Genomic DNA, 144,179 nt, shown 5'->3' with positions numbered 1-144,179 from the left:
CATTGTGGTTAAAATTACATGAAGACTCTTTTTGAATTGTTAGTGATAACTTGACTTGTGTATTGTGGATTTTTGATGTTTTGGCCTTATTTTGTTCAGATACATATTTTCTATTTTTCTAAACCTCTGTTGTGTCATTTGGCAGTGTTTACATTGAGCTAGTGTGTGTTTTGGTACAAATACTTTACACTTACACCTAGCACTCTGAAGTTAAGCCTACTGCTCGTGCCAAGCTACCAAGGGGTTAAGCAGGGGTTACCTGAGGGTGATTGTATTTTATCCTGACTAGAGTGAGGGCCCTTGCTTGGACAGGGGGTAACCTGACTGCCAACCAAAGACCTAATTTCTAACACCCCCTCTGGTGAAAGTTCTATCTGTGCTTCATTTCCTGGCAACTGGTTCTTTCCAAGTGACAGTGGGTTTGGCAGCAGGAATGTCACAACTAATGTTCTCAATTGTGCTGACCAGAGTGTTGTCTCCCCTGATTAAACGCATGTGCAGCAACATTGTTTTCCCCCAGGTGGAGGATTTGGCCACAGTGAAAGCTGACTTCTATGCAATGGGACATATCCCCAGCATAATTGGGGCAATTGATAGAACTCATATTGCATTTGTCCCCCCGTCACAATGAACAGGTGTTCAGAAATTGTAAGAGTTTCAACTCAATGAACGTACAGATGGTGTGCTTGGTGGACCAGTACATCTCCCATGTCAATGCTAAGTTTTCTGGGTCGTGCATGATGCCTTTATCCTGAGGAATAGCAGTATCCCAAATGTGATGGGCCAACTACAGAGGCACAGGGTGCGGCTAATAGGTGAGCCCTGGTTTCCACCCAGGAGATGTTGGTGTATGGGTATGGTGTGAGCCATATGGGATAGTGTGTGGCTAAATGTTGTCCCTCGATATTTGCAGGTGACTCTGGTTACCCCAACCTATCATGGCTACTGTCCCCTGTGAGGAATGCCAGGACAAAGGCAGAGGAACGTTACAATGAGGCACATGGGTGAACAAGAAGGATAATCGAAAGAACCTTTGGCCTCCTGAAGGCCAGGTTCAGGTGCCTCCATCTAACAGGTGGATCCCTGTGCCAAGAAGGTCTGCCAGATAACCGTGGCATGCTGCATGTTGCACAACCTTGCCTTGAGATGGCATGTGCCTTTTCTGCAGGAGGAGGAGGCTGGAGATGGCCGCGTGGCAGCAGTGGACCCTGTGGACAGTGAGGATGAGGAGGCAGAGGAACAGGATGAGGACAACAGAACAACAGTGATACAAAAATACTTCTAATAACACACAGGTAAGACAGTGTTAATTCACATTTCATTTTCATTATTTTGAATATCTGTGGCACTGGCATGCTGTTATTTCCCAATTCTATGCCCACTTACTGAACCCTTTGGCAATTCATTTTTACAGATGTTGGTGCCCCACTATCACTCCTAGTGTGATCACTGCAGCCAACTACAGGTCATTCCTATGTGCACAATTACTGTACAGTTGAATTGCAATATTTGAATCTGGTTAAGCGAATACATACTTTACAATTGTAACATACTCCATATTTGGGTTTTTTCCAAGGGTGTTTGCTGAAGTGCTAAGAAGAAGAGGGGCAAGTGCATTGGGACTGGGTGATGATGGAGGAAAGTCCAGGGTAAGTCTCTTTGTAGCACAGGTGCATTATCCATTGGGACTTAGGAAGGGGAGCAATGGCAGTTCAAGGTGGACAGGGTGAGAGTGGGACACAAGGGTGACAATCAATAGAGTCTCATTTCCTGGTGGGGTTCTTGGCAATAGTTTCTGGCTTCTGCCTGGATCACAGGGAACTTTTTCAGGTTGGTTCTCCTTCTGCAGGGGGATGGGTGCTGGTGACCTGTGAGTCCTGTGGGGGGGAGGCTCCTGGCCACTAGCAGCAGCGGAAGTGGAAGGCTGTTCAGATGTCTGGCTAGTGGCAGTGGCCCGCTGGTGTGAGACTGCTGCCCTCATAATGTTGGCCATGTCTGCCAGCCCTCCTGCAATGTAGACCAGGGTGTTGTTAATGGCCTGCAAGTCCTCCCTTATACCCTGGTACTGTCCCTCCTGCAGCCACCTGTTCTCCTGCACATTGTCCAAGATCTGGTCCATTGTGTCCTGGGAAAGTTGATATGCTCCCAGGATCTCGGTGAGTTTCTCCTAGTGAGTCGGTTCCCTGGGCCTGTCCTCCCCCTGGCGCACAGCAGCCCTCCCCGTTTCCCTGTTGTCCTGTGCCTCTGCCCACTGCAACTGACCCCAGGTCCCTGATTGTCTTGAGTATGAGGTGTGCCCTGGGGTCCCTGTAGAAGTGAAAACACTGCTGATTGACGTGTCCTGGGGACTGAGGTGTTGATATGCTGGGTGGTTACCATGGTGTTGGTTCCAGATGGGGGAGGCACTGTGGTGGTGTGTGAGTGGGCCTGGGTAACCAATTGTCTAGAGGTCCCTGATGGGCCTGGTTGGTCACCCAGATCCAGGCGACCAGAGTTGATGTCAGTTGCTGTGGACTTCTTCAGTTGAGGGACTGGATAGGTGTGGTGTCTCGGGTGACATTGGCTGGGCTACTTGTGGGGATGTAAATTATGTGTTATTGTTTCTGTGTGTGACATATTGTGCATTGGTGGGTTGCCCTATTTGTTTGTATTTGCCCTGGCAGCTTTCACTTGTGTAAGTTGGTATATGGTGGCTAGCTGATTCTCTCCGGTGTGCATGCTTTGGTGATAGGTGTCCATGCAGGGCTGTGAGTGATGTCCATGCAGTGGTAGTACATGCAGGGCTTGGCATCGGAATGAGTGTGATGTGATGGTGGGGTGTGTGGGAGGTGAATGGGTGATGAGATTGAGGGTGAGGGTATGTGCTGGCATGCAGGTAGGGGGGTGATAGTAGCATAGAGTTGACTTACCAGAGTCCAGTCCTCCTTCTACTCCAGCTAGGCCCTCAGGATGCATGATTGCCAAGACTTGCTCCTCCTGTGTTGTTAGTTGGCGGGGAGGAAAAGGGGGTCCACCGCCAGTCCTCTGTACAGCGAGCTGGTGTCTTGCTGCAATGGACCCCGTAGGTTGTTCTGCCTCTTCCTGATGTCATCCCTAGTTCTTGGGTGCTGTCCCACGGCATTGACTCTGTCCACGATTCTCCGCCATAGCTCCATCTTCCTAGCTATAGATATCTCCTGCACCTGTGCTCCAAATAGCTGAAGTTCTACCCTGATGATTTCCTCCACCATGACCCTTAGCTCCTCTTCTGAGAATCGGGGGTGTCTTTGTAGTGTCATGGTTGTTGTGTAAGGTGTGTAGGTGAGGGTGTGTAGGGTAATGTGTTGGGTTGTGTGATGTGGGGTACGTGAATGTTGTATAGGTGTGAGTGGTATTGGAGTGTAGGCATTTTTAATGTAGCTTTCTGCGCGTTTGCTTAAAGTGTTAGGCCTCTGTGCACTTTGCCCTAGAAGCATTTTATTTAGCCTCGCACTGTTATTTTACAAATAACCAGTTTCACTGTCTTGTTTTATTTTCTTCTATCACACTGTTTAGCTTACTTCAGCACTGAAGTTCTCAAACAATACATTCTTGCTCGCTCTGTGCTTCAGTCAAGGATACAGTCTGGTACATTGCCGATAGACGTGGTAGAAGTTTAGTCTTCAGGGTTCGTAGAAAGTACACATTCTTACGTAGGGTCGTTTCTTAGACCCCGGCATGTTAGTGAAAAAAACACTTCCTAGTCCTGGTACACGTGAGAGGGAGATTCCGACCAGGAACCCACAACTAGACGCTGCCTGCCCTGTTGCAGATGCTGATCCTGATCACAGGCCTTTGCTCAGGTATGAGGGTCGATGTCCTCCCGGGGGAACCTGAAAGGCAGGCTTAGAGTTTAACATGCTGTGCTCAAAATAGAACTTAGAAGAGAGAAAGTAATCTAGTAGCACCATGATAGCGTTATTCTTATGTTTCACTCTCCTCATTACTATTTCAATCCTACTGTGTTGTATGGTTCTGGTTATTGTGGCTCACGCCTTGTTATCCAAAATGCAGTCGTTTTATTAAACCAATGTTTAAAACTCAAATTGTCTTTGTCATTTATATATGAGACCACACTGTATGAGAGAACTGCTTGGGATCTGAGTGACCACGACTTCTCTTGCTCGGCTGCCCAATTGTCTCTTCCCTTTGGGCGAGATGAGGCACTGCTAGTTAGCCGGAGCTCAACCCGGATTTGGGGTGACAAGGGTCCTTCACCGTGGGTTAGACTTAGTCCCTCACACTGTGAACGATCTTGCCACCCAAAAATCCAGTAGTCTCATTAGGATAATGAGAGCCTACGCAACATGGCGCCGCCAACAATTGGTCAGGCTCTAATTTTCGGGTCCACCTGTCTCTCTCGGTCTCATATATGATAATGATCCCTCAGTTCCTTTAACGGAGATGTCCGTAACCCTAAATATAGCGGATGGTTGTTCAAGCTTGAACCTTAAAAGGAAAGACCCCGTTTTGGTGTGCCTTCTCTGAACCATTACTGTTTTTCTGATGGTGAATCCCCAGCTAATACAAATATCTCTTAATATGAGACAGCCGCTCACAGCACATTTGCTTGCACATGGTCTTACGATCCAGGATGGTCCAGTCACGTTTGTGGTGGCCGCCCATGCAGCCTATAGAACAGAACTTTTCTACTCCTGGGTCAAGTTCCCAGCAGATGATGGGAATACAAATGCATTTCACACATATACGATTACGAACGCGCCTGGCCAGTACAGGGCGTACGCAGACCTAGAGATACCTCTGTCTTATCAAGAACATAATAATTGGCATGATGGCGCCCTACCCCATACAATATTGCCAGTAAGGTTAGGTCCACTGAGTAATGATGGTCCGACCTGGCCTTTATTGGCCACATATACACCACATCCTGCGGTTGCAAATATGCCGGTGGCTGAAGTTCGTCGTTTATATACAGACTTAACGGCTACATATAGACACTTAGTACAATTTGTGATGCAGACGCTAAATACAAACCCAGCGCGTGCTGCTCCAGCACAACCACATGCAGTAGCTCCAGGTATAAACCCGGGGACTGTACACTCTTATCATGGGTAAAGTTCCAGCAAAACGGGAGGAGACTCCATTTTGGCTGGCACAGAAAATTAATACACTGGAGGCAGTATTTTCCCATATGGGACCTCAGGACAAACATAGAATATTAACTATGTGTTTACCATTTGGCATGGTTCCCACAGTGGAACATTGTAATACATGGGGCTCGGTGTTTGCCGCGCTCTATACAACGGCACACGGTACACCGACCTTGGCCATCCTACCGGAAGTGCTTAAACAGATTCAGGATGAGATTTAGATTTGGGAATGCAACTGATGGGCAACTTTGCCATGGTTTCCTCAATAATACTAAGTAATCTTAAAGGGGAGGCAGTTGCACTTGGGGTCCGTATGCGTCTTAGTGACGTCCTGCAACTAGATCAAGAGGGGAACTGCCTAAAATAATAGAGGAAACATATTCCAGTATCGGTCTAGATAGCCTAGGGCTAGACTGCAAAAACCACAGCTTCAAGGAAAAATTTGTAAAGACAATACTAAACAACAACCTGAGGGTAATAAGAAGCGCTGGGAGAAAAAACAACGGACACCTAAAAAAGAAAGGGGAGAATCTCTGCGTACGGAGAACCTGCAGAATAGGTATAATCTCAGAAATAGGGATAATTTGAAGATGCCTGATAGATATCAATATACTGATACACGCCAATCTCGTTCCTTTCAGGACTCATCGGAAAAGAGAAATGAGAGAGGTGGGTGGTCAGAGCGAAGAACCGAGTACGTGAAACCAAGACAGGAATCACAACGCTCTTTGGAGGTTTCTGTGAAGAAGCAAGAGAAACCGATACAACAAAAACAACAGTTTAAAATGAAAAAGGTGGCGGCAGTCTCAGTTAGACATGCCACACAGGAAGGGAGTTCTCTTGAAGAACAAGACATGGGCACTAGCACTGCTAGACAGCGCGGCAGAGGTCACAATAGTTTGCCGGAATCTTCTAGAGCATCTGGAGGTGAAAGCAACTGATTACTTCATACAAGTTGAAGCAGCAGATATGCATGTCTCTGAACCCGATAGGGTGTATACAGTGACTTTACAATTAGAAGAAGACATCCAACGCACTATAAACGCAATCTTTTGGGATCCTATAGTCAAGATATATGAAATTTTGCTGGCTGAACAGGATTGGCTGCCTGACTTTGTTTGCACCTGCCCAGATGGGGAGGAGGTTATTAAACCTTCGTTCTCACCACTTGTTCCAGGGGAACTCGCGGAGTCCTATTGCATCAAAAGGGCTCTAGCACAATCACCTGCCTTATATAGAAATCACGTAGGGTGGGATAGGGATTCCCCATATCATGTAATTACAATTAAAGGTGAACCTCAGCCACAACCGCAGTATCCAATAAAACATGAAGCCAGAGCACCGGTGAGGGAAATACTTACACAACTGGAATACCAGGGGGTAATTGAACCCTGTGTCTCACCAATGAATAATCCCTTATTCCCTGTAGCTAAAACGGACCATTCATATAGAATAGTCTTAGACTACAGACATTTGAACGGACATACACGTACATATGCTATTCAAAATTCACATAGCGCCACACTAATGAACAACATTGTGCGGAAAAAATATAAAACGACTTTAGACATCTCAAATGGTTTCTTCTGCCAGAATATAGCACCCGAAAGCAGGGATTTGACAAGCTTTAGCGCGTTAGGTTCCCAGAAAAAAATTCTGTTGTTTGCCTCAGGGGTATAAGAATAGCCCGGGACTGTTTGTGGCTCGTGTGGCTGAAATTTTACATGAGTTGGACCCTGAAGCATTGTCATATGTAGATGATATATATCTCACAGATGACGAGTTACTGCAACATTTAAGACGGGTAGCCCGCATTGTTGTAGGGTTTGCCAAAATTGGCTACAAATTTAACTTAAAAAAATCTAAAATTGCCTTCCTCAGCATCATATTCCTGGGATATGAGCTGTCGAATGAAGGTAAGAGCCTAGCGCCACAATTTTTAGAAAAGTGTGCACAATTGCAACCACCTAATACGATTAAGAAACTCCAATCATTGTTGGGCTTTCTAAATTTTGGCAGAACATACATTCCTGATTCTGCTACACGCATAAAACCTTTATACGAATTAATCCGTCCGGATTTTTCAAGCAAATTCTGGACAATTGAGCATACACATACTCTTCAGGAGTTACAAGCAGATCTCCTAGCTGCAAAACATTTATATACATGGGACAATAAGATGCATTTTGTCATCAGGGTGATAGCTGGGGTCATTGGGTTTACGTATGTCACATTTAATGAAGGAGAGACAGTCCCGATTGGATACAAGTCCCACTTGTATTCAGTTGTTGAACAACGATTCGCACCAACAGAGAAAATTCTCACTGCTGTACAAATGGCTCTTATTAAGGAACAACCTCTTGCCCAGGGTAAACGCATTATAGTTGTTTCCCCTATTCCGGCCCTGGAGGCTGTTACAAAAGCGAGCGTTCCTAACGCAAAAGCACTACACCCGCAATGGATACAATGGGCTACGTCTTTAACAGCCACTGATGTAGATTACATTTTTGACCCAAAGTTACAAACTCAGGAATTTCTGCAATATGAAGTTGAATATCCAGTTCCCGCTGACACATTACCTATTGATCAATATCAAGTAGTCATGTACACCGATGGCTCTGCGCAACCGGCGGTGGGGACAAAACACCATTATTCTGCTGCATGTGCAGTAGTGAGCGGCCATATGGAGGGGGAGAAATTCTGCCCCCAACATACTTATACACAGACCTTAGGGGATTGTACGGCCCAGTTGGCTGAGCTGAAGGCTCTGCTGATGGCATTAGAAAAAACGGATCTGACACAGTTTACGCTGATTGTTTGTGATTCATATTATTGCGTCCAGTCTTTTAATGAATACCTACATTACTGGCGCTTGAATGGGTTCAGAGATTAGAAAGGCAACACCATAAAACACAGACTACTGTGGGGGAAGGTAGCAGACCTGAAGGAGATGCTACCCAAAGGCCGTGTTGTACATACTCTTGGACACCAGCGTGTGGAATACACGTTTCTGGAAATACTTTGGCTGATGAAGCCGCAAAGTTGGCAGTGGCAGTTGCCACTGTGGCCGCAGTGACTCGTTTGAGTTCCAAACCAGACACAGAGATTCTGGCTGCCATAAAAGCTATGGTTGATGGCACGCCCTATCCTAAAGGATTTCCTAATAAATATCAATACTTCATGGGAAATATGCTCAATGCTGAGGTTCGAATACCTAGTGTAGGCATACGCGAGATCCCCAATAAAGTTATAAGACCACAATTTATTAATGCAGTGCATGAGGGAGTGGCATCTGCACATGCTGGCGTGGCCGCCACAATTTCGCTATTACAGGCCCGTTACTGGTGGCCTGGTCTCTATAAAGAGACTAAGCAGTATGTCCTTTGTTGTGACATCTGTCAACAAATTAAAGTTTCAACAGCTAAGCGCCCGCCGCAGAACTTAATATCGAACAGACCATTACAATGTGTGTCCTTGGATCATTGTGGTCCACTCACACCGGATAGTGCATACAAATGTACAAATATACACTAGTCGCTGTTGATTCTTGCTCCAGATTTGTGTGGGTGTGGCCACAGTGCTCGGCTGACGATCAAACTGTTATTAAAGATTTGCGTGTCTTTGTCGGTACATATGCAGTTGCGGCATTCCATTCGGCCCAGGGCCCTGCATTTGCCTCAATGGCATTCAGGGACACCATTGCTTTGTTGGGGGTCCAGCTCCAGTTTTTGTCTCCATTTCATGCCGAGGGAAATTCTGTTGTGGAGCGATTAAACCGCAATTTAAAGCAATCCTTAACAGCAAGAGTCTTAGGTACGGGTGGTAGTTGGCTAACCCATCTGTATGGAGTTCAGAGAGCACTAAATAACTTGCCTAGAAGGTCCCTGGGGGTTCGTACTTCATATGAGCGCCTGTTCGGAACACAAATGTTTGTTCCGGATCCTAATGATCCTGGTGTGGAGGCAGCGGAAATGCCTTTTGACATAAATGATTGTGTCACTATTTTGCAGGAATTACAACAGTTCCGTGAAGATAACTCTTCTAAAAGTGCTGCCTCCACAGGAATTAAGGATGTGCCAGTAACACCTACTGGTTGGATTCCCAGAGTTGGGGATCTTGTGCATAAAAAGGTCACAGTGAAAAAAGAATTTGGCCCTTCCTATTGAGCACCAGTCCCTGTGTTGGGGATACACGGAACGAGGACTGTTATTTTACCACCGTTGCCGGGTGCCAAAGAAAATCGCTTTGTTTCTATTGACAATGTCAAGTTACAACATATGGCCGATTCTGCACAGCAGACCAAGAGGAACATCCAGTAGTTCCTGAATCCCTCTCACTACTGGGGAAGATGTTCCACTCCAAGTTATCTATACCAACGCTGTTGCCTCTCCAAGCTTGGGGAGGGTGGATGATGATCTTGCTTTAGTTCCACTGACAACAAATAATTTAGAAACATTTGATCGAGTCACTATGACTACTGACGTTAGGGATGGTGCTATCTACAGTGTACCACTGTGAGAAACACCAACACCTCCATTGAATACGGCAACACCTTTTGCATGACCTGCCTCTGGGTACTTTTCCAACAACAACGATGGTCTATCGGACTCGTTTGCCTCTTCAACAACTGACCCAGGTCCACGTAAGCTGATTTGTTGGCTCAAAGATACGTATTTTGTTTTCCCTTGGAACAATCTGTGGCTCTTATTGACTATGTCAGCATTTTTTCTCTGGATAGAGTTTGTCATTACCTTTTTTCTGTTGATACATGGTCATTTTCTTCCTGAGAGATCAGCGGTTGAACAGGTGGAGGAGGTGTTGAAGCCACATTTTTCATCCCATAAGGTTTGAAGAGACTTGTCCTTTGTGAACGTTTCTGCAGTGCCAATTCCGGATGGGAATGTGTGGGATAAAGTAATGTTTGATATATACGCCCCCACTGAGATAATTCAAATACTGTATGTCCTAAAGTTATCTATGAATGATATCGTAATACCTGGCATTGTATCTGATGATTGGGTTGTGAAGACAGTTGATTCCATGATGACTGAATTACAATATTATACTGTCTATGAAAATGAAGATGTTTACCAGTTTAAAGACAATTATGGTGACATGTTTTGCTATGATTATTATGGGCACCATTTTATACATAGAGCAAGTAGTCCAAAAACGATATTTGACTATACGCAATGGGAACATTGCCCAACTCCCCCACAAGGGAGTTCCAAAACTTATTCTGACAAATTTACGTATTTTTCTGGGCATCATCAAATGAGTGCTAAGTCATATTATTTTAAGTTAACTCTGTCTAAAGATAAGCAAATGTTGTTGACAAATTCAAAATTCATATACTCAGATTCCTTTGTTTCCCGACTGTTGATTGAAGGTTATGAATATTGGTCAAACAATGTTGATTTGAAAAGTGTTTGGGGAACAAAACATTGGTAGACAAAGGGTAGAGAAACATTGTTTAGAGCATGTCTCATTCCCGTCCAAATGATTTTTTTTAACGAAACAGTACAACAGATTAGCTGTTTGGGCTTAGCAACGATTAGAGAATTGAACATGCCTAATATACCTGGCCCTGCAAAAATTAATAACTGGCAGAAATACATAAATGCCACTTTTAGTGAGCTTACAGACTGGGTCCATAATGGTACATTTAACACTTTATTGACACGTCCGGGCGGGTGGATATTGTGGCCTATAGACACCAACGGGTGTCATCAATGTTTTGTCACCTCATCGAGAGGTTTCAGGGCGAGTCGGACAGACCCTCGCTATATATCACCAGAACATTCTGACATAATTACTACATATAGTGTGGGGAAATTGTGCAAACAATGGTTAAGATCATCCTCACTAGATGCAGTCAAGACACATCCCACTCTCCTGTCTAATAACACTGACTTGCAAGATTTTTTGTCAGGCCCAAAGACACGATGTAGGAAGTGTTTCTTGTACGAAGTGTACAATGAAATATGGAAACTTTCCCAACAGGAGGCTGCAGCCCGGTTAAGGCAAATAGATCAGGAAAATTAGAAAAATGCATTAGCTGTTGTGGATAATGGAATTCACACCTTGTCCGACCGAATATATACGATTAACAACATTGTTTCTTCTGCAATAGACATTATACGATCTGATATGTCTGTTTTATATCATGGACAAAGTCAGACTCGGTCCATTATGCAGTTGGGTTGGACACTTCAGACATTGAAGGCGGGTCGCGTTCCATGGCAGCACATCAGTGCCAGGGAGATATTTTTTTCCTTTAATTTAACTTGACAACAACAACTAATGGCTAAGAAGGAGGCGACTTATGTCATGCTCAACATTGAGAAATTAGAAAGATTGCCTTTTACCGTGGCCGAAATACCGTCTGCTGAGTGGTTGATACACGGGGTTATTAATCTGCCTATTTCCACATTACAATTCACTTCTTGTTTGAAACATGTTCCGGTAAGCAGATATGAAAAGTTGGAAGATAGTTACATCCATGAGGTGTGGGAGCTTCCCTTCTTGTACAAATGCCTCAATGGCATGAAAGAATAAAAGACGTCTTTCTTAGTGGCAGTGAATGTGAGACTTCATCGAGCCATTCGATGATTTGTAAGCAGCTGTCCTTGCATGGGGCATGTAATGCCTCGGTTGCGAATTTGGCTTGCTATCTGAAGGGAGTTCCAGTCCCCTTGATTAAACACCCATTTCAGGTGCTTTTAAACGGCAGCTACGTCCTCCTCAATAGTGAAGACTGTTGCGGCATGCGGGCTGGAATAGTTTACGTTGTTTCAGTCACCAAGGTCGTTACTTGCTGGGGGAATGTGTTGTTCCCCCCACTAAATTAAAGGAGGTAGCAGATATTTGGCCTCACATTGCTACTTCCATGGTGAATTTCGACAAGTTAAGTAGACTAAAGGCTTTATTGTTTCAAAAGCATGTGGCCCTTATGTCTGCACGCGAGACCTACGCACTTCAGGTGGCAAGGTCAGCAGCAGAAATACAGTCCCTGTTAAATACAAACTTTCCGAGCCACTTTGGTGAACTCGTGGTACGTATATTTAATGTGTCCAGCACGGCTGGATTAGCACATTTTTTCAAAGCCGTTGGTGCTGGTTTCATTCACACCTTCTCTTCCATATTTGGTTTAATACCTTTGTCTATTCATTCAATTTTCGGAAGCATTTTGGGGGGATTTCCGATAACTTTGGCTTTATTAGCCAGCATTTTGCTGTTGCTGTTGTTTTTCCGCAATGGCTGTCCCACCGCAACAAGGACGAATGTGGGTGCTCCCATCAGCGCAGCTGTGTCGTGAATGCATGATGCAGCACTTTGGAGCAACACTCCTAGAACATTTGGGGTGTGACCGGTATTTGTCATTCAGACCGGTTTTGTTTTGTGTGCAGCCCGTGTTTCGGTGCAGTTGGTGCTTTTTTGAACATGCACTAGACGTCTGTCTCTCACAGCAACGCCTCCCAGTGGTTGATGCTGATCTGTTGATGTTCCCAATGAGAGCTCATTCCAAGACATGCGCGCTGCGGCTGCGTTTGCTTCGTGAGGCTGATTACGAGATACCCTTCCTGGAGGAAGTTGATATTAACTCGTTCACCTACTCTGTACGGGACTTGTCAACCAGTGCCTTGGTTGACACTGGGGCTTTGGAACACACCTGCTCCTTGATAGTCTTTGGCGTGGATTTTCCAGTCTAGTCATTTGCCGAAGTGGAGAACCTCCTGCTTTCCATGACCACTGCTTAAATTGGATCTGGTCTAAATTAACACTGTCACATGGATTTGGCTCTTAGCCGCTTGCTTATTTCTAAATTGAGGATTAATGTGCTTTGGTGTCCTCTTGACTTGTTGAAATTCTGTAGGGTTTTAATTATCTTTTAGCGTAGGGAATTTTTAGCTTCAGCTTAAACCACTTTCTACCGACAAGGGGAGGGTGTAGTGTAGCCATTTTTAATGTAGCTTTCTGCGCGTTTGCTTAAAGTATTAGGCCTCTGTGCACTTTGCCCAAGATTTATTTTATTTAGCCGCGCACTGTTATTTTACAATAACCATGTTCACGGTCTTGTTTTATTTTCTTCTATCACACTGTTTAGCTTACTTCAGCACTGAAGTTCTCAAACAATACATTCTTGCTCGCTCTGTGCTTCAGTCAAGGATACAGTCTGGTACATTGCCGATAGACATGGTAGAAGTTTAGTCTTTAGGTTTCGTAGAAAGTACACATTCTTACGTAGGGACGTTTCTTAGAACACCGGTGTGTTAGTTATAAAAACACTTCCTAGTCCTGGTACACGTGAGAGGGAGATTCCGACCAGGAACCCACAACTAGACGCTGACTGCCCTGTTGCCGATGCTGATCCCGATAACAGGCCTTTGCTCAGGTATGAGGGTCGATGTCCTCCCGGGGGAACCTGAAAGGCAGGCTTAGAGCTTAACATGCTGTGCTCATAATAGAACTTAGAAGAGAGTACGTAATCTAGTTGCACCATGATAGCGTTATTCTTATGTTTCACTCTCCTCGTTACTATTTCAATCCTACTGTGTTGTATGGTTCTGGTTATTGCGGCTCACGCCTTGTTATCTAAAATGCAGTTGTTTTATTAAACCAATGTTTAAAACTCAAACTGCCTTTGTCATTTATATATGAGACCCCACTGTGTATGAGAGAACTGTTTGGGATCTGAGTGACCACGACTTCCCTGGGAAGCACTAAGATGTCATGCGCTCGGTTGCCCAATTGTCTCTTCCCTTTGGGAGAGATGAGGCGCTGCTAGTTAGCCGAAGCTCAACCCGGATTTGGGGTGACAAGGGTCCTTCACCGTGGGTTAGACTTAATCCACCACACTGTGAACGATCTTGCCACCCAAAAATCCAGTAGTCTCATTAGGATAATGAGAGCCTACGCAACAGTATATCCCTCTGGTTGTGTCAGTGGTCTTGCTGTCTCTCTCTGGTGGAAATTATTTGTAGTCATAAAGGGTTGTGGGTAATGTGGGTGTGTGTTTTATAGTGGTGTGAGTGGGTGGTGAGGTGTGTGTACAGGTGTCAGGTGTGTGTTATTTAAATTGACCAATGTAATGTTGTTTTGTACGTGTGTGTGTATTTTGAGCGCAGCGGTATGTACAGCCAATGGTTTATTGCGGTTGAATGTCTGCTATTGTGATTCGTGGGTCATAATGTGGTGGGCGATGTTCTGTTGGCGTAACACTGTGGGTTTTGATACCGCCAGTTTATCACTGACCTTTGGTGTGGCAGACCTGTGTCAGTGGCTAAATAGTGACGGATTGATGTGTGTGTGTCATAATATGGTGAACGGATATCTGCGGCGGTATGTTGCCGGCAGTCAGCATGGCGGTAAGTGGGATATACTGCCAATGTCATGATGAGGGCCTCTATGTTTCTTTGTGTGAATAAAAACCCAAAGCATCAGTTTGTATCATCTATATCGCCAGCAGATGAAAACCTGCCTGATTTTGATGTTGTAGGTAACAGGATGTCTGTCAAAATAACAGATAACCTTCTCTAGCCACCTCCATATGTGTCAACTCTATTTAGAGTACTAAAGAAGATGTCCTTCCACACAGCATATCTGCAGCTGTCACTGCAACGACTAGTAGGTTTTTGCAAAACTACTTGAAATAGTGTTGGACCGATTACCTAACTTAGGGCTGAGGGCTTGCCACCATTTTTAGCAGCACAATCCTTACACAACCACTTTGTTTACAATGGTTGTCTTACACAGAAAACCGTGGTATGAGAAAATTCTCAGTACTTCATGGACTTCCATGTGAGTACTATAAATATCCATCCTCCAAACTTGGATGTACATTTTGAATACCCACACATGTTTCTGGAAGTTTCACTGTGCAATTAAGGCATTTGTAGGACTTCCGGCAGAGAGTTTTTCAGTGTAGGCAACCCTTAATTGTAGACAAAAACCCTGACTATATAGCCAGAAAGTCTTTATTGGAGTGCCTCATTTTGACAGTTTTTGATTTAAGCAAAACCTTAGACATTGTAAGTGCAGGGTAGCCATAAGAGTATATGGGCTGGGAGTCTGTCAAAAACGAACTCCACAGCTCCATAATGGCTACACTGAATACTGGGAAGTTTGGTATCAAACTTCTCAGAATAATAAACCCACACTGATGCCAGTGTTGGATTTATTAAAAATGCACACAGAGGGCATCTTAGAGATACCCCCTGTATTTTACCCAATTGTTCAGTGCAGGACTGACTGGTCTGTGCCAGCCTACAGCTGAGAGACGAGTTTCTGACCCCATGCGGTGAGAACCTTTGTGCTCTTTGAGGACAGAAACAAAGCCTGCTCTGGGTGGAGGTGCTTCACACCTCCCCCTGCAGGAACTGTAACACCTAGCAGTGAGCTTCAAAGGCTCAAGCTTCGTGTTACAATACCCCAGGGCACTCCAGCTAGTGGAGATGCCCGCCCCCTGGACCCAGCCCCCACTTTTGGTTGCAAGTCCAGGAGAGATAATGAGAAAAACAAGGAGGAGTCACTGACCAGTGAGGACAGCCCCTAAGGTGTCCTGAGCTGAGGTGACTCTGACTTTTAGAAATCCTCCATCTTGCAGATGGAGGATTCCCCCAATAGGATTAGGGATATGCCCCCCTCCACTCAGGGAGGAGGCACAAAGAGGGTGTAGCCACCCTCAAGGACAGTAGCCATTGGCTACTGCCCTCCCAGACCTAAACACACCCCTAAATTCAGTATTTAGGGGCACCCTAGAACCTAGGAAATCAGATTCCTGCAACCTAAGAAGAAGAGGACTGCTGAGCTGAAAAACCCTGCAGAGAAGACGGAGACACCAACTGCTTTGGCCCCAGCCCTACCAGCCTGTCTCCCCCCTTCGGAAGAAAACTGCTCCAGCGGCGCTTCCCCAGGACCAGCGACCTCTGAATCCTCCGAGGACTGCCCTGCTCTAAAAGGACTAAGAAACTCCCGAGAACAGCAGCCCTGTTCAACAAAGACTGCAACTTTGTTTCCAGAGGAGCAACTTTAAAGACCCCTGCAATTCTCGCCAGAAGCGTGAGACTTGCAACACTGCACCCGGCGACCCCGAATCGACTGGTGAAGAAACAACGCTACAGGGAGGACCCCCCGGCGACTCCAAGACTGTGAGTAACCAAAGTTGTCCCCCCTGAGCCCCCACAGCGACGCCTGCAGAGGGAATCCCGAGGCTCCACCTGACCGCGAATGTCTGATTCCCAGATCCCGACGCCTGAAAAAGACCCTGCACCCGCAGCCCCCAGGACCTGAAGGATCGGAACTCCAGTGCAGGAGTGACCCCCAGGAGGCCCTCTCCCTTGCCCAGGTGGTGGCTACCCCGAGGAGCCCCCCCCCTTGCCTGTCTGCACCGCTGAAGAGACCCCTTGGTCTCCCATTGATTCCTATTACAAACCTGACGCTTGTTTGCACACTGCACCCGGCCGCCCCCGCGCTGCTGAGGGTGTACTTTCTGTGTGGACTTGTGTCCCCCCCGGTGCCCTACAAAACCCCCCTGGTCTGCCCTCCGAAGACGCGGGTACTTACCTGCTGGCAGACTGGAACCGGGGCACCCCCTTCTCCATTGAAGCCTATGTGTTTTGGGCACCACTTTGAACTCTGCACCTGACCGGCCCTGAGCCGCTGGTGTGGTGACTTTGGGGTTGCTCTGACCCCCAACGGTGGGCTACTTTGGACCCCAATCTGAACCCCGTAGGTGGTTTACTTACCAGCAAGAACTAACATTACTTTACCTCCCCCAGGAACTGCGAAAATATCACTGTGTCCACTTTTAAAACAGCTAAATGTGTTTTATGTAAAAAGTATATAAGCTATTGTGATTATTCAAAGTTCCTAGAGTACTTACCGGCAATACCTTTCAAATGAGATATTACATGCAGAATTTGAACCTGTGGTTCTTAAAATAAACTAAGAAAAGATATTTTTCTATACAAAAACCTATTGGCTTGGAATTGTCTCTGAGTGTGTGTTCCTCATTTATTGCCTGTGTGTATGTACAACAAATGCTTAACACTACTCCTCTGATAAGCCTACTGCTTGACCACACTACCACAAAATAGAGCATTAGTATTATCTCTTTTTGCCACTATCTTACCTCTAAGGGGAACCCTTGGACTCTGTGCATGCTATTCCTTACTTTGAAATAGCACATACAGAGCCAACTTCCTACATTGGTGGATCAGCGGTGGGGTACAAGACTTTGCATTTGCTGGACTACTCAGCCAATACCTGATCACACGACAAATTCCAAAAATTGTCATTAGAAATTGATTTTTACAATTTGAACTATTTTTCTAAATTCTTATAAGTCCTGCTAGGGCCTTGTGTTAGTCCCTGTTAGCATTTCTTTTAGAGTTTAAAAGTTTTGTAAAAGTTTGAATTAGATTCTAGAACTAGTTTTAGATTCTTAAAAAGTATTCCAACTTTTAGAAGCATAATGTCTAGTACAGATGTGAATGTGATGGAACTCGACATCACCCCTTACCTCCATCTTAAGATGAGGGAGCTAAGGTCACTCTGTAAAATAAAGAAAATAGCAATGGGCCCCAGACCTTCCAAACTACAGCTCCAGGAGCTTTTGGCAGAGTTTGAAAAGGCCAACCCCTCTTAGGATGGCAACACAGAGGATGAAGATAGTGACTTGGAGGAAAATTCCCACCTTCCAGTCCTAACTAGGGAGAACAGGGCCTCTCAAGCCCTGTCTCCAAATATAATAGTCAGAGATGCTGTTTCCCTCACAGGAGGGACCAACCTCTCTGAAATCACTGAGGATAATCCCAGCGAAGAGGACATCCAGTTAGCCAGGATGGCCAAAAGATTGGCTTTGGAAAGACAGATCCTAGCCATAGAAAGGGAAAGACAAGAGATGGGCCTAGGACCCATCAATGGTGGCAGCAACATAACTAGGGTCAGAGATTCTAGTGACATGTTGAAAATCCCAAAAGGGATTGTGACTAAATATGAAGATGGTGATGACATCACCAAATGGTTCACAGCTTTTGAGAGGGCTTGTGCAACCAGAAAAGTAAACAGATCTCACTGGGGTGCTCTCCTTTGGGAAATGTTCACTGGAAAGTGTAGGGATAGACTCCTCACACTCTCTGGAAAAGATGCAGAATCCTATGACCTCATGAAGGCTACCCTGATTGAGGGCTTTGGATTCTCCACTGAGGAGTACAGGATTAGGTTCAGGGGGGCTCAAAAATCCTCGAGCCAGACCTGGGTTGATTTTGTCGAATACTCAGTGAAAACACTGGATGGTTGGGTAACTGGAAATGAAGTGCATGACTATGTTGGGCTTTATAATTTATTTATGAAAGAACACATTTTAAGTAACTGCTTCAATGAAAAGTTGCATCAGTATCTGGTAGACCTAGGTCCAATTTCTCCCCAAGAATTGGGAAAGAAGGCAGGCCACTGGGTCAAGACTAGGGTAACCAAAAGTTCCACTGGGGGTGACCAAAAGAAAGGGGTTACAAAGCCTCCCCAGGAGAAAGTGGGTGACACTAGAAACAAAGAAAAAGAGTCCTCTGTAGGCCCCCAAAAAACAGAACAGGTGGGTGGGCCCCAAGACACAACCCAAAACAAAGGTGGGTACCAGGGTAAGAACTGGGATGCCACTAAGGCATGGTGCCATAACTGTAAACAGACAGGGTACCACACCAAGGACACTTCTTGTCCCAAAAACAAACCCCCTAGCAAAATCCCAGGGGTGACCAGTGTAGCCATTGGGGATGACTCCTCAGATGAGGAGGTCTTCATAGCCTTCAATTGGAAAAAGGGCCCAACAGGTGAGTTGGAGATTCCAGAGGGAAGTAGACACTTACACCACCTACTGGTCAATGGAATCTCAGCCACTGCCCTCAGAGACACTTGTGCCAGTCACACTATTGTGCATGACAGGCTGGTGTTCTCAAACCAGTACATCCCAGGTGAGACTGCCAGAGTAAGAGTTAGCCCAGACAGGGTCACTGATAGGCCTGTGGCTTTTGTGCCCATAGAAGTGGGTGGGACTTTCAGCTGGAGAAGGGTGGTAGTCAGTACAGACCTCCCCCTTGATTGTCTCCTTGGAAATGACTACCCAGAGGTTAGTCAGAGCCCAAGAGAGGAACTGGTCCAGTGCCAGTCCTCTCTCAAGGATTCTGGAGGTGCTGCCTCTGCAGTAACCCAAGTATGCCCCAGACGAAAAAGAAAAGAAAACAGTGTAGGAAGGGTGGACAGCCTTTAGCCAAGGTTCCAGCAAGCCAAGGAGATTCTGCTCCAGTAGGGGAGAACTCCAAAAGTGGCACTGGTAACGTCCACCCTGACCCACAAGAAGTCCTGGCTAGTCAGGCAACTGTTAAGCCTGTGTGGGTGGCTCCTCAGCTAACAGAAGAAAGAGTGGAAGAAGGGTGTTTACTACAAGATGTACTAACCCCCCACTCTAATACAGCAGACAGGCACCCTGAACCCAAAGAAGCCTGTAGCTTAGCCCCTTCCCTGGTAGGTGAAGAGCTAAAGGTGTGGTTCTGGGCACTGTCAGTGGCCTCTGCTGGGTGTTAGCCTTTATGGCTTTAGCCTTTATGGCTGCACTATCCTTGGCATGGTGGTCTGACCCCATGCCAAATAGTAAGTTAGGCCCCCTGACCCTGTTGGTCATGGTGGGGTTACTCCAGCTCTGGGTAACCTCTTTGGGTAAGCTAGGGGTGACCCTGGCTAAGATAAGATTAGCAGAGGTGGATACCTCTAACCCCAAAATAGAGAGAATGGGTGGAGACATTAAAGACACAGACAAGAGGCAATTCAGACTAGGTCCTATTACTGTGGAAGTGGGTCAGTTCCCCAGAGGGAATTACCTGAACAGGAGGATGTAAGGCAGAGTAGGCCCTGCAACAAACCAGCCTATTTCCTCTACTCTTCCTCGCCTGACAGACTAGGAAGGCTCTCCCAGCTTCGGCTGAGTCTCCTGGCCTGTGGGCTGGGGGGCGGGGGGGGCTTGTGTAAAGAAATGGCTCCCTGTTGCAGTTACCCCCCACTTTTTGCCTGATACTGATGCTGACTTGACTGAGAAGTGTGCTGGGACCCTGCTAACCAGGCCCCAGCACCAGTGTTCTTTCACCTAAAATGTACCATTGTCTCCACAATTGGCACAACCCTTGCACCCAGGTAAGTCCCTTGTAACTGGTACCCCTGGTACCAAGGGCCCTGATGCCAGGGAAGGTCTCTAAGGGCTGCAGCATGTCTTATGCCTCCCTAGGGACCCCTCATTCAGCACAGACACACTGCTTGTCAGCTTGTGTGTGCTGGTGGGGAGAAAATGAGTAAGTCGACATGGCACTCCCCTCAGGGTGCCATGCCAACCTCACACTGCCTGTGGCATAGGTAAGTCACCCCTCTAGCAGGCCTTACAGCCCTAAGGCAGGGTGCACTATATCACAGGTGAGGGCATATGTGCATGAGCACTATGCTCCTACAGTGTCTAAGCAAAACTTTAGACATTGTAAGTGCAGGGTAGCCATAAGAGTACATGGTCTGGGGCTCTATCAAAAACAAACTCCACAGCTCCATAATGGCTACACTGAATACTGGGAAGTTTGGTATCAAACTTCTCAGAATAATAAACCCACACTGATGCCAGTGTTGGATGTATTGAAAAATGCACACAGAGGGCATCTTAGAGAGCCCCCTGTATTTTACCCAATTGTTCAGTGCAAGACTGACTGCTCTGTGCCAGCCTGCTGATGAGAGATGAGGTTCTGGCCCCATGTGGTGAGGCCCTTTGTGCTCTCTGAGGACAGAAACAAAAGCCTGCTCTGGGTGGAGGTGCTTAACACCTCCCCCTGCAGGAACTGAAACACCTAGCAGTGAGCCTCAAAGGCTCAGGCTTCGTGTTACAATGCCCCAGGGCACTCCAGCTAGTGGAGACGCCCACCCCCTGGACACAGCCCCCACTTTTGGTGGCAAGTCCAGGAGAGATAATGAGAAAAACAAGGAGGAGTCTCTTGCCAGTCAGGACAGCCCCTAAGGTGTCCTGAGCTGAGGTGACTCTGACCTTTAGAAATCCTCCATCTTGATTTTGGAGGATTCCCCCAATAGGAATAGGGATGTCCCCCCCTCCCCTCAGGGAGGAGGCACAAAGAGGGTGTAGCCACTCTCAAGGACAGTAGCCATTGGCTGCTGCCCTCCCAGACTTAAACACACCCCTAAATTCAGTATTTAGGGGCTCCCCAGAACCTAGGAAATCAGATTCCTGCAAACTAAGAAGAAAAGGACTGCTAAGCTGAAAAACCCTGCAGAGAAGACGGAGACACCAACTGCTTTGGCCCCAGCTCTACCAGCCTGTCTCCCCCCTTCTAAAGACACTGCTCCGGGGACGCTCTCCCCAGGGACCAGCGACCTCTGAATCCTCAGAGGACTGCCCTGCTCTAGAAGGACCAAGAAACTCCAGAGGACAGCGGCTCTGTTCACCCAATATTGCCCCCCCCCCGAACCCCCACAGTGACGCCTGCAGAGGGAATCCTGAGGCTCCCCCTGACCGCGACTGCCTGCTTTCCAGATCCCGACGCCTGGTAAAGACTCTACACCCGCAGCCCCTAGGACCTGAAGATCGGAACTCCAGTGCAGGAGTGACCCCCAGGAGGCCCTCTCCCTTGCCCAGGTGGTGGCTACCCCGAAGAGCCCCCCACTTGCCTGCCTGCATCGCTGAAGAGACCCCTCGGTCTCCCATTGAAACCTATTGAAAACCCGACGCATGTTTGCACACTGCACCCGGCCGCCCCGTGCTGCTGAGGGTGTACTTTCTGTGCTGACTTGTGTCCCCCCGGTGCCCTACAAAACCCCCCTGGTTTGCCCTCCGAAGACGCGGGTACTTACCTGCTGGCAGACTGGAACCGGGGCACCCCCTTCTCCATTGAAGCCTATGCGTTTTGGGCACCAGTTTGACCTCTGCACCTGACCGGCCCTGAGCTGCTGGTGTGGTAGCTTTGGGGTTACTCTGAACCCCCAACGGTGGGCTACCTTGGACCCAAACTTGAACCCCGTAGGTGGTTTACTTACCTGTAAAAACTAACTAACTCTTACTCCCCCCAGGAACTGTTGAAAATTGCACTGTGTCTAGTTTTAAAATAGCTATATGTGATTTATTTGAAAACTGTGCATGCTATTTTGATTATTCACAGTTCCTAAAGTACCTACCTGCAATACCTTTCATTTGAAGTATTACATGTAAAATTTGAACCTGTGGTTCTTAAAATAAACTAAGAAAATATATTTTTCTATACAAAAACCTATCGGCCTGGAATTGTCCTTGAGTGTGTGTTCCTCATTTATTGCTTGTGTATGTACAACAAATGCTTAACACTACTCTTTTGATAAGCCTACTGCTCGACCACACTACCACAAAATAGAGCATTAGTATTATCTTTTTTTGCCACTATCTTACCTCTAAGGGGAACCCTTGGACTCTGTGCATACTATTCCTTACTTTGAAATAGTGCATACAGAGCCAACATCCTACTTTGGTGGATCAGCGGTGGGGTACAAGACTTTGCATTTGCTGGACTACTCAGCTAATACCTGATCACACAACAAATTCCAAAAACTGTCATTAGAAACTGATTTTTGCAATTTGTGCTATTTTTCTACATTTTTAAAAGTCCTGCTAGGGCCTTGTGTTAGTCCCTGTTAGCATTTCGTTTAGAGTTTAAAAGTTTTGAGAAAGTTTGAATTAAGTTCTAGAAATAGTTTTAGATTCTTAAAAAGTATTCCAACTTTTAGAAATATAATGCCTGGTGCAGAAGAGAATGTGGTGGAACTCGACCTCACACCTTACCTCCATCTTAAGATGAGGGAGCTAAGGTCTCTCTGCAAAATAAAGAAAATCCCAGTTGGCTTAAGACCCTCTAAACAACAGCTCCAGGAGCTTTTGGCAGAGTTTGAAAAAGCCAACCCCTCTGAGGATGACAACCCAGAGGATGATGTTAGTGACTTGGAGGAGAATTACCCCCTTCCAGTCCTAACTAGGGAGATCAGGGACCCTCAATCCCTGATTCCAACTGTGATAGTCAGAGATGCTGCTTCCCTCACAGGAGGGGCCAGCACCTCTGGAATCACTGAGGATAGCCTCAGTGAAGATGACCTCCTGTTAGCCATGATGGCCAAAAGATTGGCTTTGGAGAGACAGCTCCTAGCCATAGAAAGGGAAAGACAAGAGATGGGTTTTGGTCCCATCCATGGTGGCAGCAACATAAATAGGGTCAGAGATTCTCCTGACATGTTGAAAATCCCAAAAGGGATTGTAACTAAATATGAAGATGGTGATGACATCACCAAATGGTTCACAGCTTTTGAGAGGGCTTGTGCAACCAGAAAAGTAAACAGATCTCACTGGGGTGCTCTCCTTTGGGAAATGTTCACTGGAAAGTGTAGGGATAGACTCCTCATACTCTCTGGAAAAGATGCAGAATCCTATGACCTCATGAAGGCTACCCTGATTGAGGGCTTTGGATTCTCCACTGAGGAGTACAGGATTAGGTTCAGGGGGGCTCAAAAATCCTCAAGCCAGACCTGGGTTGATTTTGTAGACTACTCAGTGAAAACACTGGATGGTTGGGTAACTGGAAATAAAGTGCATGACTATGTTGGGCTTTATAATTTGTTTATGAAAGAACACATTTTAAGTAACTGCTTCAATGAAAAGTTGCATCAGTATCTGGTAGACCTAGGTCCAATTTCTCCCCAAGAATTGGGAAAGAAGGCGGACCACTGGGTCAAGACTAGGGTAACCAAAACTTCCACTGGGGGTGACCAAAAGAAAGGGGTTACAAAGCCTCCCCAGGAGAAAGTGGGTGACACTAGAAACAAAGAAAAAGAGTCCTCTGTAGGCCCCCAAAAACCAGACCAGGTGGGTGGGCCCCAAGAAACGACCCAAAACGAAGGTGGGTACCAGGGTAAGAACTGGGATGCCACTAAGGCATGGTGCCACAACTGCAGACCGACAGGGCACCACACCAAGGACACTTCTTGTCCCAAAAACAAACCCCCTAGCAAAATCCCAGGGGTGACCAGTGTAGCCATTGGGGATGACTCCTCAGATGAGGAGGTCTTCATAGCCTTCAACTGGAAAAAGGGCCCCACAAGTGAGTTGGAGATTCCAGAGGGAAGTAGACACTTCCACCACCTACTGGTGAATGGAATCCCAGCCACTGCCCTGAGAGACACTTGTGCCAGTCATACTATTGTGCATGACAGGCTGGTGTTCTCAAACCAGTACATCCCAGGTGAGACTGCCAGAGTAAGAGTTAACCCAGACAGGGTCACTGATAGGCCTGTGGCTTTTGTGCCCGTAGAAGTGGGTGGGACTTTCAGCTGGAGAAGGGTGGTAGTCAGTACAGACCTCCCCCTTGATTGTCTCCTTGGAAATGACTACCCAGAGGTTAGTCTGAGCCCAAGAGAGGAACTGGTCCAGTGCCAGTCCTCTCCCAAGGATTCTGGAGGTCCTGCCCCTGCAGTAATTGCAAGCAGGCCCCAGAAGAAAAAGAAAAGAGAACAGTGTAGGAAGGGTGGACAACCTTTAGCCAAGGTTCCAGCAAGCCATGGAGATTCTGATCCAGTAGGGGAGAACTCCAAAAGTGGCACTGGTAAAGTCCAACCTGACCCACAAGAAGTCCTGGCTAGTTAGGCAACTGTTAAACCTGAGTGGGTGGCTCCTCAGCTAACAGAAGAAAGAGTGGAAGAAGGGTGTTTACTACAAGATGTAGTAACCCCCCACTCTAATACAGCAGACAGGCACCCTGAACCCAAAGAAGCCTGTAACTTAGCCCCTTCCCTTGTAGGTGAAGAGCTAAAGGTGTGGTTCTGGGCACTGACAGCTGTCAGTGGCCTCTGCTGGGTGTTAGCCTTTATGGCTGCACTATCCTTGGCATGGTGGTCTGACCCCATGCCAAATAGCAAGTTAGGCCCCCTGACCCTGTTGGTCATGGTGGGGTTACTCCATCTCTGGGTAACCTCTTTGGGTAAGCTAGGGGTGACCCTGGCTAAGATAAGATTAGCAGAGGTGGATACCTCTAACCCCAAAATAGAGAGAATGGGTGGAGACATTAAATACATAGACAAGAGGCACTTCAGACTAGGGCCCTCATTACGATTCCGGCGGGCGGCGGAGGCCGCCCGCCAGAATTCCGCCCTCCATAATACCGCTCCGCGGTCAGAAGACCGCGGAGGGTATTATGAGTTTTTCCCTGGGCTGGCGGGCGGTCTCCAAAAGACCGCCCGCCAGCCCAGGGAAAAACTCCCTTCCCACGAGGATGCCGGCTCGTAATTGAGCCGGCGGAGTGGGAAGGTGCGACGGGTGCTACTGCACCCGTCGCGTATTTCACTGTCTGCTATGCAGACAGTGAAATACATTTTGGGGCCCTCTTACGGGGGCCCCTGCAGTGCCCATGCTGTTGGCATGGGCACTGCAGGGGCCCCCAGGGCCCCGCGACTCCCCCTCCCGCCATCCGGTTCCCGGCGGGAGAACCGCCAGGAACTGGATGGCGGGAGGGGGAGTCGGAATCCCCAAGCCGGCTTGGAGGATTCCTTGGGGGCAGCGGGAAACCGGCGGGAGACCGCCGGTTTCCCTTCTCTGACCGCGGCTAAGCCGCCGCGGTCAGAATGCCCCGCGGGGCACCGCCGGCCTGTCGGCAGTGCCTCCGCATCCAGCGGCCCTGGCGGTTCTATACCGCCAGGGTCGTAATGAGGGCCTAGGTTCTATCACTGTGGAAGTGGGTCAGTTCCCCAGAGGGAATGACCTGAACAGGAGGATGTAAGGCAGAGTAGGCCCTGCAACAAACCAGCCTATTTCCTCTACTCTTCCTCGCCTGACAGACTAGGAAGACTCTCCCAGCTTTGGCTGAGTCTCCTGGCCTGTGGGCTGGGGGGTGGGGGGGCTTGTGTAGAGAAACGGCTCCCTGTTGCAGTTACCCCCCACTTTTTGCCTGATACTGATGCTGACTTCACAGAGAAGTGTGCTGGGACCCTGCTAACCAGGCCCCAGCACCAGTGTTCTTTCACCTAAAATGTACCATTGTCTCCACAATTGGCACAACCCTGGCATCCAGGTAAGTCCCTTGTAACTGGTACCCCTGGTACCAAGGGCCCTGATGCCAGGGAAGGTCTCTAAGGGCTGCAGCATGTCTTATGCCTCCCTAGGGACCCCTCACTCAGCACAGACACACTGCTTGCCAGCTTGTGTGTGCTGGTGGGGAGAAAATGAGTAAGTCGACATGGCACTCCCCTCAGGGTGCCATGCCAACCTCACACTGCCTGTGGCATAGGTAAGTCACCCCTCTAGCAGGCCTTACAGCCCTAAGGCAGGGTGCACTATACCACAGGTGAGGGCATTTGTGCATGAGCACTATGCTCCTACAGTGTCCAAGCAAAACCTTAGACATTGTAAGTGCAGGGTAGCCATAAGAGTACATGGTCTGGGGCTCTATCAAAAACAAACTCCACAGCTCCATAATGGCTACACTGAATACTGGGAAGTTTGGTATCAAACTTCTCAGAATAATAAACCCACACTGATGCCAGTGTTGGATTTATTAAAAAATGCACACAGAGGGCATCTTAGAGAGCCCCCTCTATTTTACCCAATTGTTCAGTGCAGGACTGACTGGTCTGTGCCAGCCTGCTGCTGAGAGACGAGTTTCTGGCCCCATGTGGTGAGGCCCTTTGTGCTCTCTGAGGACAGAAACAAAAGCCTGCTCTGGGTGGAGGTGCTTAACACCTCCCCCCTGCAGGAACTGTAACACCTAGCAGTGAGCCTCAAAGGCTCAGGCTTCGTGTTACAATGCCCCAAGGCACTCCAGCTAGTGGAGACGCCCGCCCCCTGGACACAGCACCCACTTTTGGCGGCAAGTCCAGGAGAGATAATGAGAAAAACAAGGAGGAATCACTAGCCAGTCAGGACAGCCCCTAAGGTGTCCTGAGCTGAGGTGACTCTGACCTTTAGAAATCCTCCATCTTGATTTTGGAGGATTCCCCCAATAGGAATAGGGACGTCCCCCCTCCCCTCAGGGAGGAAAGTCAAAGAGGGTGTAGCCACTCTCAAGGACAGTAGCCATTGGCTGCTGCCCTCCCAGACCTAAACACACCCCTAAATTCAGTATTTAGGAGCTCCCCAGAACCTAGGAAATCAGATTCCTGCAACCTAAGAAGAAAAGGACTGCTAAGCTGAAAAACCCTGCCGGGAGACACCAACTGCTTTGGCCCCAGCTCTACCGGCCTGTCTCCCCCCTTCTAAAGACACTGCTCCAGTGACGCTCTCCCCAGGGACCAGCGACCTCTGAATCCTCGGAGGACTGCCCTGCTCTAGAAGGACCAAGAAACTCCTGAGGACAGCGGCTCTGTTCACCCAAGACTGGAGCTTTGTTTCAAAGGAGCAACTTTCAAACAACTTGCGTTTCCCACCGGAAGCGTGAGACTTGCTACTCTGCACCCGACGCCCCCAGCTCGACTTGTGGAGAAACAACACTTCAGGGAGGACTCCCCGGCGACTGCGAGACCGTGAGTAGCCAGAGTTGCCCCCCCGAGCCCCCACAGCGACGCCTGCAGAGGGAATCCCGAGGCTCCCCCTGACCGCCACTGCCTGCTTCCCAGATCCCGACGCCTGGTAAAGACTCTGCACCCGCAACCCCCAGGACCTGAAAGATCGGAACTCCAGTGTAGGAGTGACCCCCAGGAGGCCCTCTCCCTTGCCCAGGTGGTGGCTACCCCGAGGAGCACCCTCCTTGCCTGCCTGCATCGCTGAAGAGACCCCTTGGTCTCCCATTGAAACCTATTGAAAACCCGACGCGTGTTTGCACACTGCACCCGGCCGCCCCCGTGCTGCTGAAGGTGTACGTTCTGTGCTGACTTGTGTCCCCCCCCGGTGCCCTACAAAACCCCCCTGGTATGCCCTCCGAAGACGCTGGTACTTACCTGCTGGCAGACTGGAACCGGGGCACCCCCTTCTCCATTGAAGCCTATGCGTTTTGGGCACCAGTTTGACCTCTGCACCTGACCGGCCCTGAGCTGCTGGTGTGGTAGCTTTGGGGTTGCTCTGAACCCCCAACGGTGGGCTACCTTGGACCCAAACTTGAAACCCGTAGGTGGTTTACTTACCTGCAAAAACTAACTAACTCTTACTCCCCCCAGGAACTGTTGAAAATTGCACTGTCTAGTTTTAAAATAGCTATATGTGATTTATTTGAAAACTGTGTATGCTATTTTGATTATTCAAAGTTCCTAAAGTACCTACCTGCAATACCTTTCATTTGAAGTATTACATGTAAAATTTGAACCTGTGGTTCTCAAAATAAACTAAGAAAATATATTTTTCTATACAAAAACCTATTGGCCTGGAATTGTCCTTGAATGTGTGTTCCTCATTTATTGCTTGTGTATGTATAACAAATGCTTAACACTACTCCTTTGATAAACCTACTGCTCGACCACACTACCGCAAAATAGAGCATTAGTATTATCTCTTTTTGCCACTATCTTACCTCTAAGGGGAACCCTTGGACTCTGTGCATACTATTCCTTACTTTGAAATACTGCATACAGAGCCAACTTCCTACACCCTGGCACTGACTGAGCACGCCCATACTGTTGCTGACTTAGGGGAGCTGCATTTAAGATCCAGGTGGGAGCAGTTGGACTCCATGGTGACCAGGTTCAACCCCCTCCTCCTCTTCTTCCTTCTGGAGGGACTCACTGGTCGTGGGGATAGACACCGTTGTACAGAACGTAGGTTGTCCGTCCCTGATACCCTGGCGGGTGGTGGTGAGAGCAGATGGAGGTACTGTTGCTGCGCCAGGCTTGGTGGCATGGACTGGACCTGGCTTCATGGGAAGTGTTAGAAATATGCGGAGTGGCAGAATGTTGCCCCTTGGAGTGGTGTACTGGCACAGAAACTGAACATTCTACGTTACTGTATTAAGTAGTGGGCTGGCGCTGTCAGATCATGTCGAGCTTATCTGCAATATGCATTGGGGAGATATTACCTGGATGCTCTGCTGGGTGCCCTGCTGAGAAGCCTGTGACCTCACCCCTTTGGGGTAGATAAACACATTGAATTTGAGGAGGGCAGCACTAAATTTATTGCTTGATCAAGGGAAAATGAAACCATTTTGACAGGGCAGTATGGCAAAAAATAAACCTGCAGAATAAAATGAATAACTGTACGCACTTGGTGCCCCCAAAGCAGTCTGTTATGTATGCTCCTAAACCCCCACAATGTTGGACATTATGGCACCTATCACAAATTCAAATGAAGAAATGTTTGTCAAGGTGGACACTGTAACTGTTGAGGTTAGATTGCTCCCTGCTGGCTTCAGAACCATGTAAGAAGGAGTTGCTGAGGGGAAGATTGAGGGTCTTCTCCGGGAAGTGGACTAGCTGAAAAAAAACAGTTGCAGACCTCCAGGCAGCCACAGCCAGCATGGAGGATCCCATAGAGGATGTAGAAGGGCAGTTCAGAAGAAATAATCTAGGTTTTATTGGCTTCCCAGTGCGAGTGGAAGGCCACCCACTGAATTATGCCTGGAGGAATGAATCACCACCTCGTTGAAACATCAGAGTTTGTCCACACTCACCTAGCACTTGGGCCAGTGCCTAAGCCTGGAGGCCCCCCCCATGCCCTTATTTCACATCTCTTCACCTATATGGACTGTGAATCCATCCTTCAACATATTAGAGCACACAGTATCCCGAGGTATAAGGGCCCCACAATTCAGATCTTTCTTGATTATACTCGTAGGGTACAGGAACTTTGGAAAGACTTTGGGGGTGATTCCAACCCTGGCGGTCGGTGATAAAGCGGCGGCCAACCCGCCAACAGGCAGGCGGTAAAAAAAAAGGAATTCTGACCCTGGCGGGAACCGCCAACACAGCCCGCCACTTTAACACTCCGACCGCCACGGCGGGACAGACAAACAGCGCGGCGGTCACTGCCAACAGGCAGGCGGCAGACAATGTACCGCCCACCCTATCACAACTCACCAATCCGCCACCTTTTCCGGGGCGGGAGCCTCGCCGATAAAAACACGGCGGAAACAGACTACGAACGGGAAAACGCTCACCTATACACACTCCACGAGGAACCTGGACAGCATGGAACCCGAATTAAACATCCTACCAGCTATTGTCTACCTGCTCATCTACCACGAGTACGAACGCCGGCGCAGACGACAACGGTGAGTACTGCACCTACGACACAGGGGAGGGGGGAGGCAAAAATTACGGGGACACACATACACGACACCCCCCCCCCCCAACTATCTACACACCAATGCAGAGCAACAACTCAGAGTGACAGCCCCAAACCCCCCGGAAAAATGCAAAGACATAATGAAAATGATAATAAAATTTATGTATAAAATAGGTTCATTGAAGTCATGGAAAATCATCTATATGAAATATAAATTAAAAAAAATGAACAGTGCGAAATCTAAATACATAGGCAATAAGTCCAGCTCATTTTGTTAAAATTCCACAGTCTGTGGGCCAATGTCCACAAACACATGGGCAAAGCCCACAGAGGAGACCAGATACCGTTGGAGAGAACACTGCTGGGGCATCAGATGATAAAACTACAGGCACCTCAGGGGGAAGGGAAGGGGGGCACCTCAGCCACAGGAGTCCACGACGCCAGATCCACGAGGGGCCTCCATGCCCACTGTACCATCCTGGGGAGTGCAAAGCCACAGTCTCTCAAGTCTCTACAGTGGGTGGTTTGCCCACTGTGCCATCCTGGGGAGTGCAAAGCCACAGTCCATCAGATGGATAACCGACTCCACTGGTACTGGAGGAGGCAGGGTGCTCAGAGTGCAGCGTGAACACCAGCTCGACACAGAACCGGCAGTGTCAATGGGCCAGCGGTGCTTGAGACGGCGGGGCCCAGCGGAGCGGTGCTTGACAGGAAGGGCCCAGCGGAGCGGTGCTTGAGACGGCGGGCCCAGCGGAGCGGTGCTTGACAGGAAGGGCCCAGGGGAGCGGTGCTTGAGATGAAGGGCCCAGCGGAGCAGTGCTTGAGATGAAGGGCCCAGCGGAGCGGTGCTTGACAGGAAGGGCCCAGCGGAGCGGTGCTTGACAGGAAGGGCCCAGCGGAGCGGTGCTTGAGACGGCGGGGCCCAGCGGAGCGGTGCTTGAGATGAAGGGCCCAGCGGAGTGGTGCTTGACAGGAAGGGCCCAGCGGAGCGGTGCTTGAGATGAAGGGCCCAGCGGAGCGGTGCTTGAGATGAAGGGCCCAGCGGAGCGGTGCTTGAGACGGCGGGGCCCTGTTCAGCGGTGCTCTTCACGGCGGGGCCCTCTTCAGCGGTGCTCTTCACGGCGGGGCCCTGTTCAGCGGTGCTCTTCACGGCGGGGCCCTGTTCAGCGGTGCCTGTCTTGCCGGGGCCCTCTTCAGAGATGCTCTTCACGGCGGGGCCCTCTTCAGCGGTGCCTGTCTTTCCGGGGCCCTCTTCAGCGGTGCCTGTCTTGGCGGGGCCCTCTTCAGCGGTGCTTGTCCTGTCTTTCAAGGGAGCCAGACCTGGCCAGGACTCCCCGCTTAGTCGCCCTCCGACCGTGCGGTTGCTGGCCCCTCCTGTGATGGAGTCCTGGGCCCGTGGGTGTCCTCCGTCACACCCGGTATGGGGCTGGTGGGGCCCTCCTGGTCCGCGCGCCTGCTGGCTGACTTCTCCGCCCTGCTGCCCTTGCCCTCCTTCGATGAAGCTCTCTGGCCCTTGCCTCCCCTTGATGTTGTGGCAGGTGACGGGCCACGACTACGCTCCTTGGTGGCCGCCGTCTCAGCCTTCTCGTGCCGGCCCTTTGTTTTTCGGGTTCTCTTCCCAGGGGGTGGGCTGGCTGTCCCCTTGCTGCTGGCCGATGTATCTGCACTAGGAAAAGGTGGACTCCAAAACCCGTGCACAATGGTCGCCCTCGATGCAGGGCTGGTGGTGGCTGAGGTGCTCTTAGGACTCTTACCAGATGGAGGGGGTGGGTCAAGTGATGCAAAGAGGTTAACTTTGGAGAGGAAAAGTTTTTTAGGAGCAATGGGAAGGGTAGGTGCAGTGGGTATGGGAGTGGAGGAAGAGGATGTGGTTGTAGGAGAGTCAAGTGTGCTGTCTTTGGGTGCAGGTGCTTGTGACGTAGGCTGTCGTGAGGTGGATGGCTGTTGGGTGGGTGGCTGCCTGCGTTTGTGTGTTTTGGAAGAGGGGGTGACAGACACACTGGGAGAGGACACAGGGGACGTGTAAATGGCAGTGGGGGTGGTGACTGCACGTGTGCGGACTGTACTGGAGGGTGTGCTGGTGATGGAAGTACTGGCTGATGGTGGTGTGCATGCAGGTGTGAGTGGAGACGTCACAGGGAGGGAGGAGGGAGACGAGGAGGAGGGGGACACAGAGGTGGTAGTGACTGTTGGCATGTCTGCATCTGGATGTTGCTTGGGTGAATGCTTGTGGGATCTGTGGTGCTTATGTCTGGATGAGCTGCCCTTGGGTGTTGAGGTGTGTGCAGGCTGGTCAGATGGTGTGGATGGGATAGGCTGAGGAACAGGAGACTGGGACTGGGTGGAGGCAGTTAGAAGAGGGAGGCTGGAAACAGGGACAATGGCTGCCGTCAGTGCTGAGGCCAGAGCATTGAACGATCGTTGATGGGCAGCCTGACCCGAATGAATGTCCTCCAGGTATGCATTGCTCCGATGCACCTCCCTTTCTACACCCTGGATGGCATTCAAGAGGGTAGACTGCCCAACAATGAGTGTCCTGAGGAGGTCAATGACCTCCTCACTGAGGGCAGCAGGGGTAACTGGGGCAGGGCCTGAGGTGCCTGGGGCGAAGGAGATGCCCGCCTTCCTGGGCGAGCGGGCATGGAGCGAAGGCTGAGGGGCTGCTGGGAGGGCGGGGCTGGTGCGCTGGGTGGCGGCTGTACCTGTTGTGGCGGTGGGTACGGATGTTGCCGCCACCGCTAGGGAGCTCCCTTCCGAGGACCTCGCCCTCCGTATCACTGGTGAACTCGGTGTCTGTAGCATGGCCCTCCGGGGCCATGTGAGTTGCAGCTCCCTCGTGCTCCGATGCCAATTCTCCTCCGACTGATGATGCTAATGCACACATGCACAGGAAGATAAAGAAAATGGGTGGGGGGAGAAATAAAGACAGGTTGAGTGCATGCATTGGCAACACCGTTGGCGGAGAGGACAGACACAGAAGCCCCCTGCACTACGCCTCGCAATCGGGGTACACTATTCAGTACTTGTGACTAGGCCTACAGGTCTATGGACAACAAATGCACACATGGGTGATGCAGGACCATGGATAGCTCTACTTGGCACCCTACAGAGGTGGGGGGCGGGGGCACAGGGCCATGCCTAAAGGAGGGGACTAGCCTACAGAAAGCACCCTGGCCTAAAGTCAGCCACAGCCCTCCTCCCCAACCCAGACACCTCCACTGCGCGCAAAGATAGCAGAATGTGCTGATACTCACCCCCTTGTGTCTGCTGTGATGTCCTCACGCGCCCATCCAAATCGGGGTAGGCCACCGCCAGGATCCGGGACATCAGGGGGGTCAAGGTACGACTGGCACCCCTCCTACGTTGGGAGGCCATCCCCAGCAGAGACTCGGCGGTCTTCCTGGTCCCGCGGCGGATGTCCTCCCACCTCTTTCGGCAGTGGGTGCCCCGTCTGTTGTGGACCCCCAGGGCCCGGACGTCCTTGGCGATGGCACGCCAAATCTCAATCTTCTGATGGGCGCTGACCTATTTGACATGTACAGGGTGGGAAAGGAAATATCATCACTTTTCTGCATGGTAGCTGTGAGTGGCCCCCCCTCCCCAACCTTGCCATGTGGCACATGCTCTCATCTGTCGTGCGTTGCACTCCTCATTCGCTCCCCTCCCCACCATCTTACATACACCCCACTCAACACAGGCATAGCCCATTCAACGTGCACTCAGTGTACTCACCTGTTGGTCTGGAGGACCGTAGAGTAGCGAATACTGGGGGAGGACCCCATCAACAAGTTTCTCCAACTCTTCTGAAGTGAAGGCAGGGGCCCTTTCCCCAGTCGCAGCAGCCATAGTATCTCCCAGACCGAGGTCACAGCAGCACTTGCAGTATAGGTCCTCTCCTGTGGATGATCAGGTCTCGAGTGATTAAGCAGCTAGAAAATGGCGGTCACGCCCGCGGCGGTGCGTACCGCTGCGTTGAGTACCCCCGGCGCACATCGTCATTGGCTCCTGATACCTGATCCACAGGGTGGCATAATACATGCTGCAGGCCTTAGAGATCTTCCCTGGCCACAGGGCCCTTGGTACCAGGGGCACCAGTTACAAGGGACATATCTGTGTGCCAAGGCTGTGCCAAATGTGGGAACACAGGTACAGTTTAGGGAAAGAACACTGGTGCTGGGGCCTGGTTAGCAGGATGCCAGCACACTTTCAATCATAACTAGCATCAACAAAAGGCAAAAGGTTAGGGGGTAACCATGCCGTAAGAGGCTTTTGCCTACAGTTGCCAACCCCAGGAAACTCCTGACTTCTGCCGCACTTCGAAGGATTGGTGCCTGGCGAATGGCTTCTACTTTTCTCAGGTCTACTTGAAGCCGCTCCCTCAAGAAGATGTATCCGAAGAAGTCGATAGAAGTTTGATAGAATGCACACTTTCTCCTGTGGAGTGTGAGGCCTGCGTCAGAGAGTCTCTGCAGGTCCAACTCTAGCTGATGACAGCCAGAATTTAAGTCTAACTTCGAGAACCACTGGGCTCCGTTCAGGTCTACAATTATATTGTCCATTGTAGGCATAATGTGACGATCTCGCCTATTGGCGCAATTTGGTAGATGCATGTTCACGCAGAGGCGGATGGCTCTGGGCTGTTTGGACTTGGGTGTGATTACTAATGGCAAGACTCAAGGGGTGGGCCCATCAACCTTTTCGATCACCCCTTGGTCTTCCAGCATCTGTAGTTTTTTCTCAACCGCTGGCTTTAGATGAAAAGGCACTCTGCCGTGTTGCATCGCCCCTGGTGTCATATCTGGATCGATATACAGCTTGACACGCTTGCCTTTGAGCTTCCGCAATCCTGTGAACAGCTGTGAGAACTCGCTAAGAAGGGATTCAGTGTGTGATTCATATATCTGGTGCGCGAAGAAAACAAATTCCTGGTCTTCCGTAGTGAGGCACCCCAGCAGAGTGCCTTGGTCTCCTTTGACCATATAGAACTTGGCATTGGTGGTATGTTGTTCATTGGTTATGGACACTTGCAAAGGAAGCTGTTTGCGCCCTCCATACCTGTAAATGTTCATGTTGCTAGGGGATAGGCTTGGTTTGGGAGAGAGCTGTTGATACATTGTGTTGTCCATCACATTGACCGAAGCGCCTTTGTCAATGCACACCGTTGCAGGAGTGTTGTTTATCATAACTGTGCTCATGGGGGATGGTCGCCGCTTGTGCTGTCTCCATTCTGTGAATGACATAACAGAAATGTCCTCTTCCTCATACAGTGGCCTTTTTGCATCCATGTGCCCTCAAGGTGTATTGTCCCCTGCACTTATGTTCTTTACAGTGGCCACCTTCCCTTTTGACTCCCTCTGTCTTCCTCTCTCCATCCGGCACATCTTGGCGAAATGGTTCCCCTTTCCACACTTGTTGCACAACTTTACTCTCGCTGGACATCCTCCCGGTGTCTTGTGCTCGTAGCCACAGCTGACACATGTCCATTCTCCTCGTCTCGAGGTGCTCGGATGTCGCACGGGAACCTGGTGGTTTGGATGGCGTTGACCTGCCCCACTTTCACTGGCGGTTGACAGGGCCTGTTGTCGCTGATATGGACTGCCCCCTTACAGCGGCCATGGCGTCGGCGCGGACGGTTTAGAGTTCATGGGATCGCGCCAGGATCAGGATTTCATCCAGAGAGATACTAGGTTGTTGCATGATCAGTTTCTCTAACTTTGGACTGGCACCCCTGGATAATTTGGGCACGGATTTCCTTGTGTTGGTTTAGGCCCACGCACGTGCTGGCGAGTTTCCTTAGTCTGGCATAGAACATGTGTACGGATTCTACGTCTGTCTGCTGGGCCTGACGGAGTTTAAATTGCTCTTTATTGGGGTTTAGTTGGGCGTCGAAGAATCTATTTAGCGCCGCCACCACAGCATCGTAATCCGCTGCGTCACCTGTGTTGGGGAGTGATTCGAAGAATTCATGAAGTTCATCGCCTCCCATGTGTAGCATCAATGATCTGCGCACGACACCGTCTGTTTCCCTGGTTGCGCAGAAGTAGCTTTCTAAGCAGCAGAGCCAGAGGCGCCATCGTGGTGCTGCTGTGGCCGGGTCCGCTAGCTGGCTAAACGGGGGCAGCGCGGCCACCAATGAGTGGATGCCTGCAGAGGCATGTACGGGTTGCTGCTCACGGCTCTGCTGTGTTGCGCTCATGTTTGCTGTTCCACTAGTCAGTTCAATTCACTTCTATGTGATATATTTTATTTCTTTATTATAGAGTGTCCTTCTCCAATGTTTTATTTCGTTGTGCCCTTGCAGAGCCCTCTCATTTAATTGTTCACGCAGTTCTAGTGAGTGCAGTCTGTGCCCTTGACTTCCTTTTTTTTTCTTTTGCAGCTGTATATATATATTTTTTTCTTAGGTGCCGCCGTGGGTGTTGTCCCTTTGTGCCCTGTGCACCTACTGCTGCCTGTTACCTTCGGGAGCAGGCTGGATCTCTCACGATCCCGTTACGGGCAGGCACTGCGGTGGACTCCCTCTTGGGTCCTTGGAGACGACCAGCTTTTCCGATGCAGCCGCGTTGCACGCCGTCTCTGGATTGACGATTCTGGTGCCGTGCCAGCACCGCTTCTCATTCGTGCCTCGCCCAGCCTAGCGAGCGTGCTGTCTTTTCCCTGTGGCAGTGAGCTCGGGCGGCATGCAGGTAGGCCCCTGCAGTTGCTCGCACACCGTGTCGTGGGACGCACGGTGCACATGCTTTTGGATGGGGCCGGTCACCGACAAAATCTATTGTGTGGGTGCGCAGTCGAAGTACCAGACCGCTCCCAACTTATTTTGTATCCCACCCTTCGGCTCCAGTGTAATGTTGCCCTTCGCCCTTGCCCCGGTCAGTAAGACACCCTTACACATGGATAACTGTACGGGGAACTGCCGGGACAGCAGCCCCAACTTTATTACTAACGCCCGCCCTCTTGCCCATACAGGGCAACAAAGTATAGGAGTGCCCGGGTGGCTCTCTATAAATTATAGAGTTCTAGAATGTGTATGGATCCAGGTCTGTTTATGGTGTGTTGTGCTGGAGTAAAGTCGTGGGTCCTGTTCTTCCAACTAAACTCGGATTTTAATAAGAAATTCTGGAACCTCACTTTCTTTCATCCATTCGCCCTTGCCACCCCAAATCAAAAAGGAAGATCATCCTGGAGTAATTCTGAAGTCATCTGATGACTTCAGCTGGGCTATTCCTGTAATTATCTGGGGAAGTCATCCAAGCCATCCTGAAGTATGCCTATAGGGCAAAATATTTAAATGAGATGACTTTAGAGTCATCACAGAAACCACTCCAGGATGGATTCCTGATTACTTCAGTGAAAAACATGTGATGATCATTTACTACAGCAGGATGACCCCAGGATGATTTCTGGATAAGGCTGGATTACTCAAGGATGGATTCCTGATTACTTCAGTGGAAAACATGTGATGATCATTTACTACTGCAGGATGATTTCAGGATTAGGCTGGATTCGTTCAGGATGATCCTAGGAGTATTCTAGGATGGGGCTGTATTATTACAGAATTATGTTGTGATGACATAAAAATGAGGCTGCATTACTGAAGGTTGGCACCAGGATAACTTTAGAATGAGGCCATATGATGCCATAATGATGGAGATGTATTATCCCAAGATAGCATCTGGCTGTATTACTCCATGATGATTTCAAGAAGGGGATGTATTACTCTACAACAGTGGTTCTCAACATTTTGACTTGTGTTGAGCCCTTTTAATCATTACTGGGACTCAGGGAACCCACTGCATTATTGCTGGAGTCTGGGAGCCCCCGAGGAGTCATCACTGGAAAGCAGGGTCCACAGCTAAGCATTTACGAATTGAACAGAAAAACAATGCACAGCAAACACAGAAACAGGTATCTATCAAACAAACACACAAATGATCAAATGTTTTATTCATTCACAAATAAACAAAAATCAACATTTTAATAGCAACGTTGGTGCTTTTCCAAATTAATTTGTGTCACTCATCGTCCATACGATACTATATTCTATTTGATGCTCTTGCAATGCTCCCACAAATAAATTGGAGGATTTACAGTTGCCATTTTGCTTCTTTATTTTAATAAATGTTATTAGTCTGTTAATATATATATTTTTTTAAGTAGTCGCAGTCCCCCTGTGTAAGGTTACCCCCTCCCGCCCACAGGTTAAGAACCACTGCTCTAAAATGATCTTGCATATTAATGGGTAAACCTTGTCTGACATACTGCGGAAGTTAAAAAGTCGATATTTTTATTAATTTTGTCTGCAAAGCGGATCATGGTTACAAAAAATACAAGTATCTGCTTCATGGGCTCTCCCCAAATAAAAATAAAAAAGTGGATTCATAGTCTGAATAAGAAAAAACCACTTAAACTGCTCAATGGAAGCATGCACTGCCTATTGTAACTCTGAACGGGTGCCTTACATACAATCAGAAGGCTCTAACCCGAGAGAACTATCCTGATTGCCTGAAAGCAGAAATTCAGAATTAATGTAAGAAAAGGATGTGGTTAGTCTCTTCTGATGGACCTGTAAGAAGACATTCACCCTAGCATTGGCCTTGCTTGCCAGTTACAGATTGTAATTAACAGAATGGGCAGGTATTCCCTCAGCATTACATGGGATATTTTTAGTTGTTCACTATGTTATGTGTGCACAGAAAACAGAAGAATAAACAGGAAATGGCAGATTTGTTTGGAATTCAATTCAGCTTACCACAGAAAATGTACCCAGCCTTACCTGTGGGGACTTCAAGATATGTTTAGGTTACTATGGGGCAATTTCACGATTACTACTTTATGAGTGTTTTGTGATCAACATAATTGCACGGGTGTGTTAATCCATTACACAAATAGGAGAACCACTAATATTATTTCACTCCTTTCAATCCTGTCTCACCTCTAATATTTCATTTTGATCTTTGTCACTCTAATCAAGTAATTTTGTTAACTAAAGATGTTCAACAGCCACTATAAGTGTAGGGGTTAGCATCATTAGTGCAGGAGTGGTGTTGAGTGTGAAATTGTGCATGCATGAGACTACAACTTGTGATGTGAAAAAAAAAAGTTGTGAGTGGCTTGGTAATGCTATGTGAGGCAAATACGGTTACACAGAGCTATGGGTAAGATGTGACCGAGTGGCTCATGTGAATGATTACATTGGTGAATGATAGCTGAGATGGGTGAATGGTTTGAGCAAGTTAGACATTGCTTGAGTGGGTGTAACTTATTGTTGCTGTGAGCGAAGCATGTGATTGTGGCTTGTGTTGGTGGTGTGAATGACTGGCGTTTATGACTAGCCAAGAATGGTTGATGCATGTTGCTGAAGGCAAGTGGTTCTTCTGATGAGGGGGTAGTGACTGAGCAGTAAAGTGACAGGTGACTGGCTGCTGGAAAAGTGTGTAGTGAAAGTGGTTTTGTCGAGGGATACGAACATCATAATGTGGTGAGTGGTTAAAGTTAGTGGCGGAGATGAGATGAGATAGTTGTTGGAGTCGTTACTCTGTGTTTGGGTGAAAGTATAACTGATTGGTGCTGAAAGAAAGTGCTGTTGCAACTGCCTAAAGCAAGTGCATGGAGTGAGTGACTGGTGTAGGAAATGGTGCCAGAAGCATGTGTCAGTGGTGTTCTGAAAGGATAAATGGTGTTAGGTGCAACATAATGTGTGTTGTGAGGGGTCAGTGAAAGGGTGATGGAGGAAGGTGCTTTTGCATCTTGTATGTGTTTAGTATCTCAAACTTGTGTAAATAGATGATGGGGAGTCAATGGTGTAAATCAGTGCTGTGAGTGGGTTATCAGTTTTGCTTATTTTACTGCGTAGTATTCAAAGTGATTGAATGGTGCTTTGTGGGGATGTTTTGGTGAGATGAGCGATTAGTGTTGAGAGGCAGTTATATGAGCAGTGTTATAAATGAGTGGAATATGCTGTTAGCATGTGGATGACTGAGCTTTGCTGCACATGGCTAAATTACGTTAGGGTGTGAATGCTTTGAACAGGTGGCTGCATGTACAGTTATAATGGAGGGTTGTTGTAGAAGAGTGATAAATGAATTTTGTAAGAAATTAATTTTGCAAGAGGTGGGCGCTGACGGTAGTGTGGGAACACAATCTTGCCTAGTTGTGCTACAAGAAGCAGAGTTGTGGAACTAGTGGTTCTGTGCGAAAAGATGGCATGGCTAGTGAGTTCTAAACTGTACTGAGTGATGAATAGCAAGCAAATGGTATGGCTGTTGTAACAGGTAGACTATGATTCTATGTAGGAGGTATAATCAATTAAATGGTGACAGTGAGCAATGTCAAGGGTGAACAAATATTGAGTTAGAGGTGTGCACAAGTGAAGTGTAAAAGTTTTAGTGACATGAGTGAGGAATGATGTAAGTGGGTGTTTAGGCAAGTAATGTTTCAAGTGAATGTGGGTGAACAGGGGTGTAGTGTAAAATTGTGAGCATGTACTAAGTGAACTGTGGATTGAGTAGGTTAAAAGGCTGCGGTTCATCACATGACATGGTAAGCACTGCATGGTTAGTTTTAGCATATTAAGTGTGTGGTGTGAGTGGTTGCGCTTCAGTCTGTGAGAGGTGTTGTTACTACTGGGAATGTGCATGGATGAATTGGGTAGTGAGTGAGAGGCTGTTAATGATATCATGCTGTTTCAAACTCTTCCTGCAATGGGCACTGATAATAATTTTGTGTTGTGAAAGTTGACTCATTATGAGTGAGAAATAAAATTGGCTGGGGAGTGTAGGTGGTGGGTGTAAATGTTGTGCAAAATATGCTGGGAGTAGTTTGGAAGAGAATTACGGAGATAGAGGAGTGTGGTAAGAGGGTAGGGGCTTGCTACGAAAGGACAATGCATTGCTTTGTGTAGGTATGAGTGCCTGAGGTGTATAGAGCAAGGTGTATACACCAAAGATGTTGCAGGATTGATACAATTCTGATGCAAAACTTTTTGGGAAAACAAAACCAGTTTTTCATCACTGGGCGGTACAGTGGTTGCATAGCCAACTTAAAGTAGACTTTAGAACAATAGGTGGGGGTGGACGCTACATGCCTCTGCAACAAATCACCACATGAACTACCTATGTGCATACTTGCAAAACCTAGAACATGGCCCAAACACATTGGCAAAACCAATAGCTTTTGCAAAGGCAAGACCTATTGTTTTTGCCAATGCTTGCTTAAAAAAGGCAGTCACAGACATGGTAGTCTCCTGACTGCAGTAGGCCACCATCCCAGTAATGGTCTCCAATCATGAATATTGAAGTAACAGATCAGATTGAGTCCCACACTGAATTTAAATTTTGAAAACAACTTATTTGTGCATAGATCAGTTTCAAAAATGATTTACTGGTTGCAAAAATACTGGCTTAAATTTGCAACCAGTATTCAGCGAGCAACAAACAGTACATGTGACATCTACTAATTTAAGCGGTATGCTACTGCTTTTCATTTTCTCTATTGCTTACAGATTTTACCGTTCCAAACTTAAGCTTTTCTTGAGAACATCACAGACCTTGCCAATTCTGAAATTCATGCACCGGAAACATTAAAAGCAAGGCCTAGTAGAGCCCAATATAGAGGCTACTTGAGACTAACACCTATCTTAGTAGCCATTCAGCTACTAAATCAGTGTGTCCAGTCAGGGAAGAGTTGGCCACTGTCACCACCTTCTCCTGAGTCCTGAAATAGACAACAAATCTGCCTACAGGTGCTGGTGAGTGAACCCATGAAGTAGATACTTTGCAAAGGAGCTTCTTCATGTGTGGCAGAAGCATGATGACAGAAGGCATGGCTGTCAGGCCTTACTGTTGCTGTTTCATATTTTAGAACATTCAAACCCAGTCAGGAATACATAATTCACTCAAGAAGTTAGATATATGTTAATATTTAACAATCAAAATGAAGGTGATACTAGAAACACTATCACTAGGTCACAGAGTTAAGGCTGAGCTGGACAGAGATAGCAGGTTTCCCACAGGATGTTTGTAAATTTCAGGACAGGGCAAGACCACATGAAATTCGGCCCAACCTGTCAATTCGTGGCCCAGCTGTGACCATTGTAAAGCAATAGCTCTATCCTATGATCATTGTACTCACAGATCAGGCCTGGATTACAATGTGCAAACAGGTTCTCAGGTGAAGGAGTATGGAAGAACTGTGGATAAGGAATGAAGGAAACAGAAAGAGATGTAAATCATCAAGTATAGGTGAGAAGGAAAAACAGATAAAAAGTGAGAGTGAGGAAGGGGAAGAGACTGGAGGGTGAGTCAGAGATAATGACAAGAGGAAAGCGAACTGGGGAAAGAAGGGCCTGGAGTGGAAGAAAGGAACACGATGAGAAGAGGGGAAAGGAAAAGGGGTAAGGGAAAGGAAGAAAAGGGGACCTAGAAAGAAGAGCATTAATGGGGACAGAAAGGAGAGTGGAAGGAAAAGATTGAAAAGTGAAAAGCAGTTAGTGAGGGAGAGCAAAAGCAGAGCTTGAAAGGAGAATGGATAGTAGTAAAGGAGTGAGGTGAGAAGCGGAGGTAGTGTGGGAGAGCGAGAAAGTGTGTATATCTCTGCTTCATAATACATACAGTAATAAAATATGTAAAGCTAAAGAATGACACAGCTGTATCATTCCAGGGCCTTCCTCGCCTAATGTGTAGCTCTGCTTTACAAGGCACGCAATAGTGATTCTTAGGAAATTCCTAGGCTGCTAGAGTTTTCTGTCATCAAAGGATGTTTTCCTGTCATTAGTATAGGTACTCTGATAAAGTGTCAGTGTTCCCATCAGAATTTTTGGTGGAGAATTACGGCGAGGCTCCACTCCTGCCTCAGTCTGTCCCCTCTTGGTAGTCAATCTCTTTTCCCTCCTGTCATGGCACAAGCCCATCATCATCCTGTGATCCTATCTTGGCATCAAAAAACACTTCTCTTTTAAAAACATCCTTTTCTTTTCCTTTTAGCCGTCTCTTCTTGTACCCCTTCCCCTGTGTCACCAAACACCCACCTTCACTTAATTATTGACTTTATGCTAATCTTTGACCATGTATAGCACTACGCTGCCTTTTGGCTGGAAATACCATATACATACATGCCGCCACCTGTTTAGGCTGTGGTCTGACACCATTCATTCAGTACCAAAATCCTCCAATCCCATCCTCCTCCAAGACATTCATACATGTCCTCTTCTGTCATAATCACTTCATTCTGTTGTTGTCACACTCATTATGCTTTTCCAACAGCTTTTTTTCCTTCAGCCTGCCCATTTTCTCTTCTGAAATCCACAAAGTGGCTCAGTGAGGTAAATACTCTTAAGGACTTCTAATAATCGGGAGGGCTCAAATTAAAACCTCTTGAATGCAAACTCTGTCTTCCATCCTTCTGGGACTGATGGATGGAATATGATGAAAGAATGTAACAAAACGAATTGTCAATGCTTATAAAAAAGAAGAAAATTATATTGTCACCTGCTACACTCTGGCCCCCATCATCACCCACAAAAATCAAAAGTTACTTGGAATTGGTACTTAAATCATGTGATAATATCTGGATCATAAGCCACACTTTCACTTTTTTTATGTTGATCCAATTTTCTGTTACTTTCTGTGACATAATTGTTAAGTCAAACATTATAGTTGAATTTCAAATAATGTAAACAGAATGCCATTTAGCTGTTTTGGAACATGACAAACTCTCAGAAAACTTATTTAAGGAAGAGACTTTGGAACAGCTGATTAGATGGCCACCAGTTCTTCAAGCGTCGTGCTTGGTGATAGCAGAACTTTAATCTAGGAAACGTCACCAGCATAAGGCCCTCTAACTTTACTGCAGGATCATTTGCATTCATGACAGAGTACTTGATTCTAATAATTTCTAATAGGACTCCCTGGGTACCACAAAATGATCTCAGTACACCTTGGGGAGCCTCCAAGACTCACAGCTCTACTTATATGTGCAATATGCTTACTTACATCCATAGGTCCGTCATGTTTAATCAATCCACTACAGCATACACCAAGGCACAGTACCCTTCACACATTGGTTAACTTCGCTGTGAGTGATGGCAATCTTGCCTTTGAGAAGGAACACATCCACACAAAGCATTTTCTTAAAAAGACAGAAACTAATACGGCAATGCGTGCTTTTTAAGACCAAAAACAGTTTTGCTGTTAACCAACTGCTTTAAATTAATGTGGGTCTGACAGGTTTCCTAACCTCGTTTTGCAAAAAACACATGATAAAACAAAAACAGTGACGGAGCCAAAAGTCAGGTGGTCAGTGTCAACACTCGTAGCTAAGCCACTGCTTTTTATATATTTCAGAACATTCAAACCCAGCCCTTTCAGTTTGAGGTAACCATTGCCAAGTGATTGAGGTTTTTGGGCTGTGCTGGTAGAGGCTTTCGGTTTATTGATCAAACTGGCAGAGTGGGGGCAATTTGTGGAAGCTTTCAGATCCTATTTGCACTACATAGAGTAGATTGCATGCTGCTCCTTGACAGGAGTCCAAGTCCTCAACAAGCAGTTCTGGTAATAGCAGTACTGCACAAAAATGTAGAAGGTATCTTCATTGCACTAACGTACCAGGACTGGATGGAAATGTGTAAACACTTTCTAAGGTGGGGGAGTAGGGAAGAAGAGTGGTGAAGAAGGAATGAAGCAGACAAGTGGAAGCCATGAAAGATATGTGCAAAAAGGAAAAACATAAAAGGGAGAGTGAGGAAAGAGGAGAAATCTGAATGCGAAGGTAGACAAAGAATTTGAAGAGACCTGGGGAAAGCAGAGAAGGGAGTGCAAGATTGAGCTGGAACATGAGAGTAAAAAGTGGAAAGCAGATAAGAAAGGAGCGAGTGGCAAGAGAAGAAGAGCAGTCGAAGAGGGGAGGGCATGAAAGAAGTGTAAGGGACAGAAGCAAAGCTGAAAATGGTTGGTGAGGGGGTAGCAGAGAAAAAGGGGAGACTCAGACATAGAGCAGAACATGAATGGAGAGAAGGAAAGTGAGGTGAGAAGGGTAGGAAGAAAAGCTGATAGTGAAGATGAGGAAAAAAAAAGAGGTGCGATGTTTTATTAAACAGTCAGCAATTAAATAGATAAGGTGTGGAGACGACAATGCTGCATCATGCATTGCTGATAACAAGATAATAAAGTGTCAGTAACGCTATTGGGATCAAGCTCTGATGCTTCAATTAGTTATATTACATGATTAGGCTAAATGATATAAAATTACGACTGACACCTCTTGCAAAATCAAGTCAAACACTTATTCCGACAGGTTTCCACACACACTTTTGAAATAATAAAGCAGAACATACAATACGTCTGCTCCACTGTCGATGATGAGATGTGAGTATACACCCTTTATTACACCCCCCCGCCCACTGACTCCACATTTGCTGCCGTGTCTCAAACAAAGCCCCAACATGCAATCTAGCTCACAGGTGGGTCTATTTCCGGCTTTTCAATAACAAAGCAACAATAAGAAAAGCTCAGAGGAGGGCTGGAATCCTGCATCCACCACCTCTCGCAAACAAAGCACTAGATTTTGGCGCCAGATAGTAAAGAGTGGCGAACTCCCGCCTTTGAAACAAAGTGCGGCGTTTATCAAGAACCCTAAAGCGAGGATCGACCCCGTCTCACTTTCTGCCTCTTCCCACTGTCCCCGAGCCAAAAATACCACAGAAAAAGAGCAACGCTTTCTTCTTTCCCTCTCAAGTAAACTGTCCCAGAATATTCACACTGTTCGACCAAGCAGAACTTTCTCCCTTCTCCAGTGTTTCCTGCAGTCTGCACCTCAACTTCTGCTTCCGTCCAGTGCAGAGGCAATACTGTGTGATACTGGAAACAGAAAAAGGACTGCAAAACATGTATCAAGTTATTAACTTGCAGTCATCCATCACTGGCAATGACAATTGATGTCCTAACTTGCCTCATAGAATTTAAAGGAAGGCGAGCCAACAAAGTAACAGAGTGCTCTGAGTTACAGGTTGGTTCAGACTGTGAGAGCCAGTACACGAGCAGAGTCTTGAAACTATTTGGTATGTTAGCCTGCAACAAAGATAATGCGCGCATAAAATGAGGTGGCTTCAAAATTCAAGTAAGTGTATTTATTTTACACAAAAACGTTTCTCCTGAGTAAATCAGATCTTTTGTTATCAATTAAAAGTGCATGTTTTAAAACATAAACTGAGAAACAATTCTGCCCCTACACTAAGAGAGAAGTCAGAGGTCATGGGTATCCTGTATGTGGCAGGATTCTTATTACAATTGGAACATTGTAAGCTATTCAATGAAAACAAGACAGGTTTTTGTACAGCGCACATACTAAAGTTGGAAGGAATGCAATAATGAACAGACAGGAGGCTCTGAAAAAAATATATTTGCCTCAGATCACACAATTTGAGCAAGAAAGAAATCTAGGATGATCCCTTAAATCTAATGGCCCTACCTATACTACTCAATTTACATCTTTATTAATGTTATGTATTGTTCATGTTAACACTGGATGCTTGTTTTTACCTATTATGAAATTAGATGAAAAGTATTATCCTGTGGACGACCTTATAACAGTTCTCAGAATAACATTGTGTGCTTATTTGTATGTAAACGAAAACTTATAAAATAACTAAATGGTTTTTATTTTTCACCAATCAGCAAATAATTCTTAAATTATCCATAAGGGTTATTTTTTGTAACAAAAATGAAACCAAAACAGACAAAGGCTCTTGAAGCAATGAGCAAACCCTCCTCAAATTATCAGACCCACTTTAATCTTGTTAGTGCCTATGAAGTAATTAGATAGTCATCTTTAAAGCATCCTCAAATCATCAGCAACAATCTCAGCACGAGAAGTCATCAGCTGCTCGTCCCCTGGTCATCACAAATAATCACGACTTGTGAAGTCATCACACACTCATTTTCAAGTCTTCTCAAATCATCAGGCTCAATTTTCTAAACTCTGCTGATGACTTCAAGAGCTTGATGATGTCTGATGATGTGAAAATGACTTCTACAGTAGTTGGATGATCATCCAATCACTCTGGGATGGCTTCTAGAGTCATCCTGTTTGACCTGGGACATCTGCATTCATGCAAGGTATTTTCCACGCTCTTCGTTGGTATAAACACGTACCTGCCAGGGAAGCCATATCTAGCAGAGTACTGGTGTACGCCGTCCTAAAAGGCCAAGTGTACATAACACTCCTTGAATAATTATCGTCTCTGTAATATACCAATGTATTATGTAGTTATAGTTTATTACACGAAATTTTACTTTTTTGCAAATCACAATTAAATGCATTATTAAAAACTTCCAGACTATGTCATTATCACTGCTGTAATAGGCATCTTAACAAGTCACCTTAAAGTAGATTTCGTTCTCTTTTGTGTTGACATACGGTGCAACAGTTGTCGCTAACGCCTCCGAGTCTATTTCTACGTCACTGTATCAACGTGCTAGGGTCGCCATGGCAAAGTACTGGCTGCGTCTGTGGGCAGGGCTTCGCTCCTGACTGGCGACTGTTTACAAACGCCCTATTGGTGAATGGACCGGGCGCTCACAATGAGGTTTCACCTTAGAAACAGCGGCTCAGTAGCACGGAATCATGTTCGTGGACGCGGATTGGCCAGCGCAGAGGCTCCAGCTTGAGTCCGAGGCCCTCCCACCCGGAAGCAGGAGGCTGTTCTTCCGCCTGGTAGGCTCTGGTGTGAGCCATGGCAGAAGAAGGGCTCTTATCTGCTTTCTCGCAAGGGGTGAGTGCAAGGAGCCGGGAAACGCACCGCGCGAATCTGGCTACAGTTGTGAACGCCTCATAGCACAGTCAGTACCCGTCCTACAGTGGCAGCCTCGTATTCAGTTGTCTGTCTCTACTCCAGCCAGATTTAGCAGCGTAGTGCCTATCCGAGAATTTGTAAGCCCTTCCTGCCATCTACAGATTGGGGTTAGAGACTGAGTTAGCTATTCATGGGTGTTAATATATAAGGTAGGGTCGCTGTAATAATTTTGCCTGCGTTTGCATTGACACCCAGGGGCACACGGATGGCTGACTAGTTGCTTTCTCAAGGAAGTGACCCATTAGCCTATGTGGGAATGTGAGCAACTAAGTGATATACATTTATCTTTTGGATCATTCTGTCGCTTGTATTTAGGTGCGTGTGTTTTGAATTAGTAGATGTTTGGTGAGCCCCTGAAAGCTCGAGCCGGGCTTTGCTCTAAATGAGCTCGAGGTTATTTTTCAACGTTAAGTACACAATTATCCGAGCTTTCATGTGGATTCTGCCTTCAACCCATGCTTTGTCCTTGGGTGCCAGGAATTGATTACATCATTAACATTTGATGCAACAATAAGAGGCAAAGAGATACACTCTCAGTGCCGGAAGTGTGCAAACTGAAATCAGAAAGTCTGGTATTAATCTGAGCTTCCCAGCGCAAACAAATTGCTTGGTCCTAGGCAACTATCTTATTTCATTGACTCTAATTTGTCTTAGTTACCACACACGAGAGCGCGAGAGTTTAGAATACGAGCTGGGCAAAAACGTCTTGTGTTTGATTTACTAGACTGTGATGTTATTCCTGCCTCAATAGATACCTGCGCAACATAGAGGATGCACATGACAAGAGACTTGCCTCTTAGTTCTTTATTAATAGCACTACTGACATGGCGGTCTTGGGGAAATGGGAGGGGGAAGAAATGGGCTGATGCTTTAACAATGTTAATTGCATGATTTACGTGCCAAGTATTTTCAACGCTCTGCTTGTGCCTGGGCTCCTAGAATCAAGCCAGATCCTTGTCTCTTCTCTGTTCCCTGTTAATTTGTGAGCTCGACCACCTCTGTGAGTTAGGCTGCTTTCCAGAAAGTAGTGCCCTATTTTTTTCCCTCATGTGTTCTGAGCCTACATTTTAGTTTTGCATTTTATTGCCTGCAAAAATTTCTATATTTCAGTGTGCTTATGTGTGACATGCAGCGGTCGAAGTGCATACAAATAAAGTATGAGAGCTGTAATCTTAAGTACAGTGGGTGTGAGGTCCGAGATGGCTAAAAAGAACAAAATCTTCAGCAACTATTTTGTTGGCTTTCTCTTTTCGGTAGGTATATATATGAAAAACAAGCATTGGCAAAGCAGGTAGGTATTGCTTTAGCTGTATCGGTAAGTAGTTTATTAGGAGTTGCAGGTAGGTAACTTCAGCTAGTAACAAGGCCGCTATCGCACATAAGGTCCATTCAAGGTCTCGATTAAATGAATCCTTGCTCAACCCTTGGTAGCTCCTTCATACCTGTTCCTTACAGGGAGTTTACGCTGGGATCTTGGAAGCGAGGCAAAGTCTTCCTTGTTGTGAAACTCAGAGTATGCAGCTAGTGCAGCCCTTCATGACTAAACTGTATAGCCCTTCATAATTATTTACCTTGTTACCCTGTGTCCAGTCCTCTAGTGCGTTAACTGAGGTGTCTACAAAGTCACCCAGGACTGGTTACAGATTTTCAGGGTTTCCCTGAACTTCATTCTATACTGCTCTGGGGTGAGACCAAACTTCCTTATCAGACATCTCTTCATGTGTGGTTAGGAGTCTGCCTCTTCTCCCTTCTGGGGGTCAGGGCCTTTTCCATCCCAGCTACTGGAATCAACTCCCTCAGGAGTGAACCCCAATACTGTGAGAGAACTCCAGTCAGCCATTTATCAATTTCATCACCCTCTTAGTATTTAGGGACAGTCCCTTTGGGTAGCCTCGGGGTAAACCCACCACCCCTGGACACCTCAAACTCTTCTTTACTGCCACCATCTCTTCTTGCTTTTCCCACTTCTTACTGGCTAGGGCTAATTTCCTCTCCTATAAAGCTATCTTCAAGCTAACTGGGCCTCAGGTTCTTTCTTCCTGAAGGACTGTCTGCATCTTCTGTGGTGGATCCTCTCCTCCCACGTGCTCTGGGTAGAACCTCTGTTGCTGTTTTAGTGGACAGGCATTCTGACCCCTCATCACTGAGTTTAGAGGGGCCCTCCTTCCCCTCACCTTCCATCTCTGGAGCTTCATCTGTGGCTACTTGCAGGGACTCTGCTCAGGCTTCAAGGGACTTAACCAGTTCTTACTTTCTACTGTTGTTAGGTGCTGGTAATTCGTGGACCTTATACAACCTCCTATGCTGAACAACAGTGAGCTTACGGGCTCTACCTCAATTGAGGGGTAAATGGTTGAAACAGGAGTTGCAGGAAAGAGTGCAAGACTACAAAACTTAGAAATATAGAAATGAGAAGTATGCCATGATAGAGCGCAACACACAAGGGGTTGCAATATACACTGTGAGGCACACAGGCTAGCTCACCCTATCTGAGTGGAGCTCTCCATCTACGAGGCTGAACCCAAACGCGCTCTGCACAACCCTAACATTTTCCATACTTCTCTCATCCACTGTCTGGATGCCAACAGAAGGCAGTGGGCTGGCGAATGAAAATCCATTTTTTATCATCAAATCAACTGCGTTGAGAATTTAAAATGCTGACAGGTAATCAGTGGAGGCCGAATGCCCCTTATGGACCCTCATCTTAAGGATCCAAGTATTATATCCAATTCGTGTAATTAAAACAAGCATGTGTAGTGCAATAGGTTTCACACATTTCGAACAAGGTTATTGACATCTGTTGACAATAGCACCCACGAGCAAAAAAACTAAAAAGCTCTAATGAAGTTAACAGAGCAGCTGGAGAAGATTTATGACCCCATAAAGGAGCTAAGCAATGCCCTTTGTGCCATGTTGTGCGTGTTGGCATGTAGGGGCCCTAGAGAGACAGACTCGATGCGAAGGCATATGGTGTTTATTTAGTAAAATAAGCTTATTTTAGGAGCAGGGTAGAGGTAAGGCCTGGAATAAAGCCAAAACAAATGTCAGTGACATGGAAGGAGGTGGGAGGAACAGAATGCTGCAATAAAAGAGGCAGCTACCAGCCTAAACAGTACAGTGAAAGGGGACTACCAAAAGAAATGTAAAAAAAAAAAAAAGTCCATCACAGCAACAGATAAACAAACCTACGTGGAACAATACAGTAGTAGGTCACTGCTCTGGAACAGAAAAAGGAGGGAGATAAAGGCAGAACTGACCACTAGCAAGCAAGAATGTTTAAAGGACAAATGAAATTGCTTTCACCCAAAGTATAAGTATACTTAAGTATACCCCAGGTCGAACGCCTACGCTCAACCTAAAAATGGCTAAAAGCAAAATTATTTTTGTTCTCAATTCACACATTAAAATAGTAATCCCTGCGCTGAAGGTAGCTACTTTGTGTGTAGATGCGTTAATTGTGAAAGGGAAGAATGTAATTATTCACACCCTTTACTGAATGCTGTAGTGAGCAAAAGAAAAATGTGAATGATACTATAACATACCAGTGGTTGAAGAGGACTGGCTGAAAGACCATATACATATGTATGTGTGTGTATGTATGTGTGTGTATATATATATATATATATATATATATATATATATATATATAAATCAAAAGGTATTGGCTAATGCCAGCCCTAAATTGAAAATAAATGTAAATTAAAATAATTTGTCAGAAATGCACTTGTTTATGTTATGAAAGCTCAAATGTTTAAGACAATTACTGCCAATGTGTGTATGTATTTATTCAGGGAGTCATTGAATTAAATTATGCTGGAGCAGAGGGGGAAGAGTGACATGTACTTATAGTGCTACAAGGCCTCATCCTATGATTGAAAGTGCTAAGTGTATGGAAGTCATAATTTTAAAAAGGCATTACTCCCAGTAAAAGATAGGTTGCCAGGAAATGTGTAAAGAGATTGACTTTAAGATAAAACAAGTGCTTTCAAGGTACATATTTTCAGTCAGAAGGAATCAGACTGTACCAAGTGCAAAGTTGTTTTAGAAGTTTCCACTAGAAGGATGCATTGCAGAATTCAGCCTGAGGTACCCTTACATTACTTAAAAAAAAAAATAGAATTGTGTCAGTATGAAGCCTCAATGGCACCATCAATGAAAGCCATGTGCTGGCTCCGAAGCATCTTTAAGATTTGCTAATTAATCAATTGCACACATTTATGTTTCTTTCACATATCGGGCACACTGAACAGAAGGTCTGTATCTTCTTTCGCTATATTCTTCTCTTCCTTGGCTTCATTGTAAAAGTGACCCCCTACCACCTTTTCTTTCTATTAGGGGTACTATAACTGCAATATCAACCATTAAGTAATGGGTAGTTTTAGCAAAACGTAGGGGAACTGCTTTTGTGAAATGAAAAAAGGAAACATCACTCCTGACCACCAGTGTATTTAAAAAAATTATATATATTTTATTGATTTTATAAACAGCACGTCACAATCCTTGCCTTCCTTTTCACTCCCCGTATGGTCAACAACCCAACGTCCGCACCCAGCAAATATCTCTGTACAGGATCCATGACTGGGCTTACCTTGTCGAGGTCCACATCAAGTCCGGGCCTCATCACCCAGTATAGCATCCAAGTCGCCCGTAAAGCTGTGATCTATTCTTCAGTCCTCAGGTTTTTTTTAACTTCTTCTTACAGCCCCTACTATCATACACCTTTCTCTGTGCCTCTATCCAACAATTCATGCCTTCCCTCCACATATCTCGCGCTGGGGTCACGCTCCATCTCCAGCGGCTGGCCAGATCTCATTTGAAAACAACGTGGCCCTGAATACAAAACTGCACCTGCTTCCTGGGGATGTCCAGGGGATGTCCACGTTGTTAGGTATGCCTAGCACTATAAATTAAGGCATCCTGGGAGTAACAGTGCTCACCACCTCATCTAGTCCTGTGATAGTGGATTCCCAGTATCCATGTCACCCCAGAACAGCCCCAGATTGTGTGGAGTAAGGTACCCCTTTTGCACCACAGCAAAAACTCAAGGGGCTCTTGTGAGGGGCACCTAGAATAATAGTACCTATGCAGGATTTTAAACTGGGTGAGGTGGCACCTGGTCCTGATGGCTACATCGTGAGGGTGCATCAACACAGCCTCTCAGTCCATCCTCAAGTGGTCCTCCATCTGACTCCCACTTATCTCTCAGCCTCCCAAGTATGTCGGGTGTGTTGTTTATAATTGTACAGTATAGCCTGGAAATTGCCCGTTATGTTAGTTCGTCTCCCAGTACCCAACTCTCCAATGGGGCATGGTCCGGAAGGTCTGTCTCTAACACTCTGTCTCTCCACAGGGCATGTATCAGTTGGAGGTAGCTGAACTATTGTGTCTCGATCTGGGCATACACCTGTTGCAATGTCTCAAAGGGTAAAAAGCCCTCCCTGCGACCATATCTTCAAGAGTTTTGATCCCAATTTGCTCCGAACCTCGGAAGTCCGCAAGCCACCCTTCTCGGTAGCCATAGCATCATTCCAGGCCCTCAAAGCAGTCTTGGTTGTTCCCAGCAGTTGATCTCTATGCTTCTTCTTGTAAATGTAACAAATGTGGGACCTGCCTGATACTTTAAGCCCAACCAGGTCAGGTGACAGCCACTCCTTCCACTGCTTCCCAGACTGTCCCAGCACCCCAACAGGAGGATGACCGATTTATCCCAGTTGATATGGTACCCTGAGTAGGTCTCGAGACCCTACATTTCGTTAGGACCGAATGGATTGAAAGCATCAGATACTCAAGGTAAAGCAAGGCGTCGTCTGCATAGAGCAACATCTTCTCAGCTCCACTGTTAAATGGGGAAGCCCACAACATATTCCCCGGTGTCTCACCCAACATGCCAGCGGCTCCAAGCATACAGGAAAGAGGACGGGCAAGAGTGTGCATCCCTGCCTCGTCCCTCTGCCCAAGGCAAAGTTGTCCGAGACCACTCCTTTGACTCTTACAGCCACAGTGGGTCGGTGATATGAAAGGGCCAAGCGGCTGTGAAACCGGGGCCCAAGCCGAACCACTTCAAAGTCTCCGTGAGATAGCGACAGTCAGTTGAGTCAAATGCTTTCACAGTGTCGAGGGACATCACCACCCTGGGAGTCTCAACTGTTCCCAGATAGTCCAATGACAGATAAACACATTGGAGGTTCTGTCTCGTGGTCCATTGGCGGCAGAAAACCTGTCTGATAAGCCAGCACTAAGATTCTTAAAACTCCCCTGATCAGGGGCCAGAATTTTGGCCAAGATTTTACTTTTGGTATTCTGCAAGGAGATGTCCCTGTATGGGGAGCACCTATTGGATGGCTTTCTCTCCTTAGGGATGACCACAATTATGGTGTGGTTTGGATCCAGAGGAAGGCACCCCTCCTCTCTTGCTGCAGCGAGCAGGGACAATAGCCCGGAGTTGAGAAGTGCTGCAAAGTGATTGTAGAGCTCTATTGGCAAACCATTAACATCAAGTACCTTATCCAGGGGCATGGCTTGTTCACCACCACCCCCCACCTCCTCTGTCAGATCTGCTACCCCCCCAATCCCAGCTTTATAAAGCCTGAGATAGTACGGAGCAAAGGCCTGGGCAATATCTACATCGGAACGGGACGTATCACCGTCCTTTGTCACCACCCTGCCTGCCACTGTATGTTCTATTACCTCCTCAGCAGCCATGCCAGAAGTTGGCCTGCCTTATCTCCTGCATTGTATTGGAGTCTCTGGGTCCCCAGGTAATATTGTCCAGCTGCATTGGTCACCAGGTTTTGATAGTGATCTCTTGTTGCCTCCAAAAGAGGCGACGAGTAGCGTCATCACCCTCGGACACTTAGGGTAAGTAAGTTTATTGACCCGTTTAATTAAAACCATCACAATTCCAAAAATGCATAATAATATAAATACTTTGCCTATTCAATATTATTAAAAAGCATAAAAGCTTATTTAGACTAAAACATATCATGATTAAAGAGTTGTGCAATCTAAAATATTCTCCACTAATTCCAACCTTGATCATGAACTTATCTTTAGGACTTTCTTGCTCCCTTGCGAACACAATAATAGTAAATGAGTGAAGCCGAGTGAGAATCCTACATTATGGCCCTTGCACACTCTGCTTTGACTTTGTTCACTAATTCTGGGCCTGTACCATGAATTTAGTCCCTCAACAAGAAAACTGGATCGAAAGTCCTCTAAGCCAGCTAATGATAGCCGGTCTGCATGAGTGTAAGTTCAGAGTCTTAAAAATGTTTTTCAAATATAATGTCCTGTGGCTTAGCAAAGCCGGGCACAAACAAAAAATTTGTTCTAATGACTCTTTTCTGTACCCACACAGTCGACAGGAGTGTGTCGGGTCCTGCTGTTTCCATGAAGGGACCATATCCTTTGTTTCCATCAACCCAAAGCAAAAAAGCATGAACCGATGTTTCAGCGACTGGTTGAAGGTTGCTGCTAGAAATTCCTGTGCCCGTAAAGTTTTGTATGATGTTATTATAGTCCAGGCATGCTGTCTGCTTGCCAATTTCTGTTTGTCAGAAATTAAAGATTTCTTCTTAGTGACTGCATTTGCCTTCCGAAAGAACTCCTTTTTGTCCGGGTTCCGGTCCCAGGCTTCTAGCAGCCCTAGTACATTAAGGCAGTTGTTTAAGTGATGACCCTAGGTGCTTTTGTCATAATGACCCTGTTGCTCCTCAATTTCCGTCCAACATAGGTTGTTTAGAGTACCAGACTCAGCTGCACGCCATCCTCCAGCATAGATTAATGAAGGCACATCTACTCTGATATTCATAGTTTTTCAGACGCAATTCCAAACGGACCTGAGCTGGAAATGCTGATTGTGGTATCCGAAAAACTGTTTTGTAGGCCTTCGTCTGGACTTGATTGAGAAAAACTGCCTCCTTCCCCAGCATGATTTCGGCGCCATAGGTGATGGTGTGCATTAGTCGTGCTGCCATGACAGCAATCAGGTGAGTGTATGAAGGCTCAGTTTTTGTTTTAAAACTTTGAAACCGTAGGTCAGTGAGAGGGCTTTTGCTTGAGCGACACCAAGCTGCGGCTTAAAAGTCAAGAGACGGTCCATAGTGAATCCCAAGTACTTACATGTGGGTGCAACCTCCACCCGGGATCTGTTTATGAACCATGAAGCAGATTTAAACTTCCTATCTACTAAGCGGACAACCTTGGTTTTACTCAAATTCAATTCTAGGCCTTGCATTGTTATGTATGTGTAAAATGCATCGATGCTATGCTGTAGCCCAACAGGTGTTTGGCTGAGTAAAACTATGTTGTCTGCGTACTGTAGCCATGCAATTCCTTTCTTGGCCAAGACTGGCGGGTGGCTATTTACAGGAGCTAGAGCCTCAGCTAAATCTGCAAGATATATGTTAAACAGCGTGGGGGCCAGTACACACCCTTGTTTAAGTCCTTTTGTTCTTGATGTTCTGTTGGTGAGGTGGCTGCCCTCTCCGATTTTTACTTGCGCCCAAGTACCTGTGTACAAGTCCATCATTGCGCCTAGAAGGCTGCATGGTAAGCCCCAACTTTTCAGTTTCTCCCATAGGCGGTTTCTTGGTACACAATCAAATGCTGCCTTTAAATCAATGAAGCAGGCAAGTAGCCTTTTTTTCTTAAGCCTGGCTTTGTTTCCCAGCAAGGCCACGGTTGCCAGGTTGGTGGAAGCGTCCATGCCAGCTCCAAAGCCTGTCTGGCTTTGTGGAGTTAATTGTCTATCATGAATCTATTCTACTAGTTGTTGCAGTAGACAGGATGCGTAGAGTTTTGCTTCCACGTTTATCAATGCGATTAGCCTGTAGTTCGAAAGATTTGCGGGGTTCCCTGCTTTTATATATGGGGTGAATTATGCTGCCTTTCCATGCATCTGGGAGACCCGTAGTGCCCCGGAGATCGTTGAAGAGCAGTGTCAAATAATACACCCAGAATGAAGGGTCTCCCCTAAACAAGGCGTTCGGAATACCGTTCTGATTTTTCGTTTCTTAATAAGGCTTGTCAGCATTTCTATATCAATGGTCATTAGTGCGTGCTTCCCTTCGTTTCCGTTTGGAATTAAGTCTGTTTGCGTTGTCACTCGGAAGCCAAGATTAATCTTGCTTGAGTCATTGGCTAATTGTGTGGCCTCCTCCTTCACATAGTGCTCTGGGAGTGAGAATATTGTCTGTATGTGGGCTTCCCATGTGGCTGCATCGATGCCTGCATTCGTGTGTCGATTTTTTTCCCTTAGTCCATTTATTCGTTCCCAGAACTTTTTGTTATTTTTCTGTTTGTTGGACATAAGCAACTTTGTCCACAGGTCCTCGTAGTAACTCTGTTTTGCCATCCAGCAGTTTTTCTTATATTTGGCTCTTAATTCAGAAAGCCTTGTATCATCAGAGTTCCTCCCCCAGTGGACGTCCTTTTAAGACTTTTTTTTTTTTTAGTTCTCTCGAGACTTGATTTTACTGATTACGCAGTGTCCCAATGAACCTTGGCTTTTCTCCTCTGTGGCTCTTTGCTTTATTTTTTGACTCTATGACCGAAATTGGGAGACGTTTTTTGATGGAAAATGTATTGATTAGGGAATCACAAGTACGTCCAGGTGATCACCCGCTCTCCTTGGGGGTGTTCTACTAGTTCCTGCGCTCTTAGCGAATCTTTGAGCTCTTTTGTTGTGCCTGCACTGCGATACACTACTTCCATTACTTTGTCTAGGCCTGGCCCCTTCCATTTCAGTTTTTTTGTATCTTGAGTCACTGGGGCTGAAATTATGATATTGGCGGTGGGGAGCCGATTCCATTCATTCCGGATCTTAATAAGTTGTGGAAAGTGATCGCTCTCAGTGCGTTGTTGGATCCTATATGCTGAGACCAGTGGTAATGCGATTTAGTTTATTAATGTAAAGTCAATATTGGATTTTTTTGTGCAGCTTGAAAAGGTTACTTGTGCGCATGAGGCGTCATCAGGGAGAGGCGACAGGCAGCGCAACCCCAAGGTTTCGAACTTAGTAACTGTGCATGTTCTGTTGGGGTATTTTGTGCTGCCTTTTCTCAAGTCAAAGTTGAAGTCGCCAGACAAAATGAGTATTGCGTCCTTGTTTTGTTTCTGCAGCATATTTAAAATACTGGTCAATGTTTCCACTGTTTTGAGTTTTGTTAGGATGTGTATATATACGTTGATCAGTAGTAAAGTTCTGTTGTTGCTTGGTGGCGCCCGATGTTCCAATTTTATTGGTAGCAGCCAGTCAATTCCCATGTCGATCTGTTTGATCACCCAGTTAATTTTTGTGGAGCAATACGTTGTAAGTCCCCCCTTGTGGTGTCCATGTTTTTGAGCTTGTTTGGCAGAGACGTCTATCCCAGAATAACCCAAAATTTGTATCGGCTCCATGCACCATGTTTCCTGCAACATGACAATTTCAAACTGCTGAAGGAAACTCGGGGCCGCCCTGTCGTTAACCAGATTTTTTAACCGTTTCTGTGCCTTGGACGAGGTGACCTCGTCCAAAGCACGGGAACTTGGGGGAGCGCTAGCGCGCCCCCCCCTGTGCACCCCCTTCGCCCCCCCCAAGGCGGGGTAGGAAGGGGAAGACCTTCCCCTTACCCCCCACCCCCCTGTGACGTCAGCACACGCTGATTTGTCACAGGGGCCTCACCCATTTCCAGAGCGATTGAAAGAGAAATGCAAAGCATTTCTCTTTCAATCACGTGGGGGAGGCCCGGAGGGGCTTCAAAGAGAAGGAAATGTATTTCCTTCCCTTTGAAGTCTCTCCCAGGGTTTCAAAAGCCAGATTGCTTGCAATCCGGCTTTTGAAACCCCACTAGACACCAGGGATTTTTTTTTATTGGTTATGAACATAAGGGAGCGACCCCTTGGGCAAGGGTCGCTCCCAGGGGGGGGCATTTTTTTGGGAAGGCCTTTTCTGGCCCCCCTACTATTAGGCCGATCTGCCCCCAGGGGGGGCAGAAACCTCTAGGCGGCAGGGCATTTTTTTTTTTTTTTGTTTTTTTAGAGGTGGGGAGCGACCCATTAGGCAAGGGTCGCTCCCCTGGGGGGCAAATTGTATTTAGACCATTTCTGCCCCCCTAGGTGGCAGATTGGCCGATTTTAGGTCAATCTGCCCCAAAGGTGTCGGGGGGGGGGGTTGTGTGGGTTGGTGGGGCAAATTTATATTAGGCCATTTCTGCCCCCCAAACCTCTAGGCGCCAGGGCAAATTTCTTTTCTGTTTTTTTGTTTTTTATTTTAGATGGGGAGCGACCCGCTTAGGCACCGGGGATTTGTTTTTTGGCGCCAATGTCACGCTCGCCGGCTGAGCTAGAGGCCAAAATCCACAGGTAGGCACTTTGCAAAAAACACCTCTGTTTTCTGTGAAAAAATTATGTTGTGTCCACGTTGTGTTTTGGTGGAACGCTGGGTGGAAGGACATTTGTGCCTCCTCTCAGATTCCAGAACTTTCTGCCACAGAAATGTGAGGAACATGTGTTTTTTTTAGCCAAATGTTGAGGTTTGCAAAGGATTCTGGGTAACAGAACCTGGTCAGAGCCCCACAAGTCACCCCATCTTGGATTCCCCTAGGTCTCTAGTTTTCAAAAATTCACAGGTTTGGTAGGTTTCCCTAGGTGCCGACTGAGCTAGAGGCCAAAATCTACAGGTAGGCACTTTGCAAAAATCACCTCTGTTTTCTTTAAAAAAATGGGATGTGTCCCCGTTGCGTTTTGGGGCATTTCCTGTCGCGGGCGCTAGGCCTACCCACACAAGTGAGGTATCATTTTTATCGGGAGACTTGGGGGAACATAGATTAGCAAAACAAGTTTTATTGCCCCTTGTCTTTCTCTACATTTTTTCCTTCCAAATATAGGAGAGTGTGTAAAAAAGACATCTATTTGAGAAATGCCCTGTAATTCACATGCTAGTATGGTCACCCCGGAATTCAGAGATGTGCAAATAACCACTGCTCCTCAACACCTTATCTTGTGCCCTTTTTGGAAATACAAAGGTTTTCTTGATAGCTATGCTTTACTCTTTATATTTCAGCAAATGAATTGCTGTATACCTGGTATAGAATGAAAACGCACTGCAGGGTGCAGCTCATTTATTGGCTCTGGGTACCTTGGGTTCTTGATGAGCCTACAAGTCCTATATATCCCCTCAACCAGAGGAGTCTAGCAGACGTAACGGTATATTGCTTTCGATAATCTGACATTGCAGGAAAAAGTTACAGAGTAAAACGTAGAGAAAAATTGATGTTTTTTTTACCTCAATTTCAATATTTTTCTTTTTCAGTTGTTATTTTCTGTAGGAAACCCTTGTAGGATCTACACAAATGACCCCTTGCTGAATTCAGAATTGTGTCTACTTTTCAGAAATGTTTAGGTTTCTGGGATCCAGCATTGGTTTCATGCCCATTTCTGTCACTGACTGGAAGGAGGCTGAAAGCACAAAAAATCGTAAAATGGGGTATGTCCCAGTAAAATGCCAACATTGTGTTGAAAAATTGGGTTTTCTGATTCAAGTCTGCCTGTTCCTGAAAGCTGGGAAGCTGGTGAGTTTAGCACCGCAAACCCTTTGTTGATGCCTTTTTCAGGGGAAAAACCACAAGCCTTCTTCTGCAGCCACTTTTTCCAATTTTTTTGAAAAAAACTAAGTTTTCACTGTATTTTGGCTAATTTCTTGGCCTCCTTCAGGGGAACCCACAAAGTCTGGGTACCTCTAGAATCCCTAGGATGTTGGGAAAAAAAGGACGCAAATTTGGCTTGGTTAGCTTATGTGGACAAAATGTTATGAGGGCCTAAGCGCAAACTGCCCCAAATAGGCAAAAAAAGGCCTGGCACAGGAGGTGGAAAAGGCCTGGCAGCGAAGGGGTTAAACCGTGAGTGTTCCAGGAGCAAATATTGATGTATTCTGGGTTTTCGTCAGGACCATTTGTGATTGTTGTCTTTTAAATTTTGCCTTCCAGCCTGTTTGACTGTTGAAGAAGTGTCAATGAAGATCTGTTGGTACGTGCCGGGATGGAGCATGCTTTGGTGCTCATCGATTGTTATGTGGTCCCAACTGCTTGGGGAGTTTTCTACTCCTACGGCCCCTTTTGGAATTGAGCCGCCCTTCTTCTGTTGCGGTACCAAAAGGTTAGGGTATCTTGGCGGTTCTGGTTTTGCAGGACAATGCCCCAAGCACTAAACGTGTCTTGATGTACTAGAATTTGATCAATGATGGCGGACGTAGCCCAGGATGTCAGCGTTGCCTCTTTGTCTTTATTGTTTGGATGTGGGGAAAACTCCACTGTCATCAGTTCTGTCGTTGAAATGTGAGCCAGGGGCAAAATCGCATTTATTAACTTCAGTATAGTACCTCTATTTAGAATGTCAAAAGCCCCCTTCGAATTATAGCAAGGAATGAAAAGTAATTTGTTTTCCTCTGAGGCCGCATTGTCCTGCATAATCTGGTGTCCTGGGATTCTTTTTCGTGCCGTGCTGTTTGTGCAATTGTCTGACCAGGGATGGTAGCCATGATCTAGAGTCTGCTTTTTGTTACCTACAAGTTGATTTGTTACGGTCGTGTTATGTGCAGTGCTTGTGCATTGAGGGGTATGTTCCCAGGGTTTGCCAGTTTCCTGCCTGTCAGTAGACCACTGCGTTGCCTGTTCTGAGCACTGCCTGATGATTGTTCTTTTTCCCTGGAATTCTGTTAAGGCCATCTCTTCGTGCAGTAGGCTGCTACCCTGCTTGATACTCGGACTGTGTTTTTTCGGAGACTGTTGCTGTGATGTTGATTGATTAACTAAAGCACTTGATTTGCCCGTGGAATTGTCCTCGCTGGCTGGCCGTTCTGATCTAATCTGCCTAGAGTGGCAGATCTTATTTCTGTTTTCAGTGCAATCTGATTCCTTAGACTGCATACCATTTGATTTAGCAAACGATTTCCATATACAGCTTTGCTGGACCCCCTTTGTTTTTATCCGTGCCTTCCTTTTTCGTTTCTTTTCCCGTTTCGTGAGGGATGATTCCTCCGCTATTGAGTTGTTGGGAATTATGTCCTTTAATCCGCCCGTGGGGGGGTCCCATTTCTGTTAAGGCGTGAACTGCCCTCTGTGTTGTTCTGAGATGTTCCCTGTCCGGATAAATGAATATCCTTGCTGTTATTGCTTTCCTCATGGGAATTCGTTACGTTTTGTGGGTTTTCCTTGTTTGTTGGGTTTTTGGGGATCTTCTCGCCACTACTACTAAGATGCTCTTCAGTTCTAAGGGTCTGGATTTTTACCTCTTTCAAGATGTCGTTTAGGATGTCCAGGGATCTTTGTGAATTATCGCCTGTGACGGAGCACTGACATGTCACCTGCTGGGTATATGAGTGGGTTTGAGCCCTCTTTATCAGATCATTCAAGGCTTGTAGCTTGCTGTTGATGCACACAATGTGGATGGCCAGGATGTTAAGTAAGTCTACCTGAGTGTCTTGCTTGTCTGCTTGAAATTGGATGGCTGCTGAAATCGCGTCCATTGTTGCTAACAAGGCCTTCCGCGAGTCTCCAGATGTTGATGGTGCTGCATTTCCTTTAGCCCCAGTTGTGTGGTCTAGGGGGTCTTCAAGTTCCACTAGTTGCTCTGGTTGCTCCCTTGCCACGACAGCTGGGGATACATGCGTGTCAAATGTTGTAGTTGTTATATTACAAGATGAAAGATCTTTTTGTGGAGAGCTTGTACTGCAGGTAGATATCATTTTAGTTTTGTTGTTTGCGATTTGAATGCCCTGAAGTGTATCTGAGCAAGTGTCTGAAAGGTCTATCAGTGGAAATTCCTCAATTATGATACAGTCTGAGTCATTTTCTACATGCAAGGGTTGTTTAGGAGGAGGAGTGCGGCACAGGCTCTCACCCCAGTTGTTCCAGTTACTGAGGTTTAAAGTGGAAAAAGTATCATCGAGGTAACATCTGTGAATTTATGTGCTGATCGTTACGCCGGTTTTGTTTGACTGGGGAGTTGGTATGTTGATTTTTCCCAGGTCCACACAGGTCCTTTCGATGTCCTGCGAAGTCTTCACGCCAGCTGCACATGTTGTCTCGGGGTCGTTAGCAAGAGCTATATCCATTAAGGCGCTGGTGAGATTTGATTCCTTCTTAGTGAGCAAGAAGTCTTTGATTTTGTATCCTGCTTTTTTCCCTTGCTTGGAGATTTGCCAGGCGAATTCTTTGTTTGTGCCGGATGTGGGGGTACTTTCCTTGCTGTAGATACATTTTTTGGCTCGTGCTCGCCTTCCCCTGGGGAGACTTGCCTTTGCCTCTTTGCTGCTTTTTTCCTTCCACGTGTCAGTGTCATCCTTGCTGCTACCCCTGGGATAACAGGCGATATCTTAGTGCTTTCAACTGATGATTGATTTTCGATTGTGTGTGTGCGAGTCACGATAATCTATTTCTAGCTGCTTCAGCACTGCAAAGGTGGCGTGCCGCCAAGAGCTTTGGAGGATTCGTGGTCACTGGCTTAAGGCTAGTTTGCCAGTACCCACACATGCACTAAGATTCACTGTGTTTGTTGTGTGTTCTTTGTCCCAGCAAATCTAGGCTTCACAGTCTGAAGGTGCCTGGAGACCTAGGAACCGGGTGTGCCTTGCCTTGCCTTGCACACCTCTGCGGCATCTCATGAACTATATTAGATGTGAGAAGAGTAGTTGTACTATTTCAGTACCTTTACTAGGAGTATACTTTTGTGGTTTTCAGAGCTTGTAGTCGTAGGGATCCAGGCACGGAGACTGCCCTGCAGGACGGGCGGGATATGGAGCTGCTGGTGGGTGGAATCTCAAGTCAGTGACACTGCCCACATCAAGCGCAGAACTCCTCTGCTCTTCCTCTACCTCTTAGCTTGCCGCCGTTGTGTTTAAAATACGTGCAGTGTCTGATAGATGTATCCCAGGCTCACTCTTGCAAAAGCCACTCCTTTCTCACTTCAGGCCAAGCCTTTCTCGTATTGTTGTGCCCTGTGGCGTTTTCCTCGCGCCGCTGCTGCTTGCTGCACCATTGCCCCCCTTGCCACACTGAGGGAGAGGCTAATGCCTCCACGACGCCTCCCCGATGTGCTGCTTCACACTTCCCTTGCCGCCGCCTGCGCGTCTGAGTGTCCGCACAAGTCCGTACGAGTAACACAAGTGACCCCCTCCGCACTATAACCGGCTCAGCTCTGTGCAGCACCTAGTCCTCTTACCGCTTCCTTGGGGCAGGAGGGCTGTAGCCCCCTGATGTGACTGCCTTGCCGAGTGACCTGACTCCCGTTGTCCTCGTCCTCAACCCGGCAGGGCGGGCCTCACTTGGTGGATCCTGCAGCAGAAGACGCCCGAGGCCCGTGAGGAGGTCAGTGTTTGCAGCTCCAACGCCCAGACTACTCCAAAGCACTCCAAAAGCTCCAGCCGGGCTTGGTTGCCGGGTTGCCAGGTTACCGGATTGCCGTGTTGGTGGTTACTGGCTTCCAACAATCCAGAGGGAATGCGGTGCGAGCTCCTGACTCTGCTTCCGCTCCCGGTATCGTAACGTCTCGCCAATCTCTACAACTGTACAAAAGCGGATGCGCGCCGAGCCCTCCGTCCGCTGACGGGCTCTAAACCGAGGCAGCTGGAGACCTCTCTGGTGCAAATGGGCCAGAGTTAGTGAGTAGACTTTTGCCGAAGAGAGCCACCCGGCCTGTACCCTGCGTTAGAAGCGCATTGGGTCTGCTCAATCGGACACTCAGGGTTTTTCTAGTTGTAGGAGACCGCACTCCAACTGGAGGAGGCAGAACTCCAACTGGAGTGCTCTCTCCTCCCTCTATTTCTTTCTTATAGCAATGTTGTTCTGAGCTTTCACTAGTGTATCTTGATCAAAAGAATGACAAAGCAGGTATTTCGAGTACAGTGCTAAAATACTGAACTATCCCACTTTTGTGGAATGTAATAGTCTAAAAATTACTTTTAAACTGCTATAATACTTGAGGTGTGTGCATGCCCTGCTTCTCTTCACCTGCACAGTCATATTGAGTTTTCAAACGTGATCTGTTTTTTTCAAAATGAATGGAGCAGAGATGTTATTTATTATGTAGGCGACTTCTCCTTCAAGGAATCCACAAATAATCTTTTCACCATCATGACATGAATTTCAAAGGTTTGACCTCAAATACCAGAAGTTTCTGATGGATACAACTACCTGTGGATTCCTCACCTAATGAATACTCCCATGGCGCCAGCATTCGACGGAAATCTTCTTCCTAGTCTCTGCACGTCGACGAGGACGTCACTCTAGCCCACGCGACGCCGTCTGACGTCATACAGGCAATAAGAGGTCCTCGACGACGTGCCGACGTCCGTTCCCTTTTTTCCGTGCATTCGAAACGGTTATCTTCGAGGGAGCAACTGTTACTTTCGTGGTTACAGTGTATTTTTTGCTGCGTAGTCCTTCTCTGCAGTAACAATGTCGCAGAAAAAGTCGGGATTCAAGCCTTGTCGAGAGTGTGGGGGCAAGATGTCAGTTACAGATCCTCACTCCGACTGCCTTTGGTGTTTGAGCTCCGACCACGATGTCTCAACTTGCGATTCATGCCAGCACATGAATCCGAAGGCCCTCAAGGAACGTGAGGCTAAGTTGTTTATGGCAAAGTCGAAGAAAGAAAAGCATCACAAGAAGTCTTCTTCGCCAAGGCATCGGCGTCATCGAGACTCCCGGCGCCGTAGAGATTCACGGCGCCATTCGAGCAAGGAGACTCGTTCCAGGTCTTCGGATCGGCGCCGGAGGACTTGGGAGGTCAGTCCCACAGTCACGCCGCATCCATTGACGCCGTTGCCCTCTCCGGCGTCACCGACTTCACCTGGACAGGCGTCGGTGATTGAAGTGGTGCAGCCTCTGGTGTTGTCCCCGGCGTCGCAGACGTCGAGGCCGGCGTCGGGGTCGCCTTCGATACAGGCACCCCAGTATCCGGCTTTTCCCACCCCTGGAGCCGATAGTACCGCATTCCTAAATGCGATGTATACCATCTTCCAACAGATGGCTCCAGGGGGTGCTCCGGCTGGCCCTTTGGCCTTTTCATTGGGTGATCCTGTGCCTCTACGGCCGGCACCCTTTATGCCCTTTCTCCCTTTTGGGAACGTGGGCTCGGCGCCGGTGTCGGCGCTGGTGGGCGCTCCGGTGGCTTCGGAGGGATTGGTCCCGGAGATTTCCATCCCGTCGACGTCGGGATTTCGTCCTGTGACTCCGGTGGGTCCATCCGCTCCGAGTGCTCTTTCATCGGCGCCGAAGTTACCTGTGGCGCCGGACGCGGCGTCAGTGGCTTCTGAAGATCGGCGCCGATCTTCGGCTTCGGCGGAGGCATTGTCGACTCCGCGTATCGAGCAGAGGCTTCATTCGAGGAGACGTGCTCTCCGTTTATTAGAGGAGCAGGAGTACCAACGAGTCCTGGAAGAAGGAGAACTAGAGGACTCGGTTGATGGACTGCATGGTCTAGATACAGCCAGTGGGCTGGACACTTCCCCTGAGTGGGATCTTTCGTCTCCAGGGGAATACACGGAGGAGGCTGCTTCCTTTCACGCAGTGGTACGGAAGGCAGCTAGTTTTCTGGACCTGCCTTTGCCGGTGGCAGAGACAAAACAGAACCTTCTGACAGAGGTGCTTCATCCGGCCTCAGCTGCGGCAGAGCCTCTATTGCCCTTTAATGACGCTTTGCTGGATCCGGTGCTAGAGGTGTGGAAGAGACCAGTATCTTCCCCAGCGGTTCATAGAGCCGTAGCCAGGAGGTATCGAGCTGCACCAACTGACCCTGGCTTTCTTTCTAGGCACCCTACACCGGAGAGCTTGGTGGTGCAGGCCTCCTGTTCATCCAAATCAGCGCCTGGTTCTTTCCCGACGGTGCCTGGGGACAGAGACTCGAAGAAACTGGATGCGCAGTCCAAGAAAATCTTTTCGTCCTGCAGTCTGGCGTTGAAGGCCACCAACGCAACTTGTATCCTGGGGAGATATGTTCATGCTCTTATGGAGGACATTTCCTCATCATTTACGGAGCTTCCCCAGGGTCTTTTGGATGTTGTTTCAGATGCCCAGGCTGCTGCGACCCAGATTATTCAGGCTGGGCTGGATACGACCGACTCGGTGGCCAGAGCAATGGGCACGACTGTGGTGGCAAGGAGACAGGCCTGGCTCCGTAATTCGGGGTTTTCTGCAGATGTGCAGTCAACCCTATTGGATCTCCCTTTTGATGGGGACAAGCTGTTTGGCGCCAAGGCAGATTCGGCCTTGGAACGTTTTAAGGAGAGCAGGGCCACAGCCAAATCGCTAGGACTCCAAGCTCCTTCTTCCTCTGCCTCTTCCAGGATTTTCAGGAGGTTTCGGGGAGTTGGGCGTGGCTCTTCCTCCTCTTCCTTTCGGGGGAGATTCCAGCAACCTGCCTCTTCCCATCCCTATAGATCTTTTAGAGGGAGAGGGAGGGCCCGCACCAGAGGAGCCTCTCAGCAGCTCTCTGCCTCTTCCTCGTCCTCTGGAGGGGTGCAGCAGGGAAAGCAGCCTTAGGCTTCCACCATTTCCCACTCACTCCTCTCCTGTAGGGGGAAGATTAAAGCATTTTCTCCGCAAGTGGAAGACTATTACAACGGACACTTGGGTTCTCAGTATTGTGGGAAAAGGCTACACCCTTCCCTTTCGGGAGTTCCCGCCCCTCATCCCGCCCCGCCCATCTTATTGTTCAGAAGAACACCTCCTGTTGCTAGAACAGGAGGTACAAGTCCTCTTTTCAAAGGGCGCGGTAGAGTTGGTCCCAGAGCAGGAAAGGGGTCGAGGTTGTTACTCAAGGTATTTCCTGATTCCCAAGAAGGATGGTCGGTTGAGACCAATCCTGGACCTGAGGATCTTGAATTGGTTCCTCAAACAGGAAAAGTTCAAGATGCTGACCCTAGCTCAGGTGCTTTGGGCGCTGAACAAGGAAGATTGGATGGTGTCTGTCGACTTGCAGGATGCTTACTTTCATATCCCGATACTCAAGTCACACAGGAAGTATCTCCGGTTTATGGTGGGATCGCAGCACTATCAGTTTGCGGTCCTTCCGTTTGGTCTTACTTCAGCACCTCGAGTCTTCACGAAGGTGATGTCGGTGGTTGCGGCAGAGCTCAGAAGGAAGGGGATAGCAGTATTCCCTTACTTGGACGACTAGTTGATCAAAGCCAAGTCGCCGGAGCTTGTGTCGCATCATCTGCAGTCAACGACTCAGTTGTTGTTCGACCTGGGTTTTTCGGTGAACGAGCCCAAATCTCACCTGGAGCCCTCTCAGCGCCTCCTGTTCATAGGGGCAGTACTGGATACAACATTGAGTCTAGCCTTTCCTCCGCCTCAGCGGATTCAAGATATTCAGGAATTGGTTCCAATGTTTCGAAATGGAGCGGTAGTTCCAGTCCTCAAGGTCCTTCGTCTGCTCGGTCTGTTTGCCTCCTGCATTCTGTTGGTCACGCATGCTCGCTGGCACATGAGGGCTCTTCAGTGGTGCCTCCGAAGGCAGTGGTCTCAACACAAAGGAGATCTAGAAGGTGCTGTCAAGATCTCCAGAGATGCTGCTGTGGACTTGAAGTGGTGGATTGCGAGCAACAATCTTTCACAAGGAAAGCCGTTCGCGCAGTCGCCACCAGTGGCCACGGTCATAACGGATGCTCCCACTCTAGGGTGGGGAGCTCATCTGGGGGATCTGGAGATCAAAGGCCTTTGGTCTCCAGAGGAGCAGATGTTTCATATCAATCTGTTAGAGTTACGGGCTGTACGTCTGGCTCTCAAGGCCTTCCTCCCTTCCCTTCGTGGTCAGTCGGTACAGGTCCTGACGGACAATACTACCACGATGTGGTACATAAACAAACAGGGAGGAGTAGGGTCGTACCTTCTCTGCAGAGAAGCTCTTCGACTATGGTCTTGGGCAAAGGACCATCAGATTTGCTCGGTAGCAAATCATCTGGCCGGGGTCTTGAATGTACGTGCGGACAGTCTCAGTCGCCAATTCTCGGCCGACCACGAGTGGCGTCTCCATCCAGATCAAGTCCGTTTAATCTTCCAGATGTGGGGGTTTCCTCGGATAGATCTGTTTGCCACTCGGGAGAACGCGCATTGTCCGTTATTCTGCAGCCTCCAGTATCCAATGCAGGGAGCGTTAGGGGACGCGTTTCAAATAACCTGGTGCGGCCAGTTGCTTTACGCGTTTCCTCCCATACCCTTGATTCCTCGAGTATTGAGGAAGATTCGCCAAGACCGGGCGCTAGTCATCTTAATAGCTCCGGATTGGCCAAGGAGGGTGTGGTACTCCGACCTTCTCCAACTCTCAATGTGCCCTCCGCTCCGTCTCCCTTTCAGGGCAGACCTCCTCTCGCAGTCGCAGGGGCAGGTTTTACACCCCAACCTCCAGAGTCTGCACCTACATGCCTGGAGATTGAACGGGGCAACCGGAGTTCCTTCTCTCTCCCGCCTGATGTAGTGGATGTTAGCGGCCAGGCGACACTCCACTAAATCTATATACGCTAATAGGTGGTCTAAATTTGTTGCGTGGTGTGGAGAGAGGCAGATTGATCCCTTACATGCTCATCTATCGGACGTTTTGTCTTTTGCTCTCTCTCTAGCGCAGAAAGGTTGTGCAGTGGCTACCATTAAGGGTTATTTGTCGGCCTTGTCAGCCTTCATTTGTCTTCCAGACCAACCATCGTTATTTAAATCCCCTATTGTTATCAGATTCTTGAAAGGTCTTCTAAATAAATATCCTCCAAAACCATTCGTTATGCCGCAATGGGATTTGTCCTTGGTCCTGACTTTCCTTATGGGGTCCCCTTTTGAGCCTATGCATTCTTGCCCCTTAAGGTATTTGGTTATAAAAACAGTTTTCCTGGTAGCGATAACATCTGCAAGGAGAGTGAGTGAGTTGCAGGCCTTATCGGTAAAGCCCCCTTATACAACTTTTTATGGGGATAAGGTGGTGTTGAGGACCAAGGCTGCTTTCCTCCCGAAGGTTGTTTCACCCTTCCATTTGGCTCAGACAATTACTTTGTCCACGTTCTATCCTCCGCCTCATCCTTCTAAAGAGGAAGAAAGACTGCACCGTCTGGACCCAAAGAGGGCGTTGAGCTTCTTTATTGATAGAACAAAGGATTTCAGGCTGGAGGATCAGCTGTTCATCGGGTACGTGGGCAAGAGGAGAGGAAAGGCAGTCCACAAGAGAACACTCTCCAGGTGGGTGGTTCTTTGCATTAAAATCTGTTACTCTTTGGCAAAGAAGGACCCTCCTGAGGGCATTAGAGCTCATTCCACCAGAGCTAAGTCGGCCACTTCGTCCTTGGCCAGGGGTGTTCCTGTGGTTGACATCTGCAAGGCCGCAACTTGGTCGTCCCTTCACACTTTTGCGAAACATTACTGTTTGGACTCTGAGGTCAGAAGGGACGGCCATTTTGCACGGTCAGTGCTGCAGGATTTCTTGGTTTGACCATTTAGGCACCCGCCACCGGGCGTGGTACTGCTTTGGGACTCTATTCATTAGGTGAGGAATCCACAGGTAGTTGTATCCATCAGAAGAACGAGTTACTTACCTTCGGTAACGACTTTTCTGGTGGATACATTAGCTACCTGTGGATTCCTCACGGTCCCACCCGCCTCCCCGTTGCCTTTCTGGTCTTACCAAGTAATCCTTGAGTGCGCTCCTCTTGGTCTTCAAGGTTGCAATAGACGTTGTATATATGGATACGTGTGTATATTATCTGTATATATATATATATATATATATATATATATGTATGTATATATCTTTGTGTACATACATGATTTGCATATATTTGTTCGTTATATTAAATTTACAGCTATTCATTGCAATATTGTGTATTTTACAAGGTTATGGGATGTTGCCTTGCTCTTTCATTGCATTGGGTGGTTGTTCTCATGCACGTAAAAAATGTTGGTACTGACGTCGGCACGTCGTCGAGGACCTCTTATTGCCTGTATGACGTCAGACGGCGTCGCGTGGGCTAGAGTGACGTCCTCGTCGACGTGCAGAGACTAGGAAGAAGATTTCCGTCGAATGCTGGCGCCATGGGAGTATTCATTAGGTGAGGAATCCACAGGTAGCTAATGTATCCACCAGAAAAGTCGTTACCGAAGGTAAGTAACTCGTTCATTGCACATATTAAACAAATGTACAGGCTCCTGCTTTTGACTGCAGAGCTTTTTCTCAGGCGATACACAACATGTAAGCTAATGTTTCACCTGAGTGTGGTGCAGGTTACACAAACGTTACGGACTCAGAACGCAGGTCAACATCCCTTAAGTGTCTAATTTGTTTTGGTGTTAGGATTAGACAGCAAAGCAATTCCTTAGACTACACAAATCTCTCTGTCCTTGGTGTTTAAACAGATGTGCTAACCGAGCAGTATCCAACATTGCAGATATCTGACAGCAGTGTTCTGTTCAAGAACCCCCCCCCAACCTGGATTGATCTGTTTGAAATGGTAACCTTCACTGTTTGATTGTAAAGGTTTATGCTGACTCATCAAATGGTGCCAACTTCAGTGGCGGCCGGTAATTTTAGGAGGGAGGGGCAGGCAGGAAGCACACACACACTCATTCATTCACACATGCACGCAAGCACATCCATTGAGAACACTCATCAACATTCAAACATACACGCACGGACCAAACATTCATTTAAAAAACACACACACACTTACCTTCAGCTTGAAGGTCCCAGGAGGGTTGGGACTGCTGCCTTCCCTCTCTGGCTGACCTTTGTCACAGAGTGGGATGGGGTCAGTGAGACTTCTGACCCTATCCCACTCTGTGACGAGGTGTCACTGATTGACACTCGCCCTGGGCGCTTCAGGGCTAAAACCTGAAACTCCCAGGTCGAAGTCAACCCGTGACTCTTCCCCTCGTCACTATGGGGGAGGGCCTAGAGGCACCTTTGCTGAGCCTAGGAGGTCACGCCCATAGGAGCTAAGATCAGCTCAGGCAGCCAGGATTCTGCGCAAATTGTGTGTGTCTAGCACCTTGCTGCCTGAGCTTAACATGAAGAGTCTCTGTCAGGCTTACCTTTTCTCAGCCTGACAGCCACTCTTCAGGACGGGCTGCGGCTGGCTAACTTTCTAATCAAATATAAAAAAAAATGAGTGTTAACCATAAGTGCACAGTCACTTTCACTGACTCTGCAATAGAGATGTGTGTATGTTTGCATATGTATTTACAGCGAGATTTGTTTCTGGTATTGCAAACACTTTAACATTTGCCAGGAACAAATCTAAGAGATTAACTAAAAACAAACTATTAAAGTGGCATTATGGATCCAGAGCAAAATTTAATAATCTTCTGAAATTTTAGTTATGTTATCCACCACTCAACCATACCTCGGACCCAATCCATGAAAACCATGCTAGAAAATCAGCATCTGAAACATACCAACCATACTCTGTTGTTTCTGAAGTTTAATTAAAAGAAAAATGAATGATTGGACTCGTGGCCACTGCCGGTCTATTCAACCCCCACTATGGATAGCTCAAAATTTTAACCCTGCAGAGGAGATCCAATGCAGTTTTTAAATAACAAATATCTAAAAAACAAATCACTGGCTTACACCAAACCGCATTCTGATGAAATTCTGTTTTAATGTCATATTTGGTCAGCTGTTGTTGCTGTAACTGAGCAAAATTTACTTTGGAAGCTAAAATGGGACCACCAACTGTCTCCTTTTGTGGTTTCCTTCCTTGAATGGACTAGCAAGTATCTTGAAATGCTGAAACATAGCCTTTACTACTTAGTGGCGAATTCTGGGGAGATTTCCTGAATGACACCAGAGTTTTAAGCAAACCTACAAGTATATAGTGCTGCTTGATTTGTAACTACAAAGTAGATATCACTAATCCCTCCTCGCAATAAAGAGAACTACTTGTTTATTATGGTGTAAGAAATCAACGTACTTCCAGTTTTTGAAAGTAGGGGTTGTGGTACTCCTTATTCAAACAGAAGGCACCTTTCCATGGAAATACATTAGATATTTTTAAAAGGAAAAATTGAAATTCTGAACTGAGGTTCATGTAATGTGGCTTAAAAGAATTATTACTTGTTATGTCAACATGCTAATTTAGTTTCATTACTGAAATCTAATATACTGGTTTTAAACTTTTTTGCAGCCTATAGATTGGTCTGAACCATGGCTAATTGGACTTGTGGTTTTCCACTTATTCTGTATGTTAATCACCTGTATTTCATTCAAATTTTACAAACTTCAGATTGGTCATTTTCTTTCCATGGGTAAGTAGAAATCATCAATGTTTTTATATGAAGTACCTTCATGCATTTTGTAGTCTACATATTTTCAGTGATTTAATTGATTTATCTCTTGTCATTTTCCTAACACTCATGCGGCTTGGCGGCTGTTTCAAAGACCTTAAGGAAAGGGAAATTGATGAATGACTGTATCTTGGTGCTAAGACCCCAATCTAGTGCAATGTTGGTCCAATGGTGACTATCAGCAACAGTTTATGGTGTGCAGTGGCCATGTGCAATTAAGTCAAGGCTGATTTGCAACCCTTTCCTCAAACCCTGAAAGAGTTCTTAATTAAGATGGAAGGGAGTGGAGTTCTAAAATGTCACTGCTTTGGAAAGGAATGGTTCATTCTCAGTACCACCTGGATTTGGGAGGTTGTATGCCTTGTAAAATTATAGATGGCTAGCTATCTGCAACACTTATGTCCCAATGAGGGGTTCCAAGAGAAAGTAGATTGAGAGGAAAAGCACAACTCAGGTTATCCTATATTTTACTTAGAAACCTGGGGAAAATCCAGGTTACTGTTGAATATCCATGTACAATTTTATGCTATGCATGCCCCTCCCCCCTTCAGTTTTCTTTCTTCATCTGTAGTATCATTAGAGGGTAGACCTGGGGAGCCATGTTTGACATGACCCTGCCTGCTGCATCCTCTCTAGCACACTCTATATTTAAAATATAGGTACCTGTTGCCCTGCCTCTCCCCCCTCAGTCAAAAAGTAAGAATATATAAATGTTTTATACTTAGGGCCTTATCACCCTCTCTGACAGTTTGGGCAATACTCTTTCTACCCAATCATAAACAATACCTGTAATCCTGAAGCCGTCCTCCACCACCACCCTCAGTAATACTACGAGTCTCCGTTCTGCAGGAAATAAAACAAAAATACCTCCATTCAGCCATACTCCTCAACCTTTCTTGGTACTCTCTCCACACCCCAAATATATAATAAATTCTGGCCGTCCTGTAACCTTACTCCACTAACCTCTTAACATTCCCTAAGCACCCTTAGTCTGATCACCAGAGCTATGCTGAAAGCTATGACTGAAATGCTCGTGGGCCTGCAGCATTGATTGTGCCACCGACATAAGTAGCCCCTTAACCATGTCTCAGGCCTACCATGGCCTGTGTGTGCAGTTTCACTGCAACTTCGACTTACCGTTAAAAACTACTTGCAAAGCCTTAAACTCCCCTTTTTCTCCATATGTTACCCCTAAAGTAGACCCTAGGTAACACATAGGCCAGCAGGGATGTGGAATTCCTATAGCCCGACGCCCGGGACATCTTGTTTGGGGTCAAGGGCAACAAGTTTTTATGTTTACTTTGTCCTTGGGACAAGTAGGCCCAACCCTCTGCAGCGCAAACCCTTTGGCTGTCTGTTTACAGAGAGTGGAACTCTCTGTAGTTGAGCTAATGTGTTTCCAAAAAAATAATGCTGTTCAAACTTGTATTTATGGTTCATTATTTGAAAGCCTTCATTATTAGGGTGAGTGCTGTAAATAAATGTTTTAAGGTCACACTTCACTACTGACGTTGGTTCCAGTACAAAAAAAAAAAAACGTGTATACACATGTTTGAAAAGTTTAGGCTATGAGGCTAAGTATAATGCTCCCAGAATGCTCTCTTATTAGATGCAAATGAAGTGTCATTTAGTAAAATGTGTTGATGCATGCTAGTATTTCCCCAAAATATTTCTAAAGGAAAATCAGTGTAACCATTTTCAACACGAATATGGGAAGCATGAAAATAAACAAACACTGACAAAGTTAACTGGTCTTACATATTTTTATAAGTCTTTTAGTTTCATCAATGCATGTCTTGTTTTGACATGGCTTTTGTAACACTTTATTGTTGTGGGAGCTACCAGGCCCTCAACATTGTAACAAACACTGGCAAAAACCCCCCAAAAAGTTTCTGAACTCTAAAAGCACACATTGCCACCAGTGGCATAACAAAGGCCCCGCAGCCGCCCTCCAGGGGGGGCCCCTTCAGCACAGCACCTGCCCTGAGTGAGTCTGGAGAGGGGGCTCCTCCATGTTCTGACACTGAACAAAACTACTTTGTGTGCCAATATGCTCCTTGTGGAAGAGCAGAATGCGATCACTCACATTAAAGCCAACCGAAAGAGAGAGAAATAGAAGTTTAATAAAAACAAAATGTCTTTGTTAACACCAGACCTAATTAGGGACCAAGACCCACATGTAGGTAGCTTTTTGCATGTCGCAAACAGCGACTTTCGCTGTTTGCGACGTGCAAAAAGCACATTGCGATGCACAAACCCAGTTTTGTGATTCAGTAACCTGGTTACCGAATCGCAAAACGGGTTTGCGACTCGCAATTAGGAAGGGGTGTTCCCTTCTTAATTGCGACTCACAGTGCAATGTAGAATTGTTTTGTGACCGCGGGCGCAAACCAATCGCAGTTTGCACCCATTTCAAATGGGTGCTAACACTTTCGCAAAAGGGAAAGGGTCCCCATGGGACCCCTTCCCCATTGTGAATGTCACTGTAAGCATTTTTTCAGAGCAGGCAGTGGTCTGCGGACCACTGCCTGCTCTGAAAAAATGAAACAAAAATGTTTCATTTTTCGTTTTTGTAATGCATCTCGTTTTCCTTTAAGGAAGCAGTCACAGACATGGTGGTCTGCTGTCTCCAGCAGGCCACCATCCCTGTGAGGGTCGCTATTCGCAAGGGGGTCGCAAATTGCGACCCACCTCAGAATTATTCACTAGGTGGGCATTTGCGAAGCCCTTGCGAATCACAGATGGTGTCAGGGACACCATCCTACATTCGGATTTGCGACTCGCAAATTGCGAGTCGCTCTGACTCGCAATTTGCGGGTTGCAAATCTGAACCTACCTACATGTGGCCTCAAATTCTTAAAGGAAGTCACAAAAGTGCACCCATGGTATATGTCGTACCCCTATAAAATATTTGTGAACTGTATTTTAGCATGGGTAACTACGCATGTGTAGATTTGCTCATGTGAAAATCTATTGAGCATTTGCAAGTTCATTTTCCCTCCGGCCACTTTCTTCCCAACCCTGGAAGAAGTTCTAATTCTGCCATTGTCAGGATTAAATGTCCAACCTTTCTTATTATGGGAAAATATTAGAGAGAAGCTGATGAAAATCTTTAAAACATGCAGGTTAGTAGGTTTGCAGACTCAAAGGCATTCCAGCCCTGGAACTATTGCTTACTGCTTCCTCCAGCCCCAGTATGCAGATTTGCAGAAAGGTGGCAAAATAAGGAAATTGCTACAGTAGGGATTAAAACTGCAAGTATTCAAGCCCTACGATGGTAGTAGCCCTGGCATAATCAGAGAGTCTATTACCAGAGCTCTTACATAATGAGATTGCTGCCATAATTTGTCACCACACTACATGGCACCAAAGGGACAAGTAGATCTTTTGACAGGACAAGTAGATTTGAGAAGCAACCTGTCCCCTGGACAAGTAGATATTTTAATAAATCCCACACCCCTGGGCCAGTGTGCTATGTATGTAAAAGGCAGCACAAGTATTTATGTGTTTTACATGCCCTGGTAGTGGAAAACTCACAAATTATTTTTTTTCCCACTACTGTGAGGCCTGCTCCTCTCATAGACTAGGATTAGAACTGTATGCACTAAAGGAAGCACTCAAGTCCATACACAAGTGTTAATAGAAGCCAAAATCACAGTCCATAGTTCCAATTGATATGTTTCCTTTGAACAGCTACAGCCAAGCCAACATGTGTTTTGTCTGGGTAAACATCTCCTCACAGACTTCATCAGGGCTTCTCACAACTGTTAATGATACATAGTATCTAATTAGTCTTACATATAAAATCTCGCTTAAGGATTTTGGTTTCTAATAAACCATATGCTGTTACCAAGTGATATGTATGTCCTCTATATGGTGGAAATCTTCTTGTGTTCATTATTTACTAAACCATTACAGCACCTTATCCCCTTCTACTTAATGTGTTTTGAATAAACAAACCCCATGCACAAACAAGTGCAGCTCCCAACGCCAGAAACACCAGTGTGTATCTACCCTCTATGTCCTCAACCAAACAAAATAAAAGGTATTCATTTTACCTGACATATTGAACCTTGTGTTCATCCTTAAATTCAAATCTATGTTCAGTATATCTATAAATGCAAGTAAAATAGAAGTAAAGTAAATTTAAATACTTTTTGTATGTTCGAGAACAAACTGCAAATTTTGTTGTCTGTTCCTATTACTGCACTTACCGTAACTCACGTGCATCGATGAATAGTTATCTTTTAATAAATTATATTTGTCTCTCTGTAAAAAGAAAAATGCTCCCTTAAATAAAAACAGTAAAGGGCCGTCTCGTTGCGCGCTACCACGCCGCCATGGATACAAAGTTACCTTTTGTAACAGAGTGTTGTTGGATCCTTCAGACATGAGTACGTGAGAGGAAAGTCTTGTAGCAATTGCACGTGTTTATACTTGTCCTCAATAGACACTAATGATGGTCCCTATCTGCTGTTGTTAGTCAAGATCGAAAGAGGACTGTAGTCCTCATCGAGGTAACCGTTTGTATCGCCTCTCAATGACGCGTGTTAATATTTCGTATTAGTAAATATTAGTTACAGGCTTAACGTTCCTTTCTGCCGAAGTGTATCGGCATAGAGAGAGGACTAGGTTCTTATCTCCAAAGTAATTATTCGAGCCCATATTGCTTAATAACACTTGTCCTGGTGATCGTGAATCCAGAAACTTAGAAGAATTCTAATACACTACGTTGACTTCTCTATATCACAGCTTAACTCTTGAAAAAAAAAAAAAAAGTCTCTGGTCTGTAATTCTGCTTAATGAAAAACTCAGGCTTCTCATATTTTGTGGCTATAAAAAGGAAATAATATTTTACTATAATTGCCCGTGTTATAGTTATTATGTCAAAGCAAATCAGATCTATCTATATCCCCTTAATAGTGTATAACCCGCTGTATTAATATAGATCCCAGACATGGAAGCCGCAATCATCCGTGCATGTGATTTGTTATTACTCAATGCAATACTCATTTAATTTCTTAATCTCCCAAAAAGTATTCAAGTTCATAGTCAGAATTTGTTATGTACACATCACTGTCTCTGAATCTGGGATGTGCACAGATATCAGGTTTTGTAGAGTCTGGCCATGCAGTTTCTGTGACCTGGCCAAATGGGGCTTCATGGACCTGTGATTAGGTCACACATTCTGTACTACTATGAGTCGGGGCACACAAAATATATTTGAGCCATGTGCCCACATATCAGGTCAGTCATGGCCTGTCAGTTTGCTGTGGAGTTGGATGAAACGGGTAGGTATTTGGCTTACCGTTGGTTGCTTCCACAACGGCGGCAATTTTGTGCACCATCGAGCAGCACAAGCAGCTACAGGACATGAAGGATCGGCTCCATGGTGGCACAAGATGTGTGACACTGCCTGTAGGTGAGTTTCTGCCTTTTATCCCTCCGTTTCTGCCTGCACAGACCTGGTGGTTGGACTGCTACAGTTAAGTCAGCAGAGAGCAGCATCATAACTGGTCCGGCTGGAACAGTGGCAGTTCGCCTTCAGTCTAGTGTTGCTGAAGGTATGTGCTAAGAAAGGCTCTTTGTTTAGCAGAAGTCTTTGAGGTAGATGAAATGTATTTTCAATAGCGCTTTACTGCCTTGAATCGCATAGAAGTTCAAAGTTTGTGTTTTTTTGAAGTCTTTCAAATGTTTTTTCTGTGATCAGTCGTCTCCAAGAGCCAAGTACTGTTAAGTAACCAAACAAGCATTTCATTCAACAATGTCTGTCGTCTTTATCCAGCTTTCTGATTATTCTTTGTTATATCTGTGTTAAATTTGTTTCTACTTATGATTGGCTCAGGTAAGTTACTGTACAGGGTGCCTCTGCAGTTGATGTTGCAGTTTGTACTGGACCAGACGTGCATCATCTCGCTGTGTAATTGCTGTTCTTTCCAATCAGCTTTCATAGTCTTTGGTTTGTACTTAGTGATTAGACTATGTGATACAAAGATTGGTCACTCTTTCTCAGTCAAATAATGTATGGGCAAGCATAGTATTGTACAGCTTTGAAAAGATGGTGTAGTACTGTTCCTAATCCTCAACTAAATATTATTTTTGGTCCTCTCACAATACATAATTGTGAATATTTTCATGTTAACTTCAGCCATGAAAATACATTTTATAGATAATTGTGCTTTTGGCTGGTTCCTAACCTTTTAACTTCTGTGGACCCCACTATATCATTACTGGAACCTGGGGACCCCCACTGAATCGTTAATACGGGACCCCTCAATGAGTCATTATTGAAAGCTGGGGACCAAATCTGTTACTATTTAATTTTCTAAGCAGTCGTAGACTGCCTGAGGAGGCTTCCAGGACCCCCAGCGGTCCCTGGACCACAGTTTGGGAACCACTACAATAGAGGACTGCAGTGCAGCATGCTTATATTATTGTTAAGCTGTCTGTGAGCTAGAGGTGTGTCAGGGAGATTGGTTGGTATGTATTGAGAGCAGTGGAGAGGAACCCTTCGGTTGACTGTCCGTATCGGAAGTTGTATGATCACCACCAGACCACCGAGATCCGTGACCCTTGATACTTGCGGAGCTGGCAGTCTAACCGCCAGGCTTGTTATGTGGCGGTCGGATCGCCGCATCCTTGGAGGTCCTGATCGTGAGTGTGGTGGTCTTAAAACCGCCGCACTCATATTGAACCTCACCCCCTTTAGTTTTGGTGTTCCATGTCTTCCCCCTCAATTCGAATTTGGCAACAATCAGAAAGGAAGTAGTTTCTGCAGAACTCCTTTTGTTACGGGCTTTTCTCAACTCACTTGCTCTGAGACTTAATCCTGTTTAGATTTTATATGAATTGCAAGACTTTAGGCACCATTTTACCTGCTTTCCTTTTTCTTTGACAATCCATGTACTCTTCTGATTGGGCTAAGGATTTTCTTCAAATTATCTTATTTTAGAACTGAAGGTTCTTTTTGACTTTAAAATGGGCCTACATATGTCTCACAAAACATGGCTTGCTTTTTGTTTCATATTTATTCTGCAATGCAACATATTTGTGATGCATCATGGTGGTGCATTTAACAAAGTAGATTGTCTTGTAGAGCCTTATCGTGCTATTATCTCATAATTTATTTGTATCCATACCAGTCATTTAATAATGAAAGGCTAAGGGAACCACACTGGAATATAACACTTAGACACTCGGATATTTTATAGCATGTAGTCTAACCCCCGATCAGCATTACCTTCTGCGCTCAAACAAAAACAAGGATTTGCAGAGTGCATTTTGATGGCTTTTCAAAAGCTGATGCTCTCTTTTCTATACCATGCCAAAAACCATTGGTTGACTAGTGTACTGAGTGTTAAATTGTCTGTCATCCCCATCTGAGTTTATGGATGTGGGGAAATCTTCCCATGAATCTGCAGGAAAGGAGGCCAGAGCATTGGAGTAAGTAAAATTTACTTTCTCTTCCGTATTTGTGTAAATTATTAATTGAAATGAGCTATTTTGTGCTTGAGGTGTGGTTGGGGGGAGTGGGGTGTGTTTGTGTGTCTGTGTGCAATTTAGAAGAAAATGTAGGGATGAAATGGTGGGCTTTAGTAGGACTATATGCAGGTGCCCTGCCTTCACAATTTAACAGTTAGTATTTTTTTCAGTTATAAGCAAGTTTTACAAATTTTAAAAAACTGTCCTTGTTTAACAACTGTCTCAGCACAGTTAAACAACATCATAAATATTCATATGGGGTTTTAGAACAGTCTTTGAAGAAAGTGACTGATATTTCTTTGTTTCAGTGGCATTAGTGTACAGTGCTGAATACATCAATGAATATGCTGCAATGAACTGGAGGTAAATTATTCCTTATGCTTTGTTTATGTTGCTTGAGACAAACAGTTGCTCACTCACTCACTGTCATTTGATATCTTCACACTATAATACTTCTGAGTACAATTGTTGAGTCCTGGTCACAAATTTTAAAAATATGATTCTGTAAATATTGAGAAAGTAGCATCCTCATTGTGAGACAAATATTTATGTTTTCCCTATATATGTTTTTATCCTTGATTTGTTAACTAAGGAAAGGAAACCTTCTAGCGATATACCTTGCTTGCTTTGAAAATTTTTGCAGTATTTATGCTAGCAATAGCTGCATGTTTAAGACACTCTGAGCAAATTCACCATCTTAGTTATTACATATGCATCAACTAAGAGGTTGAGGTCGCAGCCACAGAATTGCATAGTTCCACTGGCCTAGACCATTATCCATAGTTTGATCAACAATCTATTTATGAAAGGTAAACAAAACTGAAACATTCTCATTTTAATCAGTGTCCATTGCTAGTTGTAATTTAAAGGGAATATGTTAAACAGTCTCCGATTTACAGACCGTAGATGTTTTTTAGCAATGCCAAGCATTCTTAACTATAAAATCTGATAGACTTCTGGTTGCAGATTCCTTACCTTTGATTTCCCCATGCGTCAGTCTGGATCCGGAGATTATTTCTCTGCGCACCGTCAGGTGGCGTTGGTCAACTCTGTGGCGTCGTGAGCACCGTGATGACGTTGCGGTGGTATATAGGCACCACCCCGGTGGGCTGATATCAGCTCTTTTCTTTCCGTGCCAGCCATCGCGCAGATCCGGATAAAGAGCTACCTCAGCCATTTTTTGACTACCAATGACTTTTTGTGAAACTTTTGTGATGAGATTGTGGATGCGTCAAGGGATGTCACGTAAGACCGGCTTCAAACCCTGCGACTCCTGGCACCGAACTATGTCGGTGACGGATCCGCACCTCGTGTGTCTCTGTTCCTTGAAGTGTCACCATGACCCGAAATAGTGCTCCGAGTGTCGGGCCATGAATCCGACAACTTTGAGAGAGCAGTCCCTAAAGATGCTGGTGGCCAGACACTCAACTCCGCGTTGATGGCCAGACACTCGACTCCGCGTTGCTCCCGGTCTCGCTCGAGTGGAAGGTCTCGAGACTGTCTGCACAGTCACCCCCATTCTTCGTCCTCAGTCTTCGGGACATTTGGGTCACAAGAAAAAGAAGTTGAAGAAGGATACACGTTCTTCGACTTCACCCCGTTGATCAGATGATGTGACGTGGAAAGAACGTCGACGCTCTAGGCCTCCGTCATCAGAGCCTGCATCTGGGTCCGCACTGCGTTTCCATGATTTCCCTGGAGCCAGTGCTACCCCTGCCTAACTGAAAGAATTCTATGAGGCCATGTGCCTAATTTTTGGGCAGACTGACCCAACGTCAGCGAACTCTGGCCCAGGTGAGTCAGTGGGGGCCCCCTCGGGTTCCAAGTCATCGGCTTCGGCCCAACTCCAGAGGCTCCCTCTGGATCCGCCTCTGGATTCGTCCCAACGCCAGTCGTACCAGCGTGACCTTCTCCGGTCTCGGGTCAGATGTCGACGCTCCCAACGCGGATTGTGCCCAGATTCGTTGCTGATCCTATACTTATACCCGGAGCCGGAACGACTTTGATTGATGCTGGATGCATTCTCCATGGGCTATCATGGGCCCAGGGTTAATCTGGACCCTGTTACTTTTGGGTATGGATACGGGGAGAGTGTAGAGGGGCCGCTGGACCCTTGGGATTATCAGCTTGACCCTAACATAGACTGGGTATTAGAATAGGGTACGGAATAGGGTACGCCAATGGTCTGGACACCTTCCTCACGCTGGCATGCTCTCTCCCCCTTTCGTGGCTACATAGGAGGGAGCTTCTTACTCTATGGTGGTAAGAAGGGCAGCTGAGATCTTGGACCTTGAGCTTCCTTCTGTGGAGGTTAGGACTAATCTCCTAACCCAGGTGCTTCAACCGGTTTCTTCTTCCGAACCTCTACTCCTGTTTTAATGAAGCACTGATGAACGTCCTCTTGGGTACCTGGTCCAGACCCAGCACAGGGGCTCCTGTGAATAGGACGATTGCACGCTGCCATAGACCTGCACAATCGGATCCCTAATTCCTCACTCAGCATCCCACGCCTGAGAGCCTTGTCATCCAGGCACATTCCCATCTGCATCCCCGGATAGGGAATCAAAAAGACTGGACAACTTGGGGAAGAAGATGTTTTCTTCCACCAGTCTAGTGCTGCAGACCGTGAACACTTCATGCCTTTTGGGCCGCTATTCCCATACTCTCTGGGATAAGGTCGCACAAGTGCTGCCTAGCGTTCCGGAGGAGGCCCGGACTGTCCTTTTCCAAGCTGTGACAGATGGGCGGGACGCAGCAAAGTTCACGATTCATTACGGACTGGATACGACCGACTCTCTGTGTAGATCGGTTGCATCAACTGTGGCATTGAGACGCCACACCTGGTTGAGAACATCTGGCTTCTCAGGGGATGTCCAGCAATGTCTGATGGGCATGCCCTTTGATGGCACACGGTAGACTCCGTGCCTGAGAGCTTCAAGGATTCCCAAGCCACGGCCCGGTCCCTTGGCCTCGCGCCTGCTCCTAGACCCCAGCAGTCCACCTTTCGTGGTGTGCTGTCCCACCCCCCCCCCCGGTAATCGATCGGTGCATGCTGTACAGCCCCTGCGCAGCTGCGAGATCCCACGTTCCCAGGGATCAGGGAGACAGCGGGTTGCCCAGTCCTTTCCCGCCCCCTCCTCAGCCTCCAAACCTTCCTAGTTCGCAGGTACACGAGGAACCAGTTGGTGGCAGTCTATTACCTCAGAGACGTGGGTCCTCCAGATCGATGGAAGGGGCTACTCCCTCCCCTTCGAGACATCTCCTCCAGCAATGCCACCTTCATACAATCGCATATCAGAGGATCATATGGCGCTTCTCCGTGAGGAAGTCTAAGCCCTTTTGGCCAAAGGAGCTATTGAGCGGGTCCCTCTGCCAAAAGTAGGTCATGGTTTTTATTCCCGCTACTTTCTGGTGCCGAAAAAGGACATTGGCTCAGGTCCTATCTGCGTGGACCCAGGAGACCGGATGGTAGCGTTGGACTTGCAAGACGCACACGTCCACATCTCCGTCTTGCCGGCCCACAGATGTTATCTACGATTTGTGGTAGGTCACGCGCACTTTCAATTTACTGTGCACCCTTTTGGCCTTACCAGTGCCCCTCGGGTGTTCACGAAAGTGATGGTAGTGGTGGCAGCTCACCTGCTCAGGTTAGGGGTTCCAGTCTTCCCCTACCTCAACGATTGGCTGTTGAAGGCAAACTCACGCCAGACAGTAGTCTCCCACCCCCAGACTATGGCAAACCTTTTACATTCGCTGGGGTTCACTATCAATGTGCTGAAGTCACACCTGACTCCTTCTCAGACACACCCTTTCATTGGAGCTTTCTCAATACAGTGCAGTTTCGGGTGTATCCCCATGAAAAGCGAGTCCAGGATATTCGGGCTATGATACCGATGTTTCAGCCTTTAGCCTGGATTTCAGTGAGAATGACAGAGGCTGCTGGGCCTCATGGCCTCCTGCATTCTGCTAGTTTAAAATGCCAGATGGCATATGCAGGCTCTGCAGTGCACTTGAAGTTCCAATGGGCGCATCATAAGGGGAATCACATTGACAAAGTCCAGATCTCGGAAGGAACTGCAAGAGACCTGCAGTGGTGGTTAACAAATCAGGATTGGGTCAAAGGCAGATCCCTCTTTTTTCCCCAACCAGATCTTACAGTGGTGACAGATGCGTCTCTCCTGGAATGGGGTGGCCCCATGGGAGAGGTGGAGATCAGAGGCCTCTGGCGGAAACTGGGCTCCCTCTTCCTTCTCCCAAAGGGGAAAGCAGTGCAGGTGTTCACAGATACACCACCACCGCCATGTAGTACTGCAACAAACAAGGCGGAGTGGGGGTCTTGGGACCCCTTTGTCCAAAGGTTCTTCGCCTCTGGACTTGGCTGGAACATCTGAGCATTTCCCTGGTGGTTCACAACACCTGGCGGGCTCCCCTGAATACCAGGTAAAACTAACTCAACCGATGCATCTAGAGGTGGCTCAAGGTCTCTTCCTTCAGTGGGGGAGAACCTTGATTAAACTGTGTTCGCCTCCGTAGAGAATGCACAATGTCCGCTGTTTTGTGCGTTTGGAGTTTCCAAGGCAGCCCCTCACGCCAGCGACGCCTTTTTGTCAGGAGTTGAACTCGGGTCTCCTGTACTCCATTCCACCCGTTACCACTTCTGCCCAGAGGTTCTGAAGAAGATCAGGCAAGACCAGGCCCAAGTAATCCTGGTGGCTCCGTCCTGGGCACAAAGAGTCTGTGTCCCGAGCTCTTGAGCATGGCCATAGCTCCTCCGATCAGACTGCCCTTTTTCGGGAGGATCTTCTGTTGCAGCAACAGGGGAGGGGTCATCCACCTGAACCTGTTCACACTCGCCTCCTTGCGTGGACACTAAGCGGGCAACAGTTGATGTCTTTTGACCCTGCCTCCCGAAGTCTGTAACGTCATCTTGGCAGCCAGGCATCCTTCAACCAAAACTGTACACGCCTGTCGTTGGAAGAAATTTGTGGCATGGTGCATCAACAAATCTGTCGATCTTCGATCTGCTTCTCTCTCTCCCTCCCCTCTCTCTCTCTCTCTTTCTCTTCTCTTTCTCTTTCTCTTTCTCTCTTTCTCTTTCTCTTTCTCTCTCTCCTCTTTCTCGTTCTCTTTCCTCTTCTCTCTCATCTTCTCTCTCTCTTCTCTCTCTCTTTCTCTCTCTCTTTCTCTCTCTTCTCTCTCTCTTTCCTCTCTCTCTATTCTCTCTCTCTTCTCTCTCTCTTCTCTCTCTCTTTCTCTCTCTCTCTTTCTCTCTCTCTCTTTCTCTCCTCTCTCTTCTCTCTCTTCTCTCTCTCTCTTTCTCTCGTCTCTTTCTCTCTCTCTTTCCTCTCTTCTCTTCTCTCTCTCTTTCTCTCTCTCTTTCTCTCTCTCTTTTCTCTTTCTCTTTCTCTTTCTCTTTCTCTTTCTCTCTCTCTTCTCTTCTTCTCTCTCTTTCTCTTCTCTCTTCTTTCTCTTCCCCCCCCCCCCCCCCCTCTTTATTCTTTCCTTGCCCAACAAGGCTCTACACTGGGCACCCTTAAGGGATATCTCTCTGCTTTATTGAGCTTACCAGATCAACCTTCTTTATTCAAATCTCCCATTGCTTTGAGGTTTCTTAAAGGTCCTCGCATATTTTTCCTCCTATCCCATTCATCATGCTCCAATAGGATCTGAACCTAGTCTTAACATACCTTATGTGTGCCCCATTCGAGCTGCTTCACAACTGCCCTTTACGGCTCTTAACCATCATAACTGTCTTCTTGGTTGCCATCACCTCTGCCCGCAAAGTAAGTGAGCTCCAAGCTCTTTCATATAAACCCACCATTCCTGGCAATACACCCCTGACAAAATCGGTGCTTCGCACAAGGCTTCTTTTCTACCTAATGTAGTGACGCCCTTCCATGTCGGGCAGTCCATCACTTTGCGTACTTTTTATGCACCCCCACGCCCCTCACATGAAGAGGAGAGACTCCACTGCCTGGATCTTAAAAAAGCGTTGGCGTTCTACCTGGATCGTACCAAAGACTTCCGGGTGGGCGATCAACTCTTTGTGGGAAATGTGGGTGCAAAGAAGGGGACGGCGGTGCAGAAGAGGACCATTTCAAGATGGGTGCTCTTATGCATCAAAATGTGCTACACTCTGGCTAAGAAACAACCCCCTGAAGGTTTGCGTGCTCACTCCACCCGAGCTACTGCAGCTTCCACAGCACTAGCACGAGGTGTTCCAGTCCTGGACATCTGTCAGGCAGCAACATGGGCATCTCTGCACATTTTTACCAGACACTACTGCCTGGACAGTCAGGTCCGCAGGGACGGCTCCTTCGGCTGTTCAGTCTTGCAGGACTTCTTGGTGTGATCTTGGTTTGCAGCCCACCACTGGGAATGGTATTGCTTGGTATCTATTCAAAGGTAAGGACTCTGCAACTAGAAGTCTCTATCAGATGTACAAGTTGCTTACCTTCGGTAACAATATATCTGTTAGAGACCTATTCTAGTTGCAGATTCCTTACTGAACCACCCATCCTCCTCGCACTAAGAAATGATTTGTAGGGACAGAAACTTCCCTTTAAGGGCCTTAGTTTTGGTGCACCATTCTCAGTGTTCTTCATGGCTCCATGCTACTGGCGTGGAAAGTCGTGAAAAGAAACTGACGTCGACCGACGCCATCTGACGGCATGCAGAGGTACTGCTCGAAGAAAAAATCTCTGCATCCAGACTGACGCCTGGGGAATTCAAAGGTAAGGATTCTGCAACTAGAATATGTCTCTACCAGATATATCATTAACAAAGGTAAGTAACTTGTACATTAAGTATTCTTCTCTTATTTTTCTTGCAGACAGGCCACCAAATAAGAGTAGCCCAGTATGTCACTTACTGTTTACAGTCAACATTTCCTTGTTTGAAAAAAAACACATTTTTCCAAATAAGCTACCTCACATTGAACGTGTAATTAAAAAAAAAAAAGAAAAAAAAACGAATTTATAGCATGTAAAGTGGCCTCAAAGGGCAATCTCGGGGTTCTTGTCTCGGGGACATTATTGTGATTTAAGTGGGCCAAGAGACCCTGACTCAAAAGGCTCTGCAGTTCTACATGGAGAGATCAGCAATAGGGGTAGCAGCGGGATTTGGGGCCATGCTTGGCCTTCACCCATTGAAACCTACCAGCCAAAGACGTTTTTGAAAAGTAGACAACCAAGGGATTCCAAAGCCGTGTGCCTTGTGTGAATCCCATGAGATTTTTTTTACAATGCCCTGCAACCCTCAAACCTGGCTTGAAATCACGCATTTTCCCTACATTTCTGTGATGGAAAGATCCGGAATCCACATTGTTCATACAACCCAACATTGTCCCACTTGTGACGATTTATAAACGCTGTGCCAATTGTGTGGTTGGGCTTAGTGTTGGCGATTGGAATGGAACAAAACGGGGGCAATGGGAGTCTCCACCCAAGGGCTCACATTAACCTTGGTTTGATCAGTTTCTGTTGTGGGTGATGCTGGGTGGTAGGAATATTATGGATTTCTGCGGGTTCTGGACATTTCCGTCATAGAAATGTAAGGAAATGAGTTGTCAGGCAAAATCTAAGCTGTGCAGGGCATTGTGGGTTAAACAAGAGAGCCACACAAGTCACCCCATCCTGGATTTCTCAAGGAGTCTAGTTTTTTTAAAGTTTACAGCTTTGCTAGGTTTCCTTTTGTGCCGGCTGAGCTATAGCCCAAAATCCACAGCTTACCTACCTTGTAAATTGCATCAGTTTAAAGTGGAAAAATGTGATGTATCCGTGTTGTGTTTTCAGCCGTTACCTTTTGCAGGCACTAGACCTAGCCACACAAGTGAGGTACCATTTGTATTGGAAGACGTAGGAGAATTCTGGGTGTAAAGAAGTTTGTGGCTCCCTGCAGATTCCAGAGCTTTACATTACAAAAATGTGAGGAATTTTTTTTTTTTTTAGTCAAAGTTTGAGGTTTGCAAGGGATTCTGGGAAGAACAGCCTGGTGAGAGGCACACAAGTCACTCCGTCCTGGATTACCCTAGGTGTTTAGTTTTCAGAAATGTAAGATTCGCTAGGTTTCCCTAGTTGCTAGCTGAGCTAAGGCCCAAAGTCCACAGCTACCCACTTTCCAAAAAGAGGGTCAATTTTGAATGGAAAAATGTGATGTATCTATGTGAGGTGCCATGTTTATCAGAAGAACAGTAGGATATTTTTTTATTACCAACAGAATTTCGCTGCATCTGTGCCTCCCAAATGTAAACCATTGTGTAAGGAAGAAAGCATTTTGAAAAATACCCTAAGAATGATATGCTTCTACGAGTACCCACAAATTCAGAGGTGTACAAATATCCACTGCTCCTAAATTCACTATCTTGTGCCCATTTCAGAAATACTTAGATTACTTTGATACCTATTTTTCACTCTGCACGTTTCCCCATACGAATTGGTCTATACTCAGTACACAGTGAAAAAACATTGTATGTTGCAGGTCAATTGTTGGCTCTGGGTACCTTTAGGTTCTTGGAGAACATACAAACACTATATAACTCCACAACCAAAAGGGTCTAGCGAACCTAACAGCACATTGCTTTTGTAAATTGGCCATTGGCCCTAGATGTGGGTCTACTGCGGGCTACCCACAGGAAACTGGTCAATAGGGTGGCAGAGGTGAAATCCACAGTGGCACTTCTAAATGTTATAGTGGGGCAAAACACTGTTCGCCTGCAAAAGTTAGAGAAAGAACTCATGGCTCTGACGGAGAAGCTTCATAACACGGTGGGCTGCTACTGGCGTAGTAACAATACTACTATACCTTCGGGTCTATGCAGGCTCTGTTCTGCCTGGCCTGTCTGCAGACACAACAGCATAATTTCTGTGAATTCCTACATACAGAATATCTACCCATGGTCATATCAAACCACTCCCCCCATGACGACGACCCTGTACTTGGGTCATGCTCATACCGGAGGGGGTTGGAGACTGGAGCCCAAAGAACTTACAGACTCCAACATGAGACAATGTCTCCAACAAGCCATCGACACATCCTTTCAGGAAAATGCTGGAACAGTGACTTCCCGCATCACCATGTGGGAAGCCTTAAAAAGGGTCTGAAGGGCCACATGATTACACATGTAGTGGTGAAGAGAGAGAGAGAGAGAGAGAGAGAGAGAGTGTGCAAGAACTTGGAGGACCGACTGGCACAGGAAGAGGCAGAGTATGTGACACATCCCCCAGATCAGTTGGCACAAAGAGAAAAGGTGATGCAGGATGAATACAGATTCCTGACCCAAAGCGAGGTCAGGGCATATTCCAGAAACACGCAGGGCAGGCTATATGTGGTGGGCAACAAGGCTGGGAAATTTCTGGCATGTCTGGCCTAGAGGGAGGAGGGGCAAAGTTGGATCTTAAAGGTGTCTAGAGAGGAGGGAAGCACAGCAGAAACCCTGGACGAAATTGCACAGTCATTCACGGATCACCTAGGACAGCTATATCGGGCAAGGCTCAGGGAGGCCAGAGACGAGATGGACAGTTTTGTCTGGGATATCCCAGTGCCAGGTCTTGGTGAAGATGCCAGGCAATACCTGGGGGTGGAAGTATCAAAGACCGATATTTCAGAAGCCCTGGCCCAGATAAAGAGTAGGAAGTCCCTGTGATGGAATGGCTTCCTTTCAGAGTTGTTTAATTGAGTGAAATCCTATATTGTAGACTCCCCTACGGGACATGTATTGTAAAGCCAGCAAGCTGGTGTACTGCCCAAAGACCTTCTCCAAGTAAACATTGTTCTAATCCACAAAGAAGGTAGACCACCAAACGAGTGTGCCTCATATAGGCCAATCTCTCTTGTGAATGTGGAAACCAAGATCTTGGTAAAGATACTGGCGAACCCACTGATTCGAGTAGTGGACACGGCGGTCGCTCCAGACCAGTTGGGCTTTAAGCTCTATAGGTCGACACATCACAACTTAAGATGCCTGTTCGGTTGTCTGTCCCGGATTGACTGCTTGTGAGAGCCGGCAATATTGGTGGCCCTGGATGCTGAAAAAGCGTTTGACTTTGAATCCTTTAGAAGATGGGCTTTGGCCTGTTGTTACTGGGCTGTGTCAAGCTATTATACTGTGAGCCCTCAGTTTGAGTCAATGTCAATTGAATACTCTGAAAAGAATTCTGATATTGCCTGCGCCCTTCCCCCTTCGTTGTTCTCAGTGGCTATTGACCGTTTGGCTACCTGGTTAAGGGGATATACATTCATCCGTGTCCTGAAGTGGGACCCGGAATATGTAGGATGTGGTTTCACTGTATACAGATGATGTCCTCCTGTACCTGGCAGACAGGAAGAGTTGAGTCCTGAGTTCCTGTAGATCCTAGAGGTTTTTGGTTGATATGTTGGTACTGACATTAACTGTCAGTCGCCTTTCCATTGACTACTTGTGCGCCTCACAGGGATTGAGCCCACACTCTACGATGGGAGATGAGAGGCTTTCAATACTTGGACATTTATGTAATTGTGGACAGCGACCACTTCTTCCAGGAAGGCGTATAGAAGAGAAGCAGAGCACTGGAGTAATTTGTCCCTCTCTCTCTCCTGGGCAGCATTGCACTATACAAAGTGATATACTGGCCCAAGCTCCTCTACATACTTCAGATCACTCCATTTGATGTACTGGGCCACTTTTTCCATGAACTGGAAGCGGTGACAAATCTGCTACTCTGGGGTGGAGGGGGGGCAGAATAGCATTAAACTCCTTGACTGGGAAATCATACGATGAGGGCGGGGGAGGAGGGATGCAGCCATCACCAACCTGCATCCATACTTCTGGGCAACCCAGCTGGTGGTATTGAAAGATTGGACATTCACATCACAGCAGGAATCTTCATTATTAGCGGACAGGGGAGACAGTGAGGAACCAAGGCTGCGAGACAAAAAATAACGCAAACACCTTGCAGCATATAAAAACAAAACGCATCATCTGTGCTGCGTCAGAAAATGTGGCGCAATACCTTATTTTTCCCCACATCTCCTCCTCTGCGTTCTCCGTGCGTCGTTAGATTTGACACATACCAGGGACTGTATGTAGCAAAGAGAGAACTGTTTATTTCTAAGGATTGAGACTCTTTTAAACCTTTAAAAGTGATATTTCAACTTGTGCTTATTGAATCTTTGTTGTTTTGACCTTATTTTATTCAGATACATATTATTTATTTTTTTCTAAACCTGTCTGGTGTATTATTGTGGTGTTTTCACTGTGTTACTGTAGGATTTATTACACAAATACTTTACACATTGCCTTCAGAGTTAAGCCTGACTGCTCAGTGCCAAGCTACCAGAGGGTGGGCACAGGACAATTTGGATTGTGTGTGACTTACCCTGACTAGGATTGTGGTCCCTGCTTTGACAAGGGTGTATACCGCTGCCAACTAGAGATTTCTAGCAGTCCCCCTTCAAGGGGCAGGAGTCCTACAAAAAGCAGTGTTAGGCCTGACTAATGGTTTCCCTTATATGGACTCTTCAATAGAAACAAGGTCAAAGATTACCATGCTTGTAGTCTTTAAGTGACAAATACAAATGTTTGCAAAGACTCCCTTAATACCAGTTAGTATACCACTGTGCCCATGGGATACACTAGCATTAGACATCGTAGGCCCATAGATGCCAGAGGTGTCCATGATAAATACATATTAGTATTGATTGATTACTGTTCACATTGGATCTTTCTGAAGTTTGTGAATAGTATAAACACTAAAAATGTAATTAAATTCCTTTCAGACATTTTTACTTTGGAATGGATCCATAAACCTCTGAGCAAAAACCTCCGAGCAAACCTGAACACCATGGTCTGTAATCGGAGGAAATTAGAAAATTAATTACTGAGTTATCTATCCAACCCCTCTGTAATGCCCCAGGGCCAGTGGATTAATGGAGCAGTGTGATAGAATGATAAAATAATCCATTCAGTTGCCCATAGGTGCAGGGAAACCTCTTATACAAACTGTTAATACATGCTGTGGACCGATAACACTATTCCCAATAGTGTGATAGGATTGTCTCCATTTGAAATGCTCAGGTGAAGAAAACCAGGGTCTAATTAGGCTCCTAAATGGTTATTTGGTGATAAGACAGTGTTTACTAATCAGAGATACATGGAGGATAGGTTACAAGTCACCAGGACAAACATAAAAAATTGTATAACAACAATCTTGGAAAGTAGGACAGTGCGTACTGATAAAAAAACTGACAAATAGTTATAGCAAATTCCACACATTTCATGAACCAGAAAGGATCAAATAAATAAAAAAATTGTAGTAAGAGTGGATAGATGTGGAGTACGGATAGATTGGTTAATTTTCCTTCATTTTGTTTTCCACAAGAGTTACATGTATCTGATGGCGAGGATAGATGCTATATGTACAGTGAAAGAGAGAAGGGCATCCTCCTAGACAGCAAAAACACTACATGATATTTTAAGGGCGTTGTAGTTATTTATCCTTGTTTCATAATCATACAATGATATTGTTCTCTTTTTAATCCATGCTTCATATTCATAAAATATCAGTGGTAACCGTGCTGTTTCAGCACCAGGTATTTAAGGGTATTTCTATCATATATTGTTTCACTGTTATACTGAAAGTTAATGTAACTTTTTCTGTATTTCCCTTGATTTTGCATCCTTTCTTTGGTTTGAAAGGAGATGAGTTATAATCTCCCCTTTTTTCCATTATTTTCTGCCTCCTTTCCTCTCTCGCCTCCACCTATTCTTTTCTTTCCTCGGTTTCTCCCTTATAGAATGTTCACATTAAGCTTGATTGATGTGAGCTCTGTGAGAGGCGAGCTTGGGGACACTGTAAATTTAGCTTTTAATAAAGCTGGACTTACCTTCACCTTTGGTACCTTATTTATTTATTTTATAACTAGTACTTTTCTGGCCAGTCTGTAACAAGACTAAACTTCAGTGGTGGAAAAGATGTTCGTTTGAGGCCCACTTTACTGTCTAGACCCTAATTTACCTTCCCATCGTTACACCTTCTTTTATCTAGACCTCGAATTAACCCAAAGGCTACACGCAGACCTCTAAAACATATTAATCAACAAATAAATGAGATCAGTGCTGTCTGAAACGTTTTCCCTGGTGATTGAAAATGGAAGCCCTTATTACTTTTTATGTAGTCAGCTAAGCACTAGATAAGCTTCTTCCCTCTCTGTTGTTCACGAACCTACATCCTGTTATAGAATGCCTGTGTCGGGGACTGTTTTTACATTCTTCCAGTTGCTTGTAAGGTGTCTCAGTTTGCCTGATGCTTGTAAGCTATGTCATGAGGGTCCATATAGCCCGAGACCCGAAGAGTGACCCTGATAGCTTGCAAGACTAGAGTAAATATTATTTGCATAATCTGCTTCACAAGAGACACCCAGACTGCATGTGTGAAACCTCTTCCCAGATTTAGCTTTTCTGCTTCAGAGTTATGGTATTTAAAGTTGTGTGGTTACCTTTGTGCATTACGTGTGTAAAAGGTTTAAGATACAGACCTGCTAGTCCATATGTGTTGCACAGTCTAGTGACACAAGTAAAAGACAATAGGCAATGCTGTGTATGTGGGTATTTAAAATTGAAAGTTGTTGGGGAAATTATCTAGAAATCTCAGAAAGAGAGGGAGTCTGGAATTGAACTAGAACCGAGACAGATGACCAAAGAGTGAAGTGGTGCACTCTGGATATTCATGTCTGGCTAGTGCAGAGCAGCTCCTAATCCTCTGTAAAACTTTAGGGGCACTGCTCATTTTGCTGGCATTGTAATACTGTGTCTCATTGGCAACAGTGCTAGAAATTGATTTATCCCAGTGTTGAACAGCGTTTGGTAAGACTCTCAGGTTTGGGTGCTATATTAGGGAAATAAATGTTTTTGAAAGTAACATGGGGTGGTCACTTTTTGCTTTGGAAATATGCTGAGGAGGGCTGTCAAGGAAATAAAACATTGATGAAAGAACTCCAAATGAATCTGCTGCGAAAAGAGGTGGACATCCATCAAATACCCTATGAAATACAATGTCATTGCAGCCCTATACCGTTGGATGGGCACATCTTTGAATAGGAGAATTGCAAGTCTGGTAGTCGTTGACTAGCATCTACATTAACTTAAGCATCTAATGTAGATGCTTGTGTGATCAAATAGTCGTGGGAAGGTCCATCTTTCTTACATTTTGTTTTTTTCCGTGGAATACTAAAACATGAGAAAGATAAGAGTGAGATATTTAGCTTACATTTTTGTTTGGTTCTTTCAGTTGAGGCTGTGTATGAAATATTCTTTAGAGTTTATATTTGGCTCCTAAGGTAAAGTAGCCTGGTTCTTTTTCACTACAGTACGTTAAGTATTTGATGAGTTCACCCTAATTAATGGTGCCAATCTTGAACTGAACTGTTGAATCCTATTTTGATGATGCAGGTGAAGACGGTAATATAAAGCTGAAATTCTGGACAAAGCGTCAACTTAAGGCCGATGAAGAAAGTCTTCATGATGACGTCTGTCAATTGGAATATTTCCACACATGATTTGAAGAGACTTTCGACCGCTGTTGGTGAACTTACGAGTGAGCTGGAAATGTCACCAAACCGCATGCAAACTGAGTTTAGTGTTATTATTGAACTCCGCCGAAAATTAAATTTTATAGAAGAGGAAAAGTTGGAGATGGCCTCTTTGTACAATGAAGAGTTATCTAAGAGGGAAAGTCAATTGACTGTGTTGCGGTCGCAAGTTGAAAGAGGAGAGGCAGTTCTACAAAGTCTTGAGTATGACTTGGCTGTTGCTAGAAAAGATGCTAGCATTGAAAGATGTTCTTTGGAGCAGATGCTTGTAAATGCAAATAAAGAACAGGAAATACTCAAAGTACAGAATGAAGATCTGCGCCAAAGGTTAAGCAGTGTTGAGGACTTAATTAAGCTTTCACAGCACAACTGGGAGGAGAAACAGAACCAATTTCAGTCTGACTTGGAAGAAAAGGATGGTGTTATTAAGAAATGTAACAAAGAGATTGAAAAGGTGAACTCTGAAAAAAATTACCTTAACAAAAAACTGCAGGAACAGGATAAGAGTATCCAAAATATGCAAAAGAAATTTGAGGATCTGCAAGCAGAACGAAAAAGTTATCTTGACTCTATACAACGTCAAGAGGATAATCTGAATTACTACTACAAAAGAGAGGATGTTCTAAAACACGAACTTGAAGCTGCTGCACTGAGAGAACAGACGTTAGCAAAAGAAGTTGAAGCACATATTCAGGATTCAAAGATTAATTCAGATTTGTTGCTCCTGCGTATTAAAGAACTAGAAAAATGTTTGCAAACAGAAAAAGCCAGTCAAGATGAGGCGATGTTTAATTTAGATAAATTGCGAAAACAATATACAGATTTAGAAATTTCTTTTCAGAAAGAAAAAGCAAATGCTGATGAGTGGTCCCAAAAGCTGTTACAAAGCCAGGAAGCCTACAAATGTACTTTGAATAAGCTAACGGTAGAAATGGAGGATAAAGATAAAGCAATTGAATCTTTTTCCAAAAAATGCCAGAAACTTGAAAAATCTTGTGGGGATTTACAAAAAGACCTTGACCAGGTCAGGGCATGTAATGCATCTCTTGAAGATGCAACTCGAGATTACTGTAGAGAATTGAAATTGTTAGTGAATTCCTTTTCTAACCAATGTGCTAAAATAAGATTTCACACTGATGGTCCTCTAACCCCTAGTTTTCTCTTAAAGTCGTTGAAAGAAATGCTTTTGGCATACGAGTGTCAGATAACACTTAAGAGTAATGAGCTAGCAGACACTAGAGAGAGATATGAAGAGAAAAAGAAAGAGTCGGATGCTGTTGAGGAATGTAAGCTGTATCTAAGTAGAAAACTGCAGGAGAGTAATAAACAACTGACTTTAGTCACAGGAGAGCTAGATGAACTACGCAAAGCTCATGTAAAGAACCAATGTATGATTGACAGTTTGCAAAAGGAACTGAAGAACACAAACGAATGCTTGGAGAGGGAGAAAGAAAGTGCAACAAGACGCTGCCAGCAAGCAGAGAGCTATATGCAGGCAATGAATGACGAGCTAGAGGAAAAGAAGAAATGCTTCTACAGTATATATCAGCATCTGGTTTCAGGCCGTGTGCTCCCAAAAACTGATATCCTGATGGGTACCTTCACAATTGATGAACTGTACGCTGCCATACAGGAGCATACTACTTATCTGCTTCAAGAACTTGAGAAGGAAAAGCAGAATGTGGTAAAACATGAAAAAATAAGGAGGGAAAAATCTGATGCTATGTCCAGTCTTCAGAAGACATGTGATGAAACCTTAAAAAACTATTCCAATCAGATGAAAGCTCGGGAAATAAGTTGGCAGAAACAGAAAAAGGATTTGGAACTACAGTTCGCAGCTCTCTTACAGGAGTCTCAGTTAAGGGCTGAGAAATGTCAAGAGATTGCTGAGAAAAACAAAGAAAACAATGATGTATTAGAAAAAATAAAAGATCAGCTATCAATTGAAAATGTAAAGTGCAAAGACCAGTTAACAACCATGAAAGAAGAAAACACGTCGCTGTTGATAGCTTGTGCCCTCATGGCAGGGGCCTTAAACTCTCTGTATAGCAGATCATGTGCCTTGTCTATACAAAAAGAGCTTCTTCAGGACCAACTTAAAACATATGAAATAGTCAAAAAGGACATTATGGCAATGTCACAAGCGTTCTTTAATGCAGAGGAAAAAAGGAAACATGGAGCTAAGTTAAAGAAAAAACAAGCCAAAAGCATGATCCATGTTTTCCGCAAGGGTGTTATTGTAGTCTTGGCAGCAAATAGACTTCAGTACTTTGGACAGTCATGCAACTCTCTCTTCACCTGGATTGATGGGATTAACGAAGGCCCAGGAATCTTAGTCTGTGGCATAACATCACCGGGGCTGTCAGCACAGAAAAATGAACAACAATTGCATGACCTAGTGAACTGGTTTCGAAACTCTGACCTTCTTGGTGAAATAACTAGTTCTGTTTCTGATTTAAAACACATTCTGGATACAGTAGGCATGTCTTCCCGTTCAAGTGCCCGTTTAATTATAAATGCTGCAAGGAGTTGCTTTTCAAAACTTATGGAAACATTGTCTGTCAGGATAGCCCGTGCACCTTTAAGTAGGAATCTTCTCAGAGCCTCAGACCGAGGCTCTTTGTCTCAAAGCTTGTCACATGGACTTCATAAAGTTGACTCAAATGCTCTAAAAGCAGGCATCATGTTCAATAGACCCATACTGAAAAGTGTAGCATCCTTGCAGAGACACATATGTGAATTTACACAGAGACTGCAAAAATGTGAAGAGGAACGCCGGTCTATGCGCTTAGAGAAGGCAGACTTAAAACATACAATTCAGAAACTCAATGTGGAGACTCAACAGCTGCAGGATCAACTAGTTAAGTGTTGGCATATTAATCTGACTGAGGCAAACACACGACTAAATTCAAAAGATCAATATCCCATCCCTGCTGATAGACATCTTAGTTATCATGATCAGGACAGGAATATAAAAGAGGACAGTAAAAGCAAGGCAGAAAGTATTGTTCAGACTGATAAGCAATATAACCACCATGATCAAGAAATGTATCAGCTGGAGGAGAGTATCCATAAGGCAGAAAGTTGTCTCCGCTTATCAGTAAAGTAAATACTTAGGCTAGTGGCTGCATACTTAAAATAGGTCCAAGATCTGTTTTACATCAGACTCTAGGTCGAAGGGTAAAATAGTTACATACCTAAAAGTACATGACATTCATTGGTAAAACCTTTATCAAGCCACACCATCAAAACACTAAAAAAACGTTCTTAACCCTGTTGGTTGGAGGTTTAGGTAAAATGTTATGATAATTGATACTCATTTATTCGTGTATATTGGCACTAGAATATGTATTTTGAGTAGTATACCATAGTTTGTTTACTCAAAATAGTATGATTTGTTAGCACAACTTACATGCATTTTAAATGGTACTAAGCAAAGATATACAACAAGCAAACTATAGTTGAACATTATTTATTACGTTGGAAGCTAAAAATGCAAATTAGCACTCTTTTATAATTCTGGGAGTGGCACAGCTGATTAGAATGGATGGTATCATTAAGTACATATGTTTGCCCAAATTGCTAGTTTCTTGAAAGTGTGGGGCATAGCATGAAGCAGGCTTGGACAATTGCCATCTATATCTGAGCATGCATAGGTGCAGTATGGAGTGGGAGAGCTGCAATAACCTCTCAGCTCACTTGTAGCTGTGCTTTAACAGCCCGAGTAAAATACAGGGTCGAAGATCAGTTGATTTTTAATATAATAATAAGAGAACAAAAATAATTTGGTTTAAGCCTAAGTACAAGGACTTTTGCAGTCAGAAAGGGCACATAAGCAACTTAAGGCACCTTAACAAGCGTTATTCAAAAGCTCTAAGGTCAGTTATTCATCCTGCAAATTAACAGCAAATGAACATGCGGTTGATTTTGCCCTCTTCGTACAGCTCTTACCTTTCAGTCCTGTAGCACTCTTTTACCCTGCTTCATGCCTACTCATTTAATATCCGACGTCTGAGAAATTGGAGAACAGTCTTAAACCAGTAGATTATCTACATTATGAGGAATACATATTGGCTCTCCCGTTCTCAGCAATCCAAAGGATGCTCTAATGTACCATTTATCAAGTACAACTATTTTTACAAAACATATGTAAAATAGCTAGTGCCATTAAAGCAAACCCCTTGATTCTGAATGGTTTAACCTTACAGTGAGTTCAGTTTTTAGATCAGCAAGGTCTGTGAAGAAAACTCCTCTCCCCAAATAACCAAGTACACCTCATTACTCCTATAGCCAACTAGAATGTGTTACCTCAATACTGCACTCTCCACAGCTTAGCTATACTTTTAGTGGACTTCCTGTGCTATGAAATCAAGTAATTGTTAATTTATTTGCCGTTGTTAAACATGTCATGATATAGTATAATTTGTGATTAAGTCCATGTTGACCGCTGTGTTCAATTAAAGCCGTGTGGTACCCTTTAACAACTCGAGCATTCCAGTAAAAAATATGTACATATTGTTTTGAACGTTTCTTTATTGGATTTTCTGCTAGCTTTTGGCAAGCATCTTTTTTCAAATGTTATCATTTCACAAGTTGTCTTAGGTTCTGAAGATATCTTGATGACTGAACCAGCTTCTGGACATTGTGAAAATAGTAAGATCTCCATTGTTTGACCTCGTGGTTTTTACTGACTCGGACAAATGGGAGATGTACATATAGCATTCCACGCACAAAGTACATAAAACCTATTGAAGGGAACAGTCATTTTACAATAAGGCACCTAACAACATAGGCACCAATAGCTCAGACACGGGTGAGTGCTGATTGCTGAGTCATCTTTCGAGAGTGATATTCTGCTGAATGAAAAAGTAGCAAATGTCCCAGTATGTTTGCAGCCCATCAGCAAGATGAGAAGATCAAGAATATGGAACAGCCAATTAGCAAATGCTGTTCCATGATTTTAGATCTAGGCCGAAATGGCATAATAAATGTGTATTTCTTGGTGTCAAAAGGATCGAAGGCAGATTGTTTTAAGGGTGAGGTAACAATACCTTTTTTGCATTTGTCTAGTTTTATACCTTCCTTAAAAAGGGTATTATTGACATGGCACAACAAGGGCAGAGTAATAAAGCCAAGAGATAGAAGCACCTGGTGGGGGTCTTGTGGGGAACCTGACATAAGGCTCCTGTGCATATTCCTAATTACCTCCACACCTCTGGTAGTGCATAAAATACCTCTGAGGCCGAACCACCATAACAGGATTATAGATTGGCCTAGCTTAACCTGGTTATGGGGTTAGAAAGCTATGATATCCTCATAGTAAGATTGACTTTACCATGGAAGTAAGTAGCTTCTCTGTCTTAGAAATCCTGCGATGGAGCAGTTTCAGAGAGATGTCAGGCATGGAACAAACATTTTTACACTGCTGCAAATAGTTCCTGGGACAAGGAGGATGAAAAAAGTTTTTTTTTTTTTTTTCTCTCTAAAAAGAAGGTCTATATGGCATTATGTAACTGCTTATATTATGTAAGTTGATCTTTGAACTAACTACATGATTAATCTGAGCAGTCCAGTCTCCATTTACTTCCCTCTCTCCTAGTCAGTAGCTGCATTGCTGTTAACTCAGAATTGTACAATCTGTTAGTATGGTTACAAGCTGCATTAGTAGTGAAATGCATAGACATAGTACCAAAGTGATCCATCAGTGATCTTCGGAGTGATAAATGTTTTATTTGGAAGATTGAGCAACCCATTCACGTTGCGCTTTTTTTAAAAATAAAAGGCATGATCACCCATAGATGATTTGTTATGTGGCCCACGCCACAATGTAAAGCTTAATTTAGGACTGTTACTAGAAATTGTGTCTAAGAGATGTCCTAACTGCAGTATACAAACACAAATTCAAGGACTGATCTGGCAAATCAGTGGGGATTGTTCTGAGATTGAAGATGTTAGTGAGTGGAGCAAAGAATAAGTCTAATGTGTAGCCGCCTTATGGGTGGGAGAAGCACCCCAGTGGACAATATTAAGGCATGTCATGGCCATCATCGGATTTAGATAGTTGATGTCCGTTTTATCTTAGACATTAAAATTAGTCACGTAGTTTGATAATATTTTATGCAAATGTGGAGGCCTTGCTAGAAAGATCTAAAATGTAATGGTATGGCATACTAAAACGTTCTTTATACAAAAAAGCAAGCCACATTAGACAATGTCCTCCTGCTCCTCTCCTTTACCAAATTTTGTTAGAGTTGCCAGATTTATAGGCAGGACTATCAAAAGATTTTCTAGAGAAAGCGGTCATTTGTAAAGAATTAAAAACCCTCTAGCTTAAATGTCCAGTTGTATGCATATGTTCCTCCTGTTTCATAAGAGTCGGCAAGAGCCACACAGAGTTCTTGTTTTATTTTTATTTTCCACACTCCTGGGGCTTAGACATGGTCCTCTTCAAAGTGTTCTACTTTTTGTGCTGTGATGGCTATTATTGTTTTTTTTTTTCTCTGGCCTACCAGTCAGGGCACGCTGTTTGGTCGTGAAAAGGGTTGTGGGGTTACCAAAAACATACTGTGGGCCGCTAGCCCTCCCATTGCTTACCATTGGTTGACCTTGTCATTAATTTGCCTGCTTATTATTCAGTTGATTGCCTTCCTGTTCTTCTGTTTGACCCTCTCCTCTGGCATAGTCCCTCTACCAACCTTTTGATCAGCTGACTTATAGCCTTCTGCTGCTCAATTTTAGGGAAAGACTTTTCTTTTTGGTTAAGCACTGTGTGTTTTAGCTGTCTCCCCTGAGTGCATGTATATATTCACTAAAAAAAATAAAGGTTAAGGGGACGGTATAGTTGGGTGAAAATGTCAGTTAAAACTTTGAATTGTGCCTTAAAGTAATTTTAACTCGTGTTCCCGCCATGCACAGTGTGATGCACAGTGTGATGCACAGTGTGATCAACAGTGTAATTTCAGATGTTGCAGTGACCAGAGATGTCCTGAATGATTTAATATGTGAGATAATTAGCAGTGTTTGGTGAGGGTGCCAGTTATAATTACTTTAAGGCATGAGTTGTAGTTACTTGCGAGAGCTATAACTGGTGAATCTCAGTGGTTTTCTTAGTGTAATACTGTATGTTTTAAGTCTCATTTTTACCTAGCTATATCATTCCTTTAATCTGTTTTTTTCTGTGAATTACTAAGATGTATTTTTAATGTAAATTGAGATATTATTACAATCCCTAACTATAATGTCCCTTAAACTTTGTTTTTTCAGTGAATTTCTTTATTTCTTTTAAGTAAGGGCAGGATTGGGCGGTCAACCCCTTCCGCCTCCTGCATGGTCCAACGGCTGACTCATGTAACAGTAGAAACAGTGCCATTTTAAGTAAGGCAGATCTATTATTAAAGAGCACCAACATATGAAAAGCAAGCCAATTGGCTTTATCAAGGGATTTGCACATTAACATATAAAAAGCTTGACAAATTGTCTTTGTCAATAAATCAAAACAATTTATCAATAACTATAATCCAATGTACTTCCATGCATATATGGCAATAATTAATAATAATCACTGTCACATAATAAATCATTTTCCTTCACAAAAGCGATAAATGTGTTGTTTCTTTCTTTAACATTCGTCAAGCTAATAAATGCAGCCTCAGAATTAAACACAAAAGATCTCCCAACTGAAGCTGAAGTGCATACAGCTCCATCTAAGAGTGCCTTCAAACAATATGGTAGGCCCTTCCAGGGTAATGAATTCAGTAACCCAGGAGACTTACAGCAACTACATTGAAAAATAAATTAAAAGCTTGGTAGTTCCCATGACCCTTACAGGGGCACCACCAACATCAAAAAGCAAGCCCTTGCAGGACATTATGAAGCGCTCCTCAGCAACTGCTGGAGCAGGGAATCTGAAATTAATGGATACTCCACTCATTTTACACTTACAGCTTTATATTTTTTTTTTTAGGGGGAAGGGAGGCTGCAGCTCCCCTCCTCAAGGTATGCAGTGGCCCCACGAACCAGATCCTTTGGGGCACTTCTGTTGCCTTCCCACAAGAAACTGCATGTGCTATTGCAAGCATGGAACACAGGTTTGCTCCTGCCCGGCGGGAGAAGAGGAAAGCTGCTCCCGTTGGGTGGGAGCAAATCAGTGTAGCCGGTTCCCAACACACCTGAGATGGGTGCAGGCCATGGAGCCGGCCGGGCCACATGGGCCCTGGAGTACACCTGCCAGTGGCCCCAAGATCTGCAATTGCTGTGAACGTATCAGGTGGGTCCCGGGCACCCACAGCAACTGTAAGTTGCTTCTACATCAGGGGATGGAGTTCCTATGGCCATGTTATGGTACATAGAAGGGTCCACATACACCTTCCCATTAAAGTGAAAGTGACCCATGCAATAGAGTCCCAGTGGCCTAGAAATGGTGGAAGGGGGGCCTAGAAGGGGAGGGTATCCTTACCCTTCCCCCTTTTTGTTTTGTATTCTTTTTCTAGTACAGGGGACTAAAACCACAAGTCCTAAAATGGCTGCAGCCAATCTGACCTTATCTTGACGTCTGCTAGGTCTGCGGATCCTCCAGATAGTGATATATACATTTTCTCAAAAACTCCTGAAAAGATTTTCACCAAAAATGCATGCTGTCTGGGTCATGATCTAGCTTGCTGCCAATCTTTGGTAATTCAGCCCATCTGTCTTTGTGAAATCACTGTTCAATTTTCTTTTGGAAAATTGCATGGGGAAAATGCCTTTTATGCCTCGCCCCCACACCTTCTTTGACTGATCACCCCAAAACTATCCAGGAAGAAGCTGAGGTGGATTAGACGTTTTTTTTTTTTGGTTGGGGCAGGGGTGGAGGGGGGTGGTCGTGTGTATGTACGTGTATTGTGTGTTTGTGTGTATTTATATATGTGTGTGAGTTTATATATATATATATATATATATATATATATATATATGTGTGTGTATATATATTTATGTGTATGTGTGTGTGTGTGTGTGTGTGTGTAATAATAAACAAACAAAAGTCACAGGGACGTTATACTTAGCTCTGTTGTGCTGCAGCTGCTCTTCCAGTCTATCAAGTGTGGGCTGCTGTGAAGCTCCTTCCCTGCCCTCTCTTGCCTGTGTCCAGCCCCTACCTATCCCTTCGGTCCACCATGGTCCTTTTGCATGACTCTGCCCTCTCCCTCTTGCCCACCATGGCCATTGTGCTGCCACTGACCTTCCTGCTTGCCATGCATGACCTTCTGTGCTGCCACAGCCTATCCCACCTGCTCTGTGTGGTCAGCTTGCTGCCCCCGACTCCCTCTCACCGTCCCTCTATTGTCTGTGTGTTGCCTTCCATGGTGTCTTGTGCTTCCAGTGCCCATCCTATCTGCCCTTCATGGTCACATTGCTGGTCCAACAATGCCCCCCTGGTCCCCTGCCCTCCGTTTCCCATGTGCAGGCCCATATTCCCTCTCTCCTGCATTGTCTGGTCCGTTGACGTGCCCCTGCCCCCTCCCTCCTGCCCTTCATGGTCTGTTATGCTGCAGCTGTCCTTCTCGTCTGTTCAGTATGGTCGCTTGTTGCCCTTGCATCTTTCCCCTCTACTCTCTGTTCATGGACCTGTTCCCTCCCTATTGCTTTCCATGGTCTGTTGTGCTGCCGGCTGTCCCCCTTGCCTTGTTGGGTGTATTGTGCTGCTGCAACCCCTAAAGCCTGCCCTGTAAGGTCAGCTTGACTCCATGTGCCTGGCCCATTCCTCCTGCCCTCTGTGATCCAATGTACCATACTTGCCAACATTTTGAACTTGGTAAGAGGGAGATTTTGAAAAAGAAAAAAAAAAAACCCTGGGGACTTTTTACCACAAATTCATGACTGGGTCGTGAACCAGTGGTAAAAATGTTTTTAAAAAAAACTTTAAAAAAAAAAACTCTTGTTTTTAAATAAGCCCCCGGGTGGGCCAGGTCCCACGGGCACTCTTTGCTTTTTAATAGGTGGGGGCACCACCTCCCACCCGGTGCAAAAATGCTTTAAATATGTGGGTTGGGACCTCAAGTAACTATAACTCGTGACCTAAGGTAACTATAACTGGCTCCCTCGCCATGCACTGCTAATCAACCCACAAATTACAACACTCATGACCTCTTTGGTAGCATCATTGATAATATCAATGTAATATTTGCAGTAAAAGTTTTGATGAAAAAACTGCATGAGTGCACTGGGCACAAGTTATAGTTACTTGAGGGTAACTCAAAATATAACTGATGAATTTCTATGGTTTTGTAAGTTTAAAATGTGAGCCTAACTATAAAGTCCCTGTAACTTTGTTTTTTTGTAAGTGAATGTGTGTATATATATGTGTGTGTGTGTGTGTATATATATATATATATATATACATCTATCTATATATATATATATAGAGCTACATTTTACACTGTGTAGGTGTAGTTGAGCCACAGTTTAAATAGGAAGATCATTTTTTTATTTTGCTTATAACTTTTGCACAGTTTGACAAATCTTCACAAAACCTTCCCAAAATAAAAAAAGAGTTTGTTTGCTTCAGCTCCTTCCTGGAAGGTTTTGGAGTGATTTGGCTGAAAGTTAAAACTTTACTCGGAAAGTGTGCTTTTTGTTACTAAATCCATTTGCATTTAGAGTTGTTTATGGTGGTAATGAAGAGGTTAAAGAAAAGATATAGCTGGCCTTTGGCATCCAGATATGCACTGATTTGCCACTTCAAAAGGTGCTAGTCAACCCTGATTTGCAAGCTACAAACTGAACAATATGTTGTGTACTGCCATTAAAGGACTCAATATCATGGTCTCCTATGAATGGCACTGCAGTGAATAGAAGATTTTAAAGGTCATAAAAAGGAGCACATCTAAAGGGTGATAACAGTTTTTAATCACAATATAAATCATTTTGCGAGGGTTCCATACTTATTTTAGGAATTGTGGAGTGTTCTAAAGTGTTTTTTTTCCCATTGAAAGATATTGAACCTCTCCTGGGATTTGATGAACCATGTTTGAGAGAAAACGGTTTCCTCCCAAGAGGTTATGGAAGGTACTCCAGAAGCTGAAATGAGAGCAGTTTTCCACTAAATTCACTCTGTCTCCCTTAGCAGTTTGAGTGTAAAGTCTGATTTTCTGATTAAACCATGTACTTCCAACAGGAGCAGCAACCTTTGTTTTCTCCCGTTTGTACCACAGCCCTCCACAGTGTTACAATGAACAAGTAGGGTGCTAACAGTTTGTATTTAACAAACATAAGGCACACCCAAAGCCATCCTTAAAAAATGATGGAGTTTTAGGAAGGGCAGGGGGTCAGTGGCAGCACAGTGAACCACAGAGGGAGGTGGCAAGGGCATGCACAAGGAAAACAGAGGGCCTGGGAAGGAGTGAGAGAGCAGGGCTTGCACAGGGATGATGAAGTTAAGAAGGGTAGGTGGCAGGGGCAGTGGCAACACAACAGAGGGCAGAAGAAGGGAAACGTGGGCATTCACTCGAACAACAGAGCAGGGGCAGCAAGCTGACCAAGCAAGGCTTGAGCAGCACAACTATCCACTGAGGGCAAGGTAACTCACGGGTACTATGGGGGCTGGCAAGCAATACATTGCAATCTGCCTAGGCAGGGCCCATGACAGGAGCAATTGCAGCACAATTAACTGTGTAGGACATTAGGGAGGGGTAGAGACATACACATGGACAGTGAAAGGCAAAGAGGGTAGGGGCAGCAAACTGAAAAGGAAGTAGCAGCACAACTGGCCATGGAGGGCAGGAAGGAGATGGTTGGGATATAACTGAGGGTCAGGGGCAGTGACTGCACAGCAAAGGGCAGGAGTGAGGGGACAGGGGCTTGTACATTGACGATGGGAGACATGTGTAGCAAGACTACCAGGTTAGGTAGGTGAATGAAGCAGTGGCAGAACAAAGAGGTTCTGGGGTGCACACACAGAGAATAGTGTCAACAAGCTTACCACTGAGGGAGGTGGGGGGGACAGGGGAAGGCAGACTATAGAATTGAGCACATGGGTATGGAGGCAGGATCACTAAACTGACCATGGGCGGCAGGCCGCCATGGGGAGCGACAGTACAGTGGACCATGGAGGTAAAGAGGGATGGAGCAGATTTATACTCATGGAGAATACAGGTAAGGGGATAGGGGCAGCAGGATGGTATGTGGAGGGCCAGGAGGAAGAGGCAGGGGCAAGCACATGGAGAACAGGGGGCAGTGGTGGTGGACAGGGCAGCAATCTCACCACAGAGGGGGGAGGCGGGATGAGTGCCAGAGTATCAAGAGCACACAATGGGCAGGCCAGCATGAACAGGGGCAGCACAACTGGACCTGGAATTTGCAGGGGCACTCGCAGACAGCACAGAGATGGGTGTAGGGGCAGCAAGATAACCATGGAGTGGAGGCTGTCATGGGTAAGGGAAGCTAGCTGACTACAGACCGCAAGTGGGAGGGGCACACAGATTAAGTACAGGGATCAGGTGGCAGGGGCTAGGGTGAAGGTAAGCAAGCTGACTTTGGAGAGCAAGCGCACCTGGGCAAGGACAGCAAACTGACTCTGAAGGGCAGACGGGAGGGAACACGGGCTTGCAGATGGAGAATAGAGGGGTAGTGGGAGGTGTGCAGGGGACTGCAAACTGACTATTCAAGGCAGGCAATGCATAGCGAGGGCACAAGTTAGTTCACTTAACTATAACTGGTAAATTTCAGGGTTTCTTTTTTATTATAAATGTCAGTTTGTAACCCATTCCAACACCTAACTATAGTCACTTTGACTTTTGCTTTTATGGATGAATTTCAGTTTTGTTATGTTTTTTTAGGGTCGAGCCTGCGTCGCATGTGCTTGCGCATGCGTTTCGCTTGCGAGACGCTTTAGTAGATAGAAAAGGGCTCGGAGCCCCGTCCATGTTACGTCAGTGTCTTTCATTGGTTCGTGGGCTTGCCTTTCAAAATCTGCTTGTTTTCATTAGTGGAAGGCATGCATACGTCATGCTTTTTCCGGTAGTTAGCCCTCCTCGAGCGCAGTGACCAAGTACTAAAAACATGCGAGGCTCGCTGTTTCCCGTCAGGTTTGTAGACTACTTTTTATCTTTTTTTCGCAGCGCAATCTTGCTTGGCAGAAGTCAAGTGCTTTGCATGACATCGACCCTGTTACATAGTTAATTGCACACATGACTGTCACGTACATACTTGCACTTCTGCATAATTGCACCTCTGCCGATAGGTTTCACTACAAGTGAACTGTAGCAGCACGATTGCGCTCTTTTTTTTTTGTGCTTTTTTTTTCTACCTACATGCCGTCTTCAACTGTCCTTCCGAGTGAACTGTAGCAGTGCGATTGCGCTGTTTTTTTCCATTTAATGTGGCCAGAAAAGTCCAGTTGGGAATTTACAACTGCTAATCACTGTAACTCGTTCTGTCTGTGTGACCGTGTCTAGCAAAGCTGAGCTCGCAGACTTAAATCTCGAACATCACAGGGTCTCTGGATACTGTTGCATTCAGCTCTGCATCGACGGCAGCCAGACAAACACACAGTAAAGAGCCTGATTTTATTAATTTCTGTTTCCCCTTCAGGACATTAGTCACCTTTACACTGAAAAAGGGCGAGAGATGTTACCTTCTCGAGATGTGCTGGGGTTGATCGCGCGCCCCCAGGTTTTGCAACTAGCAAGGACGGTGCGGACACGTCAGCCAGGGGGTCCATACAGCCGCATGGGGAGAACGCGTTGGCTTCTTTTCCTGTCAGACCTTTTCTTTTCATTTCATCCCTCTAAATTTACCTCACAACAGATTGTCTCGTTGTAAATCATCAAAAATCCAAATAGCACTAAAGCATTCCAATACATTATCATTTGCTTAACAAGCAGAAGATATTCTTGTGCCTTTTATACCATGAAGATATACATTTTAAAACAGTATCTAAAAAAGATTTTAAAAAGCAAAAGTAAATTTGAATTGACTTTTCAGGGAAGAAGTCATATATTTTATCCAGATGGTCTCCTAAGAAATAAAGTAAGCAACATAGTCTCAGGACATTAAGCTTGTTGCCATAGAAGCATCAGTTTGGAAGAAGTTGATGCTCCAGTCGTGTATCACAGCGCCACGCTGGAGTGTGCGCAATCGATTGTAAGGGGGAGGAACCGACTGCAGCAGTGACGGGGAAGTGTGAGTATGAGGGTTCCACTGACCTCAGAAAGTGCACATGTGCTCTCATAACCTTTCCAACAGGTTTTGTTCATGTACATTCAAGGTAAACGTGCTATCAAACGCCACGTCTCTGAGTTACTCCTACCTGCTTTGATTTTTATCAGCCATGACTTAACGCTGCACAGCAGCAACCTGCGAGGTAAGGGTTTCGTTTCGGACTAGAATCTGTTTTCAGTTCGAGCAACATTCTTTTTAAACAAGGTATGACATAATTGGGGTGCAGTGTATTTGATCGGTGGTTGCTGCTCCGCAGAGAAAATAAGAAGGGAAAGATTCCAGCCTTGTTCAGACTGTCTGGGGCTTGGGAGGCGTAATAAGAGTTACATAGATCCTCCTAATATTGAAACAAAATCGACCCTTCCACGTCTCCTGGCTTTGTAGTACATTAGCTAACCCTCTGCTGTTGGGGGTCAGTTTCCCAAGTGTCACCTGGAAGACCCAGTTCTGCTGATATTCATAGTTATTAGTCCACGCCACCCCCATAATAGAACCTGGCCTCAAATGTCATGTTGCTGTACATTCTGATGTCTTTCACACTGATACTTCCTCAAACTTGTCCTTTCTGGGTCATCTGCCAATAGTGGTTATAAGCCTTTAAAGGAGTGCCTCAGACTGGATTCTACAGATGCCCTGCCTCGAGCATACCATACCTTGCTACATTGTGGTGTGCAAAATGGATGACAGTCACTCGGACTATACTTTTCAGGAACAGCTGATGCCTTTTAAGGTGATTTGGTTTATGCTCAAACGAGTGATGAGTAGAATTTTTTGTATTCACTGGCCTAAGGCTGAAAAGCAGCAGCCATGCACTGTCATATGTCAACAGTGTGTGTGTGTGTGTGTGTGTATATGTAAACGCTATCTCTTTTTGAAGTACTATTTTACCAATGATCCACGTAGGAAGGCTCCCAAATAAAGAACTCGCCCTTTTGCAAATAAGCTCAGTGGGAGGCAAAGATGTTTTTGGATTATCAGGAATATGTCCGTGAACAAGAGACATTTCTTTTGAGCCCTGTGTTACTGCGAATTGTGAAACAAATTCTGTTGGGCCTGTGTACCAGTATTATACAATTTCTGTCAGCTAATGATCTGCGTAATAAATGAGTGAATATTGCGTTAGTAACATACTGAGTACTTGTTAGGGTCGAGCCTGCATCACATGCACTTGCGAGACGCTTTAGTAGTTAGAAAAGGTCTCTGTGCCCCGTCCATGTCACGTCAGTGTCTTTCATTGGTTTGTGGGCTTGCCTGTTAAAATCTGCTTGCTTTCATTAGTGGAAGGCATGCATACATCATGCCTTTTCCGGTAGCTAGCCCTCCTCGAGCGTAGCAACCAAGTACTGAAAACATGGGAGGCTCATTGTTTTCCATCCGGTTTGTGGACTACTTTTTATCTTTTTTCGCAGCGCGATCTCGTGTGGCAGAAGTCGAGCGCTTTCCATGACATTGACCCTGTTACATAGTTAATTGCACTTTTGCCGAATACGTAGATAATTGCACTTTTGCCAATAGGTTTCACTACGAGTGAACTGTAGCAGCGTGATCATGCTCTTTTTTTTTTCTCCATTTAATGTGGCAAGAAAAGTCCGGTTGGGAGTTTACAACTGCTAATAGCTCTAACTTGGAGAAATGCGAGACCCGTTCCGTTGCATTGCAAATGCTTGTCTTTAAATGAAATGGAAGATCATATTACCATACTTAACCCCTTAGCTGCTGGGCCCTTTTTTGGCAATTTGGGGTGGTTTGTGCTTGGACCCCCATAACTTTTTGTGCACATAAGCTAGCCACGCCAAATTTTCATCCTTTTTTGCCAGCATTCTGGGGATTGTAAAGGTAAACAGAGCCCTGGAGGAGATCAAGAAATTAGCCAAAATACAGCTAAAATGTGTTTGCTTTTTAAAAATAGGAGAAAAGTGCTGCAGAAGAAAGCATCTGTTTTTCCCCTGCAAACTGCATCAACAAAGGTTTTGCAGTGCTAAAATCACCATCTTCCCAGCTTTCAGTAACAGGCAGACTTGAATCAGAAAACCACTTTTTTCAACTCAGTTTTGGCATTTTTAAAAAAAATTGTGCTTTAACCTCTTCCAGGTAGTGACAGAAATGGGTGTGAAACCAAGGTTGGATCTCGGACAGCTAAACATTTCTGAAAAGTAGACACAATCCTGAATTCAGCAAGAGGTCATTTGTGTAGATCCTTCAGTATTTTCATACAGAAAGTAACAGTTGAAATAAAAAAAAATATTGAAATCGAGTTGAAAAAAACAGCCCTTTCTGATTATGTTTTCTTCTGTAACTTTTTCCAACTATGATAGATTTTTTTTTTTAAAGCAATAGACTGTTAGGTTTGCTGGACCCCCCTGGCTGGGGGGGACACATAGGTCTTGTAGGTTCATCAAGAACCCTACTCAGAGCCAATAAATGAGCTGCACCTTGCAATGGGTTTTCATTGTATACCAGGTATATAGCAATTCATTTGGTAAAATATAAAGAGTGAAAAATAGGTATCAAGGAAACCTATATATTTAAAAAATGGGCACAAGATAAGGAGTTTAGAAACAGTGGTTATTTGCACATCCCTGAATCCGGGGGTCCTCATAATAGCATGTGAATTACAGAGCATTTCTCAAAATGTCTTCTTTCTTACACACTGCCTTTACATTTGGAAGGCAAAAATGTAGAGAAAGACAATTGGCAATAACACTTTTTCTTCTATTCTATGTTCCTCTAAGTCTCCTGATAGAAATAGTACCTCTCTTGTGTTTATAGGCCTAGTGCCCGCGACAGGCGACTCCCCAAAACACAACATGGACACACTACATTTTTCCATTGAAAAAATTATGTGTTTTTTTTTCAAAGTGCCTAGCTGTGGATTTTGGGCTGTAGCTCATCCGGCACCTAGGGATCTACCAAACCTATACATTTATGGAAAGTAGACACCTAGGGAAATCCATAATGGGTAGACTTATGGGGCTCTCACTGGCTTCTGTCACCCAGAGTCCTTTGCAAACCTCAAAATTGGGCTAAAAAACATGTTTTCCTTACATTTTGATACTGCAAAGTTCTGGAATCTGAGGGGAGCCACTAACTTCCTTCCACCCAGCATTCCCCAAGTCTCCTGATAAAAATGGTACCTCACTTCTGTGGGTAGGCTTAGTGCCCGGGGCAGGAAATGCCCCACATCACAAAGTGCTCCTGTCACATTTTTCTAATGAAAACAGACGCTTTTTGTTGCAAACTGCGTAGCTATGGATTTTGGCATTAGCTCAGCTGGCAACTGGGGAAACTACCAAACCTATACATTTATGGAAGGTAGGAACCTAGGGAAATCCAGAATGGGGTGACTTGTGGGGCCCTCACCAGCTTCTGTCACCCAGAATCCTTTGCAAACCTCAAAATGTGACTAAAAAACACATTTGCTGCACATTTTGGCGATGAAAAGTTCTGGAATCTGAGGGCAGCCACAAACTTCCTTCTATCCAGTTTCCCAATAAAAAAGGTACTTCACTTGTGTGGGTGGGTCTAGTGCCCGTGACAGGAATGGATCGCACAACGGTCAATGTTAGTTCTTACATGAGGGCAACTGTTGACCCTGGGTTGATCCATTCCTGACGCAGGCACTAGCTACGGGCACTCAAGTGGGGTTTTTATCAGGACAGGTGGGGAAACACTGAGTGGTAGGAATTTTGTGGATCCCAGTACATTCCTGTAGTTTGTGTGACAGAAATGCAAGAAAAAAATTGAGTTTTGGTTCAACATTTTACCTTTGCAGGGTATTCTGGGTAAGAAAATTAGGGAAAATCCACACAAGCCACACCTCCCTGTACTCCCCGGGTGTCTAGCTTCCTGAAATATCTGGGTTGGGTAAGTTTCCCTATATGGCCGCCGAGGTCTGGACCAAAAACACAGATTCGTGCCTTACAAAACCAGGTTGTTTTGTGATAGATAATTTTGATGTCTCCACAATACGATTTGGGTGGTGGAATTCGGGGCTGAACTAAATTGGGGCGCTCCCAAGAGAGCACGCTCTCTGTGCTTGCTGCTGCATGCACCTACTCTCAATCAGTAAATCCATCAAGGGATTTGTATAGTGCGGCTAATCACCCGTGAGGGTCTCTGGGTTGGACCAACCCGTTGTTGTCGTGCTGCATAGACTGTGTTTTCTAAGGGACAGCACAACTGTCCTCATCACCTCCCTCAGAATCACTGGAAGAGGAGTAGTCAGATGGGACTGCTCCAACAGAAAAATCGCTCTGAGTCTTCCCCATTGTCATATTCCTCAGACGATGTCTCAGTATCTGATGTCTCAGCCTCTGATCCTACGTCAGAACTGTCCTCCATAACCTGAGTTAGGGCTTGAGCAGCGGTCATCCAACGAGACACCATCTTTGCTACTGGCTAAACTGTCCCTCTAAAACACTAGCCTACGTAGACAGTCACAGAATTGCTGGTGGGTGTGTGTTTGTGTGATGCGTGCAACAGTAAAGGTCAGTCACCTTACCTTCACTTCTTCCCTCAATCAGCACTTTCTCTCAACACACTCAAAAAAACAAAAAAAGAGACTCTAGTGCTTCACCTTGTGACATACCCGTAGTCACAGTCTTTAGCACTTGTGGCGCCCAGTCCGACAATCGTTATTGGTGCTCCCACTCCCATGACCACCTCCTTCGATTTCCTCACTACCACCTAACAAAAGTGCCCTTCATCTCTCCATAGCTCACCCCGCACATACATTTAATTTGTATTATAGTGCAGGTAATGGCTGACTTTACTAATCCAATCAGCTATTCACATAAAATACAGATTTGATCTTCGCAGTAGGCATATAAACGCTAGACAAAAGTCTGATCCTTCTGTTTCAGAAACATAATCAGAAGAGTTAGCTTGACTTTTTTGTATTTTTTTATTGCTGGCTAAAAGCTACGGTTGAAACGCGTTGTTTGAGTATGTGCAAGACGCGTGCTGCAAGACAACTGGTGGCGAATATATATATATATATATATATATATATATATATATATATATATATATATATATATATATATATATATATACGTCTCTTTTATATGTGGGTGTGGTTTAAATTTAAAAACACCCTCCTGTGCAACACACCTGAGAATTTTTAATACCCCTCCCTGGCACCGGCCAATGGCCGTGACCTGCACCAGGTAGGGTGTGCGTGCATCGGCCACTGCCTGACGCACGCACTGAAAAGGTTAACTATAACACTTCACACACATACCCACACGCACACACACTTAGCCACCCGATTTAAAAGAGAGTTTGGTTTATACTGGCTCAACCTCCTAAAGCCACTGAAAGTCTTCAGTTATGGTCCTTTATACATTCTTATAGGATCAATTAAAATGTTTTAAAATATGCAATACCTTCTTTGTAAGTAAAGCACGCAGTTTCTTGCAATATGTAGGGGAGGGTGTTAAGACAAAACCTTCTTCTGTAAAATTAACCACAATGTCAAGCCATTTTTTAGTTGCACAGGTTGGTCTACAGGAATCCATAAGGGAATCCATGTAACCTTGTATGGCATTGAAATTAACTGCTCGTGTTTATATTTTCTGTAATATGGCCCTAATTGTCCCTCTGAGATATCCTTTTCGATTATGACTGTGCCAGTCGCATTAGATGAAGTGGCTAGACAGGAGTTAGATAAATTGAGCTTAGTGGTGAGATGATTGAGAAATGATTATAAATAAGCCTGAGCTGACCTTCCTTTTTCTTAGGCTTCATGCTCAGATGAGCATTGGCAAAGACTTTGGGCCTGATTACAACTTTGGAGGAGGTGTTAATCCGTCCCAAATGTGACGGATATACCACAAGCCGTATTACGAGTTCCATAGGATGTAATGGACTCGTAATATGACTGGTGGTATATCCGTCACTTTACCGTCACTTTTGGGACGGATTAACACCTCCTCCAAAGTTGTAATCAGGCCCAATATGTCTGCCATTATGTATTAACATGTGCAAGAATAGACATGCACAATCTGAGTTTTCCAGATTAATATCTAACATATATGCTTTCCATGATTGGGTGATCATAGAAAACATTGTAGCCAAAAAATGTGACTGGGGTCTTTTCTCCAAATTGAAAGTCATCAGTTTTCAATATTTAATGAGTAAGTGAAGAACTGGAACACATTTTGAAAGACCTATTTTGTTGTGGGTGGCACAATCACTAATTTGTTGGCTACATTTGTTTAACCCCATTACAAACATTAGTACCTCATTTACATTTCTATCCTTCTGAAATAAAGGTGCACAGGTGTGGTAGCATTATTAAATGATTTCTAGTTGTTTTTGGCCGAATTGCTTAGAAATTAAAATGTGGTTAAGTTGTCCTTTCCAATATTGAATTACAATTACAACATACAGACCCTCTTTCTCTTTCTGTTGGCCTTGACAGCCAGATTGGTATTATAAATTCTGTAGGCAAATCCACACATGTACTTCAACCCCTCCATCACATTTCGTGAGGAAAAAATGGTTGTCCTAAAAACTACCCCCACCCTGAAACATACCCTGTCCTAAAAAATATCCTGACCCTGTCCTAAAAACTAACCTGACCCTCATCCCCGCCCTAAACACCAAACCCTTCCCTGTCCTAAAAACGACCCCACCCTGTCCTAAAAACTACCCCGACCTTCCTGCCCTATACCCTAACACCTACCTACATTTTCCTAAAAACTACCCCGGCCCTAGCCCTAAACCCTCAAATCTACCCTGCCCTAAAAACTACTCCGCCCCCCCAGCCCCTAAACCCTAAAACCTGCCTTGTCTTAAAAACTACCCCTTCCTGCCCTAAAAACTACCCTGACCCCGCCGCCCTAAAACCTACCCTGTCATAAAAAATACCCCACCTTGTCCTGAAAACCCCCTGAACCCTAAAAGCTACCCTGTCCTAAAAAACTACCCCACCCTATCCTAAAACTACTCCGACCATCCGCCCCTGCCCTGACTCCTATAACCTACCCTGCCCTGTCCTAAAATTCACAGCGCCCTAAACCTTAAAACCTGCCCTGTCCAAAAAAACTACCCCAACCTGTCCATAAGACTACCCCGACATTCCACCCTAAAACCTACCCTGTCATAAAAAACTACCCAACCGTGTCCTAAAAACTACCTTGACCCCCACCCCAAACCCTACCCTGCCCTGTCCTAAAAACTACCCCGACCCCAGTCCTAAACCCTAAAAGCTACCCTTCCCTGTCCGAAAATCTATTCCACCTTGTCTTAAAAACTACTCTGCCCATACCCTGAAACCTACCCTGTCCTAAAAACCACCCCACCCTGTCCTAAAAACTACCGAGCCCCCACCTTAAACCTACTCTGTCCGAAAAACTACCCGACCTCCCCACCCTAAAACCTATCCTGTCCTAAAGACTACCCCTCCCTTTCTTAAAAACTACCCTGACCCCTCACCCTGTCCTAAAATTTACCCTGCCCTGTTCTAAAAACTACCCGACCCCCTCCCCAAGCCCCACATTGAACCCTAAAACCTACCCAGCATTCTACTAAATACTACCCTGCCCTTCCCTAAACCCTAAAACCAACCTTGTCCTAAAAACTACCCCAAGCTGTCTTAAAAACTACCCTGACTCCCATACCACCCTAAAACCATCCCCTCCCTAAACCCTGAAAGCTACCCTCCCTAAATCTTAAAACCTACCCTACCCTGTCCTAAAACTACCCTGATCTCCCACCCTAAAACCTACCCTGACCTAAAAACTACCCGATCCCCTGCCTTAAACTCTAAAGCCTACCCTGTCCTGAAAACTACCCCACCCTGTCCTAAAAAAACTACCCTGACTCTCACCCCGCCCTAAACGCTGTCCTGAACCCTAAGAGCCCTCGCCCTGTTCTAAAACCTATCCCGGCATCTTGCCCGCACCCTAAAATCTACCTGTCCTAAAAAGTTCCCTGCCCTGTCCTAAAAACTACCCCGAACCCTGCCTTAAACCCTAAAGCCTACTCCGTCCTAAAAACTACCTCATCTTGTCCTAAAAATTACCCTGTCCTAAACCGAAAACCTACCCTGTCTTCAAACTACTCCATTCTTTCCTAAAAACTCCCCAGACCCCTGCCTTAAACCCTAAAACTTACCCTGTCCCAAAAACGACCCCACCCTAAAACCCACCCTGTCCTTAAACTACCCCATTCTTTCCTAAAAACTACCCGATCCCTACCCTAAAACCATCCCACACTGTCCTAAAAACTACTCCGACCCCTGCCCTAAACCCGAACTTGTTGTTGTTTCCGGAATACGCCGATTGGAGATCACCGTATATCGAAAGATGGAAGTATTATCTTTATGACAGACATGGATCGTATTAAGGACACCCCTGTTTAGTTTTCGTCGTAAAATTCATCATACTTGTTAGTTCAAAAGATAATTCGATATGTTATCCTAGGGGGGTGGTCCCCACCCCACCCCCCCAAAAGGTCTCCTGTGAAGATTACTTGAATGAGACTGTTGTCTCTTCTTTTTTCTTTGACTGGTAGTATACTTTACCATTGTTTGTGCTGCTATCTGCAATTTGAAGTATTTTCAGTGCCGGCGGAACCTGTGTTATTCTTTATTATCAATTGGTAATAGAACTGCCCTGATGAAGGCGGCCTCCCTATTTAGAGGAATACCGCCGAAACGCGCGTAGGCTTAGTTCCTACTATTTTATGTGTAAAGATATTTAATCTTTAAACAATGTACAATTGTGTTATTCTGTGACTTTTCATATTGGGCCTTTATTATTTCATTTTGCATGGACTGTTTTACATAATGGATGATTTTCTCAATTTTGTGATAACACAGGATTAATTGACAACTGTTATTCACATAATAAGATTGTATTATATTGAATTGTATAATTGCTATAGTTGAAAGATGAAATGTTTACATTGAACTGTATTTGGGTATAGTTGTAAGATTAAATGTTTTTTATGTTATGTTGATTGTTGTGATATCACGTTTATTGTCATGTCTTGAGTTGCATATTGTCCTTGTCAACTTAATTGTTGTGTGTAAATATTTTTGTCGCATTATTTGTGGTTTTTGTATGTTAAGTGTATTTTTTTTTATATTTATAAATGAATTAGTTTTGTATTGATTAGATACATGTTTTTGATTTTAAAATTGTAAATACTGTCTTGTGCAGGTTCTGTACATATATGAGTTTGTGACATCTTTAGTTTTTGTTTCGATGGCCATACACATTTAATAAATATCATGTATGAATTTATTACATCGCTTGTTGCTTTATATATTATTTTTTCAGTGTTTTGTATCGGTTAGTAGCACAATATTTTTTCTTGTACTTCAACTAAACCCGAACTTGCCCTGAACCCTAAAGCCTACCCCACCCTGCCCTAAAAGCGCCTGCAGCACCCCGCCTCAGGTCTGAACTCTAAAACATACCCTTGCCTTGTCCTCAAATTCCCCCACCTGCCCCAGCCCCTCTTATCCAGCCACTGCGTTCCTCTCCTGGCTGTTCCAGCTGTGTGCCTGAACCATGCATATAGATGCATGGTAACTTAACCAAGCATTTGCGTGTTTCAGGCACATGTGTGTTTCAGGCAAGCGTGGTAACGCTGTGTGTTGCACCCGCCACACAGAGAAGACAGTTTACCCTTGGGTGCACTGTAGGAGAATGAGCAACCTCTGGTTTTGCTTTTACAGATGCGGGGAATGTGTCCAAGTTTGAGTGAGGTCGAGCACAAGTCTTGCAGCAGTGTTCTGGGTGGTCTGGAGACTCTACGAATTGTCTGGCGATTCCTGCATAGAGCCTGTTGGGGTAATCCAGCCTGCTGGTGATGAGTGTTTGTATTACAGTCCATCTAGTTTTCTGAGGCAACCTTTTGAAGATCTTTAAGAGCATGTGTAGAATGTGGAAGCGTGAGGGGCACACTATGTTGACCTGTGCCATCACATTGAGCTTGTCATCTAGCATGATCCCTAGAGTTCTTGCGTGGTCTTTGGGTGTGGGTCCACCAGGTGGAGTCCCATGGGAGATCTTGTTGCCATCTTGTCGGAGATGAGATGCAGGCAGTTGTTTCACCTCTAGTCTGCTACCATGGTCATCTAGGCGGTGAAATTTGGTCCCGGTGGTGGTTGTCCTGTCCACAGGGAGAGGATGAGTTGAATGCTATCAGTTTAGGCGATGCTGGTGATGTCTTGTGATAGAATGATGTGTCTGGCCTGACAATCTAGGACTACTGCCAAAAATATCCAAAGAAAAAGAATTCTTGGTATTACCATGCATACCAAGCTATCAATGAATACCCAAGTGGATAAAATAGCCCAATCCAGTTTTCCCGCAATGAAAACGCTGTTACACATCTTCCCAACTTCACACATTTCCCCCTTAAGGAACAAGCGACAAACTTTTGTCCTATCAAAACTTGATTATGCTAATAGTTTGGGGTCATGGCTCAGTGTGTGTGTGTGAGAGAGAGAGAGAGAGAGACTGAGACTGACTTTATGCTACATCCACCTACTAAAGGAAAAGTAATCTATGTCAAATAAGGCACGATGAATTAGTTTGCTTTCCGTGTTTGTAGTGTCCCTCTGAATGTCCAAACTTAGTCTGCCTATATTATTTCTAAAACAGGTAGGCATCCTGGCTTAGTACGACACTAACATAGTTCTGAAATCATGTCATTTCTATTTATAGCATGGAACTAATTAGTCTATTTTTCAGGGTTGACTCTCTTTAGATTCAGATTTTAACAACCTTGGTTACTTTCTGAACAACACACTGCTTTCGAAAGAAACGCCAGGTGCGTTTCTTGAAACAAAAGATTTGAACGACTGGCATGGATGTGTAGCCCCATTTCAACCTCTGGGACAAAAGCCTTTGCGGCAACTCAGTACTTCTTACTCGCTTTAACTCATCTCCCGCCCCTTTTTGTCCTGTTGGAATAGCACACCGATTTCCGTCACGAAAGTAAGCCCTACTTTTAAGAGTCTCAAGAAATAAATATATGTTTTAAGTTCTCTCCAATCTAACGACACCACAGGGAGAAGCAAAACATCAAACTTTATTGAATTAACAAAAATCAATGGCAGTGTGAAACATTTTGACTGTGTAATACGCCTTCTTATAGATACATATATATTTTTCTTTGTATTTTTAATTTGTCTTTCAGTTTGAGGCGGTGGCAACTTAAATGTCATATTTGTATTATCTAACTTTTGTAATATTAGTTATGTTTCATATTTTTTTTTTTTCAGATTATTTTCAAAACAGCAGTATTTCGATTCTGGAGGGATGTTCATTTCTCTGGTATTTTCGGCGCCATTGTTGTGTAATGCAATAATAATCGTGGTAGGTGGTTACACTTGTTTTCCTCTTATCATTTTGGATAATTAAAGATAGATAAATTATGCTGCACCCTGCTTAAAACATGAATGTTCACAACTTCCTTTGTAACCGCCGCAGTGTCAGAGGCCCACATACTGGTATCGTGCAGCTCTTTAAATCGCTGGCAGTGCCCTTTCCATCCTGCCAACCTGAGTGCACTCAGGAGGATCATGTTAAACGTTTATGTAATGCTCCAAAGAGGGGCACATTTTCCTGACTGTTACTTCTATTTTTTCCTCTCCCGAGAATTACAAATAGTCCCACTAATGGCCCAGCGCTGTGTCCTAATAACGTACACCTCCCATTGATTTGTTGAATTTCTCCGCCACCCTTTGGCTGCTGGCAGAGATTTGTGGTATTCCGCAAAATCTTTGGACTTGTTTAATATTTGGCATAAATGGCTGCCGGTGTTGCAAAGAGCAAACATGGTATATTTGATCGACATTTCTCCACGGTGGTTTTAAGCATATTAATATATTAATTCTTCATTTGTGTACTTCTCTGCATGCACACGAGTAGCGGCAATGCCAGCTATCATCTCACCTGACCTGACAGTACGTTGATCTAAACACCATATATAGGGGGTTATTCCAACTTTGGAGGAGGTGGTAATCCGTCCCAAATGTGACGGATTTACCACCAGCCGTATTACGAGTTCCATAGGATATAATGGACTTGTAATACGGCTGGTGGTATATCCGTCACTTTACCGTCACTTTTGGGACGGATTACCACTTCCTCCAAAGTTGGAATAACCCCCATAGTCATCTCTCATTACATTAGGTTTCCCAAACTGTCCACAATTATTCTTCGGATGCTTATTGATGCATCCTTTATCAAGTGGTTCGACAAACTGAGTATGCTTCTGTTATAATGCATGTGTAGCATTGCGTCATGCACTGAGGGAGTCTAATATTTACAGAGTGACCCAAAAGGATCAGAGATCTGGAGAACGTGAACATCTGAAATAATGAAACAGAAATTAAACAAAACTTTTGGCACTCACATTATTTACTTATCCGTCCGACATTTGCTCAGAATTCCACTCGGACATTTATTAGGTCATGAGCACTTGTGTATAAAATCGTTCGAGAACTGTTAATTCGGTGCTTTGGATATGGTGAGAGCAAATGGAGTGTCATGCAGGAAGGACCCTTTCATAAACTGTGAAGCTTCAATATCTCTTCAGAGTACTATCTTACAAGGGCTGCAACTGAACACAGGGGTTTCAGCAAGTCATGAAATAGCTAAAGCGCTCTTGAGAGTAGCTTAAATATACATTAAAATATTTTTCTAGCAAATAAGTACTTTGCTAACCATTTCATGAATGATGTACATTTGCTCGAACATATTAAACCTTCATATTCATCCAAAGAATTTAAGATATTTAAGTGTCTCCTATAACCAAAAATTCCCTGCTAATGAGCAGATTCCTGTTTTTTTGTAGTTAGGAATCAAATTACTGCACACAAAGTCAGACTAAGCACCTTTAACCGCCGATCACAATTCAAACCATCTTGAGTCCATAAGGACACTGTAAGAAATTGGATTATTACTTGAGAGGGTTGGAGGCCTGCTGTTAAATAATAAACATATTTTTCAGCAAGCAAAAGTCAGTAAATTATCCTCTGCTTAACCCTCTAGTAGTGTGGCACAAAAGTGGACAGGCTTAACTTAGAGTCACTTTGTATAGTATTTATGCAGCTCTCAAACAGTAAAAAGGTGAAAACAGAACTAGAAAAATCCCAGACCAAGTTAGACAAAGTCAATTATAATAAATAAACTGACACTGATAAAGCGTTTCTCAGGTATGCTTTTAACAAGGTCTATGGATCTTTGCATTCAGCATAAGGGGTAGAAAGGTTAGGCATCAAAACTCAAACAATAGTTCAAAATGACAGTATGACCCATATGCCTTACAAGGAAAACTCCAGTTGGGAATATAGTTAACGATCTTGTTACAGACTCATGCTCAAGTTTATGTAAATGATTGTCAAAACAAGAGTATACAGAGCCAGAATCACCATTGGTTGCCCCAGGCATCTAAAGAAGTTTAGACGAACTAGCATCAAAAGGACTAAACACTCAACAACAGCAATGCAAAACATTAAAAAAAGTATCTTATGATTTGAAAACAAACTCAGTTCAGGTCTCTTAGACATGAGGACAATTTAAAAGTCATCTAAGTTAGCTAGCTAGGACAAAGGAAAACCCTAAAAATTGGCAAATTTCAAATTGGCATGAGCTGGGCTAAAACACTAGGGTAAAAAGTATAAACAAAATAGAGGACAAAAAGAATTTGGGAAAAATGTGACTAACCAAAGTTGGAAAAAAGCCGGTAAAAAGGAAAGGTGTCAGCGTTTCAAAAGCTCAACAAATCATTAAAAATGAAGGATAAGGGCAGTGAGGACTGTACCTCTCAGAGTCCAAGGGGATCCAGAAAAGAATGTCGCTGATCTGACTCTGGAATGGTATATTAAAGGCCACAGTTAACTGATGATTCGTCCTTCAGCTGCATGGCATCTATCAGAAGACTTCACTCTCCAATCAGTCAATCGCATGACATGGAACTTGAAACATCAGGAAAGATTCCCATAACCCACAAGAGAAAGGCATCCATTTTAGCTCATTTGTTCAGCTTGAAGAAATTGTGTATAGTCCATTTCCACAGCTCCTCAATGTATTGGGTTAAAGGTTACTTTCTCAGGCTCACTATGTATGAAACAATAAGACACCAGTTTCCAGGCTAGCATTTCATGGGAATTAAGTCTGAAAAGAAATGTCAAGTTAGCAAGAATGACTATGCATTTTCCTACATATTTTATTAAAAAGGGCCTTGCAGGCCTCACATAGGCTAACTAAAGTGAATTAAAATGCCAGATTAAGTTATGATATTTAAGGCACATTTAGAATTATTAATTCATCAGTGTTCATGTTACAATAGATTTAAAACTAGATAAATCTGTTAATAAATTTCATTAGTATGTTAGACTTGGCATCCTTGGCGTGGTCTCCCCTAACTTTTTGCCTCTGTTTCCCAGGTTGTTGATGTATGTTTGACTCGTTTTTTGCTGGTTTGTTACTCTGTGCACTTTATCACTGCTATCCAGTGCTAAAGTGCAAGTGCTCCTATGTAAAATGTATGTGTAATTGGTTAATTCCATTCCTGATTGGCACATTTGATTTACTACTAAGTCCCTGGTACAGTGCACCAGAGGTGCCCAGGGCCTGTAAATAAAATGCTACTAGAGGGCCTGCAGCACTGGTTGTGCCACCGACATTAGTAGCCCTCTAAACATGGCTCAGACCTGCTACTGCAGTGTCTGTGTGTGCAGTTGTAAACTGCCAATTCAACTTGTTAAGTGTACCCACTTACCAGGCCTAAAACCTCCCTTTTTATACATGTAAGGCACCCCTATTGTAGATCCTAGGTAGCCCCATTGGCAGGGTGCATTGTATGTTAAAGGTAGGACATGTACTTGTGTGTTTTACATATCCTAACAGTGAAATACTGCCAAATTCGTTTTTTCACTGTTTTCAAGGCCTGTCTCTCTCAGAGGTTAACGTGGCGGCTGCCTTTAAAAATGATTAAAGCGTAGATTCCTTTTGGGAGCAGATAGACGTGGAGTTTGGGGTCTCTGAACTCACAATTTAAAAATACATATTTTAGTTAAGTTGTTTTTTAGATTGTGTGTTTGAAACTGCCACTTTTAGAAAATAGGCATTTTCTTGCTTTAACCATTCTGTGACTGTTTGTTTGTGGATTCCCTGTCTGGGTCAGTTTGACAGTTGGGCCGTTTGCACCTCTCCTCTAGACAGTGACACAAAGGGATGTAGCCTGCATATCCTGATCAGCCATCTGTGCTAGGAGAAAGGGGAAGAGTGGTCACTCACACCTGAAAGGGCTGTGCCTGCCCTCAACAATGCAGTTTCCAACCCCTGGTGTGTGTCTAGGGCCTGGCTTGGGCAAAGCAGGATCTTGAAAACAAAAGAGACTTTTCTTTGAAGTAGGCCTACTTCAAAGGCAGAAAGTGGTATAAGAAGGGCACCCAAACCCCCTGAAAATTAGATCACTTCTGGAGTCAAGAGGAACCTCCACCAAGGAGAAGTGCTTCCCCTGCCTGTGACTGTGCTTTGTTGGGCTATCCTGCAATTACTGCTTCTGCCTGTGAAAGGGGACAAAGAGTGGACAGGGTGCATTCCTGCTTGGGAAGAATCTCCAAGGGCTTGGACTGAGCTTGCCTCGTGTTGTTGAAGTTGCAGGGACAACAAAGACTTCTCTCTGCCAGCACTTGGGCTTTCTACTGACAGTCCTGCCTGCCAAGTGGTGCCCTAGCCTGTCTCTGGGCCCTTGAAAGGTGCAGCTGGTGGAAAAGAACCGAAATCCATGCAAAGACCACAGTGCGGGGAATCTTTCGATGCACCACCCGCCTCGTGTCTGATAAATGGCGCACTGCTGGCCTCACGACTAGGATCCCCGCTCAACCTGCATCGCGTCTGGAAGATCGATGCAACGCAGCTGGAAGAAAAACACGCAAAACCCGCAGCGGCTGCTGTTAACGACACAAGCTCCCACACAGTGCGGTTTCTTGACACCGCGCAACCGGATTTCAACGCTGGGCGTGGAAAATCAGCACAAAGCCTGCCTGGGGCCAGTGGTGCCCGTCCATATTGGCACATCGTTTTTTTGTGGGAGAGAAGAAACGATGTATGCCGACCCGACTGAAGGAGGAACGACGCTCGCTCTCGCTTGCAGGTGAGAAATCAACACATCGCTGGGCTTTTTTGACACATGCTCGTCCGTGCAGCTTTATTTTGACGCCACCTTTGAGCGCTAACAGCGTTCTTTCTGTTTCCTAAAGGAATTAAGACTCTTATTCTTTTTAAAATTCATAACTTGACTTGTGTATGTTGGACTTTTGTTGTTTGGGTCTTGTTTAGTTTAAATAAATATTACCTATTTTTCTAAACCTGTGATGTAATTTTTTAGTGTTTTGACTGAGTTACTGTGTGTGTTGGTACAGATACTTTACACATTGTTTCTGAAGTTAAGTTTGCCTGCTTCGGCCAAGCTACCAAGGGGGGTAAGTGGGTGCTAACTGAGGGTGATTCTCCTTTACCCTGACTAGAGTGAGGGTCCTTGCTTCGACAGGGGTAACCTGACTGCCAACCAATGACCCCATTTCTAACAGTATGTAGAACTGCATTTTCAACATTTGTTTGTGAGTTTTAAAATACTTCTTTTTAGAAGTTCATTATCTTTTTAGTGAAAACTATTAACATAAGGAAACACATGAATTCAAAATGAATGATTATACTTAGTTTTAGGGCTATTCCACATCACTTAAAATCACTATTCTACAGTGAATGCACATTAACATAGGCTTTCAGTGCACCAGTTTACAGTTAGTTTCAAATATAAAGTAACAATTGTCCCTTACAGATGATTACTGTGACACCAAAGGTATCAATAACATTTCAGCTACATTGATCCCCTTTCTGATGGTGAATCAAGCCATCACATCAGATTACAATGTGTCATATCAGTGAGACAGATCAAAGTCTTTGAGGTTGATCCAGGAAACATCTTCTGGACTCCTCTAACTGCTTAATGTCACAGTAATAGATACTCCTTCTAGTCTCCATCTAAATTGTTTCTTTCCTTTCTTGTGGAAATGGCCCTTTTTGCAGGGTTATGCCCAAACATTTTGCCTCTGTTCTCCTATTTTTGGCTGTGTGCTGCATTTAGTTTTTGCTTGCTTTTGGACTCTGGGCACTTTACCACTGCTGACCAGTGCTAAAGTGCAAGTGTGCTCTGTCTAAATTGTATTTGTGATTGGTTTATCCATTATTGGCATATTTGATTTACTAGTAAATCCCTAGTATAGTGCATCATGTGTGCCCAGGGCCTGTAAATCAAATGCTCCTAGTGGCCCTGCAACACTGATTGTCCCACCCACAAATAGCCCTTTAAAAAAGTCACAGATCTGCCACTGCAGTGTCTGTGTGGGCAATTTAAACTCCCATTTTCACCTGGCAAGTGCACTCACTTGTAAGGCCCAAGCCTTCCCTTTTACTCTATATAAGGTGACCCTAAGGTAGGCCAAGGGGCAGCCCCATGGGCATGGTGCAGTGTATTTAAAAGATAGGACATGTACTGGTGTGTTTTACATGTCCTGAAAGTGAAATGCTGCTAAATTTGTTTTTCACTATTGGAAGGCCCATCTCTCCCATAGAGTAACATGGGGATTGCCTTAAAATATCTTTTACGTGTAATTTCCCATTGGGAACAGATAGAGATATGGAGTTTAGGGGTCTCTGAACTCACAATTCAAAAATACATCTTTTTGTGAAGTTGGTTTTTGAATTGTAAGTTTGAAAATGACACTTTTAGAAAGTGGACATTTTGGGCCAGATGTAGGTAAGTACGGGTTTGCGACTCGCAAATTGTGTGTCGGAGCGACTCGCAATTTGCGTGTCGCAAACCCATATGCAGGTTGGTGTCTCTGACACCATCTGCGAATCGCAAGGGAGTCGCAAAGACCCACCTCATTAATATCAATGAGGTGGGTCGCAGTTTGCGACCCCCTTGCGATTCCCTGCTCTCACAGGAATGGTGGGCTTCTGGAGACAGCAGACCACCATGCCTGTGAATGCTTTTTTAATAAAGAAGTTTTTTTTTTTTTGTATTGCAGCCCATTTTCCTAAAAGTAAAACGAGTTGCAATACACTTGAGAAAATGAAACCATTTGGTTTCATTTTTTCAGAGTAGGCAGTGGTGTACTTCTTCACAAGAAGAACAAAGGAGTGATTCCAGTTACACTGTAGACCCATGGGACATGTAGGATTAGGATCCTATACCATCTAATGATCTGGATCTCTACCCTATTAGTCCATCCCCACCAGAGGATAGTATAGCCTATAACCAAGTAATATCCAGGGCAGCTGCATACCATGGAGTACAAATGCATGCAGAACCCTTAGAAAAGGATTTACTTTTTAATACACTTTCCTTAACGCATAAGCATACCAGTGTTTACCAATGCTTCCTCGTATGCTTAAGCATGCAGAAAAAAATATTTAAAGAACCAGTAAAGCTAGGGTTAGTTCTAACACAGAGGATTGACGCAAAATATAAGCCTGTACCAACAGACCCAATTTACATCATACAACAACTACCTCCAGATTCTATTGTGCTCAGTGCAGCCAGGAAGCGTGCCAATGGTCAGTCTTCTGGGGATACTCCACTCCCTAACAAAGAATGCAGGAAATTTGATGCTGCAGTGAAAAGGGTGGCAACACAAGCAGCCAACCAATAGCGTATTACCAATTCCCAGGCCCTGTTAGCAAGATATGACAGGGCACATTGTGATGAGATGCAAGAATTCTTGCAATACTTACCCAAGGAACACCAAAAGCGTGTGCAGCAAATTGTGGAAGAGGGTCAGGCCATAACAAATAATCAGATTAGGTCTGCTCTAGATGCAGCTGACACTGTACCTAGAGAAATTAATACCAGCATCACAATTAAATGACATGCATGGTTGAGGTCCTCTGGTTTTAAACCGGAGATACAACAGGCGGTCCTTAATATACCGTTTAACAAACAGCAACTCTTTGGACCCGAGGTGGACACAACCATAGAGAAACTAAAAAAAGACTCTGAAACAGCAAAAGCCATGGGTGCCCTTCATACCACATCATTTTAGGATTCCTTTCGGAAACCGCAATTTAGGTGAGGTTTTAAAACCCAGACTGCAGAGGCTTCTACCTCCCATCCAAAGCAAGGACAGCAATACTACCCAAGGGGGTTATTTAGAGGCTCTTACAGAGGACAACATTTCCGGGCCAGAGGAAAATTTGCAGCCTCAAAGGGTACTTCACACCCACTAAACAATGACTTCCCAAACATACCACAATCCCATACATCTTCTGTGAGAGGAAGACTGCAACAATTCCATTCTCACTGGCAAAACATTACCACAGATCAATAGGTACTCTCAAATATCCACAGTGGTTATTGCCTAGAGCTCAACTCCCCTCCACTTAATATTCCACCTTGTTCTCACAGACTCTCTCCAAAACACACTATTCTACTAAAACAAGAGGTACAATCTCTATTATTCAAGGAGGCAATAGAAATAGTTCCCATCTCACAGCAAGTAACAGGAGTATACTCCCTATACTTCGTTATACCAAGGAAGGATTGTACTCTGAGACCCATTCTCAATCTCAGACCACTAAATCGATATATCCTGTCAGAACATTTTCACATGGTCACTCTACATGATGTCATTCCCATACTACGAAACACGATTACATGACAGCGCTAGATCTAAAAGACGCTTACTTCCACATTCCCATACATCCAGCTCACTGCAAGTATTTAAGGTTCGTAATTTCAGGCAAGCACTACCAATTCATGGTACTACCCTTTGGAGTAACAACAGCACTAAGAGTGTTCACAAAATGTCTAGCTGTAGTAAGGGTATACCTCAGAAGGCAGCCCCTACACGTCTTTCCTTATCTGGACGATTGGTTAATAAAGTCCAGCACCATTCTAAAATGCCAGCAACGCACACAATACACAATAGATACCCTACACACATTAGGGTTTACAATCAATTACCAGAAATCTCATCTTTGGCCAGCACAAATTCAACGTTATCAAGGCGCAATTCTGAATACTCAGCCAGCATTAGCCTACCCAAATCCACAACAGATACAATCCTTTCACTACCTCATATCACAAATGCAAGTCAATCAAACTTACACAGTAAGGTTTGTCATGAAACTTTTGGGAATGATGGCATCATGCATAGCGATAGTACCGAATGCGCGGCTAAATATAATACCACTGCAACTGTGTCTCTCGCAACAGTGGTCTCAGGCACAGGGTCCGCTACAGGATCTAGTGCTGTTAGACCACCAAAGTTACAAATCTCTGCAGTGGTGGAATCACAACAACTTAACAAAGGGGGAGCCATTTCAAGACCCTGCGCCACAGACCATAATAGCAACAGATGTGTCAGTGACAGGTTGAGAAGCCCATCTCAACAATCTAACGATACAAGGGGAATGGGACTCAATACAAAAAGCTTATCACATAAACCACTTGGAATTATTAGCGGTGTCCTTAGCCATCAAGGCATTTCAACCACACATCATACACAAAATAGTGTTAATAAGAACAGACAACATGACAACAATGTATTTTCTGAAAAAACGGGGGGGACACACTCATCTCAATTGTCCCTTCTAGCTCAAACAATATGGAAATGGGTGATTTGCAGTCACATTCACCTGCTAGCGGAATACATCACAGGGATACACAGCCAGCTAGCGGACCTTCTAAGCAGGACGAAGAAACAAATACACAAATGGGAGATTCACCCACAAGTAATTCAATATCACTTTCAAATGTGGGGAACACCAAACGTAGACCTTTTCGCAACAAGCAAACGCAGAATGCCAAAACTTCACATCAAGATCCCAACACCCTCAGTCCAAGGGCAATGCTCTATGGATAAACTGGTCAGTGATATCTGCTTATGCTCCCCCTCCCGTTAATATCATTTCTGGTCAACAAAATGCGCTACACTTTCCTCACCATGATACTCGTAGCTCCCACGTGGGCACGCCAACACTGGTACGTGACACTGCTAGATCTGTCAGTAGTACCACATCACAAGCATCCAAACAGACCAGACCTGTTAACTCAGAACAGCGGTCAAATCCGGCATCCCAATCCCAGTGTGCTCAACTTGGCGATTTAGCTCCTGAGGTCATAGAATTTGGATACCTACAGCTTCCATTAGAATGTATGGTCGTTCGAAAACAAGCATGTAAACCAACAACCAGACAGTTTTATGCAAATAAATGGAAACCGTTTGTATACCACTGTCAACCTAAAAATGTAGATCCACTTAAAGCATCAGTACAGGATATTGCGTGTTAGTTGCTTTACTTACAGAAAGCAAATCTTGCCTATTCCTCTATTAAAATTCATCAAACAGCCAAATCAACCTACCTACAAAACAAACAACATACCTCTCTGTCTAGAGTTACTGTCATAAAAACTTTTATGGAAGAGCTCAAACGCATTATTCCACCTAGAGTCCTACCAGCTCCTGCATGGAATCTTAATATTGTATTCACAAGACTTATGGGTCCCCCATTCGAACCCATGCACTCTTGCGCTATTACATTTCTAACATGAAAGGTTGCTTTCTTGGTAGCAATTACTTCCTTGAGAAGAGTAAGTGAAATTCAGGCATTTACTCTAGAAGAACCTTTCTTCCAAGTACACAAACACAGAGTTGCCTCAAGTGGTTTCACCTTTTCACATTAATCAGTCGGTGGAATTGCCAGTCTTCTTTCCACAGCCACACTTACTGCTGAAAGAGCTCTAATGTATTATGTAGACAGAACAAAGGACTTTAGGAAAACTTAACAACTTTTTGCTGCTTTCCAACAACCTCATAAAGGTAATCCCATTTCAAAACAAGGATTAGCTAGATGGATTGTAAAATGTATTCAAACATGCTACCTCAAAGCAAAAAGGTAGCTATTGATAACTCCAAAAGCACATTCCACTAGGACAAAAGGTGCCTCCATGGCATTCTTAGGAAATATACCAATGGCAGATATATGCAAAGCAGTCACATGGTCCACACCACATACATTCACCAAGCGTTACTGTGTGAATGTGTTATCTAGACAACAAGCCAATGTTGGACAAGCGGTGTTAAAAACACTATTTCAAACTATGTCAACTCCTACAGGCTAACCACCGCTTACTTAGTAGGAGAACTGCTTTTTAGTCTATGCACAGCATGTGTATCTGCAGCTACACATGCCATCGAAAGGAAAATGTCACTTACCCAGTGTGCATCTGTTCATGGCATGTAGTGCTGCAGATTCACATGTATCCTCCCTCCTCCCGGGGAGCCTGAAGTCATTGTAGTACGTATTTGTGCATATGTATATACATTTGCATGGACATTGTGTTTACTTTTTATAGATCTATAATTGTACATTGTTGGACCTGGCCAGCTGATGTTTGGAGCCTGTGCTGCAGGAGAGAGGGGGTACTCCCAGGACCAGTTGTAACTGTCTGGAACCTCCTCTCCCCTCCTGTTGAAAATCACACTGTAAACTGAGTATAAGTGCAGGGGAATTTTCCCCACAATTTAGACATTCTTTGGAATCCAGAGACTTCCTAGAAAATGTACACAGGATGCTGCTGAAAGGACTCACCAGGAACCACCTTGGACTGCAGCTGCTGTGCTGACCTGTGATCTGCCTGGTCACTAGGAGGAAATGCCACCATCTACATCCCTTGTGTTGGCCTATTGTTGGGCCTGCCAGCACTGTACTTCTCCCCTCTCTGTTTCCAAGGGCAGGGTGCTGTGGCCCCTGACCCCTGCCACCATCCAAAGCACGAGGTGTGCATAATTTTCTTTATTTTAACCGTACCCGGCGTGCAGCGCTTTAATTGTGGGGTCCTAGCACCTTGTGAGAGCTTTAAAAAGCCCCTGGTGCTCGTAAACCCTTTTGCTGTGCGAGGGCCCGAATTCACCGCCACGCCCGAGTTGAAGGAATGTTCCCCTGTGCTTGAAATAGTGCTTTGCTCAGAAAGATCACGCTGCGACCTGACTTTTGTTGATTTAAGCGTGCCGGAAGGAGCACGCGCCCTCCTATCGTGCCCCCAGGGTGGAGCTTCGGTGCCTGCTTGTGTCTCCAAGAACGGGCAGGGAAGAAAGCCTATCAGTGGCTCCCTGCCCCCACCGGTCCTCTCCTCTTGCTCTCTGTAGGGCCGGCAGGGGGAAAAGAAGCCTCATCGGATGCTCTGCCTGACCCGAGAAGCCCTCTTCCGGATCCCCGAGACAGCGGGTGGGGCGGAAGCCTCACCAGAGGCCCCGCGCCGTAAGTCTCCGTCTTTTTTGCCCTACACCTGGCCTTGGGAAAACAGGGAAGGGAGGCCTTACCGGAGGCCCTTTCCTTTCGCCCCTATTACTTTCTTGGGCTGCCTTGCCCCCACCCCCTGTTGGATGGCTAGTGAAAGCCCAGGGTGGGCCCCCAGAGATCGCAGGCCCCAGGAAAAGCCGTTATAAACCTCAGAGAGGGTGCCGACCACCCCTCTCCCCCAAGAGCAAAGCGTGGCCCCCGTTTAGCGCACAGGAGCGCCAGGGGCCCCACCTTGATCCTCCAGGCACTAGGAGTGTCCTTTTCATCATACAACAAGTACGTTGGGGACATATTCCTTCTGATGTGAACATTGGGGCTTATATGTTCCCTACCTAATTTTGTGATGTCGCATATATGTGTTGATGATCCTTTTATGGGCATGACATGCAGATATATGTTTTTATGACTTGCCATATGCTCTCTAATGTTCCTTTTATGGATATTTATGATGTGTTTATGACAAGTACATATATTTCTTTATTGTGATTCCTGACTACTGCTTATGTTGCAGAATCCTGAGTACTTACGTGTGCTAATGTGACAACTGCTTATTCTTGCAGAGTATTAGTAACTTGTGTAACGTTCTGTCAACTGCTAAGGTAGCAGGGTATTACTGACATGTAATGTTTGGTCTAATTATGTTTTGTGCAGTACAGTTTATTTTTACATAGCTCAGTGTTGTGTTTACTTTGTGGTGTACATATTGTGTCATGTGTGTTGTGTGTGTTGTGCAAACGCTTTACACATTGCCTCCAGGTTAGGCCTGACTGATTGTGCCAAGCTACCAAGGGGGTGAGCAGGGGTTATCTTGGACGTGTAACTCCCTTGCCCTGATTAGAGTGGGTGGGTTCTGCCTGGCTTAGGTGCATACCCCAGCCAACCAGAAACCCCATTTCTAACATACATACACAATTCTTCACTCCTTACTTCACCCTCCAGCGGGAAAACAATCTAACAAAGGAGTTGATGCCCATGCGCATTATCACCGAGAGGAGGAGTCACTCGATCCAGTGACTCAAAAAAAAGACTTATTTGAAGAAAAACAACGATGTACACTTGGTAAGTGATTATATTTATATATATAGCTGCAGATACACATATGCTATGCATTATTCCTCCATCTAGTGTTGGGCTCTGAGTGTTACAATTCCTTGGGACTCTAACTTGATCATGAAAATAGAACTGGTTAGGCAGTCTCTCTCCAAACTTTGTGAACACATATCACCCTAGGGAAGAGTCTGTGTAGGGGCTAGTCCATTATTACACCCTACTAGAGAGGCCAGACCCTTCCTGCATCCTACTACGTACACCCATTATTCAAGACCGAGGTGTCAGAGTAGAGGCCAGTCCCTCCCCACACCCTGTTGCACACATTTGTCATTCAAGACAGAGCTCTCTGTGAGATGCCAACCCTCTCCACACCCTACTATGCACACCTGTCATTCTTCCCCACAGGCTACAGCTTACACCTGACTTCCAAGACAGAGGTCTTAGTGGAGAGTTGAGCCCCTCTCCACAGTCTAGTACACACACCCATCATCCAAAAGAGACATGTCAACAGAGAAGCTAGTCCCTCTTCATACTGTAGTACAGACACCTATCATCCAGGGGAGAGGTCTCAGCAGAGAGGTCAGTCCCTCCTCACACCCTGCTATGAACACCTGGTGCCCTAGAGATAGCTGCCAGTGAAGAAGTCAGTCTCTTTCCAGACTCTTCAATGCACACCTGTCATCCCAGAGAGAGATCTTAGTGGAGAGGTCAGTCCGTCTCCACACCTTAGTACGCACACCTGTCATCCTAGAGAGCGGACTCAATGGAGAGGCTAGCCCCTCTCTATACCCACCCACCCACCAACAAGCCCACCATCACAGAGAGAAATCTCTCAGTGGAGAGTCTACTCCCTCTCCGCCACTTTACTACGCACACCTGTTATCCAAGAGAGAGATCAGGGGACACACACACACACACACACACACACACACACACACACACACAGACACAGACACAGACACTTTTGCATAATTTTCACCCTGTGGAGGGGTGTTAGAGGACTAGTCAGCCCTTCCTTACACTCATCTATGCACACAAAATGCCCAGGGGATTGCTGTGAGTGGAGAGGTCAGTTCCTCACCACACCCTACCAAGTGCAGCTGTCATTTCAGAAAGAGGTCTCAGAAGAGAGAGCAGTCCATTTCCACACCCTACTATTGACACTCATCATTCAAAGGAGAGGTCTTGGCACAGAGTCCAGTCCCTCCCCACACCCTACTATGCACACTTGTCTTTCAAAAGAGATGTTTCAGTAGAGAATCTAGCCACTCCCCACACACTATTACACATGGTTGCCAACCTGTGAAAGGGTGTTAATGGAAAGGAGAAACAAAAAGCAAAACAGTGATTTAAAACAAAGTATATTCACATTTAAAGAAGTACATATAGTAATAGGCAATCGTCTTCTTTTCTTCTGTACTATTTAATTAAGTTATTTGGGCATGAGGTGGCATTAAATATGGTAATAAAATATTATGTTACATAATAAAAACCTAGAAATTCACTGAAAAAAAACAAAGGTTAAAATTATGTTATAGTTAGGTGAAAATGTTGGTGACAATATAACGTTATGAACTAAAAAACACAGAAATTCACCAATTATAGTTAGCAAAGCTAACTAAAACTTGTGTGCCCGCCCTGCACTGCTTCTGACCCCACATATTACATCACTCATGACATATTCTGTGACATAATTTAAGGCATCACTGATGTCCTCTCAAATGACATCTCTGATGACATCATCTAATGAGTCTGTTAGTTTGTCCTAAACTTTACGTAGTGGCGGGTAGGTATCATCCTACTTCTCTACCTACGTTTGTACAGTCTCTTTCCTGCTAGTGAGTGTAAGAGTTTACAAAATGCAAAGTGCTCCTAATGCATCATAAGTGTGTAGCGGTATTGAGAATGTTATTAAAAATTGTTCATAGAGCCAACACTTTGTTCAGGTCACAGTCGGTGAATTGTGTCCAGTATGTTGAACACATGTTTTTTGATTTTGCAAAAAATGTTTCTAGCAGGGCAAAGATTCTATGTAGTAGATACCAAATGTTGAAAGCAGCCTTGAGTATTTTGAGGGAGTTTCTCAGCATGACAGTTTCTACATAGCACAGGCCACTGTGCGCACCTTGTGACGACTGTAAGTTTTTCAGCAGAGTGTGAAGGCTGAGGGTAGTAGGACCTTTAGCAGCTTCAGGCCTTTTGTAGCTCACAGTGAGTATTCACTCTTTGGTGAGGTTTTGCATAGAGTGAACACTGTTCTTAGATACTTTTTAACAATCTGGGGTGTATTTCTCATGAGAGTTTGGCAATCTGCAAACAGCGTTATGCAGGCTAACTTATCTGCATAAGCTAAACACTGTTTGCAGTACCCACACTTACTCATGTCTGCTTCATATCTCACGAAAGGTGTGCTAGCGGAGAAGGGTTTGGTAAAGGCTGTCCATATTAGGGGATTATTCATGTAAAAAGGCTTATTTGCCTGGAGGAAGTTGGTGTATACTGATTGAACACTGTGTGCAGTAGTGGTTACCCATCTTTTCATGGTTGATTGTCAACATGAGCTCCTCCTTTCTGCCTATGTAAGCACCTACCCCCCCCTGCCCTTTTGTGGTTGATTGTGTTTCCCCTGTCTGTGTCCGCCTGCCCTCCTTGTTTAACTGGCTGCCCTTGTGTCCCTCCCTTCCCCGACATGCTGCTTTCCATCTGCTTGCCCCTTCCCACATGCTGGCTGACTGTGGGCAGCTTGCTGCCTCTCTCAATGTTGACCTTCCCTCCATAGTAAGCTTACCACCCCCGCCCACCGGTCTCAGTGTCTGTGCCCCTTTCCCCTCAGTTTGTGGTCTGTTGTGCTGTCCCTGTCCTTGTTGACCTGCCCTGAAAGGTCAGCTTGCTGCCTCTGCCAACTCCCTTCTGCCGTCCGTGGTCAGCTTACTGACCATGCCAGCCTGCTCTCTGGTCAGCTTGTGCCCCAGCACCGCTCGCCTCCTGCCTCGTTCTCCAACTGCATGTCCCTGAACTCTATCTTGTGCCTCTGTTAAATGCACTGTTGCCCCTGCCGGCCTCTCCTTCATGGCCAGCAATGCTCCCTCTCCTCCCTGCTCTCTTCCCCATCTGCATGCCCCTTCTTCTCCTGCCTGCCCCTGGTGGTCAGCTAGCTTGTGCCCATGCCACCCTGCCTCCATGGTTAGCTTTGCTGCCTTTGCTCCTGCCTCCCTCCCCCTGTGCTCCATTCTCCATGTGCATGCCCCTGTTCCCTTCCTCCTGCCCTCCATGATTTGATGTGCTGCTGATGCCATTTTGGTCTTTTGTGCTGGCACTACCCCTATCACCTGGACAGCTTGCTGCCCATGCCTTCCTCCCCGGATCGGTCCGTTCTCTGTGTGTATGCCCATGCCCTATCCCTCCTGCCCTCTGTGCCCTGTTGTGAAGCCTCTGCTGACTGACCTACATGTTCATCATTCTGTCCTGCCTGTCCCCTCTCACCCCTAGTTGTCCAACTGTGTACACCAGCCCCCTCTCTCCTGCCCTTCAGGGTCCGTTGTGCTGCCACTTCTATTACCTGCCCTCCCTTATGAGCTTGCTGCCCCTGGCACCTCGCCTTCCGTTGTCTGTTTACATGCTCTTGCTCTCTTCTTCCTGTTCTCCACAGTCCTTTGCGCTGCCACAGCCCTTGCACCCCTCCCTGTCTGGACAGCATGATGCGCATGCCCTTTGTTGTCCGTGTTCATGTCCCTACCCTTCCCAGTCTGTTATGCTCCCACTGCCCTTTTCCGTCATTGATCAACTTACTGTCCACCATTTTCTGTATTCATGCCTCTGCCTACTCCTCATGCCCTCCACAGTCTGTTATATTGCCACTGCCCCTGCTGCCTGCCCATCTTGATGCCTTTGCCCCTTCCCACATGTCCTCCATTGTCTGTGTAGATTCTCCTTCCTCCGCCCTCCTCCCTTCTACTTTCTGTGGTACATTGTGCTGCCGCTGGCCCATCTGCCTGCTCTGCTTGCCTGGCTTCCCTTTCCTCCGGTCTTCACCGATCCATTGTGCTGCTATTGCCCTGGCCTCCTGTCCTGCCTGGTCAGCACAGTATCCCTGCCCCCTCCTCTTCATTATCTATGTGCGTGCCATACTTCCTCTCCCCCGCCCTCTGCTGTCCATTGTGCTGTCATTGTCCCTGTTGCTTGCTCGCCTTGGTCAGCAGTCCCTGCCCCCTCCTCACTGCCCTTTGTTGTCTATGTCAATGCCCTTGCCCCCTAACTTCTTTTTTTCTGCATTTCATTTTTCTGCGACTGCCTCTGTTACCTGCCCTCCCTGGTCACCTTGCTCCCGTGCCACTATCCCTCTGCATTGTATTTGTTAGTATGCCTCTGCTTCCTTTTGCCTCCACTGTCTGTTGTTTGGCCACTGCACCTGTTACCTATTTGTCCATATACTCAAATTTTATATAGCACCAACCATAATTTCTAATTATGTCAGAAAGAACCCCTTCATTTTGTTAATTGACAAAGGAAATGCTTTAAGTTTTACATGTTCAATTCATTGAGATGGCTTCAGGTGTGCCACATTTTTGTAATAAATCTAAACATTAGCGCTCCAGTTGTTTGTTCTAGCACTGAGTAAAGCTGCAGTACCACACCAAGGAGTTAACTGACAGACTGTATAGCTAACTATAACTGACCAATTAGTGTTTTTCAGTTCTTAACTGTAACATTGCTTTAATCCTTGTTGAGTGATTTTTTTTTAGTTTTTTTTTTTTTTAAATCTGGGCTACGATCTTATTTCCTTTTAATAAAGTCACTTTAACCTTTTGGTTTCTGTGTTTTTTTTTTTGTAGCATATTCAAAGCCACCACTCCCCCACGCTGAGCATGGCTTTCAGCTGTGCACAGCCGGGAGGTTGGATGCAACTGTGTGCAGCCCCCTCTACACACGCAGCTTTTGTCCTTGGGCTGGAGGGCCTCATGGACTGACTTTTGGTCAGGTGCTGGGCCCAAATCCTCATCAGCACCCAACCCCCACAGCTTCTTATTTCGGCTCAGCACCCATCTCACTGTAGGCAGCCAACCTCCCCAGCTTGGTCAATGGCAGTTGGCTGCATGGTCTGGCCTCTGACCAGACCCATCTCATTTTCTTCTTGTTAAAACTTTTTTTCTGTATCGCAGTACCAGTATTGGTACAATAGTGCCTACCTGGGGGCATCACTGGGTTCCACAGTACTGGGTGTTGGTACTGCAGTTCCAGGTTAGTGTCAGGGTCTTAATATTGTACTCACAGGTCCAGTACCCAAATTCCAGAGGCAACCCAAACTCCCACAGGTGTCCAACCTCCAACCAGGCCCTCTACTCATCCCTCCCCAGGTGCCAGCTCCCCACAGGCATCTAACTCCACGTCAGCGACCAACTCCCCGTGGATGTGCAATCCCTGCACTGCACTAGCCAAGCCCTATGTCCATCTCCACACCGGCACCCAACCCATCCCCCCGGCACTTTGCACAGACTTTGGCCTTGCACACTGGTGATTGCCAGCAGAGTATGGGCTCTGGCCAGGCACTGCACCAAAGGCCCAGCTGCTGGCCAACCGCCTGCTTTGCTCAGCCTTCAGTTTTATACAGCAGTGGGCTTGATCTGCACCAATTCAGGCAGCCAGCCCCCTCTGCACACAGCTTTACGGAATGCCCAATGCCATATGGCTACAGAGTCTGTTCCCAACATCCTGTGGGTCATCAAATCCTGCTGCATCGAGCCTCTGGCTGCACACAGCATGAGTGTGTGTACACTGCGTCCGTCTCCCCTCACCCCTCCCAGCCACACAGGTACTGAATTCCCAAAGGTGCTCAATGCCGGCTGCATATGGCCTTCTGCTGTGCACAGTAAGAGACGGCAGGAGCTCCTGACCTGTGCCCTTCTCCCACTGCCTCTCACCTCTCTGATGCACAAGGCGTTTTCTAGCCGGGCCCGGTCTGTGGCCAAGCCATGCACCCAAACCCCAGCCTGTCACCTGCTGCATACAGTCTTGCATTGCTCAGAGTTGGGTGCAAGACCTGGCGAGAGGCCACCTCTAGCTGTGCACTGCCTTCACCCGTGCACAATGGTGTGTTGGCCAAGTGCCCAACCCGCTGCAGGCAGCCAACCCCCACTGTGCACGACCTATGTCTTCCACCATGATGGCTGGCGGCATTGTCTGGCCTATACCTGGAGCCTTCTCATTGTTTGTTTATTAATGGTTTAGTGATACTGCAGCAATGTGTTACTGCTGTACTGCAGTGTCACTGCCATAGTGCCACAGGGTTGCCACATATTTGAGATGTCCTATACCATGTCATGGGTGATGAAATATGTGAAATCGTAAGCTGTACATGGCAGGGTGCAAGTTTTAGTTACCTCATCGAACTATAACTGGCGATTTTTATTTTTATTTTTATAAAGGTATCTTTTGTGCGAGAGTCTCCTAACCAGATCTTCAGTTTAACCTTTGTTTTTTCAATGGATTACAGATTTTTTGTAAATTAAGGTATTTTTCCATACCTGACTAGAACGTCACTTTAACCTTTGTTTTTTTTTTCTTCAATAAATACACATATTCGTATTGATCAATGTAGGAGGCTGGACTGGCTTGTAGTGAGTACCAAGGGGTACTTACACCTTGCACCAGGCCCAGTTATCCCTTATTAGTGTATAGGGTGTCTAGCAGCATAGGCTGATAGATAATGGTAGCCTAGCAGAGCAGCTTAGGCTGAACTAGGAGACGAGTGAAGCTCCTACAGTACCACAAGTGTCATATGCACAATATCATAAGAAAACACAATACACAGATATACTAAAAATAAAGGTACTTTATTTTTATGACAATATGCCAAAGTATCTCAGAGTGTACCCTCAGTATGAGGATAGCAAATATATACAAGATATATGTACACAATACCAAAATATGCAGTAATAGTATTAGAAAACAGTGCAAACAATGTATAGTTACAATAGGATGCAATGGGGACACATAGGGATAGGGGCAACACAAACCATATACTCCAAAAGTGGAATGCGAACCACGAATGGACCCCAAACCTATGTGACCTTGTAAAGGGTCGCTGGGACTATTAGAAAATAGTAAGGGTTAGAAAAATAGCCCACCCCAAGACCCTGAACAGTGAGTGCAAAGTGCACTAAAGTTCCCCAAAGGACATAGAAGTCGTGATAGGGGAATTCTGCAGGAAAGACGCAAACCAGCAATGCAACAACGATGGATTTCCAGTCGAGGGTACCTGTGGAACAAGGGGACCAAGTCCAAAAGTCACAAGCAAGTCGGAGATGGGCAGATGCCCAGGAAATGCCAGCTGTGGGTGCAAAGAAGCTGCTACTGGACAGTAGAAGCTGAGGATTTTGCAGGAACGACAAGGGCTAGAGACTTCCCCTTTGGAGGATGGATCCCCCAAGCCGTGGAGAGTCGCGCAGAAGTGTTTTCCTGCCGAAAGACCGCCAACAAGCCTTGCTAGCTGCAAATCGTGCGGTTAGGGTTTTTGGATGCTGCTGTGGCCCAGGAGGGACCAAGATGTCGCCAATTGCGTCTAGGGACAGAGGGGACGTCGAGCAAGACAAGGAGCCCTCTCAGAAGCAGGCAGCACCCGCAGAAGTGCCGGAACAGGCACTACGAAGTAGAGTGAAAGAAACGGTGGTCACCCAAAGTTGCACAAAGGAGTCCCACGCCGCCGGAGGACAACTTAGGAGGTCGTGCAATGCAGGTTAGAGTGCCGTGGACCCAGGCTGGACTGTGCACAAAGGTTTTCCGCCGAAAGTGCACGGAGGCCGGAGTAGCTGCAAAAGTCGCGGTTCCCAGCAATGTAGTCTGGCGTGGGGAGGCAAGGACTTACCTCCACCAAACTTGGACTGAAGAGTCACTGGACTGTGGGAGTCACTTGGACAGAGTTGCTGGATTCAAGGGACCTCGCTCGTCGTGCTGAAAGGAGACACAGGGTACCGGTGATGCAGTTCTTTGGTGCCTGCGGTTGCAGGGGGACGATTCCGTCGACCCACGGGAGATTTCTTCCGTGCTTCTAGTGCAGAGAGGAGTCAGACTACCCCCACAGCATGCACCACCAGGAAAACAGTCGAGAAGGCGGCAGGGTCAGCGTTACAGAGTTGCAGTAGTCGTCTTTGCTACTTTGTTGCAGTTTTGCAGGCTTCCAGCGCGGTCAGCAGTCGATTCCTTGGCAGAAGGTGAAGAGAGAGATGCAGAGGAACTCGGATGAGCTCTTGCATTCGTTATCTAAGGAATCCCCAGAGACAGAGACCCTAAATAGCCAGAAAAGAGGGTTTGGCTACCTAGGAGAGAGGATAGGCTAGCAACACCTGAAGGAGCCTATCAGAAGGAGTCTCTGACATCACCTGCTGGCACTGGCCACTCAGAGCAGTCCAGTGTGCCAGCAGCACCTCTGTTTCCAAGATGGCAGAGGTCTGGAGCACACTGGAGGAGCTCTGGGCACCTCCCAGGGGAGGTGCAGGTCAGGGGAGTGGTCACTCCCCTTTCCTTTGTCCAGTTTCGCGCCAGAGCAGGGCTGAGGGGTCCCTGAACCGGTGTAGACTGGCTTATGCAGAAATGGGCACCATGTGTGCCCATGAAAGCATTTCCAGAGGCTGGGGGAGGCTACTCCTCCCCTGCCTTCACACCATTTTCCAAAGGGAGAGGGTGTAACACCCTCTCTCAGAGGAAGTCCTTTGTTCTGCCATCCTGGGCCAAGCCTGGCTCGACCCCAGGAGGGCAGAAACCTGTCTGAGGGGTTGGCAGCAGCAGCAGCTGCAGTGAAACCCCGGGAAAGGCAGTTTGGCAGTACCAGGGTCTGTGCTACAGACCACTGGGATCATGGGATTGTGCCAACTATGCCAGGATGGCATAGAGGGGGCAATTCCATGATCATAGACATGTTACATGGCCATATTCGGAGTTACCATTGTGAAGCTACATATAGGTAGTGACCTATGTGTAGTGCACGCGTGTAATGGTGTCCCCGCACACTCAAAGTCCGGGGAATTGGCCCTGAACAATGTGGGGGCACCTTGGCTAGTGCCAGGGTGCCCTCACACTAAGTAACTTTGCACCTAACCTTTACCAGGTAAAGGTTAGACATATAGGTGACTTATAAGTTACTTAAGTGCAGTGTAAAATGGCTGTGAAATAACGTGGACGTTATTTCACTCAGGCTGCAGTGGCAGGCCTGTGTAAGAATTGTCAGAGCTCCCTGTGGGTGGCAAAAGAAATGCTGCAGCCCATAGGGATCTCCTGGAACCCCAATACCCTGGGTACCTCAGTACCATATACTAGGGAATTATAAGGGTGTTCCATTATGCCAATGTAAATTGGTCACTAGCCTGTTAGTGACAATTTGAAAGAAATGAGAGAGCATAACCACTGAGGTTCTGGATAGCAGAGCCTCAGTGAGACAGTTAGGCATCACACAGGGAGCACATACCTATAGGTCACAAACGTATGAGCACTGGGGTCCTGACTAGCAGGGTCCCAGTGACACATAACAAACATACTGAAAACATAGGGTTTTCACTATGAGCACTGGGCCCTGGCTAGTAGGATCCCAGTGAGTCAGTGAAAACACCCTGACATAAACTCACAAACAGGCCAAAAGTGGGGGTAACAAGGCTAGAAAGAGGCTACTTTCTCACAATCATCCGTACAATACAGTATTCTAATAAATGAAGTAAGGTAGCGTTTTCACAACAGTGTTATGGCAGAGAAGCTCTGAGCACATTGTTTGGAGTAGGGTTTGGGAGCCAGTTTCCTAAAGGCACGTGGTCAATGTTTCAATCAAAAACGTCTTTAGAAATGAAAAACTTTTTTAGCAATGTGAGATGGCTCATCATTGTAATCACTTTCTGCTGATGTTTATGTATGTGTTGTGACCAGCAGATTACATCATTAAAACCTGGCAAGTCAGATTCAGGCTGTTATCCTTACAAGGCCAATTACTATTTGCCAGTAAATTGAAGACGTGCTTTTAGTTGTGCACCAGACCTA

At 45.5% G+C, this 144,179-nt stretch overlaps 1 protein-coding gene across 2 annotated transcripts; it reads left to right on the top strand.

Moving 5' to 3' along the window:
* Window positions 1-47,947: 47,947 nt before the first annotated feature.
* On the top strand, window positions 47,948-100,090 carry CCDC171 (coiled-coil domain containing 171). 2 transcript variants are annotated; one of them, XM_069235851.1, is made up of 5 exons: window positions 47,948-48,142; window positions 56,108-56,211; window positions 73,365-73,485; window positions 81,315-81,369; window positions 95,432-100,090. In XM_069235851.1, exon 5 carries the CDS (start codon window positions 95,486-95,488, stop codon window positions 98,678-98,680), a length of 3,195 nt encoding a protein of 1,064 aa, XP_069091952.1. In that variant the 5' UTR covers window positions 47,948-48,142; window positions 56,108-56,211; window positions 73,365-73,485; window positions 81,315-81,369; window positions 95,432-95,485; the 3' UTR covers window positions 98,681-100,090. The 2 variants fall into 2 exon arrangements, with proteins under 2 accessions (XP_069091952.1, XP_069091951.1); XM_069235850.1 differs by lacking the exon at window positions 56,108-56,211 and having other exon boundaries at window positions 47,973-48,142.
* The last annotated feature ends 44,089 nt before the right edge of the window (window positions 100,091-144,179 follow it).

The sequence above is a fragment of the Pleurodeles waltl genome, chromosome 5 (assembly GCF_031143425.1).
Source record: "Pleurodeles waltl isolate 20211129_DDA chromosome 5, aPleWal1.hap1.20221129, whole genome shotgun sequence".
NCBI lineage: Eukaryota > Metazoa > Chordata > Amphibia > Caudata > Salamandridae > Pleurodeles > Pleurodeles waltl.
Note: the sequence above shows the minus strand (reverse complement) of the source record. Positions and strands in the feature narration are given on the sequence as shown.

What these genes read in the sequence shown, in the direction of transcription:
- CCDC171 (XM_069235851.1), top strand. Translation starts at nt 95,486, where the DNA reads ATGAAGAAAGTCTTCATGATGACGTCTGTCAATTGGAATATTTCCACA.